Source organism: Oryx dammah, unplaced genomic scaffold, assembly GCF_014754425.2.
Source record: "Oryx dammah isolate SB20612 unplaced genomic scaffold, SCBI_Odam_1.1 HiC_scaffold_2, whole genome shotgun sequence".
Lineage (NCBI taxonomy): Eukaryota > Metazoa > Chordata > Mammalia > Artiodactyla > Bovidae > Oryx > Oryx dammah.
The window spans coordinates 178947948-179092126 of record NW_024070186.1 but is presented as its reverse complement, the minus strand read 5'-3'; the positions used below and the strand labels follow the sequence as shown (position 1 = coordinate 179092126).

The 144179-nt window shown below is 44.4% G+C and overlaps 1 protein-coding gene and 1 non-coding gene across 2 annotated transcripts; both read right to left on the bottom strand.

Moving 5' to 3' along the window:
* Positions 1–29004: 29004 nt before the first annotated feature.
* On the bottom strand, positions 29005–126564 carry CACNG3 (calcium voltage-gated channel auxiliary subunit gamma 3). The gene is made up of 4 exons (XM_040257916.1): positions 125744–126564; positions 42695–42778; positions 35853–35993; positions 29005–30074 (listed from the first exon to the last, which is right to left on the bottom strand). Exons 1-4 carry the CDS (start codon positions 125952–125954, stop codon positions 29563–29565), a joined length of 948 nt encoding a protein of 315 aa, XP_040113850.1. The 5' UTR covers positions 125955–126564; the 3' UTR covers positions 29005–29562.
* On the bottom strand, positions 44632–44704 carry TRNAG-CCC. Its single transcript has one exon. It is a non-coding gene; the product is annotated as a tRNA-Gly (tRNA).
* Positions 126565–144179: the final 17615 nt, after the last annotated feature.

Genomic DNA, 144179 nt, shown 5'->3' with positions numbered 1-144179 from the left:
GGAGGAGGAAATGGCAACCCACTCTGGAATTCTTCCTTGGGAAATCCCTTGGACAGAGGAGCCTGGTGGGCTACAGTCCATGGAGTCAAAAAGAGTTGGACTTGACTGACCACATACGCATGCATGTATTTAGATGCACATTTGAATGGTAAAATGTGAATGTCTTAAGAATAAGGTTTAATTAATTAAAAACATATATATGTACAGTATTCATGTAATCACTGCCCAGATCAAGATATAGAACATTTCCAACATCCTGGAGAGCTCCCCCTGCCCTTCTGTGCTGTATCCATCAGGGTCAAATCAGAAAAGCAGAACCATGATGAATGTTAGGTTACCAAGGATTAAAAGAATTTGACTTTACCCAACTGTGGAAGGAACTCGGGAATTGAGAGTTCAAAAAAGGGCATGGGGGAATCAAGCAAGGACACGGGTGAATGAGTCAGAGATTGTCAGAAAACCCGGAAGCTTGCCACGTCCGGCTGTAGTAGCAAGACCACAGAAGAGCTGGTGCAGAAACCCGAGGGAAGCTGTTGGTTCTTTAGCTGTGGCCTCTGCGCATGCTCAGTGAAGCATGTGGCGGTGATGGGATCACTGTGGGTCAGCAGGTCCGGGGGGGCATTCAGGAGAAGGGCTGGATGCAGTGTACAGAGCAGAGCCGCGGCAAAATGAAACCTGGCGACATCTCTCTCTCACCACGGTGAACATTCAAAAAAATGGGCAACTCTAACCTGGAACCACTCAGGGAAGGCGATTCTGGAAAACATGGATCCCAGCACAACCAGGCTGACTACTAGAACAATCAGGCACAGAGGAAGAAGTTTCGTGTCCACTAAGTGGCTGATGGGGTTTGTGTCCTCCAGCTGAGAGCTTGCAGGTCCTTGACAAAGTCTTTATATTCAAGCTGCAGGACACCCAGAATAGTGCCTTCCCCAGAACCGGTGAGGGGAGGAGGTCTCCAATCCCTCCTTCTCCCAGCCCCTGTCTCCCTTTAGGAGAAGGCAGTGCTAACGGAATTGGGTCAGATTCTTGGATAGTGGCCAAGATCACTGTGCTTCAATGCCTGGGTGTGGCCTATGGCTATGAATAGTGGTTCTCAACCTTGGCTTCCCAATGGAATCATCTAGGAAGCCTTATAAGATACTGATGCCTGGGCTACCCCCAGAGAATCTGGAATGCAGCATTGGCATTGGGATTTTAAAAAGCTCCCCAGATGATTTGATTGGACAGTCAAGGTTGGGAACTACTAGAGAAGCAAGAACTACAGCTTAGTAGGCTGGTTCTTCTCTTTCAGGGCCTTTCTACTTTCCCATGCAACAATAAGATTAAATAACGCCAAAACAAGGGAAGGGGGCCCGGCACAGTCTTTAAAAGAATGACGTAGCCAAGCGTGCATGCATGCCAAGTCGCTTCAGTCCTGTCCTGCTCTTTGTGACCCTGTGGACTGTAGCCTGCCAAGCTCCTGTGTCCATGGGATTCTTCAGGTAAGAATACTGGAGTGGGTTGCCTTGTCCTTCTCCAGGGATCATCCTGACCCAAGGATTGAGCCTGAATCTCTTATGTCTCCTGCTTTGGCAGGCGGGTTCTTTACTGCTAGCGTCACCTGGGAAGCCCAATATAGCCATCTTGCTGTTCAGTTGCTCAGTTGTGCCTGACCCTTTGCAACCCCGTGGACTGCAGCATGCCAGGCTTCCCTGTCCTTCACCATCTTCAACATAGGCATATGACATGACAAAAATTGGTTAGAATCAACTAGGTCCAAGATGGTGAAAAATTCAACTTCCAGTGGACTTCAAGCCTCATTATACACTCACTGTAATATATTAGCATAATCTAAGTGACACACCCACCATGACAGTTACAAGGCTGACCATCAAAGACCAAAAGATAGGCAGTGGCCCAATTCCTGGGAATCTCTGTTCCTTCCCCCAAATCATTGGAATAATCCTCCCTTTATTAGCCTATGAAATTACCCAGCCCATAAAAACGAACCATGCCATATTTCAAGGCTGTTCTTGCCTTCTAAAATGGCCTACTCTCTGTCTGTGGAGGGTGTTTCTCTTTAAATAAATCCACTTCTTACCTACCACTGTGTGTCTCACTGATATCTTTTTGTGATGCAACATCAGGAACCTGAGCTTCATTAAGTCCTGAGACCAGGTATGTGATCTCAGCTAAAAGACCATGGGTTCCAGACCCAACATGGGCTTTGTCTGGGTTCAATCTGAGATACACGATTTCAGCTCTAGGGTTGGCCTCCTGGGATAGGTTTCCTTTGCATGCATTGCATTGCCTAAATAATTAGATTTGGAACACGGAGGTGTAAGAGGTTCTCCTTAGGCCTTACGGCCTTGTCGTCTACTTCAGTCCAGTAAACCAGATTTCTTGTGCCAGTATATTCTCCCCTTTTCCCCATAATTGTGAGGGTTATCCACAGGGTCAGAGAGAAGCTAGAGGAGCACAGGTCCACTCTTCTGGGACAGTATTCTCAAAGCAGTCTTTGTATAAAAGACTGGCATAATGTTCATTATGTCACTATGGTTAACAACGCTGTATTGTCTATTTGAAAGATGCTAAGCGAGATCTTAATAATTCTCAAACCCACACACGCCCATCTTACTGAGTCCAAGTTCATACTGTTCAATGAAGAACAGGCCAGTGAATTGAAATTCGAGTTGCTGGGGTGAAGAATAGCAACTTTATTCAGAAAGCCAGCAGACTGAGAAGATGGTAGACTAGTGTCCCAAAGAACCATCTCGCCTCAGTTAGAATTCAGATTTCTTTTATTCTAAAAGTTGATCTCAGGTGGCTTGGCCAGCAGCAGCTTGAAGCAGGGCTTGATCCCTGACCAGAGAATGAGGCCAGGTCACAGCAGAGACAGCGCTGAGTCCTAGCCACTAGACTGATGGTCAGTGACAAGGCTCCGGCTCTTCAGCTTTGCAGAAAAGAATTCCCACGATGACAGAAAGTAGCAAAATAAGAAAAGTGTTTATTAGGAGGAAAAAAGAGTACAGTATGTGTGGACAGACACACGTGTGGGCATACTCAGAGAGGTAGAGTCATGCTTTCGTGGCAGTTGAAATCACTTATATGGGGCATTTCTTCCTGGTTTCCTTTGGCCAATTGTTTTGATTTGCCTGGTTCAGAGTCCATATTTGGTATATCTCAGGATGCTCCCATGCATGTGCACACACCTCTTAGCCAAGATGAATTCTACTGAAGAGGCCTATGGGAAGTTAGCATCACTTAGCATCACTTAGCATCACTCTCCCTTTTTACCTCCAAGGAGTCTTCCTATGCATGTGTAGTTGGGGAGGTTTCCTAACTCTGAGAATGAGAAATATGTGGTCTCTTATTTTATATCTGGGCAGGACCCTGCCTCCTCCCTTGATTGTCCTGCTATTCTCCTCTTGAAGCATCTACTCTGTTGGAGGGGGAGTGCGGGGCAGGGCAGGGAGGAGCATCTAACTCCTGCCTCAAAAGGGGAGGGAGTAAAGTCAAGCTTTTCCTGGTTCCAACCAGCCTTCAGAAAGAATGTGTTCATTTCCTCCCTTCTGCAGTCATTCACAGGTGAACCTTGCCAGGATGTTTCCTGTGAGGTAAATAAAGATATTTTAGCTTAATGCTCATTGTCTGGGATGCAGGCTTCCCAGAGGTGGGCTATTATGTATAATTTAAGCTTATGGACAACAAGTTAGTGATTACCTTGTAATGGAATACAAAGGCTGTTCCCTATTACACAATTGTAACTGCATGAGGTTGTTGGTGAAAAATTAATCAATCTAAGAAAGAAATGGGAAATCTTATTCAAGTCAAACTGAGGATTATAACCCAGGAAGAGCCTCTCAGGAAGTTTTATTCTCCCTGTTAGAAGTCAAAGCACAGTTATATAGGTTTTTTGAGGCAGAAGGCTGTGTGTTAAATGACATATTATTGGCAGTTTACACAATCTAAGCATCATGTGACTCCTTACAAGACTGGGAAGGAATGCTATCTTTTAAGGAGTTGTCTTGTTGGTGCTGGAAGAGATCTTTATGGTTGAGCAGGTATTTCTGTTGATGGCAAGTTTTGATCGATGTGTAATGCAGGTGCACAGTGCCCAGTAGGGGAGTAGAGAGGAAATCAAAGGGCAGAGAACATTTTTTACATTCAAATTTTTCTTGTCTTACCATAAAATATGAATTTTATTTCACAAGGTGATGGATGTGTTTATTTACCTTATTGAGGCAATCGTTTTGCCACATATATATGCATATATAAATATACATAAACATTATGTAAGCCTTCAGTTCAGTTCAGTTCAGTTGCTCAGTTGTGTCCGACTCTTTGTGACCCCATGAATCACATGAAGCACGCCAGGCCTCCCTGTCCATCACCAACTCCCGGAGTTCACTCAGGCTCACGTCCATCAAGTCTGTGATGCCATCCAGCCATCTCATCCTCTGTCGTCCCCTTCTCCTCCTGCCTCCAATCCCTCCCAGCATCAGAGTCTTTTCCAATGAGTCAACTCTTGGCACGAGGTGACCAAAGTATTGGAGTTTCAGCTTCAACATCAGTTCTTTCAATGAACACCCAAGATTGGTCTCCTTTAAGATGGACTTGTTGGATCTCCTTGTAGTCCATGGGACTCTTGAGATCTCTTCTCCAACACCACAGTTCAAAAGCATCAATTCTTCAGCGCTCAGCTTTCTTCACAGTCCAACCCTCACATCCATACATGACCACTGGAAAAACCATAGCCTTGACTAGACAGACCTTTGTTGGCAAAGTAATGTCTCTGCTTTTGAATACTAGGTTGGTCATAACTTTTCTTCCAAGGAGTAAGCGTCTTTTAATTTCATGGTTGCAGTCACCATCTGCAGTGATTTTGGAACCCCCCAAAATAAAGTCTGCCACTGTTTCCACAGTTTCCCCATCTATTTCCCATGAAGTGATGGGATCAGATGCCATGATCTTAGTTTTCTGAATGTTGAGCTTTAAGCCAGCTTTTCACTCTCCTCTTTCACTTTCATCAAGAGGTTTTTTAGTCCCTCTTCACTTTCTGCCATAAGGGTGTAAGCCTTAAACTTATACAATGTTCTGTGCTGGTTATATCTTAATAAAGCTAGAAAAAAAATCCCCATGGGACTCTTAAAATATCCCCTTGTCTTGGTCCTACTCAAAAATTCAACTGAATCAGACTCTCAGGGAAAGTGCGTACTGGCTTAGGTATTTTGTATTTTATGTAAATTTGCTTATTTTATAAAATTTTCTATTGAGTTATGGTATATCACAAGGCTTCCCCTGGTGGCTCAGATGGTAAAGAATCAGCCTGAAATGCACCCAGGTTCCATTCTTGGGTCAGGAAGATCCCCTTGAAAAATGGAATGGCAACCCACTCCAGTATTCTTGCCTGGAAAATATCATGGACAGAGAGGAGCCTGGTGGGCTACAGTCCATGGGATAGCAAAGAAACAGACACGACTGAGTGACTAACATATATACATATAGTATATTACAGTAGAATTTATAAATCTTGTTTTCAGCCCAATGAATTTTTACATAAATATGGGTGAATTTAACTCAGATGACCATTATCTACTACTGCGGGCAGGAATCCCTCAGAAGAAATGGAGTAGCCATCATGGTCAACAAAAGAGTCCGAAATGCAGTACTTGGATGCAATCTCAAAAATGATAGAATGATCTCTGTTCGTCTCCAAGGCAAACCATTCAATATCACAGTTATCCAAGTCTATGCCCCAACCAGTAATGCTGAAGAAGCTGAAGTTGAACGGTTTTATGAAGACCTACAAGACCTTTTAGAACTAACACCCAAAAAAGATGTCTTTTTCATTATAGGGGACTGGAATGCAAAAGTAGGAAGTCAAGAAACACCTGGAGTAACAGGCTAATTTGGCCTTGGAATGTGGAATGAAGCAGGGCAAAGACTAATAGAGTTTTGCCAAGAAAATGCACTGGTCATAGCAAACACCCTCTTCCAACAACACAAGAGAAGACTCTACACATGGACATCACCAGATGGTCAACACCGAAATCAGGTTGATTATACTCTTTGCAGCCAAAGATGGAGAAGGTCTATACAGTCAACAAAAACAAGACCAGGAGCTGACTGTGGCTCAGATCATGAACTCCTTATTACCAAATTCAGACTTAAATTGAAGAAAGTAGGGAAAACCGCTAGACCATTCAGGTATGACCTAAATCAAATCCCTTATGATTATACAGTAGAAGTGAGAAATAGATTTAAGGGCCTAGATCTGATAGATAGAGTGCCTGATGAACTATGGAATGAAGTTCGTGACTTTGTGCAGGAGACAGGGATCAAGACCATCCCCATGGAAAAGAAATGCAAAAAAGCAAAATGGCTGTCTGGGGAGGCCTTACAAATAGCTGTGAAGAGAAGAGAGGCAAAAAGCAAAAGAGAAAAGGAAAGATATAGGCATCTAAATGCAGAGTTCCAAAGAATAGCAAGAAGAGATAAGAAAGCCTTCTTGAGCAATCAATGCAAAGAAATAGAGGAAAACAACAGAATGGGAAAGACTAGAGATCTCTTCAAGAAAATTAGAGATACCAAGGGAACATTTCATGCAAAGATGGGCTCGATAAAGGACAGAAATGGTATGGACCTAACAGAAGCAGAAGATATTAAGAAGAGGTGGCAAGAATACACTGAAGAACTGTACAAAAGAGATCTTCACGACCCAGATAGTCATGATGATGTGATCACTAATCTAGAACCAGACATCTTGGAATGTGAAGTCAAGTGGGCCTTAGAAAGCATCACTACGAACAAAGCTAGTGGAGGTGATGGAATTCCAGTTGAGCTCTTTCAAATCCTGAAAGATGATGCTGTGAAAGTGCTGCATTCAATATGCCAGCAAATTTGGAAAACTCAGCAGTGGCCACAGGACTGGAAAAGGTCCGTTTTCATTCCAATTCCAAAGAAAGGCAATGCCAAAGAATGCTCAAACTACCACACAATTGCACTCATCTCACATGCTAGTAAAGAAATGCTCAAAATTCTCCAAGCCAGACTTCAGCAATATGTGAACCGTGAACTCCCTGATGTTCAAGCTGGTTTTAGAAAAGGCAGAGGAACCAGAGAACAAATTGCCAACATCCGCTGGATCATGGAAAAAGCAAGAGAGTTCCAGAAACACATCTATTTCTACTTTATTGACTATGCCAAAGCCTTTGACTGTGTGGATCACAATAAACTGGAAAATTCTGGAAGAGATGGGAATACCAGACCACCTGACCTGCCTCTTGAGAAATCTGTATGAAGGTCAGGAAGCAACACTTAGAACTGGACATGGAACAACAGACTGGTTCCAAATAGGAAAAGGAGTACGTCAAGGCTGTATATTGTCACCCTGCTTATTTAACTTCTATGCAGAGTACATCATGAGAAACGCTGGACTGGAAGAAACACAAACTGGAATCCAGATTGCTGGGAGAAATACCAATAGCCTCAGATATGCAGATGACACCACCCTTATGGCAGAAAGTGAAGAGGAGCTAAAAAGCCTCTTGATGAAAGTGAAAGAGGAGAGCGAAAAAGTTGGTCTAAAGCTCAACATTCAGAAAACGAAGATCATGGCATCCGGTCCCATCACTTCATGAGAAATAGATGGGGAAACAGTGGAAACAGTGTCAGACTTTATTTTTTTGGGTTCCAAAATCACTGCAGATGGTGATTGCAGCCATGAACTTAAAAGACGCTTACTCCTTGGAAGAAAAGTTATGACCAACCTAGAGAGCATATTCAAAAGCAGAGGCATTACTTTGCCGACTAAGGTCCGTCTAGTCAAGGCTATGGTTTTTCCTGTGGTCATGTATGGATGTGAGAGTTGGACTGTGAAGAAGGCTGAGCTCCGAAGAATTGATGCTTTTGAACTGTGGTGTTGGAGAAGACTCTTGAGAGTCCCTTGGACTGCAAGGAGATCCAATCAGTCCATTCTGAAGGAGATCAACCCTGGGATTTCTTTTGAAGGAATGATGCTAAAGCTGAAACTCCAATACTTTGGCCACCTCATGAGAAGAGTTGACTCATTGGGAGGGATTGGGGGCAGGAGGAGAAGGGGACCACTGAGGATGAGATGGCTGGATGGCATCACGGACACGATGGACGTGAGTCTGAGTGAACTCCAGGAGATGGTGATGAACAGGGAGGCCTGGCGTGCTGCGATTCATGGGGTCGCAGAGAGTCGGACACGACTGAGCGACTGAACTGAACTGATATCCATGTATTATACTAACACCTCAATGAAGCCATAGAACTTTCTAGTTACTGCTGAAAACTCCATCATGCTTCTTCCAGGCAGTAATTCCTCCCACCACCCCAGGATGTCTGTGTGTGCACTCAGTTGTGGGAGTCTCCAGGCAAGAATCCTGGAGTGCGTTGCCATGTCCTATGCCAAGGGATCTTCCTGACCCAGGGGTTGAACCAGCATCTCTTGCATCTCCTGCATTGGCTGGTGGATTCTTTACCACTGAGCAACCTGGAAGCTCCCTGTCCTAGGATAGGGTACTACTATTCTGACTTCTATCACCTGAGATTCATTTTGCCTTTTCTTGAACTTCATAGAAATGAGGCCATGTAGCATGCAGTCTTTTGGAGCTTAGCTTCTTTCCCTTAACAGGTCTGTGAGATTCACCCACGTTGTGAGGGTCAGCAGTTATTTATTCCTTCGAATGACTATGCCACAATGTGTGCATCCATCTTATTTCTGATAGAAATTTGGTTGTTTTCAATTTTTGGCTAACATAATGAAATATGATGAACATTTTATACATATTTTTGGTGTACACACCAAAAATTTTCATCAGTGCACTCATTTTTCTTAAGCATATAATTAGGAGTAGAATTGTTGGGACATAGGGCAGGTGTATGTTTAGAATTTATACATAGGGAATGGGGTTTTTTTGTTTGTTTGTTTGTTTTAAGCTCTTAAACTGGCCTAAGGTAATTGAAATCAGATCTGAGGTTAATTTCCTTTTTGTAAACCACTCCCATTTAGGCTACCTGAGAAATGTATTTGTCTCTTAAGAATTGACCTTGACCTTATCCCTTGAGAAGTAACAAACTTGGCCCTCTTTTGTCTTGGGTTTTATTACAATGAAGACCCATGTTTACTGAAAATGCCTCTACTTACCCTCCAGAGCAGTTATTCTCAATCCTGGCTAAGCATTGAAAAAGTGAAAGCCGCTCAATCTGACTCTTTGACTGAGCGACTTTCACTTTTTCAATGCTTAGCCAGGATTGAGAATAACTGCTCTGTCTCTTTGACTAAGCGACTTTCACTGAAACAACATTTCAGGGTCCTGGTTCCTCCTCACGGAATATGCACAGCAAAATACCTTTTAGTTCTTCTACTGGAACTAAGGCCCCCACCCAGGTGGAGGATGGTGACTTCAGGCTGAGCTTGAGATTCCTGGAGCACTGCCCTGTTACCTCACCACCAACCAATCAGAAGAAAGCCAGCAAACAGTAGAAAATATGAAGACTTTGACCTGCTCCCCAGATGATTCTCCCTTTAAAAGCTTGTGTGTGTTGTGCTAGTCACTCAGCCATATCTGACCCTTTGCGACACCCATGGACTGTAGCCCACCAGGCTCCTCTGTTCATGGAATTCTCCAGGCAGGAATACTGGAGTGGGTTTTCATCCCCTTCTTCAGGGTATCTTCCTAACCTAGGAGTCAAACCTGGGTCTCTTGTACTGCTGGCAGATTCTTTATCGTCTGAGACACCTGGGAAGACTTTATGGTTGAGCAGAATCTTCGGAATTGGTTTTTGGACACAAGTCAGCCTTCTCCCCAGGTTGCTAGCCTCCTGAAAAAAAGTAGCTTTTCCTTTCCAATTGACTTTCAATATTTGAATTTGGCTTTTGAGTGGCACTCAGAGTTTGGTAACACCTTGCTTTCTCCTCCTGAGAGAAAGTAACTGAAATCAAACACTACTTGCTTCCCAGAGAATGGACTTCCTTTTGAAGACCACCCCCAATTTAGTAGCCCTCAAAAGACTACATAGAGGAAACATTAAAAAAGGAAGAGCGGTATGGGCTCATGCCAGTTTTGAGTTATTTGGTAGAAATAAAAGATTTATGACTGTACTGACTCCTGCCCAATGTTGTGAAATATTTAAAATCTAATACAGTGAATACTAACATCATTACTGAAGAATATGAAAGTGTTAATGTTTCAGAGCCCTGATGCTACCCAGGCCTAATATTAATCATGAGGAAGCTTAATATTTGAACAGAAATGGAAAGAACTGGGCTGCTTTAAAAGCCTTCCTTTTGTGTTCAAAGAGGACATTATCTTCTGAGGGATGGAATGGCCTCCATTTGCATAATGTCTATCCTTTTGTTCCTTCTGTTGTCCCAACTAATTGCTTTTGAATACACGACCTCTGCTATTTCCCCTATCTTTCTTGCCATCCTCTTCCCTCTTGATATGCAAAATGTAGGTAAGTGCGATACTTCAAAGCACAAGACTTCTTGTGAGTCCCCTACAGCTGAGATGGCAATATAGACACATTGACCATGGGGTGCCTGAGCGTGGATAGAAGTAGGGAGACAGAAGCCAGCTCCCTGGGGCTCTCTGCTAAAAGGAAGCATCTCTTGATGTTATGGGAGAGGGTGGGTTTGAAAAAAAGATGAATAGATTTAGATTGTATAAGTTCTCCTTCTCAAGAGAGACTTATAGTGGGGATGCCAGTGTGATATAAAATTCATATTTTATGGCAAGATTAGATAAAAGTAAACATAGAGCATGTCCTCTGCCCTTTTGTCACGCAAGTGTATGTTCCTCGGTTCTTTGTCTCGTCACAACAAAGATTTGGAGTGACGGACATTAAAGCCCCCTCGGTGAGTCACAGCTCTCAGGTCTTGGATAGACCGTGTTATAGCTCTCAGGTCTCGAATGGACCATGTTATAGCTCTTAGACAAATCAGTGTTACAGCTCAGTGTTACAGCTCTATTTTATTTAGAAGATAGCAGGAAAATCCATCTTCGAGGCGTGAGGGCACGTCGATCTAAAGACGCGAAGAGAAGAGCGCCCCAGTGCGCAGGAGAGAGAGAGAGAGCTGGCTTTGGCTCCTCTATTTACACCTTTATCTCTCCCTGGGCCTGTCCTATGTAAATTGGGCCAGCCAGGAGTGTTGTTTGTTTTACCTGAGGTCCTCACTCTGGTCCTCGGACCTTCTTTTGTTCTATTTTCGCGGGCTTTTCCTTTCCTTGTCTTTTAGCCACCGCCATTTTGGACTCCTTTTCCTTATTCTACCTACCTAACACTTTGGTCCCCTCTCTCCCCTCACTGTGCACTGTGTGCCTGCATTATGCATCGACCAAACTTCTCCATCAGCAAAAACAGCAGCGTTCTCCTAGCACCAAGAACACAACACCTTAAAAGGTAACTAACATTCCTTCTTGATCTTGTAAGGGGTCACGATGATCCACCGCCTTGTACCTACACATCTGGATTGTATAAACTGTCAATAATATGTCATTTAACGTATAGTCCTCTATCTCAAAAAACTTATAAAACTATGCCTTGACTTCCAATGGGTGAAACAGTTCTTGGAGTTTTCTGAGATGCTCTTCCCTGGTTATAATCCTTGGTTTGGCTCAAACAAAATTTTCCATTGCTTTCTTAGATGGACCGATTAATTTTTTTTTTGTCAGCACCAGCTTGGTTGCGGTTACTAAAACTGGTTATCTTTCTGTGACTCAGCTGTTCACCTTTCTCAAAATTGTCCTCAGACCACAAGGGGCAAAAATACCAGGGCTGGGAATGAAGATGGAGAGGGCTAGTGATGAAATAAAATTCATAATTTATGGCAAGATGGGAAATATTTTGATAAAGTGTTTCTTTGCCTGTTTGGGCTTCCTCCCTCCCCATTTAGTATTTATTGTATCTTTTGTTTCTTTGTTTTGTTTTTTGACCATGTAGCTTGTGGGATCTTAGTTCCCCAACCAGGGACGGAACCCATGCTCCCTGCAGTGAAAGTACAGAGTCTCAACCACTGGACTACCAGGGAAGTCCCTTTAGTATGTTGTGAGCATCTGCATGGGGACTTCCCAGGTGGTGCAAGTGGTAAAAAACCCTCCCATCAGTGCAGAAGACATAAGAGATGTGGCTTTGATCCCTGGGTTGAGAAGATCCCCTGGAGAAGGGAATGGCAACCTACTCCAGTATTCTTGCCTGGAGAATCTCATGGACAGAGGAGCCTGGTGGGCTACAGTCCACAGGGTTGCAAAGAGTCAGACATGACTGAAGCGACTTAGCAGGTATCTGCCTTAATCAGACCTCCTTAGGAGATCTGATTAATCCTCCTTAATCTCATCAAGATTCATTACTCCTTAGGAGATAACTTTGAACTTCGGGAGTTGGTGATGGACAGGGAGGCCTGGCATGCTGCAATTCACAGGGTCACAATGAGTCAGACACGGCTGAGTGACTGAACTGAACTAAACTGAATCTTGTAAGGAGCCATAATGACTCATGACCCACTACTCACTTTGTACTTGTAGATCTGGATTCTGTAAACCGTCAAAAACACATCATTTAATGTACAGCCCTCCCTCTGTCTCAAAAGATTATGTGACCATGCTTAAATTCTCCATTTGGCTTGAATAAAATATTCCATTTCTTTCCTAGCTTGATTAATTTTTCATCACTCGTAGCATTGGTAATTATCTAACAAGTTCTCAGTTACTAAGCACTGACTATGAGCTGGTCATGTGTTAAGTACTACGCAAGCCTTTGCCTCAGTTAGTCCTCACTGCACAAATAGAAGATGGGTTCTCTTGTGATTCCCACTTTGCAGTATAGGGGAGGAGAATGCTTTTCCTCTTACACTTTTTAACTGAGTGGATGGGGCCATGCAAATTAAACTAAGAAAAGCTAGGTAACAGAAAAAGAGGCTGTCGGGGAGGAAGACAATTTCCTCTTCCCTTGTCGGTTCTTCTGGCTGGCCTAAGGATTAAACTGACACGAGACAGATTAATAGGAGAAAACCAAGCAAAAGTTTAATAACAAGTATACATGGGAGAGCCCAGGAAAATGGAGTAATTTACTGAAATGACTGAGACCTTCACCTTAAATGCCATCTTCAGCTTAACATAGAAGAAGATGTTAGGGGTAGGCATCTGGGACTTCAAAGGTAAGGAAGGCAATTCACATGGATATGGAAAAGCAAATATTTGGTAAATAAATGTTTGCTGGTCCAGGCAGTGGGACACAGAGGAGTTTTAACAAACAGGCCTTGTTAGGCTCCTCTGGGTCTACACACCTAATGTCTTCCTATAGTCTTGGGTAATGTTCCCTTGCTATAACATGTCCTCTATACACATTCTTTAGGCAGCTAAGCAGGTGGTCAAAGTTTCTTGCTGAATCTTCTGTTTCTTAAAAATAACCAACCTAAATAATCAATCATGATCCTCATGTCCCAAAGACAGATTTTGGAGTGGCAAATTTTGTTTCCCTATAAGGTATACAAATTGTATTTGACATTGATATTTAATTTATTTATTTATTTATACAAAGAAGGGGATCTCATGGAAGAGGAAGTGAAAGCTCAAAGAAGTGTTTCTGAAATGGGAGGGAAGGGGACAGGAAATAACCTTTAAAAGAATGACACAGCCACAAGACACGACAAAAACTTGTTAGAACCAACCAAGCCCAAGATGGCAGAAGATTCAACTTCCAGTAGACCTTGAGCCTCATTAGACACTCATGTGTCTAATTACTCATTGAAATACATTAGCCAAATGATACACCATGACAGTTCTGAGGCTAATCATAAAAGGCCAAAAGTGACCAGTGGCCCAATTCCTGAAAATCCCTACCACTTCCTCAAAACCGTTGGATAACCCTCCCACTCATTAGCCTATGAAATTCCCCAGGACATTAAAGCTAATAATATCCCATATTTTGGGGCCTCTTTCTTTCTAAGATGGCCTATACTCTGTCTGTGGAGTGTATTTCTCCCTAAATAAATCTACTTCTTACCTATCACTTTGTCTCTCACTGAATTCTTTCTGGGAAGAGACTGCAAGAATCCTGAGACCAAGAGTGTGGTCTCAGCTAAAAGACCATGGGTTCAAGTCCCAATCTGAGTTGCACGGTTTAGTCTGAGAGGTTATATACCATTTTAACAGAGTGAAATACATTTAGTTAGAGAGGTGACAAGAGGAAGGAAAAGGGTTTGGGCTTCTAGGGGCAGTAGATTGTGGGAAGGCAAATATATGGGAGAAATGATGGACGATAAGGGTTATTTCAATTCAATTTCTTTGTGCAAATTCAAGTTGGCACCATCGCCAGTGTGACAAGAGTTGTTTCCTCTTTTTGGTACAGGATTGAGGAGGGGGCACACCTTCACAGAGGGAAATTTATGCCTTGCCTTGAGGCAGTAAAGAGGAGAATAAAGAGCTTTCTCTGCATTTGTTGTTTCTTGCTTGCCTTCAGCTCAAAATAATCCTCTGCCGAAGTGGCATATTTCGAGATGGTATATCCTCATCCCCTCCAGCAGCTGAGTTAAACTGAAGCACAGAAAGTCACTTACCTAAAGTAACAGAGCACAAACTTGAACTTGATAGGGAAGGTGGGGTCGGGGCAGAAGATGGAGCTTCTCAAGGCATAGCAGTCCTGGTCATTGTTGAGGAGGGGCAAATTTACCTCCTTCCGCTCTTGAGTTCTTGCAGCTGGACTCATAATAAAATGGACACAAGACAGATTAACTGGAGAAAAGGAGACAAATTTTAATTTGTATGGACAGAGGTCTTATAGAAATGGAATCTAAGAAGTGGCCAAATCAGGCAGCTTGTATACTTTTTAGACAAAGAAATAAAGGTATGAGGAATTGATGAGACAAAGAAAATTAGGCTTTGGGGGCTTCCCTGGTGGCTCAGTGGTAAAGAATCTGCCTGCAATGGGGAAAAGACCTGGCTTCAATCCCTGGGTTGGGAAGGTCCCCTGGAGAAGGGAATGGCAATCCACTCCAGTATTCTTGCCTGGAGAATGCAATGGACAGAGGAGCCTGGTGGACCACAGTCCATGGGGTTGCAAAGAGTCAGACACAACTGAGAGACTAACACTTTCACTTTTCTTAATTAGTAAATTCCCTAAACAGAGTTTGGGCTTGCGGAAAGTAAATTAAAGAGGTAACAAGACTTGTTTATACAGTTTTCTCACCTCACAAGAGAAGGGTGTCCTTTTTACCTCTAGATGCAGAGAATGGACCTTTCCCATGAGAAATTTAATGATTGATTACTTATCGATTGACTGATTTTCTTTGACTTGGGGATTCTCTGCCCTCTTCTTTCTTTTTAAAAAAGATTCATTTATTATTTTTAATGAAGTATAGTTGATCTACAATGTTATGTTAATTTCAGGTGTATAGCAAAGTCATTCAGCTATACATATATACATAAATATCCATTTTTTCCAGATACTTTTCCCTTACTGGTTAATACATAATACTGAGTGTAGTTCCCTGTTCTCTACAGTAGGCCCTTGTTGATTATTTATTTCATATATAGTAGTATGTATCACATGAGAAGTTTATTTCCTGCTTCCAGAGAGACACAGAGGAGGGTCAAAGTGTCCTCTTACATCAATTGTTTCTTAACTTTAATTCAACATAATCAGTATATAATTGAGGCCTACTTTGGGGGCAGTTGGTCCCGACATCATGTGGCTCAAAATTTCTGCTCTCTCAAGCTCTTTAGCCTTAAGGATGCCCAACACGGGGGAAGAAACTGTGAGATGTCTAAGGAGGTAGGTGGTGGCTGAAAACAGAAAGATCCAGGGGGATGCAGACAAACCAGGAAACGTCCATCAGGGGGTCGGGGGGGTTCAGGACTAGAGGGTCAGAAATCAGAAATTCGTCATCACAGGAGCGGGGAATAAAACCCAGAATTTATGTCTTTAACAAGTGGTAGGAAGAAGAGGGGAAGCAGGGAGAGGGAAGATATTGACAGGTAAGGCTGTAAAGAGTTATTATTATCAGTTATTACTTTTATTATTCCTTTAAAATTTTATTATTATCATGATTATTTTATTCTTGGCCACACAGCACAGCATATGGGATCTTAGTTCCCCAAGCAGGGATCAAACCTGAGATTCCTGCATTGAAAGTGCAGTCTTAATTGGACCACCAGGAAAGTTCTTGTAAAGAGATTTATTGCCTGGAATTGGCTTATGTGATTTTGGGGCAGGCTGGGCAAATCTGAAATCTGTAGCACAGGCTGTTAGGAAGGGCAGCCTGGAAACTTGGGCAGGAGCTGATGCTACTGTCCTCAGGAAGAATTTCTTTTTCTTTTTTTGGCCATGCCACACATCCTGCATTATCTTAGTTCCCTGATCAGGGAGTGAACCCAGTGAACCCAGTCCCTGGCAGTGAAATCACTGAGTCCTAACCACTGAAGCACCAGGAGATTCCCCAGAATTTCTTCTTCTTTAGGGTAACCTTGGCTCTGCTCTTAAGGCCCTTCAACTGATTGCATCAGGTGGCCCAGATTGTTGAAAATAATTCCTCTTATGTAATATCAACTACAGATGTTAATCACATCTGTAAAATCCTTCAGAGCAACACCAAGATGAGTGTTTGATGAGACTACTGGGATATTCACATAAAATGGACCACCACAGTAGTCAATAAACACTGGCTGAATTAATCAGTAATAATAAGCCAATATTTAAGGAGTAGTTAATAGAGGCCAGGCACTGTTCTGAGAACTTTGTACGATTAATTTGTTTACTATTCCCAGCAAACTTATAAGGTCAGTATTGTTGTTACTCATGTTCGACTTTAGTGCTGTTTGTCAATCAATATTTCCTCTTCTTCTTTCTCCAGGCTTGTGGTAAGTTTTCACTTGGTCGTCCCCTTTAAATTCAGTATAGCCACATAACTTATTTGGTCAATGAATTATGAACAGGAATGATATGTTTCATTTCCAGGCAGAAACTTTTAAGGGCCAGTTTAGCATCTCTTTGTTTTCTCCTTGTCATTTTGACCAGCAATATCCAGATGGTGGACCCTCTACAGAGCAAGATGAACAAAACCCCAACTGATCCACAGTGGACACATAGCCTGTATTTTAAACTACTAATATTTGGGGCTTATTTGTTTCTACCATATAACCCAATTTATCCTGATTATCTCCCTTTAAAGATAAGGGAACTGAGGTATGGAGAGATTAAGTCACACAGATAAAAATGATGGAGCCAGGATTCACATCCAACCATCTAACAGTCCTTGCTGTCTAGAACCCTACAGTGTCTCAGTATGATGACAAAAACTCAGCCCCTGGTTGAGCAAAAATTCAGCACTGGTGCTGAATAGAACAGAGACAAAGCTTTGAGTGAAGTAGAAAAGAAGAGCTTTATTTCTTTTCCAGGCAAAGGGGAACCCAGTGGGCTTGTGCCCTGAAGAACTGTGTATCCCAACCTGGGAGGATTTGGTGAGGAGTTTTATAGCAGTGGTTCAAGCCTGGGGTTGCTGATAAGGATTAGGTGTGTGCGGGGCTGGAACTCCTTTAAGCTGGCTTCAGGTGGTCTTCTCTGGAATGACGAATGCTAATATCTTCCATTTGTTGGGGGCTTTAGTTCTATAAAGAGCTCAAAGATATTGTTATGGGTACCGCTTGAGGGGGGACCAGGACCCTGCTCCAAGGCTTCACCACTGTTTCCACACTCTTCCTCCCTTATCTCTGCAGCCCCCCTCCATTCCCTGAGTAGCAACAATTTGAATCTGCCCTCTGGAACTCAAGGAAGATCATGGAGACTGGAGTCTGCTCCCTATAAACAAGGAAGGAATGGGGGGACACAGAAGTGCTTCCAGGCCCAGGAGCCATACAGGGTCCTGCTCTGTTTTAAGACTGCCATCTTTTCTTAGGCGTAATCCTTAACCCTTTCTGTTGGGAGCAGCTTTTAATTCCCCTATCCCCACCAAAAACTTCTGCCATTGTCTGGAGACATTTTTGGTTGTCACAACGTGGGGGGTGGGGCAGGGCAGCTGTGCTACTGGCATCTGGTGGGTGGAAGCCACGGCTGCCGCTAACATCCTACAATGCTCAGTGCAGCCCCAGAGTGGAGTTATCCAGACCCCCGTGTCGCTTGCACCACCTTTGAGAAGTTCTGCCTTACACAAAATTCCTGTTGCTTACATTAACCCCAGCTGGCCACTTTTGCTTGCCACCAGAGGCTTGGTTGGGTTGTGATGAGTTAGTTAATCAATTAATCGAAAACAGCGGGGTGTCAGTGCTGGGCTGCGTCTTCGCTGACATTTGCCCGACTGATCTGGAGGAGTGAGTGGTGAGAGCGCCACATGCGCCGGTGACACTTCTCTGTGCCAGGGAGTGAAATGCCAAGCCGCTGGCGACACGTCGTCGCAGGAAGAGCTCACCAGGCTGCGCGAGTGGGCAGAGGAGTTGCCAGGGATGAGCTTTCAGTGTGGGCAAGTGCAAGGTGCTGCATTTGGCAGAAAATAATCCAAGCTATACTTAGCGGCTGGAAGAGGATGGAGCAGGATAGAAGAAAATGAATAGAAGTGGAAAGGGTTCCAGACACCGAGTCCCCAGACTGAGTCTAAGACTCACCTGAGCTCCAGATAATGATACTGATGCCAAGGCCCTTGTCTTGGATGTATTTGCTCACAGTTCTGGGCTCTGTTATCAGATCTACTTTTTATTTTCTGCAGGAACACAGACTCCACTTCTCCAGATTTTCTGATTTTCAAGAGAATTTCAAAATCCTGGCTTTTATATGTAAGTTCCCATCACCCCCCTTTTTTGTAACTTTAAATTTTGATATAATCTCAAGCCTACAGGAAAAAAAAAAAAAAAACAACCCACAAGAATGAAAAAAGAGCTTCTTCCCCTATCCTTTATCCAGATGCACCGGTTGCTATCATTTTCCCCATTTGCTTTATCACTTCAAGTTCCCAAATTTTACAAGCATCTCATGGATCAAGCTAAACAAGAATGTAAATAGACTTTGTTCCTTAATCTGTCATTGGTGACTCATGAAGCTCAGGCCCCCTTTCGATCAATTAAGTTGAGAGTCAGCTGCTAGGGTGTCTGAACATTTGTATTTTAAAGTAATTAACCTCCAATTAAAATAAATAAATTTGGTCTTTTGACGATAAAAAAAATAAAAGGCTTCCTTTCTTAAAAAAAAAATAAATAAATAAAAATAAAAAACGTCCTGCAGATGGTGCTAATGGGCATCCAAGGCTAAAAACCACTGGTCTGGGTCCCTCATGGTAATTTTATTCCCTTTATTGGTGACTGGCTTATGGGTGGACATGTGGCCCAATTCTGGCCAAAGAGAATAAGAGGAACATCTAATGGAGTAGCTTCTAAGAAAGATTTCTTCCCTCTTAAAGACACACAGTAAAGAGGCAGCATCTTGACGCACAGATGTTGCATCTGTCTATGATGGGATATTTTACCTGGGTATGATGGATACTGGCCCAAGGATGGAAGTGTGGAAAGATGGAAAGTCTTTGGGTCCTTGGATTTACCTTTGAGCTGCTGAATTAATAACCTGTGTGTATGTGTGCTCAATAGCTGCAGTCATCTCTGACTCTTTGTGATCACATGGACTGTGGCCTGCTACGCTCCTCTGACTGTGGGATCTTCCTAGCAAGAATACTGGAGTGGGTTGCCATGCCCTCCTCCAGGGGCTCTTTCCGACCCAGGGATGGAACCCACGTCTCCTATGTCTCCTGTGTTGTAAGCGAATTCTTTACTGCTGAACTGCCAGGGAAAACATTAACTAACCTGAGGGTCCCTTTATCTTGAGATTTCTTTTTACAAAGGCAACATTTTTTCTTATTTAAGTTGAATGACAGAGATGAGCAGTCACTTGCAAAAGATCAGTGCCTACCTTATGTCATGTAGAGTTATTACTAGGAAGCAACTCTCCAGCCGTGGATGATGTTTTCAACGTCACTTCCCTTGGAATCTAGATGGAGCCACGTGACTCTTCTTACTAATGAAATGAATGGGTTGCTTCTGGATCAAGGTGATTGAGTTTAGGGGCATGATCCTTCGCTTTCTCACCACTACCACTCTCCCCTCCCTCATCTACCCAGGTGGATGAGATCAGGCCACCCTGAAGCCACAAGATGGTACAATGCAGGACAGAAGCAGCTTTGTCCCCTGATTTACAACTTGAGTAGAGTCATCCAGACACGTGACTCAGCCAAAAACACCTGCATTGGACTTCGTGTGAGCAAGAAGTAAAGGCTCATTTGGTTAAACCCTAGAAACTTGGGAGGTTATTATGATAACTTAGTTTACCTGATCAAAACAATCTAGTTAAGTTAGAACTGAGTATTACTTGCAGCCAAGAGGTTTTTACTTAAAGCATCAGAGAAGGACCTCTAAAGTCCAGATCACCATCTTTTTTTTTTTTTTTTGCTCTGCCATGAGGCTTGCAGGTTCTTAGTTCCCCGACCAGGAAGCAAACCTGTGGCAGTGAATGTGCTGGGTCCTAACCGCTGGAGCACAAGGGAAGTCTGCACAGACCACCATCTTAAAACTGGTTTTTGTTTGGTTGGTTTTGCTATTATTTGCAAAGAAGGAATCAGCAGTCTACAAAATTTTACCTAACACCCAGGAGGTGCTTGCTTTCAGCCAATAATATGGCCTTGCCATTGCCTTTATGGTGGCTTTGATTTTAGGCTCACGATTTACTGACCCTCAGACACTGCCCCTTGGTTTTCGGTCCCCGGTTCTGTCTCAGTCTTGGCTCTTTCTGAACTGAACTGGCTTTGAAGTTCTGAACCCCCCCCTTCTAGAAACATCCTGGCTAAATACTATTCTGGCCCAGCTATTCTGCTGTCCCCAAGAGGGACTCTCAGCTGCTCCCATATGGCTGGGTGTTCTCCAGCTCTGGAAGCTTCAGAAGTTCTCATCAATGTTCACTTGATTAGGAACAGAGACCCACTCAAGCTTGCTCGAGGAAGAAGGAGATTGTTGAAGGAATTTGGAAAAAGTCTCCCAGAGATCAGAGGACTACACCTGCAATATGACTGGGCCAGAAGTAAATGGGACAGAGAAGCCATTAGAATTCAAGAAAGCCACGCTTTTCCTCTCCCTGTGCTACTTGTTTTCCCCTGAATAATACTCCAGGCATTCTCCTTCTTCCCTTCACATAGTTGAGCACTTACCAGATGGAAAGCTAGAACAAGACAGTCAAGGACACTGGTCTCGCAGAACTTATCTTCTAGTAAGTAAACAAATACACAAAAGATAAAATATTATACCCTTCTGAGTGATCAAGGGACTAAGTATGGACTATAATAGAGAATAACAGAATGCTTTTGAGAGGTGACTTGTCAGCTCAGACCTGAAGAATGAGAAGAAGACAACCATGTAAAGAGAGAGATTTCAAGCAGTGGGAACACTGGATGTGAAGGCCCTGAGGCAGAAATATGTTCGGCTGGATCAAGGGACTGAAAAGGGACGACATGTGACTGGAGTGTAGGCCGTAACATGAAAGGTGGCATGGAATAAAGATGGATAGGTTAGTATGGTCTTAATAATGCAAGACTTTGGAGATCATGGCAAAAATTTGGGTTTTATTTAAGCATAATGGGAAGGCTTTGCAGGGTTGTCTCCTCATGACCAAACAGTTTTGTCTAATTTTTAAAAATAACTTCAGCTTGCCTTTGCCCCATTGTTGCCACCCTAGTCCCAGGGCTTCCTTGTATCTTTTCTGTTTTGCTGTCCCTAGCCAACTAGCAACTGATTTCTGTGGCTGTTAGTTAAAATTTCCAGCAGAGATCATCTGACTGGCTCAGTTTACCTTTTAAGGTCAAGTCACAAGTCCCAGGTTACTGGCCTCCCTATGAATGAGTTGGCTAGCCTTCAATCAGGTACAAACTGGGATCCAATCAGCTGTGTCTGGCAGCAAGTGTGTGTGTGTGTGTGTGTGTGAGTGTGGAGTCACTCAGTCATGTCTAACTCTTCGCCACCCCATGGACTGTAACCTGCTAAGCCCCTCTGCATCTCCCGCAACGGCAGGTGGATTCTTTATTAACTACACCGCCTGCGAAGCCCCCATCCACCAGAGACTGAGGATAAAGCAAGTAATGCAAAAACTATTAAAGAAGTATTTATTTCTAAAGATGAGATTTAGGAAACTAATATTTCACTAGGTGCCTAACATATAAAATTTCTGAAAAGACAAATAGATTATCTCTAACGTATACCTAAAATTAAAAGTCCTTCTTTTGATGTTTCAAAGTCTTTAAAATTTTTTCTAAATTTTTTTTTGTTTTTAAATTGAAGTATAGTTGATTTACAACATTGTGCCTATCGCTGCTGTACAGCAAAGTGACTCAATTGTACACATATAGACATTACTTTTTTTCATATTCTTTTCCATTATGGTTTAATCACAGGATATTGAATATAATTCCCTTGGTTGTACAGTAGGACCTTTTCGTTTGTCCATCCTAAATATAATAGTTTGAATCTATGAATGCCAAACTCCCAGCCCTTCCCCACCCCACCCCCCCTTCCCCTTGGCAACTACAAATATGTTCTCTATGTCTGTGAATCTGTTTCTGTTTTGTAAATAGGTTCGCTTGTGCCATATTTTAGATTCCACATATAAGTGGTATCATATGGTATTTGTCTTTCTTCTTCTGACTTCCTTCACTTAGAATGATAATCTCCAGTTGCATCCATGTTGCTGCGAATGGCCTTATTTCATTTTTTTTTTTTTTATGGCTGATAAGTGGCTTCTGAATGTACTTGGGGTCAAAATTCCAAATCTTTTACATGGCTGTAATTCTATATCCTCTGGATCCAGCTTTTCCCTTGGTTTTGTCTGATGCTGCCCTTCCTGTAACCTGTGTGTGCTCCAGTTTTACTGACTTTTTTGGAGTTGGGGGGGGTCTCTCCAGTCTCAGGGCCTTTGCACATGCTGAGGTTTTTTCCCTCCCTGTGTCCTTCTTTCACTTGGATAACACAAAATCTACTTTTAGGTATAATTGTAAATGCCAACTCCTGATACTTGACCCTCCAACAAAATCAGAGCTCCCTGTTTACATGCCTTTGTACTTTTTGCTCTCTGTTTCCCCTTTATGACATGGGTTGCAGTTGTAAACAATGCTGATTTGTGTGTCTACTTGTTTAGTACTCGTCTCCCACCCTGGACTGAGAGTTGCATGAGGACAGTGGTTGTATCTGCGGGGACTGTAATTGTTTCTGACACATAGTAGCATAGTAGGGACTTGGTAATAAGCGCCAGATGAATGAATGAAGGAATGGATGTGATGAAGTGAGAGATTATGTAGCCCAAGAAGCCACTAAAGACTTCATGGAGGCGGACGAGGCTTGATTTTGCTCTTGAAGAATGGACAAAACCCTTGCCCCTTGAAGAGGGCAAGGGGAAACATTGTAGGCAGGAATAACACTTATCAGCAAGGCAGAGAACTGGGAATAAGTATGTAGATGTGGGGGCTTCCCAGGTGGCGCTAGTGGTAAAGAACCCACCTGCCAGTGCAGGAGACATAAGAGGTTTGATCTTTGACTTGGGAAGATCCCCTGGAGGAGGGCATGGCAACCAACTCCAGTAGTCTTGCCTGGAGAATCCCCGTGAACAGAGGAGCCTGGGGGGCTATAGTCCATGGGGTCATACAGAGTCAGACACAACTGAAGCAGCTTAGCATGCAGGCTTGCATGTAGATGCTGGCTTGATTAGAAGTGTGTGTTGACAGAATCTGGAAAATAAGATTGGATGGGTGGGAAATGATCCAGTAGGAACAATGTAAATCTGAGAACAATATTAAATTTTAGCTAACCTGATAGCTCTGGAGAAGGCAATGGCACCCCACTCCAGTACTCTTGCCTGGAAAATCCCATGGACAGAGGGGCCTGGTAGGCTGCAGTCCATAGGGCCACTAAGAGTAGGACACGACTGAGTGACTTCACTTCCACTTTTCACTTTCATGCATTGGAGAAAAAAATGGCAACCCACTCCAGTGTTCTTGCCTGGAGAATGCCAGGGACGGGGGAGCCTGGTGGGCTGCTGTCTATGGAGTTGCACAGAGTCGGACATGACTGAAGTGACCTAGCAGCTTAGCAGCAGCAGCAACCTGATAGCTCAGCTGGTAAGGAATCTGCCTACAATGCAGGAGACCCTGGTTTGATTCCTGGGTTGGGAAGATCCCCTGGAGGAGGGCATGGCAACCCACTCTAGTATTCTTGCCTGGAGAATCTCCATGGACACAGGAGCCTGGTGGGCTACTGTGCATAGGGTCAGAAAGAGACATGACTGAGCAACTAACACAAAATAGCAACATTTATACAGTGCATATTTTGTTTCAAGTATATTTCTAAGTGCTTTATGAAAATAAGCTCATTGAATCCTCACCACAAACCTATGGAATAAGGACTATTTTTGTGTCCCTTTTATAGCAGGGAATGCTGAGGCACAGAGAGATCATCTTGTTAAAGTCATCATGGCTGATGAATGCAGAGCTGGGATTCAAATCTGGGCAGTGCAGCTACAGCGTCTGCTTGCTTGAATGTTATGCCCTCTTGAAAGGTAGAGACAAAACTTGGCCCTGAGGGCTGCAAAATAGAGACAACACTTGGGGGCTGCAGAATAGAGATACTAGACAGAGAAGCCCCAGTGTTCTGCTCTTGAAATTGGCCATAGGATGTTGCTGGTCCATAAATGAGAGGACTGGGAAAGGAGCTGCACTGTGGTGAAGGAAATGGGGGGGAACTCAGCGGTGGAGCAAGAGATTTGAGAAGTGTGACCCAGGAGGCTTAGTGAGTGGCTATTGCATAGGGTTTAGAGTCAGGTAGATGCCAGTCTGAATACCTGCTTTGCTGTTTCTTTGCAAGTTTCAACATCTATCCAATGGGTTTAGTGATAGTACATACCCAAATGTTAGGATTAAAAAACACAAATTAAGAGAAGCTCCTGACACATTGCTTGGCAAACGCAGTAGGTGCCTAATGAATGTGAATACTCTTCACAGGACTTTGGATGACCAGGATTGCCCAGGGTCCTGGCTGTGAACTGGAATTGTTGATATGAATATGTACTTGATGCCAGCCAGCCGGGTGCATCTGAGCAGTCTTCACGCAAAGGCACTCTGAGGTCTCACACACCGAAACCTTGCAGGGAGCAAGGGGGTCCTTCCAGGGGTCAGGTGCCTGCTTCTCTCCTCTAGCACTCTTTGCAGAGGGCTTCGTACTGGGTCTCCTGAGCAGACGTCCAGTAAGTTAAGCCCCTGGGTCTTTTCTCTCCATCCCTGATCAGCTCCCCAGAGGCCCTGTTTTTGGCAAACTCCTGGTTCTCAGGGAGGTTACTGCATCTTCCCTTCACAGTATCCATCACCTACCTGCTCCATCTCTTAGATCTTTCCCTCTCCAAGAGTGCCTGGAGCCACTCCTCCCGAAGTGTTGGATGAGATAATTTGACCTGACACATGGCCGCAGTACTAGAGAGCAGTGTTAGTGAGGAGGTTTTCCCCTTGCCATTTTTCCTGATTAAGCCAAGGGAAGCATCTTCTTTGTTGCTAGAGTATCTTAACATCTTTCTAACATTTTGATTATGTTCTTTTTCACAAAGAGCAGGCAGCCGGCCTTAGGCTTACAATAGGCAGCAGCTAGAATATGGCAGGATTGTGTTGCTTTTTACTGTAGTTATTCTCCTAGTTACCATTTGCTTATGGTAAGCAATTCCAGTTTTCTTTTTTACAGTAGTGATATAAAGTTCACTTTCAAGATATATTTATTAAATTAAAAAGTGAGTCAATTTAAAGAGAAACCATTAAATAAATAATGGCCGATGTGGTACATGGATATGAAACATTTTTGCAAGGGTTGAATTCAAATGACTGAGGTTTGGGAAATGCAGGCAGAGGGAGGAAATTGGTCAAATTAGGAAGCAGAGTCTTGGCTCTCAATGCTGGCTCTGTTATCGGCACCTAAGACACTCTCCTTGATCCTTACCTGCTGAAATGCGGATAATAATTCTTCCTACACGTGGGTTGTCTTAAGGATTCAGTGAGATAATTTGATGTATGTGTGTAATTTGCAAGCAATGTCTCTCAAGTGTCAAACAAAACAAATTGTTACTAGTCTGCGCTCTACAATAAAATTCACCGTGGGTGTGAGTGTGGGCACGTGACTGGCTTCCCAGGATTTGGAGCCTGCAGCAGGAATGAAGTCTGGACAATCACATACCCTCTCTGGCCTCAGTTTCCTCCTTGGTAAAACGGGATATTTCTGGGAGGATTAAATGATGCAATATGTGTAAGGTTCTACAACACAGCCTGGTACCTAGCAGAGTCAGGTAAGTGTGAGCTCCTATGACCATAACTCTGCCCCCTTGAGTGGCTGGAGCTGGAAGTGGGATGGAGGTGTAATGAGTTGGTGTGTGCCACACTCACCCCAGGAATCACTGCAGGCAGGGATGCTATCTGTCTCTCATGCTTTCTGGTATCAATATTCAAAATATTCAAATGTCCTTCCACTTTCACTCCCTTGAGACCCTCAGAGACTGTGCAAAGTACACCCTTACCCCCAAAAGAGACTAGCTTCCATTTGGCTTCAGTCTTCCTACAGTCATGCTTGCTGTGGACTGAATGGGATCCCTCCCCACCATCTAATCCACACGCTGAAGCCCTAAGCTTCAAAATGATGACATTTGGAGATGAGGCATTTGGGAGGTAATTAGGGATCAAGCTCAAGCTCAAGTGTGCATGCTCCGTCATGGCCAACCCTTTGTCACCCCATGGATTGCAGCCCATCAGGCTTCTCTGTCTGTGGGATTGTCTAGGCAAGAATACTGGAGTGGGTTCTCTCCAGGGGATCTTCCTGATCCAAGATCAAACTCACACTTCCTGCCTCTCCTTCATCGCAGGCAGATGTTTTTTTACCACTGAGAATCGGGAAAACCCTTAATGAGGGTGGGCCCTTGAGATGGAGTTAGCGGCTCTGTCATGTGAGGACACAGTGAGAATGTGGCTGTCTTCAAGCTAGGAGGAGAGCCCTCACCAAGAACAGAATCTGCTGTCACCCTGATCTGGAACTGTGCAGCCTCCATAACTTTAGGAAATAAATGTGTGCTGTTAACTACCCTGATCTATAGTATTTGCTATGGAAGCCCAAACTCAGATAAAGGTCAGTCTACCCAGAAGTCATCCATAAGGTGAAAAGCATAAGATGATGCTGTGAAAGTGCTGCACTCAATATGCCAGCAAATTTGGAAAACTCAGCAGTGGCCACAGGACTGGAAAAGGTCACTTTTCATTCCAATCCCAAGCAAAGGCAGTGCAAAGACTGCTCAAACTACCACACAACTGCACTCATCTCACATGCTAGTAAAGTAATGCTCAAAATTCTCCAAGCCAGGCTTCAGCAATACGTAAACTGTGAACTTCCAGATGTTCAAGCTGGTTTTAGAGAAGGCAGAGGAACCAGAGATCCAATTGCCAACATACGCTGGATCATGGAAAAAGCAAGAGAGTTCCAGAAAAACATCTATTTCTGCTTTATTGACTATGCCAAAGCCTTTGACTGTATGGATCACAATAAACTGTGGAAAATTCTTCAAGAGATGGGAATACCAGACCACCTGACCTGCGTCTTGAGAAACCTGTATGCAGCTCAGGAAGCAACAGTTAGAACTGGACATGGAACAACAGACTGGTTCCAAATAGGAAAAGGAGTACGTCTAGGCTGTATATTGTCACCCTGCTCATTTAACTTATATGCAGAGTACATCATGAGAAATACTGGGCTGGAAGAAGCACAAGCTGGAATCAAGATTGCCGGGAGAAATATCAATAACCTCAGATATGTGGACGATACCACAGATATGGCAGAAAGTGAAGAGGAACTAAAAAGCCCCTTGATGAAAGTGAAAGTGGAGAGTGAAAAAGTTGGCTTAAAGCTCAACATTCAGAAAACGAAGATCATGGCATCCGGTCCCATCACTTCATGGGAAATAGATGGGGAAACAGTGGAAACAGTGTCAGACTTTGTTTTTGGGGGGCTCCAAAATCACTGCAGATGGTGATTGTAGCCATGAAATTAAAAGACGCTTACTCCTCAGAAGGAAAGTTATGACCAACCTAGATAGCATACTGAAAAGCAGAGACATTACTTTGCCAACAAACGTCCATCTAGTCAAGGCTATGGTTTTCCTGTGGTCATGTATGGATGTGAGAGTTGGACTGTGAAGAAAGCTGAGTGCCAAAGAATCGATGCTTTTGAATTGTGGTGTTGGAGAAGACTCTTGAGAGTCCCTTGGACTGCAAGGAGATCCAACCAGTTCATCTTAAAGGAGATCATTCCTGGATGTTCACTGGAAAGACTGATGTTGAAGCTGAAACTCCAGTACTTTGGCCACCTCATGCGAAGAGTTGACTCATTGGAAAAGACCCTGTTGCTGGGAAGGATTGGGGGCAGGAGGAGAACGGGACGACAGAGGATGGGATGGCTGGATGGCATCAGCGACTCGATGGACATGAGTTTGGGTGAACTCTGGGAGTTGGTGATGGACAGGGAGGCCTGGTGTGCTGTGATTCATGGGGTCGCAAAGAGTCGGACACGACTGAGCGACTGAACTGAACCTAATCATTTTACACAAGATGTCCTATTTAAGCTTCACAACTCTGTCGAGGAGAATACTGTACCATGCTCCATTTTACAGATGAGAAGGCTGAGGCTTGAAGGTCAGTTGGACTTTCCCCAGTTCCTAGAGCTACTGGCTACCACCAGAGCTAGATTTCTGAACACGTTTGCCCCCAGTAGCTTCTGGGGATTCAGGCGAGGGTTACAGACTCTGCCATTGGTGAGAGCACCTTGCTGTCTTCAAGAGGGGAAGGAGGATCCTTCCTAGTGATTGGAGTGTGGATGAGCAAAGCTCAGCTTTCAACGTGGACATGAGTCAGCTTGAGGGCAGGGCAGTGAATTTGTGCAGGAATTACCCAGAAGAAACAAAGCACCCCAGCTCTGTGAGTTACAACAAGGCAAAACCTTTAATACATGAGTGCTTATTACATTAGCTGCTTCAGGGCTCTGACATCTTTGATTTCTGGTCATGTTATTCTAACACGGAAAGGTGAATGCCTCCCTCTGGGCCACCTGGGTGGTTAAGTGGCCTGAGGATGTGCATGAGAGGACAATGGGGACACCTGTGCACACACCTGGGGATTTGGAGACCCCGCCACCCCCCACCCAGCCACCACCTGTGACTTTGAGTAAAGTCCTCTTCCAAGGAGGGAAGAATGAGGAGGTCCTTCCAGTAAAGAAGGAAGAGAGGAAAACATCTGTCACAGATACACACAGAGAGAAACGACATCATGGGATTGGCTTGAAAAGTGGGGGAAGGGATGGACCGGTTAGGACCTGGAGGGGAGGGGTGAAGTGTGGGAGAGGGCTGAGTCCATTTGGTTTCATTCTTTGTAAAAAGTAATACCATCACGAGGACCATGCCATGCAACCTCAGAGACTCCTCTGTCCACTTCCCCCCGGGCTGTGTTGGGGCGGAGGGCAGAGGGCCGAGGTCAGTTCAGACGGGCGTGGTGCGCCTGTTGGCCGGATTATTATGCAACGACTCTTTGAACTCTTTGGGCGTGGAGTTGTGGAACTGTAGAAAAGCGTGGTCCCGGTCGGAGTTGAGGAGAGTCCCCATGGTGATCTTTGAGGGGTCCCGGGACAGGGTGAACATTGAGATGTCAGTAGAAGGGATGGTGTGGAAGCCTTTGCTGATGGGGGACAGGTCTCGGGATCTGGGTTCCGTGGAGCGGGAACTCGACCGCCTCCGAAATCTATACCTGTAGGGTGGAAGGCGAGCGAAGGTCGATTTCTTCAGGAGCTCCGAGTGGGATTTGGCACGTAACTGCTGATGCTTTTCTATATAGATGTGCACAGCGACGACCCCCACAATTTCCGCGATGATGAAAGAGAAGGCTCCGAAGTAAAAGGACCAGCCATAGGAATAGCTCTTTTTGGAGTCACGTTGCCCAGGGTCTCCAGCATTGGCTGATATATAAACTATGATGCCGATGATGTTGCTTAACCCTAAGAGAAGGGGAAAGAAAAATACATCCTTTATAAACCACAGAGGTAACGGTCACTTTTAGGCTTGAACTATTTATTTTGAAAATGTGGAGATGACAGGGAGAGGGGAGAATGGATTTACGGCCGGAAATCCAGCTGCTGAACTCTTCTTGCAGGGTCTGTCTCTCGGGAAATGAAAAATTCTGCTGATCCATCCCTGGTGGGAAGCATTCAGCTGAAGAATACACCTTACTCCTCCAGCAAGTGCAGCAGAAATCAAAGTGCACGTATTTTCCCTTAGAAACAATTCATTCCATCAAAACTTAGTCTTCAGCACTAAGTCACGAGGACGGTAAAATGAACAAGATACAGATCCTTGCCCTTGAGTTCCTCACCATTAGTGGGAGAAACTGACATGTGAATGCAGCGAAATACAGTAAGGGCGCCATCAGAGACACATATAAAATGGTTCAGGAGCAAAAAGAGAGGATGACTAAGCCACTTCGTCCTGAAGACAAGGTGACTTTTGAGCAGGTCCTGAACAGCTCCTGGCTCACCAGGAGATGAAAGGCTGTTGACAATAGAGTTGAGAATAACTTATAGCAGCGGTCTCGCCTCGATGGTGGGAAAGTTGATGGCATCTTGAGCCTCCATAAGAGGCAGCAGAGAGAGGAGGCTTACAGAAGAAGCATGGGGTTAGAAGTGCTTATTGAGAGTCCAGATATGGCTGCCCAGTGGATATTTCTGGGTCTGGAACGAAGTCTGGAGAAAGAATGACCCACGGGCAAGGGACATTAACTAACTATATCTTTTTATCTGCATGGAGGATACAATAATGTTTTAAATTAGCTATTGTTCAAACATCAGGAATTGGGGAATGTGAAGCTGTTGTCTCCAGTAGGCAAGGTCTGCAGACTTGGTGTCCCCAGGTGCCAACAGAATAGTTCTGGAAAGAGCTGCCCAGTCGGTTGGAGAGAAAATGATTCTCTAGGGAGTAGTAAGAAGGAATGAAAGAACCTGAGGGTCTGTGGCTGCTTCTCTCACATGATTGTCCAAAGCTGACGATATATTTTTGTGTCTCTTTGCTTTAGGGGCCTCATCTGAGCCTTATACCAGTAATGACTCAGGGAGGCTTGTACATCAGCTGGAGTCTCTTAGCCTACACACCCAGGCTGCCTCTAAATGGAAGTTGTCCCTTGTTACAGTTCCCAGTGCATACGTGCTAAGTCACTTCAGTCGTGTCTGACTCTTTGTAACCCTATGGACCGTAGCCCACAAAGCTCCTCTGTCCATGGGATTCTCCAGGCAAGAATACTGGAGTGGGTTGCTGTGCCCTCCTCCAGGGGATCTTCTGGACCTAGGGATCCAACCCAGGTCTCTTACGTCTCCTGAATTGGCAGGCTGCTTCTTTACCACTAGTGCCACCTGGGAAGCCCACAGTTCCCAGTACTAGTTGGTAAATAACCATCTCCACTGGCCTGCTGAGTATCCCCGCCATTGAACACCTCATACTCTTCCTAGGAATCCGCAAGATTTCCCCAGAGTCCAGCAACCAAAGAGTTAAAGTGTTTTGTTGTTGTTGTTGTTGTTGTTGTTGTTCTTTTTAATTGGGATATAGTTGCTTTGGAACTTCCCACTAGTGGTAAAGAATCTGCCTGCCAATGCAGGAGACCCAAGAGACGTGGGTTTGATCCCCTGGTGTAAAGTGGCAACCCACTCCAGTATTCCTGCCTGGAAAATTCCATGGACAGAGGAGCCTGGCAGACTATAGTCTAAGGGGTTGCAAAGAGTCGGACATGACTGAGCGACTGAGCAACATAGTTGCTTTACAATGTTGTATTAGTTTCTGCTGTACAACAACATGAATCACCGATAGGCATACATATATCCCCTCCCTCTTGGACCTCTCCACCCGCTATCCCTACCACCCATCTAGGTCACCACCGAGCACTGAACTGAGCTAGTAGGAACCTACAGTAGGTTCCTGCTAGCTCTCTGTTTTACGCATGGCAGTACACATATGTCAGTCCTGATTTCACAATTCATCCCCTCACCTCAGATCCATATGTCCGTTCCCTACATCTGCATCTCTACTTCTCCCCTGCAAATAGGTTCATCTGTACAAAGGGTTAAAGCTTGGCATCGCAAGGGCCACTCCATTCTACTCCAGTGCTACCGTTCTGATTGACTGGTGCTCATGCATTAAAGGGATTCATGTTTTGAATATGATTCTCTGGCCACTCCATCTAGGACTCTCCCCTAGAAGGCAGGGCCAGGGTCTGCTTCCTCCCTGTCTCCTCTTGGCTTTACCCAGCACAGGCACTCAGTAGGTAGGCAGCGGATTCTAATCACGGAGCTATTTCTTCATATGGGGGTTGACACGGCTAGCCCTGTGTCAAGCTGCAGAAAACCAAAGGGTGAAAAAAAAACGGCTCCTGTTTCTGGAGTGTCAGTTTGGCTTGAAGATGAGTAGGGAAGACACATTCTTTTATATTAAAATGAACATGGATATAATAAGGAGAAGAGAGCAGAATTCACATGAATTTTTAAGTATAAATGGGAGACAGACTTCAAAGACATTTCAGCTCATGGAAGGCAGCTTCTGGTGATGCCCCCTGACTCCCCAGGGTCACATTTTTCACTCTCCTCTGCCTGCAGGGAAATTTTGGTGGCAAAGTTTGAGAAGCCCTGGAAAGAAGTCTTGCTGAAAAAAAAATAAAGAAAGAAGCTCAAAGAGATACTCGGATGTCAGCGCAGGTTAAAGGAGATGACAAGCCAAGCGAGTTGCCACTTGTTTCTAGGACACTGATGATATGCCAGGCACTGTGCAAAGTCTTTACGTGCATGATCTCAATTAATCATTGCAACAGTCCTGCTTTAAAAAAACAAAACAAAAAAAAAACCTTTTTTTTTTTTTACAGATGAGGAAACTGGGACACAGAAAAAATAACTTCCCAAGTCAACACAGCTGGGAAATGGCCTGTGTGCTTCTGCTAAGCTGCTTCAGTCATGTCCGACTCTTTGCGACCCCATGGACTGTAACCCACTGGGCTCCTCTGTCTATGGGATTCTCCAGGCAGAAATACTGGAGTGGGTTGCCATGCCCTCCTCCAGGAGATCTTCCTGACCCAGAGATTTAGCCGGTGTCTCTTAAATCTCCTCCATGGACAGGTGCGTTCTTTACCACCTGGGAAGCCCTGGGAAATGGCAAAGGTGGGGTTTGAACCCAAGATTGTCTCTTGTTCCCTGAGCTCAGATCTAGCTAGGTTTGGTCACTGCTATGGTCTTATCTCCTTGCCCAGAGCCTGAACCAAAGCAAGAGCACAGTGCATATTTGTTGAATTGAATCAACAAGAGAATTAAATGGTACAACATATATAATACCAGCTATTACACATCCTAGGTGGTGCTAGTGGTAAAGAACCTGCCTGCCAATGCAGGAGACATAAGAGATGCAGGTTTATCCCTGGGTTGGGAAGATCCCCTGGAGAAGGACATGGTGACCCACTCCAGCATTGTTGCCTGGAGAATCCCAAGGACAGAAGAGCCTGGTGGGCTACAGTCCAAGCAGTCACAGAGTTGGACATGACTGAAGTGACTTAGCACGCACTAGGCATCCCACAGTTACTGCCAACTAGATGCAGTTCTAGGCATTTTCCATATACCAACTATCTAATCCTCTGAGCAGGCTTAAGAGGTAGAGCCATTATTACCCCCATTTTTCAGATGAGGAAATGGAGGCACTGATTGGTTAAGAGACTTGCCTGAGGTTATCGTACAGGGAAGTGGTAGAGCCATGATTTGCCCCAGGCAGCCTGACTTCAGAGCCCATCGTCTTGAGTATAATGCCCAGTTCCTGGCACATAGTAGATACTCAATAAAGGGTTGTTGACTGCTTGCCAGAAATCACAGAACCTTAGAATAACTGAGCAAAAAGAGCCTTAGGGAGTGCTGAATCCTACTTTCATTTTGTAGGTGGAAAAACTGAGGCTCTTTAGGGTCCTCAGGGAGGTCAGTGGTCAGGGGATAGCTAGGATTAGACCCCCAGCTTCTGGCTCCCCCTCAGGGCCTTGTTGCTGCCCCCGTGTTCCCTGGTTCCCGTGTGTCTACTCTACCTGCTGTCTCTCACAACACCCCTTGTAACAATACGTTTGCTGGTGACACACTCTCCCTTCACAATCCCCTTGGGGGACAAAATAATGATCTTCTCCTGTTTAGGAAACCCTCATGTCAGCACAACACAGCATCCTCTGTGTCAGTCAGAGACCAGGAGGTCTGAAGGGGCCCTCGACAACTAGAATGTGCCTCAAAGCAATGCAAGTTCCTGGGTTTGCCAGCTGTTAGCGTCTGTCCACACAGAGTGTCACCTTTAATAAGATCATAGGCTGATCTTATTCTCCTGACAAGATGGTCTGTGGCTCGAGTTGGTTCCCAGACACTCAGCACTGGATTCCGTCCACCTTCCCCATTTCCGAGAAGGCAAAAGAGTAGGGAGGAAACTGAGAAAGATCCTAGAGGGGGCTGGGCTTCCAACTTCAGAACTATTGTGTTGATTTTACCTTGCTAGAAAATAATATTGTGCTTTTACATCCAACCTTCTTCCAACAACCCTATGAAATAAGTACTGGTACTTCCCCCCTCCCCCATTTTACAGGTGAGGAAATCAAGTTACAGGGAGTTGGTAACATTTCCAGGGCCCCATAAGTTTAGCCAAAATTCAAATCCAGGCAGGTAAGCTATTCTTTTTTTGTGGTGGTTTTTTCATCGCTAAGTCACGTCTGTCTCTTTTGCAACTCCATAGGCTATAGCCCGCCAGGCTCCTCTGTCCATGGGATTTCCCAGGCAAGAATACTGGTGTGGGTTGCCATTTCCTCCTCCAGAGGATCTTCCCCACCCGGGGATAGAAACCCACATCTCTCCCATCTCCTGCATTGGCGGGCGGATTCTTTAGCACTATCGCCACCTGGAAGCGGCCCCTCTGTTTCTACCCCAGTAAATATTCTGCCATTATGGGTCAAAGTTTGGAGGTCATCATCAAAGAGTCAAGCTCTCTTCCCTCTGTTCATCTCTAAAGCATTTCATTCAGATGGCATTGACTGAAGGGTGAGGTGCAAAGAGACTGCAAAGCAATGAAGGCGTGGAAACCCAAAAGGGAGGAAGATGAGGGGGTGGAGGAGGGATGGAGATAAAGGAGGAGAGAGGAGGCAGAAACAGGAACCCTTCTCGAGACTGCTCATCCTCCTCACCACCCTCTGCCACCTCTGGTCAGGGCTGCTATTGATAAGATCTTCCCTGAGGGCATCTGAGGCTCCTGGGTTTTCTGTTGTTCTCAGAGATGCTCTGGACAGCCTGAGGATTTGAGTGCTTGAAGAACTGTGACCAACAGTTCACCAGTAAACCCTGGTCTCACGGGGCCAGAAATAGTGTATGATTGTATCCAGAAGTTGGACCCCTTTAAAACACACCGGACTCATCTCTCGGGTCACACCTTACACACACCATACGCGCTCCCTGCCCACCCTGAGCAGACATACACAGGCACACTCTTATTTATCATTCTCCCGTCTCTGAGCCGACCTAAGTACCCCATCTCCTCATCTTCACTCCGTCCACTCTCCAGCTAGATTGTCAGCATCTTTGGTTCTTATTAAAGCCTTTGGTTCCCATTCTTAACACACAGGTCGAACATTTTCTTGCTCCTTCCCTGGAGGGAACCCTGAATAGCATGGCTTTGTCCTTCTGGCCCTGGCTCGGGTTTGGTGTCTGTGATGCTCTCTGGCCGGAGGCAAAGATGCTCACCTGCAGAGACAAAAAAGATGCCTGCGCTGAGGATGACGTTGTGTCTGCTGCGGTGGAACTCGCTGGCTGCCACACAGAGCCCGCCGAAGAAGAGCAGCGTGACGCTGAGGATGGGGAAGACGCTGGAGGCCCTCACAGCCCCTGTGGAGAGAAGGAGAGAGTGTTCTGCCTGCACCCAACCAGTCCTGGGATCCCCCTCCACGGGCATGGGGGTGACTGGTTGGAGGACAGCACGTGAGCAGGAGGAGAGAGTCTACATCTAACACCCTGGGCTTGGGGTTAACGGTCTGTAGTCATCATCCTGAAATGCATAACAGCTTTATCTTTGAATGTGTGTTTTTCAAATAAGTCTGATGGGCCAATGGAGCATGCGCCATGGGCTTTGAACCTCGATTCGCGTGGCATCCCACTCCCCACCACATTGCTACCTCCCGTTCTCCTGGGGCGGTTCCTAGCTGCCCCTCCCCCACCCCAACCAGTGACCGCTGCCACCCTTGGCTCCTGGACATGGACACAGGGAGAATCAGGATTGGGTGCAAGCCCTGGGCACCCTCGAGTGTCCTTATGCCTGAGGGAGTGTGACATTACATAGCAAGTAAAAGACACCATGACAGGTGGAGAGAGAGAAGGCAGAAGAAGGGAAACAGCATTTGGGGCCTGCGTTTTGAACCAGAAACCCAGGATTTTCATTTTGCCCTGGGCCCTGCAATGTAGGTAGTTGGTGGGGCATCCTGGGATTCCCATTAGATCACAAGCTGTCTTTCCCAAAACACACGAACATTCGTTTAGTACGGAGTCTGACAATGACCATGCAATATCTATTTAGTCACTGGATAAACACATGAATTTAGTTATTCATTCATCAAGGCTTCTTGGGCACCTACAAAATGCCAGGGGCTCTGCTGGGTCCTGGCATACTGGCACAAATGTTTAACCACCCCAAGGGGCACAGGCATGGCCCTTCAAAGGGGAAAAAAGGGATGCTAGCTGAGGCCCAGGGCAAGTCTTCGAAACAAGTGTGTTAACACTTGTTGCTGGATCACAGAGAGGCCCTAAGGTTTTGGGGGAAGGGGCCTTCGGGTGGGGATCCCAGTATTTACCCAACCAGTATTAGAGTATTTCCTGGACTACTTGGGCCAGAATATCAGTTGGATAAATTCTGCCTTCACTGAGGTACAAAAGAGCTAAGGTCCCACCCTTACGGGGCTTACATTCTAACAGAGATGACAGGTAGGAGCTGTTACCTAATTGCTAGGGCCCTATGCAGGATGAAAATGCAAGGCCTCTTGTTCTAAAATTATTAAGAATTTCAAGACGGCATGGTGACTAGACTTATCATGGTGATCATTTTGAAAATATCATATCATTTTGTGTAACAGGAACCAACATTGTGTTGTAGGTCAGAAAGTGAAAGGGAAAATCACTCAGTCATGTCCAACTCTTTGCGACCCCATGGACCCCAGTCCATAGAATTCTCCAGGCCAGAATCCTGGAGTGGGTAGCCGTTCCCTTCTCCAGCAGATCTTCCTGAAGCAGGGATCTAACTGGAGTCTCCCGCATTGCAGGCAGATTCTTAACCGGCTGAGCTACCAGGGAAGCCCCAGTTATAGGTCAGATCTACTTCAAAAACAAACTCATAGAAAAAGAGACCAGATTTGTGGTTACTAGAGGTGGGGACTAGAGGGAGGGGGAATGAAATGAAGGTGGTCAAAAGGTACAGATTTCCAGGTTATAAGAAAAATAAGTACTAGGGATTTAACGTGCAGCATGGTAAATAAAATTAACACAGGTGGACATTATACATAAAAACTGAGAGAGTAACTCCTGAGAGTTCTCATCACAAGGAAACAAATTTTTTCTGCTTCTTTAATTTTGTGTCTATATGAGATGGTGGATGTTCACTAAACATACTGTGGTCATCATCTCATGATGTATGTAAGTCAAACCATGATGCTGTACACCTTAAATCTATACAGCACTGTATATCAGTTATATATCAATAAAACTGGAAGAAAAAATGAAATAAAGGTGACTGTCAAAGGCATATATAAAAAAAGAAGACTTCCAAGATAGTGAGAGCAGAGAGCATGGACCCAGGTGTGGGCCCCTGAAGGGTGTGGCTGAAAGGGCTGTAAGAACCCAGACTTGAGCTGACCGTGGCATGGACTCGGTTGTAGATGTGTGGTGAGAGACTCAGGATCTATTTTAAAGGTAAATCCTAAAGATCTGGCAGTGGGATGTGAGAGAAAGAGGTGTTGACAATGACTCGAGGGCCTGGTACTTAGCGGCTGAGCAGACAGTAGCATCTTTACAATCATGGCGCGTGTGCAGGAGCAGTAGGGCAGCGGGAAAAGGTGGTCAGTGCATTTTTGGCGTTGAAGTTCAAGCTCAGTGTTCGGAACTTCACGGCCCTGTGGGTTTTCTCACAGATTCCGCTGCTGCTGCTGCTGCTTAAGTCACTTCAGTCATGTGCGACCCCATAGATGGCAGCCCACCAGGCTCCCCCATCCCTGGGATTCTCCAGGCAAGAACACTGGAGTGGGTTGCCATTTCCTTCTCCAATGCATGAAAGTGAAAAGTGAAAGTGAAGTCACTGAGTCGTGTCCAACTCCCAGTTACCCCATGGACTGCAGCACCAGGCTCCTCCGTCCATGGGATTTTCCAGGCAAGAGTACTGGAGTGGGATGCCATTGCCTTCTCCAGGATTCAGCTGCAGCCCTTCCTATTGCTACAGTGTGAAAGTACTCACGATCCAAATGCACAGGGCTGGGCTCTGCTTTTCTTGTTGCTGTTGTTTTGTCTTTTTCATGGAAAAAGTTTTCTGTAAGTTTGGTAGCTGATTTGGGATCTGCCTGGGAGGGCTGATGGAGGAGAACTGGGGTGAGATTCTCTTCATGAAAAGAAGAAAATGAAAAAAATTCTAGCTTTTGTTTAGAGATGACCACCCCAAGTCACTCAGTGTTGGCGTCTGGGCAGACCAGGATCCCAGTAACTGTCCCCATTGTGATGGGAAAGTTTTGGAAGGGGCTTCAAACTAACTAGAAACCTCGATAGGAGACTGAAGCATGAAAGGAGGGGTCCTGGCTGTCCTGACCCCTGGGAGGGTGATTAGATCAGTCCCCATCCTGGCTTCAGGCCAGTCAGTCACTGTCCAGGAGTCTTAGCCTGGGCCTGTCTTGCCCTGCACACCTGGGGTCCCACACAGGCTTGCAGGAGGCAGGGCAGGCCCCCTGGTTCCTCTAGTGCCCATGTCAAGCGGTATCCTAGGAAGTAAGCTCTGCAGTCTTTGGTGGGCATAGCTTATTTATAGCATCTAAATATTTACCCATATGGCCTATGAGTTTCCATATGAACCTTGGCCCTGGGCCCCACAAATATTAGGAGTGGTTCTACCCCCAGTGATATCAAGGACTTGTTAGGAACTCTTGCACAGATCTCTGAAGCAATCATTTGCATTGTGTCCTTGATGGGAATTGCTGGAATATTCAATGTGATGAGTTCAACTGATTAAAGGAGAACACCTTAAAAACAATTTTTAAAAAAAAATTTTCAAAGTATGATTACAGTGTGATTATGCCCGAAGGAGATGATCTGAATGTCGGAAGCTACTGAATTGCGTTGGTTGTGTGTATTTGCAATGTGTGGCTGTGAGACGTGGGAACGTGGTTGCTTCCTATGTGGTGTGGGAACCATCTGGAAACCAGGCGGTGGCCAGATCCCATCTCTGCCCCACAGGCGGGATCAGAGCAGGTTCTAAAGACTCTGGCTACAGGGGCCAGCTTCACACAAGATGTGCTCTGCCGCCACTTTCTCCTAAGTCAGGTGGAGTCTACCCTCGATTCATTCATTGTTTTGTTTTGTTTTTTTTTTTTTTTGGCTGTGATACATGGCCTGTGGGATCTTAGTTCCCTCACCAGGGATCAAACTCCAGCTTCAACAGTGAAAGCACCAAGTCCTAACCAATGAACCACCAGGGAATTCCCAACCTTGGATTTGGTTTATCTAGATGAACAAGAAGGTTTTTGTCTGGCTTCAGGACAATTAAAGAGATCTTACTGTCTTCTTTCCCTGTTTCTCCTTCCTAATCTAAATGGGGCTAAGTTGTGGTCCTAAGAGTGGGGAGGGAAGCTTGTTCCAGGGTAATTTCACCTTCAGAGTCTGAGCAGGCTTGGCCAGGTCCAGTGCTATGTTAGGGATTTCTCTAGTCTAGGGATCCCCAACCTTCAGGCCCTGGACCGCTTCCCATCTGTGGTCTGTTAAGAACCAGGCTGCACAGCAGGAGGTGAGTGGCGGGCCAGTGGGTGAAGCTTCATCTGTATTTACAGCCGCTCCCCATCACTCATGTTACTGCCTAAACTCTGCCTCCTGTCAGATCAGGGTCATTAGATTCTCATAGGAGCTGGAACACTATTGGGCTTGAATCTTCCATCCCCTCCAACCCCCACCCCTGCTGTCCATGGAAAAATTGTCTTCTATGAAACCAGTCCCTGGAGCCAAAAAGGTTGGGGACCACTGCTCAAGTCAACAGGACCTGTGGACTATTAAACCTTCTGCTATAGGTTTAAGCTGTAACCTCCCCAACCATATATAAGAAAGAAGAAAAAGCAAATCAGTGTGGAGAATCCCATCCTCCTGGGTGTGGTTGCAGCAGGAACTAGCAGCATGTGGACTGGATGGGCTGGAGACCCCTGCGGGAACGGGACCCTGGCTCCACGTGACTGGGTCAAGGATTCCAAAATTCCAGCAGGAAATTCATGAGCTTGGGATGGTCCCTCCTTAACCTGGTTTGGTGGCTGATGGTAAGGACCTTCACCTTCCAAGAGGGGAGAAATATATTTTGTTGGAAAAGAGGTACATCTCTTGGAAGAATTTAAAATCAGTTTTGCAAGTCATGAACTAGAACTCACAGTTCTGTTTCATCCCCAGCAGGGCAAACATCAAAATAGGGAAGAAAAGTAAAAACCTAGGCACTCTGGTAAAACCCCACTTGTGATGGCTTTAGAATAATCCTTTTTTGAGGAAGTCCAAGTAATAATAATCTATGTCATCCCCCAGACTCTGGTCAAGCTCCCTCTCTAAATGTGGCTTCTATTCCCACATCAGATCTTTTTGAGCTGCTCATATAAACCCTAGGCAGCATTGGACAAATCCAAGTAGCTGAAAAAAGAGAAATAATATGTTTATGTTTTAAACTTTAGCTTAGAAGTGTCTGTTTCTTTTAAACTAATCCCCCAGCACCACTTATATTGTTATGTGATTAAAGGCTCATATGAATACCCACAGCCCCTCTGCAGACTAGCAAGCATGAGTAGAGTGAAAACTGATTTTAATTGTAAAACACTCTGCTTGAGTTATGAGTTACAGGCATAATCAGAATACCACAATTTCTTGAAGTTTTTATTGATATTATTGTAGTAGTTTTTTTTTAAAAATGTTACATTTAACACTCTCTAATAGTAAATTAGTCAGTGCCTTAAGATTTTCCTTTGGAGGAAACTCAGGCTCCCTGTTGAAGAAATTCTATTTAAATTACGTTGTTTCCAATTCTCTCTGTGCCAGGATCAATGTCAGCCCCTTGGCTGCTGTTGGCCTTGGCTGTTGTTCATCCCATGCCACAAAAAAGAGCCAACACGTATGGTTTCAGGCGGCGTGTAATGTGCATCAGCTTATTTAATTTTCGCGACCCTGTTAAATAGATGACGTTATAGTCTTCATTCCTGACTATAAAGAAAGGTGAGAGACTTTTTGATGATGTAGTTTTGATTTGCATTTCTCTAATTATTAGTGATGTTGAGCATCTTTTCATGTGTTGGTTGGCTATCTGTGTGTCTTCTTTAGAGAGAGGTTTATTTTAGGTCTTCCACCCATTTTTTGATTGGGTCATTTGTTTTTGTTTTGTGATATTGAGCTACATGAGCTCTTTGTATGTTTTGGAGATTAATTCCTTGTCAATTGCTCTGTTTGCAAATATTTTCTCACACTCTGAGGATGGTCTTTTTGTTTTGTTTATGGTTTCCTTTGCTGCGCAAAAGCTTTTAAGTTTAAGTAGGTCCCATTTGTTTATTCTTATTTTCATTATTCTAGGAGGTGGTCAAAAAAGATCTTGCTGCAATTTATGGCAAAGAGTGTCCTGCCTCTGTTTTCCTCTAAGAGTTTTATAGTGTTTGGTCTTACAATGAGAGGTAAAGCAACTTGGTCCAGATCTAACCCAGCTAATAGGGCATCAGTGGAGTAAAAGCCCTGGTTGACAGAATCCAGAGCCCTTGCTCAGCATACCCTACTGCCTCCTACATTCTGTGTTCATGACAGTTCACATCATATCAGGGTCACTGACCTTGGGACAATCTACGGGGAGACACTGGCCCTGCCCCAGTGCTGTTGAAACTGAAGAAGGGTGACCCTTGGTTTACATTTATTCTCCCAGGCCTTGCCCCTTAGGACCTTGCCCATTAGCACTTCACCCATTAGCACCTCACCCATCAGCACTTTGCCCATTAGCACCTCAAATCCACCCTCTGGGGCAGGCAGAAACTTGTATTCAAGTTGAAGAAAACCCTTAGATTTTCTTGTAAGTGGACTGAAAAGAACTTTTGAGGTTGGATTCACCTTTCTTTTTTTTTTCTTTTCCAATTTCTAGTTCGTTGAAACCAAAGAGACTCAGATATCAGAACTGCCTGAATGTCTCTGTCTAGTAGCAAAGATTTTCCTTAAGCTTCATTGCACATATTCTTTTCTGAGGCTAGGTATTGGGAGCCTCAAACTCAGAGGCAGCTGCGTGACTGCAGGGCACCCCGCCTCACCATCCTCCCGCCAGGGGGACCCTGGAAGTCAGGGAAACTTACGCAGGAGATACTCAGCTGTATCCTGTTCGTAGTCAGCATCTTCGGGGAAGTGATCAATTTTCTTGCACACGCCTCGGAAAGCCCCTGTGGAAACAAGTGTGGCCCTGAGTCGGGGGAGGGGGGCAGAAAGAGCACCTGGGCCCAGCCTGGGGCTTCTTCTCTCCCACAGTGAAGATCCTTCAGACTTGTGGGTTCTGCCTTGGTGGGTCAATCAGCGTCTTTCTTGGGGCACAAAAAGGAGATTAATAGAGGAAAAAAATAAATAAAGCTGGAGATGGAAACTTTCTGCTTAGATTTTGCATGATCCTGGGATCTATTTAGAAGGGCAAAGAGCTAGGAAGCATAAGCACTCATCATGAAAGCTGTTATTTTTTTCCCAGTCAATGAGGGGAAAGGGGAAAAGAAAGTGGAATACACATGTGTGTGTGTGCGTGTGCATGCTAAGTTGCTTCATTGTGTCCAACTCTTTGCAATGCCATGGACTGTAGCCCACCAGGCTCCTCTGTCCATGGGATTCTCCAGGCAAGAATACTGGAGTGGGTTGCCATTTCCTCCCGCAGGGGATCTTCCCAACCCAGGGATCGAACATGTGTCTCCCGTGGCTCCTGCATTGTAGGTAGATTCTTTACTGCTGAGCCACCAGGGAAAACCCAGTGGGTAGACATATATGTGTGAATATATATATTTATATATAAAAACTTACCGTCCCATTTTACAGATGAAACAACTGGCCAATAGCATTGTGCTTAAGGACTTCCCTAGTGGTCCAGCGGTTAAGGATCCACCTTGCAATGCAGAAGACTTGGGTTCTATCCCTGGTCAGGGGAACTAAGACCCCCTTATGCTGCAACAAAGCCCCAGGGAGCCAAATAAATATTTTTGGGGGGAGTGGGAGAGAGGCTCGTGAGGGAAGGGATATATATCAATATATAGTTATGACTGATTCAAGTTGTTGTATTGCAGAAACCAGCACAACATTGTAAAGGAATAATCTTCCAATTAAAAAACAAAACAAAACTGTGCTTGTGCTCAAATGTGTAAGTGGTGAGCCAAAACACAGTCAAGGTCTGCTGACTCCTCAGTGTGGATTCCAGGCACGGATTCGGAGTAACCTACTCTCCCTGATAGATAACATAGAATAGTCCCCTTTGATGATCCCCTTGCCTGGAACCACAGCTTGCTGGGCTCTGCTGTGCGGCTCACTCCTTCAGGAGGACAGAATTGCGCGGGTATATCCTGGGGAAACGACTGTCAGCCTTCTCTTTCCTTGTCTTCCTTCGCCATCAGCCTGAGTTAACTCGTTGCGGGTGTTTGATAATCGTTGTGGGTGTTTGTTAGCTAGCCAATTAGCCAGTCTCCAGGGCAGTTAATGGCTCTGCCAGTTCTCATAAATGACAAACAATTTCAGAACCTCTCCCCACAACACAGCGTGAAATGATGCCTTATTGTTCTTGTCTCTGCCAGTAGAGATGCCGTGGAGGTGAGGGGCCAGGTGGTGTCTAGGACCGCAGACAAGGCTTATATTCACACACAGCTGGGCTTATATTTTCAGAGTAGTTACTGTAAGAAATAAGATCATATAGGAAGTAAGATAATTTTTGCAAAGCTCTAGGCGCATCATTATAATGGCTAGCACCTTTGAAGTGCTTCCAGCGGGCAAGGCACAGAGCTGAAACCTACATTCTTCTCATTTACTCTCATCCACTACCCTAGGAGGTAGGGACTATTCACGCTGACATGAGATGATGAGCCAAGGCAGGATCGCAGAGGAGAGAGTTGTCACAGCTGGTGAAGGGAAGAGTCAATATTTGCATCTGGCTTTACCATTACACTATGTCTATCATTATTTGATAATAATAGGATGCTATGCATTTTAAAAAACATTTTATTTATTTATTTGGCCCCACAGGATCTTAGCTGTGGCATGCAGGATCTAGTTCCCTGACCAGGAATCAAACCTGGGCCCCCTGCATTGGGAGCACAGCGTCTTAGCCACTGGACCACCAGGGAAGTCCCGTGCCATGTATATTCTTAAAGTTTTGCTTTATTGAAGTGTAGTTGATTTACAATGTTCTGGTAGTTTCTGCTGTTCACCAAAATTATTCAGTTATACGTGTATATATATATAATTTTCATATTCTTTCCCCTGATGTCTTATTACAGAATATTAAATATAGGTCCCTTTGCTATACAGTAGGACCTTGTTGCTTATCCATTCTATATGTCGCAGTTCGCATCTGCTAATCCCGAACTCCCAATCCATCCCTCTCCCTACCTCTCCCCCGACCCTGACCCTTGGCAACCACAAGTCTATTCTGTATGTCTGTGCATCTATTTCTGCTTTGTGGAGGTTCATTTATGTCATATTTCAGATTCCACATATAAGTAGTATCATATGGTATTTGCCCTTCTCTTTCTGACTTACTTCACTTACTATGATAATCTCTAGGTTCATCCGTGTTACTGCAAACAGCATTGTTTCATCCTTTTTAATGGCTAAGCAACGTCCCATTGTGCATACATACCACATCCTCTTTATCTGTTCCTCTGCTGATGGACATTTAGGTTGCTTCCTTGTCTTGAGGAGTGCCATGTATTTAACCCACACTACAAGTATGCCCCAAACCAGAGGCATTTCACAGAAAATGCCATGTGATATGAGCCCATTCTCTCGGTTCTGATTCTCCACTTACCAGGCAGAGAAGGGACTCAGAACCAAGAAGGGGAGTCTTGGAGAGAAGGCTTGAAGACTCAGAGAAATTCTTGGAAGAAGGACAAACTCCGAACTCCTTCCCTGATATTGAGAAAAGGCCTTCCCTTTTCTTGTTTGGATTTGAGACTTTCAGCCACAGATTCCTGTTTGTTTTTAACCCCCACCCCCTTCCACCTGGCTGGATAACAAATCAGAATAAGTCACACACGTGAAGCACTTACCGTATACCACATGCCATTCTAAATACTTTATAGGTTTTATCCTCTCTAGCACTCAAGACAGCCTGGTGAGGTACCTGGTATTATGAGCCCTATTTCACAGATGAGGAAATCTATAAAGCAGGTGATTTCCCCAAGGACACAGGTACAAGTGACACACTCAAATGTAAGGCTTTCAGACTCCAAAGCCAAGTTCATAATCACTACTCAGAACTGCACTGTCTTCAACACATTTTAGAGTTGTAAGCAAAGTCCCTTGCCAGATGGCTCTATGACCATTTCATGGTTCATCCACTGTTATAAACCAGACCACAGGATGGTGGTTTTTCCATCCACTATTGGAGAAGGAAATGGCAACCCACTCCAGTGTTCATGCCTGGAGAATCCCAGGGATGGGGGAGCCTGGTGGGCTGCCATCTATGGGGTTGCACAGAGTCGGTCATGACTGAAGTGACTTAGCAGCAGCATGCTTTTTCCAGGATTTACATCAGGGGCCACTGGACAGGGCAAGAAGAGTGGTTGTAGGACCACCTATTAATAGCTATTTCACATTCTCAACAAGAGATTTCATAGGAAGGAAAAGTTCAGCTGAAGATTAAATGTGAAAACTACTGAATCAGACCAGTCAGAACCACTAGAGAGCTACCCACATGCCCGCATCTGCTTGTGAAATGCACCTTACCTAAGGTGGCTTAAGGCAGCTTGAAACTAGGACGCAGAGCCAGCAAACACCAGTGGCTCCTGGAGAAACGGTCAAGAATTTTAAGTTGTCTAAAGCATCACACCACCTGTTTTGTACAGCGTACTAGCTGAGGCTGGTTTTTGCATATGTAGATGGTTGGAAAAATCAAAAGAAGAATGTTGTTCATGACACATTAAAAAAAAAAACTAGACTAAATTCAACTTTCAGAGCCTGTAAATAAAATCATATTGAAACCCAGCCATGTCCGTTTGTTTATGGTTTTTGTGCCAGAATGGCAGAGCTGAGTAGTTGTGGTAGAGACAGCAAAGCCAAAATTATTGACTGTTTGCCTAAGGAGGCTTCCCAGGTGGCTCTGGTGGTAAAGAAGCCACCTGCCGATGCAGGGGACATAAGAGATGTGGGTTTGATCCCTGAGTTGGGAAGATCCCCTAGAGGAGGGCATGGCAACCCACTCCAGTATTCTCACCTGAAGAATCCCATGGGCAGAGAAGCCTGGTATGTTACAGTCCATGAGGCTGCAAAGAGTGAGACACGGACTGTGTACAAACTGCGGTGGGGGCAAAAGTGGGAAACAAATGGGCCTTCTTGGGGCTGGAGAACTTAATCCAAGCTGGAGCTTCTGAAGCAGATAATGTCCATCTAGGGCAGATTTGAACTGCAGAATGTTCTGTTTGGTGTCTTTGGTTGTTTATGTTCTGTTTTCCACTTGTATTTTATTGTATTTTGATTTTAAATTTTATTAATATTTGTAAATTAGTTATTTTTGGCTGGGCCGGGTCATATTTGCTGCATGTGGGCTTGCTCAAGGGCTTGCTCTAGTTGGGGAGACTTGGGGCTAGGGGCTCCTCTCGTTGCAGAGCGTGGGCTCTAGCACACGTGAGATTCAGCAGTTGTGGCTCCCGGGCTCTAGGCTGCAGGTTTGACAGCTAAGACTCATGGGCTTAGTTGCTCCTGAACATGTGGAATCTTCCCAGAGCAGGGATCGAACCCATGTCCCCTGCCCTGGCAGGTGGATTCTTTATCACTGGACCACCAGGGAAGTCCTGTATATTTTTATAAGTATATCACTGCAATTTAAAATTCAGGATATGTCCCAGGAAAATCTGATTAGCAGCTTCTCTTGAGCAATGGGGCGCTCTGTCCCACGTGTCCCTGTGAAAACAATCCCCAGCACCTGGGCATCAGTAACCCCTCCCCAGCTTTGGACTGGATGTGAGTTTCTCTAGTTGGCCAAAGTCCCCACCCGGCTCTACGTCACTTGAGCTACCTGTGGCGAATTACCTCTCCAAATCTCAATTTCTTCTTCTCCTACAGAATGCAGATAATAACAATAATAACTTCATGAGGTTGTCATGAGAATTAATCGAGGCTGTAATAGTAGCGCTGTACTCAGCAGTTCCTACAGAACTCTTAATCAGGCAATGATGTAAGGCACTTAGTATAGTTCCTGGCACATAGTAAGAACTCAATAAATTATAACTATTCCTACCATTGGCTTGGGGAGGTATTTTAGAACCAGAAGAGACACATTGGTGCCATGATGAGATTTTAAAAAGCAATACAAAAGGAAAGGGAATCAAGACTTTCCCTGAGGAAGACTCCACACTGAAAATGAAGCTGCTGGCACCATAAGTCATACACTCATCAAAAAGTGAACTTGGCCATTCATACAAGTAGCATATTGCCAGCTCCCAGAAATAACCACTGTTTAGCATTTCTGTATGTTTCCTTCCAGCCTTCTCCCCGCACCCCCCAGGCTGTAACACACAAATAGTTTTTTTAAAAAAATCAAGATTTTGCTGTTCTTATTCTCACTTATATTTTCTCATCAGTATTTCCCCACATCAGTAAAATCTAAGGAAAACAAAGGATGGGATTTGACTTGCCCATGAATTGCAGAGGATGGAGCCAAGATAGATGCTGAAAACAGGTACCCTGCAAGGATGAAGTCAGGATACAGAGATAAGCACTGTCTTAGTACAGCTGAGGCTAAGACACTGGGGCTGAGAGAAGCAGAAACCAGGAATGTGGTACACCAGGAGAGGGCTCGGTGGTGGTTGGTCTAGGAGACAGACCAGCGGTTGCAGGTGAGAGGTGATGGGAACCCCAAGAATAGCACATAGGGAGCTAGGCTGTGAGAACTCACAGACCTCAGGACCCCAAAAAGAGCTTTGGAATGACAGGGAGACCCAAGAGAGATTTCCTGAAGTGTTGAAGTGTAATTTCAGGGACTGGATTTGGGGTGACAACAAGCCTCATCCTGCAGAGAAGTTTACACTAATGGCCCATCTCTGGCTCTGACAATAGAATACTTCTTTCCTATGAGGAAGGCACCTCCTTTAAACCAACTATCCTTTTCAAAGGTCAAACCCTAGAAATAATCCCATTCGAATCAAGAATGAGATATGAATGCCCACAATTGCCTCTATTATGTACCATGGTTCTACAAGCTCCAGTACAAGAAGAAATAAAACAGAATTAAGAGTTATACACAATAAAAAATAGGGTAAAATTATCATTTCTTTCCAGGTGATCGAATAGTCTATTTGGTAATGGAAGCTGGAGGCAATTCACTAGGAAAAAAATAGTAAATGAATGAAAGAAGTCAGGAAGGTGGCTCCTGGTAAGATATTAAACCATAAAACAAAGCTGTAATAATTAAGTCATTGTGGTACTGACATTGACAAAGTACATTTATTAGGATATTTTTTCAAAGCAGAGAAATGTTACAAAGAAAATAAGAAGCAATCCATTATTCTGTATTCAGATAACCCCTGTTAAACAAAAAGAATATATATGTACGTCGTTAGAAAATTCAAACAGTAATATATAGAAAAGGCATAAGATTAAAGTAAAAGCGCTTCCTTCATCACCAAAAATTCTCTCACTTGATAACTTCGTAGAGTGATTTGTGTTAACTGAATGTTGAATGAAATCATGTCTAAACTGAGAGCTGAAGGTTAATTAAAAGTTAATCAGAGTAAGAGAGGTGTGTGGCTCCAGGCAGAGTGGAATAACTCGTGAGATCATGAGAGGGAGTGAGTGAAAGAAAAACTCATTTGGGTCCTCTGAGTAATTCCAGGTGTTAAGGGGATCGATGGCGACTGGTCTGGGAGACTTGTTAAGGGGATCGATGGCAACTGGTCTGGGAGACAGATCCCGTAGCCACTGGTGACAGGTGATAAGGTGATGGACACCTGGGGTAGGGCAGGCATGAGAACTGGGCTGTGAAGATTGATTGCTTCAACCTCCTCCTCCCTCCCTCCTTCCTTCCTTTCCTTCTTTCCATCCTTCCCCCAAATTTATCAAACACCCACGGTGTACCAGAGCTGTTTTAAGTCCTAGGAATTGACTAGTGGCCAAGACAGAGAAGCTTCTGGTCCTCAGAATTTATATCCTTGCTGGAAAAGAGAGTCTCTAGACTATTCAATAAAAGAATAAGATAACTTCGCTGTAAAGAAGGCTACAGGATGATGTGATGGTGGGGGAGATGGTTGGCAACTTGGGGCAGGGTGGTCCAGGGGAACATATGAGCTCAGACCTGAGTACAGAGAAGGAGTCAGTGGTGTGAAGAGCCCAAGAAAGGGCTTTCCAGGCCAAGGGCAGTGCAAGTGCCAAGGCTCTGGGGTTGGGAATGAGCTTGGGGAACAGAAATGAGGCCAGTGGGTGGAAGAGGGCTTCTTGTGGGGGTGTTACTGGGTCCATCAGCTGCCCTTCAAGCTGTCCTTTGAGCACCGAGGTCTATGGAATATCTCGGAAGTTGGATTGTACAAGGACCAAGGTCACCTCCATCTCTTCCTTAGGGTCGGGGTAACCTAAAGAATCTACATGGCCTTGATGGGCTTCCAGACATGCAAGAGAGGCAGCCAGGCTGGGGAGGGAGTCCAGAAAATGGGATGTTAGTGGTTTTAACTCATAAAGGCCTTGTCACATATCTCCAGGGAAAGTGGTGTTTCCACGTTCCCTGGCTCAGTCTCCATCCTGAGTATTTCCTTTCGGATGTGAGTACCGTGGGCACCCAGCCTGATCTTGGGAAATGGCCATCAACAATCATGAAGTGGGGATTAGGCTGCTTTGCTTGGAACTCCTTTTTTTTTTCAAGTTTTTTTTTAAACTGAAGCATAGTTGATTTACAACACTGTGTTAGTTTATACACACAGACACATATATCCATTTTTCTCAGCTTCTTTTCCCTTATAGGTTATTATAAAATATTGAATATACTTTTCTGGAATTTTTACAAATAAGTCAGATTCTTGTAATTTGGAGAAATAAAGGCTGTACCCTTTAAGAGACGGGAATACCAGACCACCTTACCTTCCTCCTGAGAAACCTGTATGCAGGTCAAGAAGCAATAGTTAGAACTGGACATGGAACAATGGACTAATTCCAAATTACTCCCTTGATGTCAGTACATCAAGGCTCTATATTGTCACCCTGCTTATTTAACTTATATGCAGTGTACATCATGTTAAATGCTGGGTTGGAAGAAACACAAGCTGGAATCAAGATTGTTGGGAGAAATGTCAATAATCTCAGCTATGCAGATGAGATTGGCACAAAGTGAAGAGAAACTAAAGAACCTCTTGATGAAAGTGAAAGAAAAGAGTGAAAAAGTTGGCTTAAAACTCAACATTCAAACAACAAAGATCATGGCATCCGATCCCATCACTTCATGGCAAATAGATGGGAAAACAATGAAAACAGTGACAGACTTTATGTTCTTGCACTCCAAAATCACTATGGACAGCAATTGCAACCATGAAATTAAAAGACACTTGCTCCTTAGGGAAAAAAAAAAAACTATGATGAACTTAGCATATTAAAAAGCAGAGACATAACTTTGCCAACAAAGGTCCACATAGTCAAAGTTATGGTTTTTCCAATAGTCATGTATGGATGTGAGAGTTGGACCATAAAGAAGGCTGAGCACCAAAGCATTGATGCTTTCAAATTGTGGTGCTGGAGAAGACTCTTGAGAGTCCCTTGGACTGCAAGGAGATCCAACCAGTCAATCCTAAAGGAGATCAGTCCTGAATATTTATTGAAGGGACTGATGCTAAAGCTACAATACTTTGGATCACCTGATACGAAGAACTGACTCACTGGAAAAGATCCTGATGCTGGGAAAGATTGGGGGCAGGAGGAGAAGGCGACAGAAAATGAGATGGTTGGATAGCATCACTGATGGACATGAGTTTGAGCAAACCCCAGGAGATTGTGAAGGACAGGAAAGCCTGGCATCCATGGGGTCACAGAGAGTCAGACACAACTGAGCAACTGAACAACAACCTCTTCAACACGTACATATTTGACTTAGAAAGAGGTTTTCCAGTGGCACGGTCATAAGAACAAAGCTTTGGAGCCCTCAGGCCTGAGTTCAAATCTCTGTTCCACCACTTACTAACTCTTTGGTTGAGCGACCTTGGATGAGTTATTTATTCCACTGAGCCTCGGTCTCCTGTAAGAAAACAATAATCTGCAAATAACTTCTCAAAGAAATAAGTATATTACCTGCTGTTTGTTTAGATGTGCCCTGTGCCACGCGTCAAGTTAAGGGATATTTGGGTAGTGCTTGCAACCCTATGAAGCAGGCACTCCTGCTGGTTGTAGACTGGAGTGAGGAGTGTGGATTCTGGAGCCAAACTGCCTGACTGTGAGTGCTGGCTGTGTTGCAAGTCACTGAACTTACGTGTATCTCAGTTTCCTGTCTGTAAACTGAGAATACTGGTGGTATATAGCTTGTGGGGTTTAATGAGGATTAAGAGTTAATATTTGTCTAGAGCTTTAGATCGATGGTTACTATTATGTGTGTGTTAATCCAATCAATCCATTTATAGACAGGAAACCTGAGGCCTAAAACCAAGATCTAACTTCAGAGCCTGAGGTCTTAAAAAAGTCCCCTAAATGGTACTAACCTAGTGCTGAGCCCCAAGAAGGGCGTTAACAAAGGACAGCTACTGGGACTTCCTTGGCAGTCCAGTGGTTCAGGCTCGAAGCTTCCAGTGCAGGGGACGCGGGTTCAATCCCTGGTTGGAGAACTAAGATCCTGCATGCCACGTGGTGTGACTCCCATTGCATCCCACCCCCTGCAAAAAAAAAAAAAAAAAAAAAAAACCAAGGGACAGCTATGAATGTTGTGACTAACTATTTGGGGCATAGGGGGAGAGGAAGCCATGGGGAAGCTGGAGATCGTGTCTTCTCCCTGCCACCCTCACATGGACGTGTCTATACATGCACAGACCTGTGTGTGGGCGTGTGCACACATGTGATCCCACATAGAGACGAGCCAGGCAGGAAGCCTGAGGAGCCGCCACACCCCAGCAGGAACAGGCCTAGACTGCCGGCTGTACCACGTTTGGGCAAGGGCCCGACAGAGCTTTTCTGGGTCAGCTAAAGACAGCTCTGATTTCAGTGGTTTTGGCTTCCAGATGGGAAATATCAGACCCAGAGCAGAAAGACCAGGGGAAGTGAGAGAGTCATTCAAATCAACCTTCCTTTTTTCAAGTTTGCAGTCCTGAAGGGAGACCCTGAATGGAGGGCAGTTGTCCACAGGATGTCTATCCTCTGAAGGGAGGAGATCAGACTGGCAGAGCTCCTCAGTGGTCTTCAGGTGGGTCCCCCACCATCCACCTGCCGTGGGCTGTGAGCAGCCCATGTTGGCAGTCCTGGGGCAGAATTTGGTGGCGGTGGTACCATCCGACCTGACAAAGGATCACTTCTGAGCAGTCTCTGGACAGTGACCATGTGCCCAGGTTGAGGGTGGACGCTCCTAGCCAGCCCCACCCAGCCCAGCCTCAGTGCCCAGTCAGTTATGTGGATTTTTGGTGGGAGGGGGCACCCTTTGTCTGATACAATCGCATGATGGTGCAATACGAAATCCTTCGCTTTCCCAGCTGGATTATAAAGTCTGACTTTCAGAGCTGGATCATAAAGTGGGTCATTTTTGTGAAAAATGTTTGAGCATGTCATCATTTTCTCAAGGGCTCCTCTTAATCCTTTGATATTCAAATGGCTGGGATGCGCCTATCACGCATCATCACTCGTGTCAATTTCCTCTTCTCTCATTGTTAACCGGCGCCCTCCTGCTGGGCTCTTGGTTGCCCTTGGCTGGCATGTCACCCCATGCCACCAAATCCCCAATAACCTTCACATCCAGCTCGTGAAGTCCTGACTATGCTGCAAGATACCCATTTTCACTTTGCAGTCATTTTTGCCTCCTGTTTGCGTTGTTTGGTCTCATGTTGACATGAGCTAGCAATCAGAGAGAGGGGCTGCCTGGCCGCGACCATGAACTGCAGGGTATTCAACGGGGGTGCGGTGGGATGCAGCTGGGGGTGTGTTTGAGCAGAGATTGACTTTATGAATGGTCAGGTCACATATTCACAGTAAGACGGAGTTTGCTGGCTCATCCGTGCAGCCTCGCGTGTGCAGGATTTGGATAATGAATTCACTGATAATGAGGACCCTGAACTAGGTGTCTTTGAGCAAGACGCAGCACTTGGGGGTACAGCAATTATGGCTCATGACTCCTAATAGGAATGAGCAAATTAAGGAGAAATAAACAGGCTCTTCTGAGGCTCCTGAACTGCTGTTGGTGCACATCCGGATTCAGTCTTTTGTTCAACAGATGTCTGCCAAGGTGCCTGGTTTGCATTAAGCTGTGTCCTGGGCCCACCGGATTCGTCAGTGAATGAAACAGACTAGGTTCCGGAGCTCAAGGCTGTTATAGCCTAGTGGTGAGGGGCCAACAGTGAATGAATAAAGAAATGAAACAAAGGTTTCTGTAAAAATGGAAAAGGTGATTTCAGATAGTGATAAATGCCATGAAAATAATAATTCCCAGAGAGAGAGAGTGTGTCTTGGGAGCAGAGGGAGAGAATCGTAAGATTGGGTGGACAGGGAAGTCTTCTCTGTGAAGATTACCTGAGTGACAAGATTTGAAGATGTGAGGGAAGAACTTTCTAGGAAGAGGGCACCCCAAGTGCAAAGGCCCCAAGGCAGGGTAATATGGAGCGTGTTTCTAGACTCGAGGGAAGTGCAGGGAGCAGAGTGAGTAAGGGGGCGCAGGACAAGACCAGGTCCACAAAGGAGCCAGAGGATGGAGTCCCTTTGAGGTCAGGGCTGGGAGCTGGAGAGGTGTGTGGTCCATGCTTCTGGAGGGCTTTACATAGGTGAGAAACACAATCTGATTTACAGTTTTAGAAGATCTCTTAGAAGGTGGCAGGGGCTTGCAGAGGCACAAGAAGGGAAGAGCATCATCAGAGGAATCATTGAAAGCTATCATGAACCTTCTGAAGAAGTAACTGGTGATGGGGGAGGAACAATGGTCCAGCCAGAGTCCAGCCACATCCACCCAGAGAGAGACGCCTGATCAAGCGAGTGTCCTGCGTTTGAACCAAGTGCAGAAAGTTGAGCTCAGAGCAGGGGCCTGTGGTGCTGTCTGTCCTCCTCTGCGCCGGTTCTAGATCTGATTTATTTCTGCAGAGCCTGACATTGGGCATTTTGCTTGATTAGCCCCTTTGCTGGATTTGGGGTAAAAATTTTTTGTAGCCTTTAATTATTTGGTTAATTGCAGGCCCAACTGGAACTCCATTCTAACCCAAAGCCTGGGTCCTAGCTGGTTCTGAAATGCAGAGTCAAGAGCCTGGCCCGTCTTAGCCAAGACAGCAGTTCTCTCCACTTCCGTGTTTTGGATGCCCAGTTTGGCACCTGAAACTTCATAGGCACTGATGTAGAATGCCTAGTTCTGCCAACTAGGCAGGCTAAGCCATGTGTTTGGCAGTACCAGGAAAGCAGGAGTAAAAACAGGAAAAAATGAGAATGGGAAATTAATCGATATTTGACTTTTACAAAATATCATTAAAATAGCTAAAGAATTGATGCTTTTGAATTGTGGTGCTGGAGAAGGCTCTTGAGAGTTCCTTGGACAACACAGATCAAACCAGTCAATCCTAAAGGAAATCAATCCTGAATATTCATTGGAAGGACTGATGCTGAGGAAGCTTCAGTACTTTGGCCAGCTGAAGAGGTGACTCATTGGAAAAGACCCTGATGCTGGGAAAGACTAAGGACAAGAGGAGAAGGGGTGACAGCATGACACGGTTGGATGGTATCACCGACTCAGTGGACATGAGTTCAAGCAAACTCTGGGAGATAGTGAAGGACAGGGAAGCTGGCATGCTGCAGTTCACGGGGTCGCAGAGTCAGACACGACTTAGTGACTGAACAACAAAATTAAAATAGCATGGAAAAAATCCCGAAATGTGCTATGCTTCCTTATTTAACAGCTTAGTATTACCATTTTGCACTTCCCTGGTGGCTCACATGGTAAAGCTTCTGCCTACAATGTGAGAGACCCGGGTTCGATCCCTGGGTGGGGAAGATCCCCTGGAGAAGGAAATGGCACCCCACTCCAGTACTCTTGCCTGGAAAATCCCATGGACAGAGGAGGCTGGTAGGCTACAGTCCATGGGGTCGCCAAGAGTTGGACATGACTGAGTGACTTCACTTTATTATTACTTTAATATCAGATTATCTATGAGAGTGAGGGGGTGATCCCCATAACCATTTTAGTGAAAAATCATCTTAATCTCACCTTGGCAAGCATTGGCAGTAGTCAAAGAACTCATCGTTTTCAGACCAAACAAACGTCCATGGCAGAGGCTCTGGGGAAAACCCTTTTTCTCTGAACTCCTGGAAAAGCTGGGCGCATCCACACGAGAATCACCTGGGCTCTTGTTAGGAAAAAAGAAGTGTATTCTTGGGCTGTCTACACAAGGCAGTGTGTTAGGGAGAGTCTGAGAAACCGCTTGTTAGCAGGCGCTTGCAGGATTCCAAGGTTCACCAGAGTCTAAGAGCCACATTTTGCAGCCAGACAGACACAGGATCATTGTCACACACACAAAGGACTTGACCTCTGTGTTTGTGAGACCTTGACTGTGGAGCAGGTCCAGATAGGGTTTGCAAGGGTTTGTGGAAAGCAATTCCCTCTTACAAGGTTGAGGTTGAGGCTATACAAGTGTGTGTGTGTGTGTGTGTGTGTGTGTGTGTGTGTTTTTCAACAAGGGAGCATCACACAGCCCTGAGTCCCTGCCCTGAGCGGGGAGCTCAGAGCAGCCGATCCCTTGGACTTGGCCTCCGCATTCCCAGCAGTTCCCAAGGGCAGCGCCACACAGCATCACAGAGACACACTGGCGGACCTGAGAGACATCCATTGTGCAACTTGGAACCTACTCCTGGCTCCCTGCCTGTGTTCTTTAACACGGGTGAGCGACTTCACTTTCGCTTTTCACTTTCAGGCATTGGAGAAGGAAATGGCAACCCACTCCAGTGTTCTTGCCTGGAGAATCCCAGGGACGGGGAAGCCTGGTGGGCTGCCGTCTATGGGGTCGCACAGAGTCGGACACGACTGAAGCGACTTAGCAGCAGCAGCAGCAGCATCAAGCAGCGTGTAAATGGCACACTTACAATGTAACAGGTGGGAGGTGTGGGGTTCAAAAAGTTATTGTTCTTTTTTCAATAGATTGTACTTTTTAGAGCAGTATTAGGTTCAGAGCAAACTTGAGGGCAAGATCCAGAGATTTCTGATACCCTCCTGCGCCACACACTCATTACTTTACCTTCATCTGCATCCCCACCAGAATGGTACCGTTGTTATAACCGATGACACATGGGTTACACTGTGTAACCCACACAGACACATCGTTATCACTCAAATTCATAGTTTATATTCTATTTCATTCTTGATGTTGTATATTCTTTGGGTTCAGACAAGTATCTAACAGTACGTATCTATCATTATAGTATCACACAGAGTAGTTTTCACTGCCTTAAAAAGTCCTCTGTGCCAGTGAAGTAAGTCAGAAAGAGAAAGACCAATACAATTGATTAATGCATACGTATGAAATTTAGAAAGACAGTAATGATGATCCTATATGCAAGGCACCAAAGGAGACACAGATGTAAAGAACAGACTTTTGGACTATGTGGGAGAAGGCGAGGGTGGGATGACTTGAGAGAATAGCATTGAAACATGTATATCACCATATGTGAAATAAAAGACCAGTGCAAGTTCGCTACATGAAGCAGGGCATTCAAAGCTGGTCCTCTGGGACAACCCAGAGGGATGGGGTGGGGAGGCTGGTGGGAGGGGGGTTTAGGATGGGGAAACACATGTGCACCGTGGGTGATTCATGTCGATGGACGGCAAAACCACCATGATATTGTAAAGAAGTTATCCTCCAATTAAAATAAATTAATTAATTTTAAAAAATGCTCTGTGCTTCACCTATTCATCCATCTCTCTCCTGACCCCTGCCGACCGCTATTCCTTTTACTGTCTCCTTTTGCTGTGCCTTTTCCAGTATCATATAGTTGGAATGTCATACAGTTTCTGTCATGCAGCAACATGCATTTAAGATTCCTCCATGTCAGTCCCAGTCTCCCAATTTATCCCACCCCCGCAATGGCACCCCACTCCAGTACTCTTGCCTGGAAAATCCCACGGACAGAGGAGCCTGGTAGGCTGCAGTCTATGGGGTCGCGAAGAGTCAGACAGGACTGAGCGACTTCACTTTCCCTTTTCACTTTCATGCATTGGAGAAAGAAATGGCAACCCACTCCATTATTCTTGCCTGGAGAATCCCATGGACAGAGGAGCCTGGTGGGCTACAGTCCACGTGTGGCATGGAGTCGGACACGACATGCATGCATGCATGCATACTGAAGGACATCTTGGTTGCTTCCAGGTTTTTGGCGATTGTGAACACGGTTGCTATAAATATCCATGTGTAGGTTGCTGTGTAGATATAAATACCAAGGAGTATTTGGATAAATACCAAGGTATATGATTGCTGGATTGTATGGTTAAGTGTATATTTACTCTGTAAGAAAGCACCAAACTGTCCTCCAAAGTAGCTGTTCCATTTTGCATTCTCACCAGCAATGCTTCCCAGGTCGTGCTACTGGTAAGGAACTCACCTGTCAACGCAGGTAAACATAAAGACACACAAGTTCGATTCCTGGGTTGGGAAGATCCGCTGGAGGAGGGCATGGCAACCCACTAATCCCATGGACAAAGGAGCCTGGAGGGCAATAGTCCATAGGGTTGCAGAGAGTTGGACGCGACCGAAGTGACTTAGCACAGCCCAGAGCAATGCATGAGAGTTTCTGCTGCTCACCCGCTTTTGCTGGTGTCAGCCTTCTGGGTTTCAGCCGTTCTACTGGGTGCTTGGTGCTATCTCATTGTTTTAATCTGAGTTTAGCGACATGTTTGTTATAGGTTTTGGCCCATTTTAAAATCAGGCTCCTTGTTTTCTTAATGTTGGTCTTTAAGAGTTCTTTTTTTTAAATTAATTAATTGGAGGCTAATTACTTTACAATATTGTGGTGGTTTTTGCCATACGTTGACATGAATCAGCCATGGGTGCACCTGTGTTCCTCCCATCCTGAACCCCCTCCCACCTCCTTCTCCACCCTGTCTCTCTGGGTTGTCCCAGAGCACCAGCTTTGAGTGTCCTGCTTCATGCATCAAACTTGTACTGGTCATCTATTTAACATATGGTAATATACTTGTTTCAAGAGTTCTTCATATATTTTGGGTAACAGCCCTTTATCAGATGTGTCTTTGGCAGATACTTTCTCCCAGTCTGGGGCATATCATCTCATTTTCTTGACATCATCTTTACAAAAGGCTGTTTTTTCAGCACCAATTTGGCATTTTCTTCATTAAAAAAATAATCCAGAAAAGTTTATGTGCATGTGTGCTAAGTTGCTTTAGTCTTGTCCGACTCTCTATGACCCTTTGGACTGTAGCCCTGCAGACTCCTCTGTCCCTGGGATTCTCCAGGCAAGAATACTGGAGTGGGTTGCCATGCCCTCCTCCTGGGGATCTTCCTGACTCAGGGATGGAACCCACGTCTCTTACATCTCCTGCACTGGCAGGCAGATTCTTTACCACTAGTGCCACCTGGGAAACCCTCCAGAAAAGTTTTTCTTTTTTTAATATAAAGTGACATCTTTTGATTCTTCAAGGACTTGGACTTAGATTTACACCCCCTGGAATCTCTGAGAACATGTTGCAGGATCAAACCCAAACCTGCAGTCTATGTAGAAACTGTCCATGTAGAAATCTACACTTTTTGCCATTTTGCGCCATTCTGACTCCACTAACCTGAGAAGAGGGAGAGAGAGTCTCCTGCATCTCTTTCCAGCTACCCTAAACTGCTCATTTCAACCTTCACTGGGCAACTCTGCCCAGCGCGAGCAGATCTGCTCCCAGCAAATCCATCCTGGGCCCTGACATTTATCCAGCATCTTTAACTCTCTTCTAGTCATTAAGCATGGGTGGTTGCCATGGCAACCATTAACTGCACCTGACATCCAGGAATAGTTCTGGCGTTTGGAGCAAACTCCATCCTGGGATTTAGTTTTGCAAAGTACAGAGGCTGGCTGCCTCCCTGTAACCTGTGTGGATGTGATGGTTTCTCCCCCATCTGGGCAGGAGAAAGAAGGTGTGTCCTCTTCCTCTAGATCCTCCATTCTCCCTGCCCACTCACCCACTGTAGTCTTTCTAAGTTGCAGTATGATGGGAGTGAGGCAGGGGTGTCTCTGGGTGGGATGAGTCTAAGGGCAAGTGTGTGTGTGTGTGTGTGTGTGTGTGTGAGAGAGAGAGAGAGAGAGAGAGACAGAGACAGAGACAGAGACAGAGACAGAGAGAGATGGGATAGGGATGCCCCTACCTACCCTGAGGAGGGCATCTAAAGTTATCAGTGCTTACTCCTTCAGTTGTGTCTGACTCTTTGCAACCCCCCGGACTGTAGCCCTCTAGGCTCCTCTGTCCATGGGGATTCTCCAGGCAAGAATACTAGAGTGGGTTCCCACGCCCTCCTCCAGGGGATCTTCCCAACTCAGGGATCAAACCCATGTCTCCTGCAGTGCAGGCAGAATTCTTTACCGAAAGAATTCTTTACAGATTCTTTCTTAGCCACCAGGGAAGCCTGAAGTTATATATTTGGAATATATAAATATATTTTAGAAAAGCATAGAATGTAAACGGGCCTGGCACCCACATGTGGGTATGGCTGCATGCCTGTGTGCTGTGTGTGTGTGTGTTGGGGTGTGGTATATGAGTGGTATATGAGTACCTGTGCTGTACTTGGAATGAAGCGAGGCCCCTAGAGTAAAGCCCATCTGACCTCCTCTCATCTCTCCAGTCCCACCTTGTCCTACTTACATCTCTCTCTCACTATACTCTGGGTCAACCATTCTCAAACTCTAACATGGGCACCTTGTAAAAAATGCAGATTTGAAACCGGTAGGTCTGGGAAAGGGCTTGAGGTTCTGTCCCTTCTGGGATTTCTAGCTAGCTCTTAGGTGGTGTGGCTGCTGCTGGTCTGTGGACCACACTTTGAGTAGCTGAGTCTGACCCAGGGGTTCTCAGTCCTGGCTGACCCCAGAACCATCCTAGAAGTTCTTAAATAGTATTGGTATCCACACCCCACTGCAGACCAGCAGAATCAGAATTTCTGGATGTGGGGGTTGGCCTTTTTTAGTTATCCCGGGTGACTCTAAAATGCTGCATCTTCCCAGGTGGCACAGCGGTAAGGAATCAGCCTGTAAAGCAGGATACTCAGGTTTGATTCCTGGGTTGGGAAGATCCCCTGATGAACAAAACGGCAGCCCATTCCAGTATTTTTGCCTGGGAAGTTCCATGGACAGAGGAGCGTGGTGGGCTATAGACCATGGGGTTGCAAAGAGGTGGATGTGACTTAGAGACTGGGCACGCACAGGTGATTCTAACGTGCAGGAGGTCGAGGAACACAGCTTTCTGCCTGCCCTGCTCTCTCCCAGCCTTCTTGGAGCTCTCTCATTCTCAGCGTTTAGGGCTCCACCTGCCTCTAGTTGCTTCCTTCACATCGTTTATGATTTTATGTAAGTGTGTTTATTATCTTATTATTGCTGTTTAGTCACTCGTTATGTCTGACTCTTTTTGCAACCCGTGGACTATAGCTCCTCTGTCCATGGGATTTCCCAGGCAAGAATACTACAGTGGGTTGCCATTTCCTCCTTCAGGGGATCTTCTCAACCCAGGGATCAAACCCAGGTCTCCTGCACTGCAGGTGGATTGCTTACCACTGAGCCATCAGGGAAGCCCTTCTTGCCTCATTTAATTTCTGACTTCTTCACTAAAATATAAGCACTGCTGTATCTCAGACACCTTGTACAAAGTCTGGTACATAGCAGGTGATTCACCAGTATTTATCAAATGTCTGTTTGTTGTGTATTGTACCTGAGGGAATTTTAGACAAGGTGGCTTCCAGTTGAATAAGGACAGAAGTTCTGCATGGTCCAGTGGCATCTGGCCTCTTCCCAGCTCCAGATTCTTCTTCCCATACTCCTCTTGCTCCTGCCTCAGGACATTTGCACCTACACTCTCTCTGCCTCATATATCCTTCTCTACCCATTCCCTGTTTGATTAATTCCTCCTGCCCTTAAGATACCATCCACATGTACTCAGGCTGATGCCATCCAATTATTTGCTCTCACAGCACCCCATGTTTCTCTTTTGGGGGAACATACAAATTCAGACTCAAATTGAAGAAAGTAGGAAAACCGCTAGACCATTCAGGTATGACCTAAATCAAATCCCTTATGATTATACAGCGGAAGTGAGAAATAGATTTAACGGACTAGATCTGATAGATAGAGTGCCTGATGAACTATGGAATGAGGTTCGTGACATTGTACAGGAGACAGGGATCAAGACCATCCCCATGGAAAAGAAATGCAAAAAAGCAAAATGGCTGTCTGGGGAGGCCTTACAAATAGCTGTGAAAAGAAGAGAAGCGAAAAGCAAAGGAGAAAAGGAAAGATATAAGTGTCTGAATGCAGAGTTCCAGAGAATAGCAAGAAGAGATAAGAAAGCCTTCTTCAGTGATCAAAGCAAAGAAATAGAGGAAAAGAACAGAATGGGAAAGACTAGAGATCTCTTCAAGAAAATTAGAGATACCAAGGGAACAATTCATGCAAAGATGGGCTCGATAAAGGACAGAAATGGTATGGACCTAACAGAAGCAGAAGATATTAAGAAGAGGTGGCAAGAATACACAGAAGAGCTGTACAAAAGAGATCTTCACGACCCAGATAATCATGATGATGTGATAACTAATCTAGAACCAGACATCCTGGAATGTGAAGTCAAGTGGGCCTTAGAAAGCATCACTGTGAACAAAGCTAGTGGAGGTGATGGAATTCCAGTGGAGCTATTTCAAATCCTGAAAGATGATGCTGTGAAAGTGCTGCACTCAATATGCCAGCAAATTTGGAAAACTCAGCAGTGGCCACAGGACTGGAAAAGGTCAGTTTTCATTCCAATTCCAAAGAAAGGCAATGCCAAAGAATGCTCAAACTACTGCACAGTTGCACTCATCTCACATGCTAGTAAAGAAATGCTCAAAATTCTCCAAGCCAGACTTCAGCAATACGTGAACCGTGAACCTCCTGATGTTCAAGCTGGTTTTAGAAAAGGCAGAGGAACCAGAGATCAAATTGCCAACATCCGCTGGATCATGGAAAAAGCAAGAGAGTTCCAGAAAAACATCTATTTCTGCTTTATTGACTATGCCAAAGCCTTTGATTGTGTGGATCACAAGAAACTGTGGAAAATTCTGAAAGAGATGGGAATACCAGACCACCTGACCTGCCTCTTGAGAAATCTGTATGCAGGTCAGGAAGCAACAGTTAGAACTGGACATGGAACAACAGACTGGTTGTACGTCAAGGCTATATATTGTCACCCTGCTTATTTAACTTCTATGCAGAGTACATCATGAGAAACGCTGGACTGGAAGAAACACAAGCTGGAATCAAGATTGCTGGGAGAAATATCAATAACCTCAGATATGCAGATGATACCACCCTTATGGCAGAAAGTGAAGAGGAACTCAAAAGCCTCTTGATGAAAGTGAAAGAGGAGAGTGAAAAAGTTGGCTTAAAGCTCAACATTCAGAAAACGAAGATGGGCATCCAGTCCCATCACTTCATGGGAAATAGATGGGGAAACAGTGGAAACAGTGGCAGACTATTTTTTGGGGCTCCAAAATCACTGCAGATGGTGACTGCAGCCATGAAATTAAATGACGCTTACTCCTTGGAAGAAAAGTTATGACCAACCTAGATAGCATATTCAAAAGCAGAGACATTACTTTGCCAACAAAGGTCCATCTAGTCAAGGCTATGGTTTTTCCTGTGGTCATGTATGGATGTGAGAGTTGGACTGTGAAGAAGGCAGAATGTTGAAGAATTGATGCTTTCGAACTGTGGTGTTGGAGAAGACTCTTGAGAGTCCCTTGGACTACAAGGAGATCCAACCAGTCTATTCTGAAGGAGATCAACCCTGGGGTTTCTTTGGAAGGAATGATGCTAAAGCTGAAACTCCAGTACTTTGGCCACCTCATGGGAAGAGTTGACTCATTGGAAAAGACTTTGATGCTGGGAGGGATTGGGGGCAGGAGGAGAAGGGGACGACAGAGGATGAGATGGCTGGATGGCATCACTGACTCGATGGACGTGAGTCTGAGTGAACTCCGGGAATTGGTGATGGACAGGGAGGCCTGGCGTGCTGCGATTCATGGGGTCACAGAGTTGGACACAACTGAGTGACTGATCTGAACTGATTATAAATAATTAATTATGGGTTTAATTATATGTCTGTTTATTCTATGCTACCGTAAATTCCAAGAACATACTCCTTCTTGTTTGCTGCTGTCTTCCCAGTTCCTGGCATACAGTAGGTCATTAAATCTACAAATAAGTCAATGAAGGGATGAGTATGGAGTATTTCCTCCAAGTCTGAATTCTTCCCTAAGTTTCTTGTGTTAGTGTCTCTTCACTGCTTGCTGCTGTTGCTGCTGCTAAGTCACTTCAGTCGTGTACAACTCTTTGTGATCCTATGGACTGTAGCCCACCAGGCTCCTCTGTCCATGGGATTCTCCAGGCAAGAATACTGGAGTGGGTTGCCATGCCCTCCTCAGGGGATCTTCCTGACCCAAGAATCGAGCCCACATCTCTTATTTGTCTTGCATTGGTAGGCGGGTTCTTTTCCACTAGTGCAAGCTCCTCAGGCTGTTTATAATTATTTGAGATGGATTTCTGTCGTTTACGAGTGAGAGTCTTCACAAATATAGGATCACCTTCTTGGAACAGTAAAAATCCTGTTATCTGCCAAGTCCAATTTTAAGCACTTTCGATCTAACCCGATGAGATAGGTACTCATCTTATTGATAAGGAAACTGGTCATAGAGAAATATGTAACTTGTCCAAGATGACATGTGCAACCTGGCACGAGGGTGACGATCCATGGGGTGTCTCTGAGGGGGATGTGTGTCCTGAAGACTGAACGGGGAAGGAAGAAGCCCCACCTCAGGCAGTGGGAAGAGGAAGCACTGGGCCCTGAGGTGGGAGTGAGCTGGGCTGTGGAGAGACAGGGCGGACCCAGTAGGGAACAGGAGAGTTGAGTGGGGAGGAGACGAAGGCTGAGTCCATGGAGGAGGGGAGAAGAGTTGTGGGCTACAGAACAGCACTGAGGTCTTATTCCAAGTATGATGGAGGCTTGAGGAGGGAGAGTAAGGGGGAAAGTAATGTGACTAGATGGACATTTTAATGAAGACGCAGGCTGCTGGGCTTCCCTCGTGGCTCAGCTGATAAAGAATCCGCCTGCAATGCGGGAGACCTGGGTTCAGTCCCTGGGTTGGGAAGATCCCCTGGAGAAAGGAACGGCTACCCACTCCAGTATTCTGGTCTGGAGAACTCCATGGAGTCCATGGGATCGCAAAGAGTCGGACACGACGGAGTGACTTTCATTTTCAGGCTGCCAGGCAGAGGATGGTCGTGACAGAAAGAAGCCTAAACGCTGGGGCCACGTGGTCCTGGGGTGGGAGCGATGGATGATGACGGCTGGGACTAAGAGGACAGGAGGCAGGAGAAGTGCTTGGTTAATTCTGTATTTTGAAGGCAGAGCTGAAAAGATTTGGTCATTGGATGACGGGGGAGAAAAGAGACACTGAGGTTCTCTACATTTTTGGTCTGTGAGAGTGCGGTAAGTAGTGGTCCCAGGAAACGAGACGGGAAAACTGGACAAGGAGCGTGTTTCAGAAGGAAATGAAGACACTAAATTCACTCGCAGAAAAATACAATTGTGTCATGCAGACTTGGGTTTTTGGGCTGAGATCTGTATCCGTTTAGAAATAGAAGCAAAGAAGAAGGGGATTGGAACCCCAGCTCCCCCACTTCCCGTGTGATCTTGGGCAGTTTCCGTTGCCCTCGAATTTCAGTTTTCTATAAACAAGGACACTATTATCTTTTCTAAAGGCTTTACTGTTATTGCTTGTCTTTGGCGGCATTCAATGAAATAACATATTACAAAGCATCCAGCAAGATGCTAGGCATATAAAGTGAAGTCGCTCAGTCATGTCTGACTTTTTGCGATCCCATGGACTGTAGTCTACCAGGCTTCTCAGTCCATGGGATTTTCCAGGCAAGAGTACTGAAGTGGGTTGCCATTTCCTTCTCCAGGGGATCCTCTTTACCCAGGGATCAAACCCAGGTCTCCTGCATTGCAGGCAGACGCTTTAACCTCTGAGCCACCAGGGAAGCCCATATACTAGGTGCTAAGTAAAAGTCGGCTCTAGTTTTCCTCCTTTTGCTTTTCTAGGCAGAGGTCAGGTTTCCTTTACATTTGCAGGGTGTGGAGGGGATAGAATTTGAGTGGCAGAATGGGCTGGCGGGGAGGGGAACTTTCTGCTCTTACTCTACATTTTAAAGTGGATCATGAATGAGTTTTATATTTTTGGTTTCATTTCCCTATATTTTTCAAATTAAAAACTCTTCTAAAAACAGAGGTGGTGATGGTTTTAGTTGCTAAGTCATGTCCAACCCTTGCTACCCAATGGACTTTAGTCCACCAGGCTTCTCTATCCCTGCGATTTCCCAGGCAAGAATACTGGAGTGGGTTGCCATTTCCTTCTCCAGGGGATCTTCCCAACCCAGGGATCAAACCTGGGTCTCCTGTGTCTCCTGCCTTAGCAGGTGGATTCTTTACCATGGAGCCACCAGGGAAGCCCCCCTCTGGAAACAGAAGTAGTGTATAAGAAAATGTTTAGCTAATCAGTGTCTGGCATAGGGCTTTTATGTTCAATAAAAATGGCAACCAGAGAGGAAAAGAAGCAATGTGTGCCTGATGGGGAGGGGCAGGTCTGAAGGCTAAAAGAAACTGGCCATGAAGCTCACAGCTTGTCTTGGCAGTTTCTGGCGGGTACCCAGGGGTGACCAGGGCTCCCTCGAGGTGCTAATGAGATCATAGAGCTGTTCTCAGGCACTGGCTGAGCTTGTTTCTCTTGGGCAGCTGGAGACGGTGGCTCTTTTTTCTCACCTAGCTAAGGAGTGATGCTGATGTGAGAATTTCAGTGCTAGGAGAGTGGGAATCATCAATAGGTCATGGAGTGGCCATGGGGGTGGATACATCTGAGTTCCAGGTCATTCTGCCCTTCTCCTCCAGTCTGTCTGGCTTCCAATTCAGGTCCCACTATCATATTAGCTGTGTAACTTTGTTTCCCTTTGTGTTTTTTAAACAAATATTTTATTTCTGTATTTGGCTGCACTGGGTCTTAGTTGCAGCATGTGGGATCTTTTTTTTTTTTTAGTTGCAATATGTGAAATCTAGTTCCCCAACCAGGAATTAAACCCTGGGCCCTCAGGATTGAGCCCTGGGCCCTCTGCATTGAGAGCTCGGAGTCTTGGCTACTGGACAGGAAGTCCCACTATCTGTGTAACTTTGGCAGGTGAATTAACTGCTTGAGGCCTCAGTTTCCTCATCTGGAAAATGGGTATAATCATAGTCCTTGACTCTTGGGGTTGTCATGAGGATCACACAAGGGGAAGCATGTCACAGGATGAAATGCTCATGAACTCCCATTTAGGATTTGTATGAGTATTATTTCCAAGGTCTACAACTCCTTATCCAAACTTCTGAAATCCAAAAAGCTCTGAGAAAAAAGAAAAGTTCCTTGCTATGTATTTGGTAACAAAACTGTGAGGTCATGACATGGACTCAGTTGATGATAAAACCTGACCTAACGATCTAACTTGAGAAAGTAACCATGGTCTTTACAAATCTCCTTGTTGGAATTATTTTGAAGTTTTGCCACAGAGGGATTAATGCAGCTGACTGCAGGGTGCTGCCCAGGGTCAGAAAGCCATCGATGGTGAATGTACCCTAGTCTCGCTAAAATTCTAAACACTCTGATGCATGAAATGTACCCGGGTACAGGACTGTAGTACAGCTATAGCAAGCTACATGTTCCCCAGCCTTTATGGCCTTCTCCATATATTTATACCACTTTTTAGTATTTGTCTGATACATCTCTTTAAATCAACTTACTTTTTTTTAAACCCAATTTTATTTAAAAGGAGGCTTTATAACCTGACTGTAAATGGAGAACTAGTATTGCTGGCCATAAATAGAAAGCCACCTCGAAAATAAACACAATGAAAACAAAATGATGTTATTAAATTCCAGCGAGACACTGTGAATTGGAAAGCAAATAGCTTTCTCGCCATGTGGTAAGATGCTATTTAATGCCATGTCCAGATTCCAGGCATCGGCCATGGTAGCTGCCCTCTGAGGCTTGGGAGCCTCTGTGGGTGGGCTGTCAGGTAACCCGCAGGTAGAAGGGAGGGGCTAGGTAACCTCACTTCATCTAGGCTGGGCAGCACTGATTTTCAGGGCCTCAAGGAACAGCCTTAATAAGGGCCCTTTATGTCATTTGCTCTTGTTGCTTAGTTGCTAAGTCGTGTCCAACTCTTTTGTGACCTCATGGACTGTAGCCCGTCAGGTTCCTCCGTCCATGGCATTTCCCAGGCTAGAATACTGGAGTGGGTTGCTATTTCCTTCTCCAAGGGATCTTCCCAGCCCAGGGATCAAACCCATGTCTCCTGCTTGGCAGGTAAAGCCGTCTGAGCCAAAATTTTCCCTAAGCCACCCTAACCACCCTGTAACAGGCCATTTCCACCTGATATACAAGGCCCCTCGGGCCTGTGTTGCTGAGACTTCGTGTTGAAAGGGTTATCATATAATAACCAGACGGTAGCAAGCCTATAAGCTGATGCCAGGCAGGAAGCTGGTGTTTGTTCATTCACTCATCCATAAAAAGGTCTATGGAGGGACTACTGGGTGCTAAGCATAACACTTGGCTCCAGGAATGCAGAGAAACATTAGATGAACCAAAATCTCTGCCCTTGTGGATGTGGGGGAGAGAGAGAGGGAAAGAACAAGCCTTTCTTGTTCAAACAACATAGCATGAGGGGGACTGTGCTATGAAGGAAATCAACAAGGTGTAACACAGCCCGTCACAGCGGGAGGAGAGGGGAGCTTCTGGAAGGGGCATCTGAACTGAGGTTGGATGCAGAACATGAGCCAGCCATGCCAAGAGCAAGAAGGAGAGCATCCTGCCTGGGTGACCAATAAGTGCAAAGGCCCAGAGACTAGAACCCTTGAGAGCAGCGCTTCCCAAACTTCAGGGGCACAGGGTCCCCTTTAGGGCTTGTTACAATGCAGATTCCCGAGAAATTCTGACTCAGCAGATCTGGGATGGGTCTGAGATTCTGCAAGTGTAACAAGCTCCCAGGAGATGCTGCTGCTGCTGCTGCTGCTGCTGGCCTGGGGGCCCCACGGCAGCCCCCAGGGCTCACCCATCCCTGTGAAAGGTGGCTCCCTCACATTCTGTCTGTAGTCTTTGGAGCAGGCTGAGGAACACACCCATCCCCTCCACCCTACCCACGTCACTTCCACCATGTGATTCCATGGTGGCTGCTGCTGCTGCTAAGTCGCTTCAGTCGTGTCCGACTCTGTGCGACCCCACAGACGGCAGCCCACGGTTAGGTGGAGTCTAACCGCCTCAGAGAGGGGCTTCCCAGGTGGCACTAGTGATAAAGAACCTGGCAGCCAGTGCAGGAGACGTGAGACGCGGGTTTGATCCCCAGGTCGGGAAGACCCCCTGGAGAAGCACATGGCAATCCACTTCAGTACTCTTGCCTGGAGAATCCCGGGGTCAGAGGAGCCTGGTCCATGGGACTGTGAAGAGTCGGACACAACTGAATAGACTTAGCCTAATTTTTCAGCATCTTCAAGCTGCCGTTTCCTTAATTGGAAAGCTGGAATGGCCAATTAAAGGAGATAATATAAATAAACCATGGAGCATGTCTGTGGGACCTAGGCTATGTGGGCAATAAGGGTGATGATGGTTCCTCTGCAGCCAGGTGGGTCATTTATGAGATCCCTTCATTCACATTCATTCACTCATTCCCTAGTTTTGCAAGCTGGTCCTACTTGTCATGTGATGTCTGTGTCCTAGGTACTATAGAAGACATTTCCCCTGTTGTTATCACTGTTATAAACCAGTCCATCCTAAAGAAAATCAGTCCTGCATATTCATTGGAAGGACTGATGGTGAAGCTGAAGCTCCAATACTCTGGCCACCTGATATGAAGAACTGCCTCATTAGAAAAGAAAGATCCTGATGCTGGGAAAGATTGAGGGCAGGAGGAGAAGGGGACGACAGAGGACGACAGATGAGATGGTTGGATGGCATCACTGACTCAATGGGCATGAGTTTGAGTAAGCTCCGGGAGTCGGTGATGGACAGGGAAGCCTGCTGTGCTGCAATCCATGGGGTCATAAAGAGTCGGACACGACTGAGTGACTGAACTGAACTGATGTTATTATTTGTGCGTTTGTGCATTTTGTCCGTATTTCACTAGTGAGGGGACTGCAGATCAGGGAAGTCAAGGAACACCTGATGACCTGGCCAAGCTGGAATTTGGACCCAGGTCTGTTCATTTCTGCTCCCCATGGGGCCACCACATCAGGACTTTGGTGGGCGGGGGTGCCAAACTGTCTCTCATTCCGAGGATCCAAGTGCAGACCAGGCACAGCTTGGAGCGAGCTGGGGAGTTCCAGGGCTGCTGGGGGTGGGTGGAGTCTTGGGTGTCTCAGTTGGACTGCTGGGAGAAGGTCTGGGAAGATAGAGCAGAACGAAGCCACGGATGGGCCAATCTGTTGTCACCCCAGCAAGCGACATGGCTGCCTGCTCTGCACTAGCTCTGTGGAGACTTGGGGAAGTGGGCCAGAACCTCCCTCAGGGAGCTCACAAGCACAGGCTCACAAGCCCGAGTGAGAGCCCAGGGTTCAGAGTTGCTCACAGCATGCTAGGCATTCAGGCAGAGGCTCAAGGAAAGACACACCGGAGCTCAGCCAGGGCACTGATGGAGGAGGGCCCGGGGCATGTGGCAGAGTGGGCGCTGCCCAGACAAACAGGAGGGGCTCCTGCCAGAGATGGTAAAAAGGATGTGTCTGCCCTTGATGTCTCAGGATGGATGAAGTCCAAAGGGTCCCTGAGATCCTCCAGGTGGCAAAGACCTTACGTTACTGGTCCAGCCTGGCTCCCAGGCTATGGGGCCTCAGACACGTTACAGTTTCTGAACCTCCGTTTCTTTCTTGGTAAGACAAGGATAATAACAGTACCACCTCGTTAGGTGCACCATGCTGTCTGGGACATAGCATGTGCTCAATAAATGCCATCAATCCAATGATACCGCTGATGGTGAGGGTGGTGATCAGAGGAGGGAGCAGTGAAGGGGCGGGTGTGTTTTGACAACTGAAGAAGCACACGGGTCCCTTCCTTGGATTCAAAGAGCCCTCTCGGGCTAGGAGAGACACAGAGGTAGGTGAATCTCCACCCAAGATACAAAGCGAGTCGGCAATCTGACAAGTATGGCCTGGCCTCGGGGAAGCGCTCAGTGAATACCTGTTGAACTCGTAGAGTTCCAAAAATAATCCTGCGAGGCACAGAGGAGAGGCCGGGGCTGCTGGGTGAGGGAAGCACCCGTGGGAGTGGGGGGTTTGTTTTGGAAGCTCCCAGATGGAGCCGCCTCCTTAGGATCTTCAGGTGGGCAGGGCCGCTCCTATGTTCTGGGAACTTCCCAAAGAACCTGGTAGAGAATTAAAAAAGCCCACACGCACCCACAGCTTCCTAATATGGCAGCCCAGGGGGCTCCCACCCTTACAGACTCCCTGATTTCTCAATCACGTAACACTCAGAGCCCACGGCTCCCATTTTTCCTACCTGGATTTCCTGATTGTAGAGGCTTCTGGATGGCATGAAGATGAAGGAGGTTGAGTGAGGGGATGAAGGAGGAGAAGGAAAAGAAGGAAAAGGAGGGGCTGAAAAGGGGACAGGGCATCCTTGGGGAGTTTTCTGGGTTTCAGAATGAACCTGGGTTGCTGGGGAGTCTGTGGGCACACAGAGGTGCATAGCAACATCCATATTGTAAGGATGGGGGGTGTTCCATACATACGAAGCATTCTGAAGGCTGATAAATCTTGGGGAAAGAATGGGCCTTTGGCTCAGACCGAGGAGAAGTGTGTTTTCCAGATTCATCCAGGAAGGCAGGTCTTCCTTCCTTTTTCACAGCATGGTGCTCTGGGGTGAAAGGCCAAGGCCAGGGCTATGGGGCTGCCCTGTGGGCGGAGTGGAGCCAGGCCCCTACATCAGGGCAGCTTCAAGGGTAGAGGAGCGGAGCAGCCTCACAGCATCCCATGCTCAGAAGAAGCCTGGCCTTGGTTGAATGCTTGTTCTTACTGTCTTAAAATTCTTAATATTTTTGAAATGATGAAAAAAATTTCATTTTGCACTGATTTATTAATATATGGATCTATTTCTGCTCAGCGCACCAGTAACCTACATCTGGAGAGAAGCTCTGCCCCGTGGTACTTGGGTATCCATTCTTTTTTTCGGGGGCCATACCATGCAGTATGCAGGATCTAAGCTCCCCAACCAGGGATTGAACCGTGCCCTCCGCATTGGAGGTGCAGAGTCCTGACCCACTGGACAGCCAGGAAAGTCCCAGGAGTTCTGCTTTAGGACAGTGAAGACACAGTAGGTATGCCTTTTTGGCCAGTTTCATCTTTTTTAAACTGATCCTGACAAGTGTAGAAAATGAAGCTTTTAAAAATACTGCTGCGTTCAAAACAAAACCCTCTTAGTGTGGTATTTTGAGCCTTGACTCTGGAGCCAGGCTACCTGGGTTCAGATCCCAGTCCTGATGCTTCAAGCTGTGTATCCTTGGACAAGTTCCTTAACCTCTCTGAGTCTCATTTTTTTCATTAGTAAATGAGGGACAGTAATAGGATTTATATCAGGGAGCTGATATGAGAAATAAATCAGTTCATATAAAGTTCTTAGTATAGTGGAAGTTTTAACTTAATGTTTTAGAAAAGATAAATCATGGGGCCTTCTCTGGTGGTCCAATGGTTAAGACTGCTTCAAATGCTTGGAGCGCAGGTTCAGTCCCTGGTCAGGGAACTAAAATCCCACAAGCCACGCGGCATGGCCAAAATTAATTAATTAATTAAAATAAGAGCAGATTAATGTTTTTAAAAAGGACAAAGCATTATACACACTGAGATTGCTATTTATTCAGTGTTTATTGGGTGCTAGAATCATACTTTTCGTTCTTTCCTCACTACAGCACAATAAGATACATCTTATTATTAGTATCACCCAAGTTTTTACAGATGGGAAAACAGAGGCACAGAGAAGGTAAGTGACTTGTGTAAAGAAGCACAGCTAACAAGTGGCAGAGCTGGGCTTTGAACCAGTCTGGTAGGGGTTTAGTCACTAAGTTGTGTCTGATTCTTGCGATACCATGGACTGTAGCCTGCCAGGCCCCTCTGTCCGTGGGATTCTCCAGGCAAGAATACTGAAGTCGAGCCATTCCCTTCTCCACTGAACCAGTCTAGCTCTGGACTTTTATACTGTTTTCCTCTCTTAACACAACTCACGAAAGCTGGAGTGGGCTGTAGGTTGTTTTGATGGGCTGAGATGCTGACCTGGGTTCATGCTCTGATCCATTTTAGACCTGAAGCCTCCCAGCCAGGCGGTCGTGGTTCATCGTGTGGAATGTTTGCTCCTACTGCCTAATGCAGTCCAGCCCAGCCACCAATATTTAGCGTCCTACTCCTTCTTGTTGACTCTGATTTCACATTTAGAGCAGATTGACTGAAGGCTGATTTTAACATTTTTCCCAGCATCAACCCCCAAACAGGTCAGGTCCCTGGACAGACATGATGTGTGCTCATTTTGTTCTGTGGATGATGATCTTGGCTTGGAGAAGTATTGCATCTCCCCTTTGCCCTCACCTATCACCATTTTATTTCCTAGCACCCACGTAAAAAGCTCTTAGAATGTGCCAAGCACTTTTTAATAATACTTTATATACATTAACTCATTATAACCCCATGAGACACTAACATTGTTCCCATTTTACAGATGGGAAAATTGAGACACAGAGAGGTCAAGTAATGTGCCGCACATCTCTTTACAGAGTTTTTACTCTTAACTTCTGCCCCATATTGTGGCTGAACAAGACAGCCCAAGGGTCTCCACCCAGAAAAGGGAAACAGCTTGAAAACGCCCTAAGGACTGGTTCCTTTGTGTCCACGCTGGGGAGCTGGCCAGGAAGTGGGACCCCATGGAGTCCCTGGTTTTGGGCCCTGAGGGGTCATCACCTGGGGTATATCTAGGAGGAATATGTGTCTCCATGCATGCGTGTGTGTGTGTGCACGCGTGCACACGCGCTAAGTTGCTCCAGTTGTGTCTGACTCTTTGCAACCCTATGGACTATAGTCCACGAGGCGCTTCTCTCCTTGGGATTCTCCAGCAAGAATACTGGAGTGGGTTACCATTTCCTTCTCCAGGGGAACTTCTAAATCCAGGGATCAAACCTGCATCTCTTGTGTCTCCTGTGTCTCCTATATTTTAGGCAAATTCTTTACCACTGAGCCACCTGGGAAGCCTGTATGTGCATCCACTTGAACTCTAACAGCCTCAGGAGAATAGCTATTCATCTCTGCCTACTGACAGCTCACAGCAGGATGTGGGGGAGTCCAGAAAGCCCCCTACCTTGTGAACATTCTTCTCTCAGGGGAAGAATCCACAGTGAAATGCCAGTGCTTGGAATCTGAATCCAGGTTCAAATCCCAGCACTCTCGCCTACTAGCTGTGGGACTTCGGGCGCATCGCTTAACCTCTCTGTAACTCAGTGTTCCCCATCTGTAAATGGGGATAACATTACCTTCCTCCTCGGGCTGCTGTGTAGCTGACAGGAAGTACTACCATACAGTAAGTGATGAGAACAGCACCTAGCAAACACTGTTTAAGCAACAGCTATTTTCATTGTTGGTCTTCCCTGTCTCAGGTGACTGATAGATTTCCCCTCACTCTCAAACATCCAATTTGTTATCAGTGTCTGTCAACTCAATCTCCAAAGCATGCTGCTGTTAGGAATACTTCTTCCTCACACTTTATTTTTTGGGGCTCCAAAGTCACTGCAGATGGTGATTGCAGCCATGAAATTAAAAGATGCTTACTCCTTGGAAGAAAAGTTATGATCAACCTAGACAGCATATTAAAAAGCAGAGACATTACTTTGTCAACAAAGGTCTGTCTAGTCAAGGCTATGGTTTTTCCAGTGGTCCTGTATGGATGTGAGAGTTGGACTATAAAGAAAGCTGAGTGCCGAAGAATTGATGCTTTTGAACTGTGATGTTGGAGAAGACTCTTGAGAGTTCCTTGGACTGCAAGGAGAGCCAGCCAGTCCATCCTAAAGGAGATCAGTCTTGGGTGTTCATTGGAAGGACTGATATTGAAGCTGAAACTCCAATACTTTGGCTACCTGATGCGAAGAGCTGACTCATTTGAAAAGACCCTGATGCTGGGAAAGATTGAGGGCAGGAGGAGAAGCGGACAACAGAGGATGAGATGGTTGGATGGCATCACGGATTCAATGGACATGGGTTTGGGTAGACTCCGTGAGTTGGTGACGGGCAGGGAGGCCTGGCGTGCTGTGGTTCATGGGGTCGCAAAGAGTCGGACACGACTGAGCAACTGAACTGAACTGACTTCCTCACACTGGTCCAAGCCACCGTCCCCTCCCACCTGGATGTCTCCTCCTAATGGTCTCCCTGCTTCTGGTCTCATTCACTTCTTTCCCATAGTGATATTTTACAAAGAAGATCACTTCTTGTCTTCCCCTCTACTTTAAAGTCCTCCAATAGCTTCCCACTATGTTTAGAACTAGGCTTCCCTGGTGGTTCAGACAGCAAAGAATCTCCCTGCCATGCAGGCGACCCAGGTTCGATCCCTGGGTCGGGAAGATCTCCTGGAGAAGGAAATGGAAACCCACTCCACTATTCTGGCCTGGAGAATCCCATGGACAGAGGAGCCTGGAAGGCTACAGTCTACAGGGTCACAAAGAGTCAGACACGACTGAGTGACTAAACCACCACCACCGCTACATGTAAAACTACCTCTGACACCCCCACTGAGTTCCATGATGTCCTCTTGATCTGGTCCCTGTCCACCTTCCAGCCCTCATCTCCTACCATGCTATTCCATGGCTCATCATGCTCTGGTCCCTCCAGCTACAAAGACACAGAGCTCTTTGCTGCCCCAGGGCCTTAGCACATACCGTTCCTTCCTCTTGGAATGTATCTCCCCTGTATTCTCACATGGCCGGCTTCCTCTTCCCTGCAACTTCTCTCTTGAGCTGCAGGTCTCAGCTCAAATGTCACCTCCTCAGAGAGGCCTTCCCTGCCATCCCTTGGTGGGAATGATCTCATTCCCTCTTTGAAGATCATTTCTCGCTGCTTTGTGGAGAAATCATTACCTTCGCAACACATCCTTCCACTATTTCTATGAAGTCCCATCAGGCACCCCTGCGTGAAAGTACGTGAACGATGATTCATCTGCTCACTCAACAGGCTTTGTGTTAGGACGTGTGAGCGAAACCAAGACAAACGAATATTATGTGGGCCCACCAGGAGGTCACAGCCTGAGCGAGAAACTTATCTGGTGGTTTTCTCATGCTGAAAGCACTTCATTTCTATAAAGAACAAAGTTGCTCTAACAGGTGTCAGGAGGTCTGGGTTTGAATCCAGACAGATGGACGCCTGCTGTGATGACCTTGAGCAAGTTACTTAACCTCTCTGAGCCTCTCCTATCTCATTGTACAGGTGTTGGGAGAAAAAGTATAAGAAGGTACCTAGCGATGGCACCCCACTCCAGTACTCTTGCCTGGAAAATCCCATGGACGGAGGAGCCTGGTGGGCTGCAGTCCATGGGGTCGTGAAGAGTTGGACACGACTGAGCGACTTCACTTTCACTTTTCATTTCATGCATTGGAGAAGGAAATGGCAACCCACTCCAGTGTTTGTGCCTGGAGAATCCCAGGGACGGGGGAGCCTGGTGGGCTGCCGTCTATGGGGTCACACAGAGTCAGACACGACTGAAGTGACTTAGCAGCAGCAGCAGCAATACATATTAGGCACTAAATAGCATTTATTACCTTCCTTTTCTACCCTATCTGCTCATCAGTCCTTTTTTCTTTGTCCATATCACCCTAACTTTGTGCACACTGGGGAGATACAAAGTGGTGCCGAAACACTTGCACTCAGAGCCTGACTGTACTACTTGACTAGCTGTGTGACCTCAGGCAGGTTGCTTGACATCTCTGTGCCTTAGTTTCTACCTCTGCAACATGAGAAGCACAATTCATAGAGCTGCTGTGAAGGTTAAATGAGTCCATTCAGGAGAGGTTATTAGGCCAGTGCGTACTTGCTCAGTCACTTCAGTCACGTTCAACTCTTTTCAACCCCGCCAGGCTTCTCTGTCTATGAGATTATCCCAGCAAGAATACTGGAATGGATTGCCACGTCCTCCTCCCGGGGATCTTCCCAACCCAGGGATCAAACACTAGTCTCCTGCATTGCCAGCAGATTCTTTACCCGCTGAGCCATCGGCGAAGTGCTAATTAGGCCAGTGGTACATAGTAAATGCTTCAAATGCTTATTGTTAGCTTTTACCATTGATAATATTAATCGATTAGGTGCTTACAATGAGATCGGGCCTGGACAAGAAGATGTGGGAATCCAGACATAAGTAAGACACAGGCCGGCTGCAAGGACAGCTTGCAGAGACGATGGATGGCGTGGAAGAGACAAGGGCCCAGCCAGCGAAGTCGTACATGCTGTGCAGATTCCCAAGTGCAGAGGAAGGAAGTGGGCGCGCCGCCTCTGCTCTGGCCGCTGCAGACACTGGTAGAGCAGATGGCTTCAGGAACAGCCACACCCAGGCTCAAAGCTGTGAGGTGTGGATCTGCACCCTCTTCCTTGGGGTTGGGGACCAAGGTCACCAATGAATGGGAACACGGCACTGGGGGTGATCCACCATCTACCCCCTACCACGTGGGGTCCTTCCACCTTTATCGACCTTCCTCCTGGGTCCCCAGCTCATCTGTTCATTCGAGCAAGGTTTTCAGAGTGTCCACAGAGTCAAAGGCCCTGTCAGATGCCCAGGAGTTTCAGATACAAATAAGGCCCACTGGAGAGTTCAGCGTGGAGCCAGGGAGGCAGACACAGCAGCAAGATGCCCATCAGGAACACAGATCTCACGCCCCTGGATGGGCACAGGGAGATCCTTTTCTTGCAGGTCTGGGTCTGCTGGATGGATCACGGCCTCTCCACCCCACCCTCTATTTGGGGAGATGCCACCAGCCACCAGAAGTAGGGCCGCGAGTCAGAAGGAATATCAATGCAGTGAAGTCCTCAGGGGATCAGAGTCCCTGCCTATCACACCCCAGGAAAGATTTCTTTCCTGGTCGCATAGTGGCCTACACCATTAAAAAAATACATTTATTTTTATTTATGTGACTAGAGCAGGTCTCAGTTGTGGGACGCAGGATCTTTGATCTTCCTTGCAGCATGAGGGATCTTTTTTTTTTTTCAGTTGCAGCATGCAACCAAATTTAGGGATTGAACCCAGGCCCTCCTCATTGGAAGCATGGAGTCTTAGACACTGGACCACCAGGGAAGTCCCCCTACAATCATTTTGTTATAAGTCATGCTATGCTTAGTCATGTCCGACTCTTTTCAACCCCATGGACTGTAGCCTGCCAGGCTCCTCTGACCATCGGGATTCTCCAGGCAAGAACAGTGGAGTGGGTGGCCATGCCCTCCTCCAGGGGATCTTCCCGACCCAGGGATTGAACCCAGGTCTCCCGGACTGCAGGTGGATTCTTTACTGTCTGAGCTGCCAGGGAAGCCGTTCATCATAAATGAGAACATCCAGTTTTTCCAAGAGGCGCATGAAGAGGCAGGCTTGGGTTGTTTTCCCATCTCTGCCTGCTGGGTACTGGGCTGGGAAAACTGTAAAGTTTACAGACCTCAGAGTCTAGTGTGTGCCTTGGAGTTTTTGTAGTTTGTGTTCTCAGGATACAGATCCTAAGGATTTGCATGTCAGGTGTTTTGGGATGGGCTCCTCGGGATGTTCCCTGCGTGGTGGGGGAGCAAGGGCAGAAGGGCCGGCCAGGGGCCATATGGAACTGTGACGTGGTTGTTATGTGGTCTCAGTCTGCTCTATGGGTATGGGGACTCTGGAGCTGAGCTGGCATTTAGAGAGTCCTGAATGAAAGCAAGGGTATCCCGTACCTTAAGCAGCTGTTGGATGTGGGATGCCCCTTGCGAAAGGCATGTGACCTTGGCCGGGGCAGCTCTTTCTACTGAGGGCAATTTCCAGAGAGCTCTTTACACTGTATCCTCTTTATCCTTAGGGCTCAGCTGTGAATGGGCCGTGTCTGCGGGTGCAGTCGAGTAGCTGGTCAGATGCTGTCCAGCATCTGTCATTCAGATCGAACAGACAGGGGTGCCAGTCTTGGCTCTGCCCTTTACTACCTGAGAGACCTTGGGTAAGTCAACCTCCAGGAGCCTCATTTTCCCCATCTGTAAAATGGAAATGAGGCCAGGAGTGGCTTCACAGAGCTGGGATGGGCTCTGAATGAGGGGCTGCAAGTGAAGTTGCAGCACAGGGCTTGACAGTGTTGTGAGAAGTTGTGGTTATGCCTGAGACAGAGCCAGACATCACACCTAACGCAAACTGTGGACCTTGTGTGTGTCGGGGGGTGCATAGGAGCAGGAATTGGGGGTGGCAAGAATTGTGTCCCGGAAATCTTCTCACAGCTGGGGACAATTGAATTCTGAAGGCATCATGGTACCTGGACATGCAGGCAAATGTGTATGTGTTGGGGGTGGTTAGCCAGTGGCTAGCCCCCAGGAGGAGGCCATGCAACCCACTCCAGTATTCTTGCCTGGAGAATCCCCATGGACAGAGAAGCCTGGTGGGCTACAGTCCGTGGAGTCACAAAGATTTGGACATGACCAAGCAACTAAGCACAGCACAGCAGCACAGCCAATGGCTAGAAGGAATGTTTCCCAGCACAGTGGTGAGCAAGAGGCCACGGACTGCCAGGTGATCCCCGTCTTTTGGGGTCAGTGCTAGTGCCCTCCTCCCTTTGTCCCACACGCCTGCTGCACAGGAAACCGTGGTTTAGAACCTCTCTGCTTCTGAAACTGCAATTCAACCTTTTTACCTTGCTCAGCACGGTTGCTTCATCAACTAGAAGGGAAAAAACGAAAAGCCCAGAAGGAAGAATAGGGGCCCTGAGTTTCCATGGGGCAAAATATAAGCCCCGGTTAAATGCAAAGAAACCCGAAGGGCAGTGACCACAGTGATGCCAAGAACAGCCCACTGGTGTGATAATTCCCACTCCTGCTGACGGGCGCTGGTGCAGCTGGATGGGTACCATCGGGGTGCAGGCACCAAAGCAAACCTGCCTCCCTGGTTCCATCAAAAGGCTCACAGACCAACTGGACCTGGAAAATGTGCTATCAATTGCTGGCATCCTAAAGGAGACTGAGGTCTGCTCTGAGCCTATCACATGTTTTTTGGTTGTTCAAATTATACATTCTAGCCTCTGAGAGCCACCCTCTCTGGATTCCCCATCAGGGGGATGTGCATAGAGATAATTGGAAGAAGTAATTAATCAGTGAGCCAATTCATTTATTCAGCAAACACTGATTGGTCGTCCAATATTTGCCAGGCACTGCTCTAGTCATGGGCCCACAGAGGTGACAGTGTTGGATTAGACCTTTTCAAAAACTGAGTCTATGCTGAATGAGGGCTGACAGTGATCAGGAGCATGAGAGAAGCTTCTAGAAGCTGATTGGGTGATGGATACATAGGAATGTTCAGTTTATGAAATTTCACTGAGTTTAGGATGCATTTCTCTGTATGCATGTTACACTTTTTCTGCGTTTGTGCTAAGTCACTTCTGTCATGCCCGACTCTGCAACTGTAAGGACTGTAATCCACAAGGCTCCTCTGTCCATGGGATTCTACAGCAAGAATGCTGGAGTGGGTTGCACTTTAATTTTTTTAAGTTTAAAATTTTAAATCTCTAAGTACTAAAAAGATGATTGGTACCTTTTCCCTCTTGTATATTTTTTTAAGAACTATTTAAAAATATGTATAAGGAAGTACAACAGATTCTAATTTTTTTCCCATGATGACTAACTTTGGTCAGCTTTTGAAATATCAAATCTTGTTTTAAAAAAGCTTTTCTTTCTGTCACTCTCCCCCCAACCACATGTTCTTGCGCAAAGCACATCCTTAGTTTACCATGAATCCAGCCCTGATGGTAAATAAAACCTGCAAGGTCTCAGTCTTCCTGAAACTGAAATTCTAATGAACAAAAGCAACCATTTCATGGGCCAAGAAATATAGAAGCATGTTCGTTAACTGCAGATAGCAATAAATGCTCTGAAGGCAGTCGAACAGGGCAGTGGGGTACAGATCCAGTGGGCAGTGGGACTAGCCAGGGAGGAGGACCTGAAACGTTGATGTTGAAGTTGAGTTCTAAATGATAAGAAGACCACAAGATGTGCTTTCTAGGCAGCAGGAACATGAGGGAGAGAGATTTACGTCACTCAGCATTTTTAGAGTATGAAAAAAACAAAAGATGGATGTGGGGACCTTGCAGGGATGAAGCTAGAAGGGCAAGCGAGGGTTAGAACAGGTAAAGCAGTTTTTTTGACCCCTAGTTGTATCTTACAACCATCTGGGGAGGTTTTTTGGCGGGGAGGGGGCAGCTCTGAGTCTTCGTTGCTACGCCCAGAGTTTCTCTTTTTATTGCAAGCAGTTGTTGCAAACTACTCTCTAGTTGAGGTGTGTGGGCTTCCGACTGTGGTGGTTTCTCTTGTTTCAGAGCATGGGTTCTAGGCAAGAGGGTCAGTAATTATGGCTCAGTGGCTTAGTGAACCATAATTGGAATCTAATGTGGAATCTTCCCAGACCAGGGATTGGACTCATGCCCCTTGCACTGACAGGTGGATTCTTAGCCACTGGACCACCAGGGAAGTCCCACCTGGGGAGATTTTTTAAAAATATACTAGAGTCTGGACTCTACCACATCCAGATGGGGGCTGGGCAGGATGTGTTCAAAATCTTCCCAGGTGACTCAGTATGCAGCCTGGGCTGAGAACTGCTAGTGTGTGCCTGGAAGCCCATAGGTTCTTCAGTTTTGATGGGCAGCCCAGTCACCAGAGGATCTTGTGAAAATGCAGATTCTGGTTCAGTAGGTTGCATTCAGCAGCTGCATTTCTAACAAGCTCCCAGATGATGCTGATGGTCCAGGTCCAAGGACCACACTTCAAGTAGCAAGGTTTAACGGGGCGGAGATAGGAAGGCTTATTTTTAAAAGCACCTTGGGAAGCCTTTGGAGAATATTAAGCAGAAGGAGAGCTCGACCTTATGGGTGTTTTCAAAAGATTACTCAGGAGACAATGAGGAAAGTGGATTAGAGGGAGAAAACAGTGGAAGCCAGAAGATAAGAGATGAGGGAGTAAAAGGGAAAAGCTGAGTGACTGCTTTTGCTTTCCACGTGCCTGGGTCCTAGGGATTCCTGGCATCAGGATAACAGAAGACAGATTCAGAATTTACAGTGTCCCGGTCTTTAATTTAGAATCCCTCTCTAAGACTTCCCTGGTGGTCCAGTGGTTAGAAGTCCACCAGCCAGTGTGAGGGACATGGGTTCCATCCCCAGTCTGGGTAGGTCCCACGTGCCACGGGGCGACTAAGCTCATATACCACAACTACTGAGCCTGCACCACAGCTTCTGAAGCCTGCATTCCCTAGAGCCCATGCTCTGCCACAGAAGAAGCCACCACGATGAGAAGCCCACACCACAACTAGAGAAAGCTTGCACACAGCAACGAAGACCCAGTGCTGCCAAAAATAAATAAATAAAAATTAGAATCCCTTTCTATGTCATCTCACTAGACACTCAGAACTGTCCTATGAGGAATTATTCATCCGAGTAATGACTTTCAAACCCAGATCTATGTCCCAAACACAGAAATCTAGGAAGCAGAAAGGAGATGCCAATTTAGGGAAGTCCAGAGGACCAGAAGAAAATACAGTTGTTTAAAAACTTAAGAAAATGATCATGAACATCTCAGCTCTTTGGTTGCCAGCTAATAGTGTTCTCTTGGGTGAAAGAACGTGGTCTGCATGCCAAGATGAACGAAGAAGTATGGTTTTCATTTGGAGGCTTAATCTTGCTGGATGGATAATAATTCCCTCGGCTCCATTCCCTGCCTTATGGGATGCTTTTAAATCAACCCCCCACAGCCCTGAAAGACTCATGAGTCAGAGAAGCAGAAGAAGCAATGAAGACCATAGGGTGTGGGGGACATGCCTTCGCAGGGTGGGCAGAGGTCCCTCCTGTCCCCACACCTCTTGTGACTATTTTGGGGGGTGGTAGGGAAGTCACATTTCCCCCAACACCCCATGAAGTTGACCTGGCTTATTCTGCCACTAATGGTTTGCTGTGTTCCCGTCTTAATCCTTCAGCCTCCAGAGAGTCTGAATTCTAACTTGTTTAGAACTTGTTTAGAAGACTCAGGTTCGAGCCCTGGGTCGGGAAGATCCACTAGAGAAGGAAATGGCAACCCACCCCAGTATTCTTGCCTGGAGAATTCCGTGGACAGAGGAGCCTGGTGGGCTATAGTCCATGGGGTCGCAAAGAGTCGGACACGACCGAGTGACTAACAGTTTCAGTTTCAGGGCCACCTAGGAAGCCTGTAGCACATGGAACTCTGCTCAATGCTATGTGGCAGGCTGGATGGGAGAGAAGTTTGGGGGAAAATGGATACAAGTATATGTATGGTTGAGTCCCTTTTCTGTTCACCTGAAACTATCACAACTTTGTAATCGGCTATATCCCAATACAAAATAAAAACTTTTTAAAAAGATGAACACTTTTGCAAGACAAAGTAACCCCGTGTTATTTGAACTTTGTTGTATGTGGGATCCCTTTATAGTATAAAAAGATGGTCATGGATTCCCACGTAATTGACTTGTTAACGGATTTCCTATGAACAAGAGAGTGCCAATACCAAAGTCCCAAACAGGAAGTCTGAAGGTCCTATCTTGCCAGAGGACATATTTTGGCTGGCTCTGATGGTGTTTTGGAAAGATTGCCAATCATGGCCACCATTTAAAGACTGCAGGGGTTCACACAAAAATCTAGATTTCTGGCTTCTTCAAAAGAAATCAGAGGACCTGGTGAAACTGGGCTCACATTTCTGTAACCAGGCCCCGAGTTTCCCAGTTTGCCAGCACCCTTTCCCTCATGTGTAACCCACGTGGTTCTGTAGGTACCTGAGTTTTGTGACCCTTTATACAGATTCCGTACTCCATTGTTTACCCCATGAGGTCTCAGGTCCACAAGTTGGGAATAAAAGACTAACTCTTTATCTGGACTTAAAAGCAGTTTGGAAGCCACTCAGATCAAAAGATCTTAGTCATGGCTCAAAAAAGTACACTACAAAGCAAGAAATAACCACAGATTTCCACCTGGAGCTCTTCTCTGATGTTAGTGGTCTCTGATTCTCAAAGTGCGTGAGTTGTGCACACACGTACTTACAGGTTTTGATCTCTTCAAGCAAAAAGGGGCTTCATATCTCTCATATAGCATGAGAAATGTTAGCTTAGAATGTGTCATTCTAGGCAGTGTGTGTGATTAATTTTATTCAAACCTGATTGTCAGCAAAGAGGTTCAGGGCATACTTCTCTAACTCCTGTCCTCCCCACCAAAAGAAGTTCATGGAAGGCAATATGGCAGTATAAGTCAAAAGCCTTTAAAATATAGCTATCTTCCAAGCAAAAACACTAATTTGAAAAGTTATATGGACACCAATGTTCACTGCAACATTATTTTAAATAGTCCAGATATAGAAGCAACCTAATTGTGCATCTATGGATGAAAGGATAAAAAGATACATTATATATATATAAAATGGAGTACTGCTCAGACATAAAGAAAATGAAATCTTGCCATTTGTACAACATGGATGGATGGATCTAGAAATTATTATGTTAAGTGAAATGAGTCAGACAGAGAAAGAAATACCATATGATCTTACTTAAACGTGTAATCTAAACAAACCAAACAAATAAAACAAAATCAAAACAGACTTATAGATACAGAGAACAAATGTGTATTTGCTGGAGAGGAAGGGGTGTTGAGGGGGGCAAAATAGGTGAAAGGGATACAAACCAGTGGTTATAAAAGAAGCTACAGGGATTTAATATGCTGCCTAAAGAATATGGTGGTGAAAAATACTGTAATAACTTTGTAGGAGGACAGATGATGACCAGACATATTATGGCGATTATTTCACAGTGTATGCAAATGTAAAATCATTATGCATACACCTGAAACTAATATCATACTGTATGTCAATTATATTTCAATTTTAAAAAATATATAGCTAATGGCAAAGAAGAAAGCTAAAGCAAACCATGTCATACTGGACTAGAACTGGAGACATGAATATGAACTCATGTTTAGCTTAAAACAGATACAGGTAGATAAATGCAGAAATAATTACAGTAATTACAGATACGCCCATACACATGGCTTAATGCACACATACGTTTTCGAGGTCTGTCTTCCAGGAGGGCCTAGAGTAAACAGTAAATGCATAACCAGCACCCAGTCTTGGTTTCTAATCCCACTCTCCTGTAAAAGGAACCAAGGATTCTTGGAAAAATGACTTCTTCTGGTCAGAGAACATACAAGATGAGCCCAGAACATCCTGGAGTCCAGAAAAATGAGGAGGTTCTCAGACACAAACCGATGGGAGAATGTCAAAAGGACAAAGGAGCCAAGTGAAAGAGCTCCCAATGGCTAGAGCTGGGACAACTGAAGGAGCAAAATAAATAATGGAGTAATGAATTATAATCCACAGTATAAAATACATGTCTGTGAATTCACATTGATATAAATGAATGAATGAATGAAAAAGGAAGCATGAACAATTCTCTTGTACAGAAGGATTCTAAATAATTGATGTAGATACTGCCGCCTCAAGGAAGGGGAGCATGACTCTCCACTCATTAAGTGTGGGAATCAGAGTAATTGTGTGCAGAGTAACTTCCTTCCAAATAATACAGTACAGGAAATGGGGGGAGTAACTCTACAGCAGAGAAACCTGATAAACACGACCTCAGTCTGGTGATCAAGGTCAACACCAATAGTGATGTCGTGTGGACAGCACGTACCCTTGATATGATGGGATGAGAATGCACTTTTTGTGGGTTTTCCTCTCAAAACCCCAGAGTCTCTGATGTGATCCTGAGAAAAACATCACACAAAGCCAAACTGAGGGACATGCTACAGAATACCTAGTCAGTACTCCACAAAACTATGAAGGTCATCAAAAACAAGGAAAAACTGTCACAGCCTGGAGGAGCCTAAAGAGATGTGATGACTAAACATACAGTGACATCCTGGATGGAATCTAAGGACAGAAAAAAGGACATTAGGCAAAAACTAAGGAAGTCAGAATAAAGCATGTGACTTAACAGGGCTTCCCTGGAGGCTCAGATGGTAAAGCGTCTGCCCGCAATGCGGGAGACCCGGGTTTGATCCCTGGGTCAGGAAGATCCCTGGAGAAGGAAATGGCAACCCACTCCAGTACTCTTGCCTGGAAAATTCCATGGATGGAGAGGCCTGGTAGGCTAGAGTCCACGGGGGTTGCAAAGAGTCAGAAACGACTGAGCGACTTCACTTTCACTTTGGTTAATAATGTACCGATACTGGTTTATGTTAAGTGCTGAATGCTCAGTCATGTCCAGCTCTTTGTGATCCTGTGGACGGGATCGCCAGACTCCTCTGTCTATGGAATTCTCCAGGCAAGAATACTGGAGTGGGTAGCCATTCTCTTTTGCAAGGAAACTTCCCGACCCAGGAATTGAACCCGGGTCTCCAGCATTGCAGGTGGATTCTTTACCATTCGAGCCACCAGGGAAGCCCAATATTGGTTTATAGTTGGAACAAATACATCATAGTCTGAGAACTTAACAGGGGAAAATGAATGTGGGAACTATTTCTAGTGTCTTTGCAGTTTTGCGGCAAATCTAAACTATCCTAAATAAAAAGTATATTTTAAAATATGTTCATCTTTTGACCCAGTGATTTTCAGTTTTAGAAATTCTTCATAAGGAATTATCAGGAATGTGTGCAAGAATTTATTTATTGCAATGTACGTGTGTCTATTGCTTTTAACTGGAAGCAAACTAAATACCCAACACAAAGAGATTAAATTAGTTATGGCATAGCATACAACGAAATATTATCCAGTCATTAGATGATAAGGGAAAACATTTGTTGATATAGAAAAGATGATCATGGTGCTTTAGTAAGGGAAATAGGACACTATAAAAAGTATAGGTAAAGAATCTGCCTGCAATGCAGGAGATCCAGGTTTGACCCCTGGGTCAGGAAGATCCCCTGGAGAAGGGAATAGCTACCCACTCTAGTATTCTGGCCTGGAGAATTCCACAGACAGGGGAGCCTGGTGGGCTACAGTTCATGAGATCGCACACAGTTGGACACAACGGAGCAACTAACACACACACACAAAATGTATGGTGTAATTCCATTTGAGTTAAAAATAAGGGATAACTAGAAAATATAGAAAATCTAAACATATACATTCAATAAGGGTTATATCTCCAGGTTATATCTGGGATAAGAGAATATAAGGATAATTAATGTTACTTTCAAACTAACTTTTATTATCTAAGTTTTTTTTTACAGTGAATAGGGCATTGCTTCTACAGTAAAAGAGCCATTGTACATAATAAATTTTAAAAATGTTAGTTGCTCAGTCACGTCCGATTCTCTGTGACCCCATGGACTGTGTAGCCCACCAGGTTCCTCTGTCCATGGAGTTCTTCAGGCAAGATACTGATGTGGATAGCCATTTCCATCTCCAGGAGATCTTCCCAAGTCAGGGATCAAACCTGGGTCTCCTACACTGCAGGTAGATTCTTTATCGTTTGAGTCACCAGGGAAGGCCCTATAACTCAGTAGTAGTTAAGCAGGGTTAATGATTTGATACCTTCACTTAAGAGGGAGGGAGGGAGGGAGAGAGGAGATGGGAGGAGAGGTTATGGGGGGACCTGTAGGCCTCGAAACATCCACCAGGATGAACACTCGTCCTCAACAAACCCAGCCTCCCTTTGCATAGAATGGCTGAGGAGTGTCTTCAGAGATAACAGCAGTATCACCGCAGCCCTCTGAGCTTCTCTTCTGCAGCTCTTATCTCAAAAGTAATTGATTAATTTTTTGTGCACAGCTGGGTGTCTGGTGAGGAAGCAGTTTAATTTTGTTTTCTGCAAGAGAAACTGTAGTTCCGGAAGAGCTGCACGTTCAGAGGACAAATTCACAGAAGGAGACCAAGAGGTGAAGTTGTGGAACGCTGTTCAGCACAAACTGGCCCAGCTGACGGTGTGGGAGGGCAAGCAGACTCCTAGACGGAAGTGACCCCAGAGTGGGGCAGGAGGGGGCCGGATGGGAGGAGACAGGACCAGGACTGAGGACATTAAGTCAGGAATGGGTGGACACTGGAAGCACCCCTGACCTTGTCATCCCGAGGGCAGACTTGAACTTGAATCTAAGATCTGTGTGCCCTATTTTGGTATATGATGGAAAATTCTCCTTCTTAGCTCCTCCAGGAGAGGTTAGTAGTTAGAGGCATTGGCTCTGGTTCAGATCCTGGCTCTGTCACATAGAGCTGTGATTTAGGAGGGTCACTCCTAGCCTTGATTTCCTCGCCTGTAAAATGGGGATAATCCTAATCCTGCCCTCACAGAGTTGTTTTCAATTTGAGATTGAAAGAGTTACTGTATGAAATATGCTCAGGATAACACCCACCTTGTCAGTTGATAAATCAGTCAGTAGAAATCAGCTGTATTCACACCTTAAAGGATCAGAGAAGCCTTGGTAGAAATCCCACCCTCTCTGGGAACTGAGATCTAGCTGTCATTGGTACCAGGAGCAGCAACTTGAGAATCTACTGGGTATTTCCCCCTCCCAGCAGCAGGCTGGGAGACTTGGCTGCATGGAGGCCCATTTTGAAGCTGGCATCTCAGGAGGCAGCTGTGACATACCCTACTCCAGGGAGCACATCTGGGCTGCAGTTCAGGCTGCAAGTCTGGGGGGAGCCGAGTGACCGTTCGGACCCCAGGAAGCAATCTGGAGACTTAAGAGACTTAAGGAAAAAAATTGTACTTCCAGCTAACCTGGCAGGTGGAAGGCTAGGATGTGGCCTCTGGAGGGTGCTCTGGAGAAACCATTCCTCAGCTCAGGGCACACCTGCCTTTGTCCACCTGTATGTAAGAGCAGGTCCCCCCTAGCACCACCTGACCTGCAACTACTAGCATCTAGATAACACTCAGCCTCCATTATTTGAATAAATAAAGAAGTGCAATATATTCTCCCAAATCTTTTAATACTAGCATCTCATTTAATTCTCATAACAACCCAAGGAAATACACAGAGCAAGAATCATTTATCTAATTTTGCCAGATAAGCTGGGCTTCCCAGGTGGCTCACTGGGTGAAGAATCTGTCTGCCATGCAGGAGTTGTGGGTTCAATCTCTGGGTTGGGAAGATCCCCTAGGGCAGGACATGACAACCCACTCCGTATTCTTGCCCAGAGAATCCCGTGGACAGAGGGGCCTGGTGGGTTGCAAAGAGTCGGACACGACTGAAGCAACTGAGCACTCATACCAGAGAAGCCAGCACAGGATTCATAACTGGCAAGATCCCCAGATATCGACCCCATATTGTACTTTCTACTAGAGCATGCTGTTTCTAAAATATCTTTCATTTGTTTGTTTTGCCAGGAGTTAAGAACAATATGGTTTCATCACTATCATCTGCCTAGACTTTTAGGGGAGTGTATAAAGTCACTTGACCTCTTTGCCAAGCATCCCCTGGCTATAAAGACAATTATCTCCTCCAGTGCCCTGGAACCTGGACCTTCTGCCCGTCAAAGCAGACGGACTTCTCCTGCAGCCTGTAGGCAGCATTAATGAACAGCGACCGGGCACCCTGGGGCTTTGGCATAGGCAGCTCTGCTGCCAGTAGGGATGCTGTTATGTCCCTTCACACTGAATAACTCAGGGGATTTCTCGTACCCAAGCCAAGAGGATGCAGGGCCAGCTGCCTGGAGGGGAGATATTCTGGTGTCTTCTTCCGATGTCCTCTCTAAGTTAAGAGTTTGCAGATAAGCAAAAGGAAGCAATTTTACCACCCAGATTTGCCTTCTTGTTCCTGCACCTACTATCAGGTGCACAAACACTAAGTTTGTGGGACAAATATATCTTTTCAGAAGCAGCAAATTTTCTCAGAAGGGAGATAAGGCAAAAGCAGTTTTCTATGAGAACACATTCCTGCAGTGGAAGAAGAGGCTGTAGATCAGATGGATGGGGATAAGAGGCAGAAGGATTGGAAAGCTCTTGATTCAAGGGTTTGATTCCCCGCCCCCCCCAACCCATAATGTTTCCAGTATGAATCCCAGAACCAGATGCAGGGTATAGGAGTGAGAGAGGACTTCCCCTCTCTAGGTCTCCCTTGGCATTTTCAGCGACACCCAAAAACATCTGTTGGCTGATCCTGGGCAGATAGTTGGGCCTCTCTGATCCTCAGTTTTCTCAAGCAAAGCTGAAACGGAACCAGATCAGAGGAGCCAGCAAATCTCAGCTGCAGAATATTTCCCTGTCAATTGCAGAAGGCATCCCAAGAATCTTATTACCAATTACAGTGTAAATTCTGAAATACGCATGGGATGCACATTTTATTTTTATAAATCAGGGTAGTTTCTATTCTCATTCAGTGGCTTCCAGATAAGCTTTGTTGAGTGCAATGGGAAAAACAAGTGCAGTGAAAAACCGTACTGTTATCCATTTTACAGATGAGGAAACTGAGGACTCTGAGAGTTAAAAGTAACGTGTGCAGATCCACAGTTGCCAGGAATGGAGGCAATATATGACTGCTGGTGACGTGGTTCCAAAGATCACACTCTTAGCTGGCTGTCAAGTGGAGCGACAAGGACAAAGAGGAACCAGAGGCTGAAGGTCACAGTTGGAGGCCTCTTGAGGTCGCCTAGTCTAATCCTCTTATTGTGTACAGAAGGAAACAGGGGCCCCAAAGGGAATGGTTTATTCCATAGCACAGAGCTAAGGGGCAGAGCTGAGACTAGAGCTAAGATTCTGGCTTTTCCAACAGAAAAGACTTCAATATTTTCCTGACAGCTCTGGGATCTTTAAATCCAGAGGACAAGGAAGGACTTCTTTTTTTATTTGCCCTTCTTTTTTAAAGAATTTCTTTATTTTTAATTGAAGGATAATTGTTTTACAATGCTGTGTTGGTTTCTGCCACACATCAACATGAATCCACCATCGGTACACACATGTCCCCTCCCTCTTGAACCTCCTTCCCAACTCCCACCCCATCGCGCCTTTTTAAGTTGTCACAGAGCACCAGGCTGAACTCCCTGCGCTATGCATCAACTAAGGAAGGACTTCTTGACTTGGGATGAGAAGCAGGGTGGCCAAGATCTGAAAGGTCAGGTCTACATAAGCAATCATCCACACGTTTCCAAGAGCCGGATGTTTGACACAGGATGGACTTGACATCCAAATGATTGAACAGATACTTTACTCTCTCTCTGCTGACTTTCAGGTCTTCTAATCGAACACCTTGGCTTGATTACCTCTCTAACACACTGGGGTGACATCCTCTCTGTCTTTCCTTGTTCTCCACCCGGTCCCGGCAGGTGAGGCTCTCTTCCCAAATCCGTGTCATCGTTCAGGATTATTGTCTGGTTCATTCTGGCTTAGATGGTACCCGAATTTCTTAGGACTGACTCAAAGGAAAAAGCATTTTGTTAAAATAGATGCATTGCTTTTAAACAATTTGTCCTCCTACTCAAGTTTTTCTTTTTGGAAGACAGAAACTGAATATAGATTTGTGGGAGAGAGATAGAGGGAACGGGAGAAGATGGGTAGAGAGGAAGAAGGGGAGAAGAGAGAGGCTGGGGAGGGGACGGGAGGGAGGGCAGGACCCAGGGATGTGAGTTTCAGGGAGTGAGGCAGGAAGTGAGCCAGGACCCTTCCCCACTTCTGATTGTGTACAAGCTACCACCCCAAACCAGGCCTCCTTGATGTCAAAAAGGAACCCCCTCCCTAGCGAGCCACTGCCCCAAACTCCTAGTTTCACTGGACAAAAGGAAGGCAGGCCCCCTCTCTGGTCCCCGACGAGGGTGGGAAGCCAGTGGCCTGAACCCGGGAGAAATGGGCACACAGCCCCCTACAGAGGGATTCCTGCTGACTCTGTTTCCCCATTCATGACTCTCTGTGAGGAGCGACTGAAAACCTCAGCCGTTTGGCACCGCGGGAGGGCAGTTCATGCATATTCAAATCCCTCTCTTCCAGCGCTAAACTTAGCTGCCACCTTGCTCATCCTGAATGCCTTCCACCTCCGCGAGCCCCGATTATCCGCTCCACCTGTGCCCTGGAGCCGCGCTCGTCTGTCGCCCCCGGGTCTTTACCTCATCAATAAGCATCCCTCGTTCACCCAAGTCTCCCTCCCCATGGCTCACCCTGGAGCTCCATTCTGCCTCCCTTCCCTTAACCCTTTCCCTTTCCGACACCCCCTTCAGGTTCTCACCTTCTGCACTCTCCGTGGTAAGAACAGCTAACACTTAGCCTGACCCTACTGTGTGCCCCTTGCTCAACGGCATCTTTCGGATTGCTTAATCCTATCATAATCATATGAGGTTGATGCTGTTACCATCTGTCCCCTTTTGTTTAAGAAATGAGGAAACTGAGACCCAGAGGGTTTAGGTAACTTGGTCCAGGTCACACAGCCAGTAAGTAGCAGAAGCAGATCTTAAACCCTGAACATGGTGGCTCCCAAACCTATGCTCCTAACCATGAAGCCATAATACCTCAACCCTGCCCTGCTGGCTTTCACCAACACAACCCATTCTAAGGAGGACACAGAAATGGCCATTTATTCAGGTCCAGGCCCTTCAAGGGCATTTCGTCCTCTCTGAAAGGATCCTTCTAGCCCTCACTTGATTTAAGCTACATGGTTTGTCCTCAGTTGACAAGATAAAATAGTTGAATGGTTGCCTGAAAAATGCGGTCTGTAAGTGTGTTATCACACAGAGGAGATACCCCGCCAGCCTGGCGGGGTATGCAGACCCCCCACCTACCAGGTATTTGCGGGTCCCTCTGGATGAAGCCAGACCAGCACAGATGAATCAGTTCTGTCAACATCAGCAACAAACAACATCAGGGCCACGGCGTGCTACCTACATGCCCAAACGATGCCAAATATCTTATCAATCATTATCTCATTTAATTTCTATAACATCCCTATAAGGAAAGCATTAATAGTAGTATTTTGCCCTTTTACAGACATAGAACCCAAGTATCAGGAAAGTGAAGTGAGGGATCTGAGGTCTCACCACCAGTAACAATAGAGTTAGAACTTGAACCTGTACTTCTGTTGTGCTCCTTAGGGGTTTGCACTGTGGCTTTGGGGACTTTGCCATCGTCCCCACGATGAGGATATCATGTTTTATTATGTGAAATAGCATCCTTTTAGGAAGGGAAACAGTCCTTTCTGAGCTTGGTATCAAAGAGAGTGGCAGGTATCTATATATTCTGAAATTTATTTATTTTGACAATGATTTATTGGATACTTGCTAAGTGGCTGGCCCTGTGATAAATGTTTTTCATCTATTATTCCAATTTACACCTGAGATAACCCCATGGCAACACATAGTATCCCACGACAGGTGAAGGAACTCCAACTCCAAGGTAAGTAATTTGCAAAGGGACAAGACTTGAAGCACGTCTGGGAGCCCAGTTGGGCCTGATCAAAGGTTTGCTTAGCCATCAGGTTTACCTACATCTGAGTGCTGCAGCCATGCTTTTGACCAAGCTTCCCCTTGTTCAAGGAAGCCTGGTTTATGGGCAGCCTTAGGAATCACTTTTCCAAGAACATATTTCATTATGAGATGCATTTTACTCTCACTCTTGGCGTGGTCCTGTTCCCAATTTTTCTTAATCCAGTTAAAGTATTGGACCTATCTTTTCTTATGTTAGTACCTAGAAACTGCCTTAAATTCTTTCTGGAAGAAGATGATTGTGCTTAGTTGATCAGTCGTGTCTGACTCTTTGTGACCCCATGGACTGTAGCCTGCCAGGCTCCTCTGTCCATGGGGATTGTCCAGGCAAGAATACTGAAGTAGGTTGTCATGCCCTCCTCCAGGGGATCGTCCCAACGCAGGGATTGAAACCAGGTCTCCCGCCATTGCAGGCAGAGTCTTTCCCAGCTGAGCTACCAGGGAAGCCCAAGAAGATGATTATAAATCAACAAATATATTAAATATTAATTTTGAATCCCTATAGAGCTTTTGTCACATAGTAGGTTTTGATTATACCTATGATGATTTTTGTCCTAACCTCACCCCTGACTGGCTAGAGTCTAAGCTTCTCTAACCCCTCAGCCCTGGGCTTCCCACCATTTTTAGCCACAATCCCACATCTTTTTTTGTGGTTGCATTGTCTCTGCTAATAAATAATAGCCAGCATCATTAAATGTTTCCCATGTACTTGGTTTCACTTTCATGCATTGGAGAAGGAAATGGCAACCCACTCCAGTGTTCTTGCCTGGAGAATCCCAGGGATGGAGGAGCCTGGTGGGCTGCCATCTATGGCGTTGCACAGAGTTGGACATGACTGAAGCGACTTAGCAGCAGCAGCAGCAGCAGCAGCAGCATGTACTTGGTACTACTCTAACCACTTTCAAGACATAACTCACTTAGAGTTACGTCATGAGATAGATATTGTTCCCATTTTACAGATGAGGAAACCAAGGCACAGAAGAATCAAGTAACTTGAATAAGGTCATAGAATTTATAGGTCATGGAATCGGTACTGCAAACCCAGGTGGTCTGACTTCACAACCCGAATTCCTTAGCCATATGCTGTGCTCCCAACCACTCTGAGGGCAGCAGGGCAGCAGGGCAGCCTTGGTGAGCTGAGTGGACAGAGCCCCAGAAGATGAGGTCTGCAGGAAGCCGGAAGGGAGACAAGGAAAGGGCCCCCCCCAAGAGTGGGTGGCCACCCATTGTGTTGATGGCTCAGGCCCACAGGCTTCATCAAATCCCTCTGAGATGCAAGGCTCCCACTCTTGTCAAATTGAACGGGCTTTGCAGATTTCAGTTTCAATCCTGCCAACTTGAAAGTTTTAGCATTTCAGCTGTTTCAGAATTATAAAAGCCTACAAAAGCTAAGGTGCTTTTTTTAGAGTTTTAAAAAAATGTGTCTTTTCCCCACCATCACATAACAATCTGAAGGTTTTTTTTTTTTTTTTTTCAGATTCTTGCCAAATGTGTATTTTTAAAGATTGCATTTGGCCAAAGACCAGAAGTGGAGACTCTGGGAGGAACGTTGAGGAAGTTCTAAGACACGTTCAGAGGGGAAGCTCTTTCCTCGCTGCATAACCCAGGGTCTGCTGGGGTAATGCTGTTTATTTCAGCTTTCTCACTCCCTTGGGTGACAGAGTGCATCCCTGGGACACAGACACTTCAGTGAGTTGGGTGACCCAGAGGACATTTGGACAGCAACCGTGGCCAGGGAAGACCACCATTGCTGTGTGAAAAGCTTCCGGTTCAGCAACTATCACCAGGAGCCAGATGGCCCTCAGTGGACGGTTACCATGCCCACTGGATCAGGTGCCAGCTCAGTCTTCACTAATTAAGTGTTGTGTGCATGTGTGTGTGTGTGTTTATGTGTCAAAGACTCTCCTCCGGTGTGAATCAGCTCAATCATCATTTTGCAGTATTTCAGCTTCAGATTGCAAACATCTACCAACAAATAGGAGCCTTGCTTTCTAACGAGCTGGAGATGTGTGGAAAATAGAATCACTCACAGTAGTAGGGAGCCACAGATGTTCCAGGGAGGCAGCAGGCCGTGCCAAGCACAGATGGTATGTGTGCCCACGAGACAGGATGCAGAATCTTGCCATGCAAGTGATGCCCACACACCTCAAAAGATGAAGGGATGAAGATGGGTGGGATGCAATCTGGTTCCTTCTTCCAAAGGCCTGGCCTTCTAAACAGCTGCATGACACGACATTTAGATATGTTCCAAGAAGCTGGATGTTTAAATTTGGATAACTGCCACCAAGGTCTTCACTACCAAAGGAAGGGCAAGGTAAGCTTCTAAGGAATCTGAAAGATCTCAGTTCAAATCCCAGCTCCCACACTTACTGAGTGCTCTTGAAAAGTCATTTAACCTTTCAGGGCCTCAGTTTTCTCATCTGTAAAAGGGGTTAATAATAGGGTTCATGTGTTGGATTTTTGTTAGGACTGAATGAGAGTGCAAACAAAGTTCTTGATGTAGTACTGACTCACAGCCAATGCTTGATAAACAGTGGTTATCACTACCATCACCATCATTTCTACTCTGCAATCCTAGAAAGATGATCTTGACTCTGCTGAGTGTCATTTTTCTCCTCTGTACGATGGAAATAATGATGCCTACGTCACAGAGTTGAGTCAATGTTTATTAAGTTCCAAGACAGTGCTCAATACATAGGCCCTCAGATTCGTTTCCCTTCTCCCCTGACTAGCCTTGAGTCTTACTAAAAAACATCATCAAATCTAATTGCTGAGAATCAATACTGGCCCAGCATGATGCAGGTTCCCTCAGGATCTGTAAACTGAGAGGTATGGGCATTGACTGGTCCCCAAGGAGATGATGCTCTAATAGGTAAGACAAGACACTGTGTGGGATGGTTATGCTGCCAGGGAGACCAGGATGTTTGGAGAGTCTCATGAAACTTGCTCAAAGATGGGTAGCAGGTTGGTTTCCAACCCAGGTCATTCCGACTCCAGAGTCTATACTTTTAACCATGACTGTGTGTTGGCTATCACGAGAGAATGGAGACAGGTAAAAAGTTCCCAGTTTCTCTTAGTTGCTTCCGTTCTCTGTTTTGAGAAAGAAAAAGAGAGTAGGGAGGTAAGAAGAGGAGAGAGGGAAGAGGAGAAAGCTGGCTTTGGAGTTGTGTGCAGGGCAAACAAACGTGTCCACCTAGCATCCTGGGAGCTCACTTCTCACTCAGCTCCCCTTGAATGAGGAAGTCCTACGTGGAGGTCAATCAAGCTCATGGCTGTGTTCCTCCTTCCCAGCAGGAGGCACAGCTTAGCCTGTTCAAAGTGAACATCAAAGGTCACATCATTTTGGGGCTCAAGTAAAACAGTGTCAGCAAAGGCATCCTTGGAAGAAATCCCATATGGTGGTTGAGAGCACAGGTCCTGGAGCCACACAGAACTGGAGTCAGATCTCAGCTACACCACCTACTAGATGGGTGACCTTGAGTAAATGACTTCAATTTGCTAGGCCTGTGTCTGTGTCTGGAAAGTGAGGTTGGTAATAAAGAGTATCTGTTTTCTTTTCTTCTTTATTTTTATTTTTTAAATATAAATTTATTTATTTTAATTGGAGGTTAATTACTTTACAATATTGTATTGGTTTTGACTTCCCCGGTGGCTCAGAGGTTAAAGCATCTGCCTGCAATGAGGGAGACCTGGGTTCGATCCCTGGGTTGGGAAGATCCCCTGGAGAAGGAAATGACAACCCACTCCAGTACTCTTGCCTGGAAAATCCCATGGACGGAGGAGCCTGGTAGGCTGCAGTCCATGGGGTCGCTAAGAGTTGAACATGACTGAGCAACTTCACTTTCACTTTGTCATATATATGGAATTTAGAAAGATGGTAATGATAACCCTGTATACGAGACAGCAAAAGAGACACAGATGTATAGAACAGTCTTTTGGACGCTGTGGAAGAGGGAGAGGGTGGGATGATTTGGGAGAATGGCATTGAAACATGTATAATATCATATATGAAACGAATTGCCAGTCCAGGGTCGATGCAGGATACAGCATCTGCTTCCTATGGCAGCGAGAGTGAAATGAAAGATGCCCACTTAAGGTGCTGGCTGATTACGTGGGAGGGGCTCAGTATATGGCTTTGCTGTTATTTTTACTGTTCTCAGTGACTTTCCTGGTGGCTCAGGTGGTAAAGAATCTGCCTGCAATGCAGGAGACCACGGTTCAACCCCTGGGTCAGCAAGATCCCCTGGAGAAAGAATTGGCAACTCACTCCAGTATTCTTGCCTGGAGAATCCCATGGACAGAGGAGCCTGGCAGGCTACAGTCCATGGGGTCACAAAGAGTTGGACACGACTGAGTGACTAACAAGAACAATTACTGTTCTCAGAGCAGTGCCCCCTGGATTTTGTGCATCCAACAGACCCATTCTAGAGAGCTTCCTTTCAAACAAATGTCTTGAATTTGTGTGAGCAAGCAGTATTTTATTTTAGTAATCATAGTATTGGCCTGGTAACCATCCCCTACTTGCTAAAATCTTTCAAGATTTTCAAGCCTGTCAATATCTTTTAGGATTATAAGCCCATACCTGTATCTGGCAATCTCACTTTTGGTAATCTCGCCTATAAAAATAAAAGCACTAGTACATAGCGACATATGTGTAGGAATGACTAGAAACAAAACCAAACCGGAAGCAAGGTGCTCACCAATGGGGAAATGGCTGAATACACTGAAGTGATTCCATTCTATGGAATATGATATAGCTGTTAAAAGGATTGAGTTAGATCTGTGTCTATTGCCCTGGAAAGAAACCCACGATGTATTCAAGGAGAAAAGCAAGTAGCAGCTTATATCTCGTTCAATTTTAAAAATAAAAAAATCCCTCCCCTTGTGCATGTATGTGTGTGTTTTGAGGGTGAAGAAGATGTTAAGGAAACATATCTAGCTGTTATGATTGCTTTGGAGTAGGGTAATGTGGAAATAGAGTTGGAATTGAGCAGGGTCTATTATTACTACCTTTTCTATGTTTGGATAGTTTCACTGATTACAGTAAATATGATACTGTTGTAGTTTTTGAAAGGGAAACTTAATGTTTGCCTACATAAGAAAAAAAATAGTGGTGTGAGGCAAGCTTGTGTGATCACATAATTTAAGAAAGGATTTTCTTCACAGCCTAAGTGCCCGAAGAAAGGGGCTGCATCTTTGCAGCGTTGTGTGTCTAAGACCAGCAAGGTGCCTTTCTTACCCAGAGGAAACACGCAATGAGTGTATAATGTATGAGTGAATAACACTTAACTCAGCCAGCGTTAGGGGCTCTGGTTTTTCAGTGAATTCACTGAACCTGAAGTGAGTTTATATTCAGATGAGTCTTCTGATGATGATTATGCTTAACTAATTCTTTACCACAGAGCTACATTCTTGAACTTTTCCTTTTCAGCGGTTTTATCAATGACTCTGTGAGAATCAGAGTGGCAAGCTAGTCAATCACATTGGCAGATGACACTTATCTGGGAACTCTAGTGCCTTTTTGCTGGATGAGTTGGGATCCCCAAAAGGACTTCTTCCCATTAAAACCTGCCAACCTGAACAAGATGAAACTTTAAATCTGGGTTAAAAAGTCCCAAGAGAAAAAACATGTTGCTCAAAATGCATTTGGCTAGCTGCCTTCAAACAGTTTTTCCCAGCTTCTTAAAAAATACATAAAAAAAACAGAAAGAGATGAAACTTCAAAGCTGAAAAATTGAAGGCTGAAAGACAACTCAATGGCACAGTGTTGGAAAAAACAGAATCAACTGTACGTGCAGTTGGAGACAAAATGATAAAGTAGATAGGAGAAAAGATAGACTTGGAAAAACACAAGCTTTAAGCAATCACAGTGTTCAACTCTATTCTAAAACATTTATGTTTCTATGAAGTGAATGATTTTCTAGGAAACAGAAATGACTCCACAAAAAGGCCTAATACAAGCAAATAACACATGAAAGATATTGTCAAAGAACTACTTTCAAAAAGGCCCCAGGCCCAGAGGGTTTTACATGAAAATCTCCATGTTATTGAGTCTATTTCAGAGCATAGCAAATCATTTTATCAAGCTATCACAATTCTGATATCTAAACTTAACACAAATAGCATACAAAAGGCAGACTACAGATAAATTTTACTGATCAATATAGAGCAGGGGTCTAAATTATTTATTAGCAGATTTATTTCAGCATTATATATCAAAAGTAAAATAAAGCCTCAAAGGATTTATTACAAAAGGCATTAATGGGGTGGGAGGTGGGAGGGAGATTCAAGAAAGAGAGGACATATGTATACTTATGGCTGACTTATGTTGATATATGGCAGAAACCAACACAGTATTGTAAAGCAATTTTCCTCCAGTTAAAAAATAAATAAATTTAAAATTTAAAACATATTATTAACAAGTCAAGAGAGAAAACGCTTGCAATCTCAGTAGATATCAAAAAATGTAAACCTCCAAAAAACAATGTAAACCTCCATACCTGTTTAAGATTCTTAGTTAGCTAGACATTGATAGAAGCCTCCCTAGCATAATAAAGAAAACCTTTCTAAACCAATAGCAAAAACCATGCCTCTTGGTGAAACAGTGAAGAGCAGGATTAGGGGAGAAGGAATAACCCCAGGAGCTTGCTAAAATGCAGATTAGCAAATTTGCATAAACTTGGGGATTTATACCTAGATAAATCACTTTGAGAACTACAGTCCAAAGGCATTTATAGTGAGGGGCAAGGCAAAGTGGTCTTTAAGCACTACCATTGCTGGTCGTCATCCTCTGGGGCTCAGTCAAAGGGAAGCAAGCAGGAAGAAAATACGTTTTATCTATTATTTGCAGATGTCATGATTGTTTACCTGGAAAACCAAGTGAAACTAGCTACAGTGCAACTGGCAACAATAAGAAAGTTCAAGCAGCTTATAATTGCAAATCAATACCTTCCTCACATACAAACTATTTAGAAAATATCCTGGAAAAGGTACCCATTAACATTAGCAACCCAGAATATAAAAGCTACCTGAAAATAATATATACCCAATCAATGCACAAGCTTAAATGAGGAAACTGGCACAATTTCTCTAAAAGACCTTACAGGAAGTGTTAATACATGGGAAATTTATTACTTTTTTGTTGAGGAAGATTTAGTGTTCTGAAGATGTCGGTTGTGCCCAAATAACTCTATTAATTAAAAATTTCTTAATATTCCATATCTCTGGCAACTTGACAGAATGGTCAGAAAATTCACTGGGAAAAATCAAAAGAACTGAAAATGTACTGGAAAAGAGCAGAGAAGGACTTCGCAGGTGGTCCAGTGGCTAAGACTCCCAATTCAGGGTGCCAGGGTTCGATTCCTGGTCAAGGAACTAGATCCTACATGCTGCAACTAAGAGTTCGTATACTGCAGCTAAAGATCCCGTACACTGCAACTAAAAAAGATTCCCAGTGCTGCAACGAAGACCCAGTGGGCACCTAAATAGGTATTTTTAAAAAGGTAGTCAAATCACTCTTAGGAAAAAAAAGCAGCATAATAAGGAAGCGCATGTCCTTCTGGCGATAAGAATCTTAAAAACCTGTGGTATTAAGTCAAACAAAAGTATGATAGAACCTCAGAAATAGAAGTATCAAAGTAAAGAATATAAAGTCCAGAAACAGATACAGATTTGTGTGTGTGTGTGAACTGAATCAAAGAAAAAGGCCATAATTCAATGTGGATGAACTATTTTATAAATAGCTTAATTTGCAGTTTAAATATCGAGGGAAATTTTATGTCCAAGTTCTTGAGATTCTCTTATCTGCCAACTACAAAGCCAGAAAGAAATTAACATGATGGTAGCTTCCAGGAATCAAGGGTTCAGGACCAGCCTGCAATGAGTCCAATAAAGTCTGCAGGTTTTTTAAATATCCACTTAACTGTCAGGGTATGTAATTGCAGGGTTAGAAAGGATGGCTGTGGGAACTTCCCTGGTGATTCAATGGCTAAGACTATATGTTCCCATTGCAGGGGACCCAGGGTCAATCCCAGGTCAGGGAACTGGATCCCACATGCTTCTATTAAGTTGACATGGCTCAACTAAAGATCCCACAAGCTGCAACAAAGATCAAAGATCCCACGTGCCTCAACGAAGACCTGGCACAGCCAAATAAATAAATAAAATAAAGTAAGAAAAGAAAGTGTGGGTGTGGGATTTTAGACCCTGTTTCACTATTTACTTGATGTTTGCCCTAGAGCGAATCACTCAATTAACCGGAACATCAATTTTCTCATCCGAAAATGGGGCTAATGCACCTAGGTCCTGACTCATTCGTAAGGCAGTGAGGGAAATTGAAGTCTATAGGAAAGCCCTCTGTAACAGTGAAGTGTTGAGTGATAGTGGACATCTAGTAGCCCCACTCTAACTTCGAGTGGTGTCACAGAGAATGGGAGGTGAGAGGCTGCCTGAGTTTGTTACATTGTGGCTCCATCATCTACCATCTATCTGATTTGAAGAAGGTTCCTTCACCTTTCTGAACCTTGCTTTTGTCATGTAGCACCTGTGGGTTCTTGAGAAAGTTAACTTATGTGGTGTTGTTTATTCGCTAAACTGGGCCTGACTCTTCTGCGACTCCATGAACTTTATCATGCCTCTGTCCATGGGATTTCCCAGACAAGAATTCTGGAGTGGGCTGCCATTTCCTCCTCCACAGGATCTTCCCTGACCCAGGGATCGAACCCGAGTCTGCTGCATTGCAGGCAGCTTATTTACCACTGAGCCACCAGGGAAGCCCCAAGTTACTTAACCTCACTGTATTTTGGCTTTCTTCGTCATTAAAAGGGTGATATCCATAGTACCTACCCCAAATGTTGTTCCAAGTAGCAAATTAAAAAGCACCCATACTGCTTAGACCAGTGCCTGACATGTAGTAACTGATGCTTGTTGCTCATCATCACAATTATCTCTGGGATCTATGCCTCTCCTACTCCAAGGTTTGACCACATAAACCAGTCAGCTCTTTGGGACACCTTGTCTACAGTGATTGGTTCAGTAACAGACATGGACCTTATCAGAGCCAATGAAATGCAGTGAGATTTACAATTGCTGGGCAAGAATCTCATACTCTTTTGTTGAGTTCAAGCAAAGAAGCATTTAGCCCTGAGAGTTGCTGTTCTGTATCTGTCCCTGAGTCTCTAACCCGTTACTCTGAAATGGAGTCAACAGAGAAGCAGAAGAAAGAATTGTAAGAAAAATAGCGTTACTTGTGAATTCAGTACATCAAGCCATACCTTTACTGTCTAAGCATGTGACCTGGGTAGAATCTCTCTCTTGCTTAGAATTGGGTGTTCTGTCACTTGCAATTGAATGAATTCTAAGTGATACAACAGTGTTATTGGACTGTGATGACCTCAAACCAAATGTTCCCAGGTTCTTCAGAAAAGAACAGATTGGGTCGTGTTAGTAACAGAAACTCAACCCTTTGTATGTTTTTCATCCTCAGTGTCTGGTCACACAATTATGTATGACAATCCTTTATCCAAATGATGGGCATGTAAAGGATAAAAACAACAATGCCCTTTTCCAATTCTGGTTGAGATCATGGGCCTAGAAACAAGTCAAGAGCTTCAAGCTCATGACCTTCAAGCAGCAGCCCCAGGGCTGGAATGGAAATTAACCAGAAACCATCATTTCAAATTTCAAAAGGTCACCATTATGAAAAGATTCTTTAATGTTCACCCCAAATCAGATAATAAGTCAGCAATGGAAGCAGATGGGGTTGAAACATGGTTTCACACTTCTTGCTTTCCACGACCCAGTAAACTCTATCTGTGCCCAGTTAGATTGGCAGTGACCTCCTGATGTTGAAATCAGATTTTTAACATCAGTTAATCTGTCACACAGAACCTCACTGAATGACCTGTCCAGGGTGACTCTATTAGAATTAGCAGAGGTTAGAAGGTACACATTTGTTTCCTGATCAAAAAGCCTAGCTACATACATGGGGAAGTAATTAGATAAGACGTCTCTTACTAGTTTAGGATGAGTGTATTCAATGACCTTCTTAACGCCCCCAGCTGAATGTTAGATGAGAAGCTGTAAACTCAACCTGTTCAAAACTAAACTCACCATCTTCCTGTACAAAATTTCCATCAGTAAGAGGTATCATTGCTCATCCAAAGGTGAAGCTAGAAGCACAAGAATCCCCTGACTTTATTTTTCTTCACAATTGACAAGCAACAAATAGGAACTTCTGTGGATTCCAACTTTTACACACCTCCCAAAGTAATGTGATTCCCCATCACCAATAGGGGAAATCCATCATTGCTCCTGGATTATTGCATTTAAGCTTCTCAACTGGCCTTCTATTCTCCCATCCAGTGTCCACACTCCATCTGCAATGGGTCTCAAAAATGAAAACTATCATGCCAGATTTTTTTTTTCTTACTATTCATCCATTTATTTATCTTTTGGCTGTGCCAGGTCTTAGTTGCAGCAGGCAGGAACTTAGTTGTGTCATGTGGGATCTATTCCCCTGACCAGGGATTGAACCCAGGCCCCCTGCATTGGGAGCATGGAGTCTTAACCACTGGACCACCAGGAACATACCTCATATAAGTTTTTTAAACTCTCACTTTAAATTTTCCAAAGGATTCCTGTTGCCCCCAGGATAAAGTCTAACCTAATACATCCTCCCCAGATTTGCATGACTTGGCCCCTGCCGTTCTGTGCACTCGGCCCACCTATGAATGTGTACCTTCCTGCAACCATTACTGAGTGTTTTAGTTCCTCTGTGGTGCCAGCCTCCAAACATCCATACGTGCTGTTTTCCTCTTCCCGGAACACTGTTCCATCCTTTCATTTTCTAACTCACATTCATCCTTCAGTTCTTGTGAGAGTTGTAGTTTTTACCTCAGAAAATTCTTAGACCAGGGAGGCAGCTTGGTAGTTAAGGGGGAAAGCAATATGGTCATATCTTTTTAGTCCTAATTCTGTCTTGGACAATAGCTAACTGTGTGGCCTTGGGCCAGTTACTTAACCTCTCTGTGCCTAAGTTTTCTTACCTGTAAAATGGTGGTGAAAGCTTTGATAAATGGATTAAATGCGATCACGTAAATGACTTGGCATAGTGGCTGGCGCATAAACTGTCAGACGATGTTAGATATTATCATTATTTTACGTGCTGTTCATGGGTGACTCCAAAGGCTCTGTCTTTGGTTCTATTCTGTTCTTTTTCACAGCCTTATTGGAGGCTATTATTCTCATCTAAGTCTCTACGCTTTGCCTCTGATGATTTGCAAATGTTTATTTCCAAATCAAACTTCTTTCCAAACTTCTAGTCTCTCACCAGGGTTATCGCAATAGCACTCCCGCACCCGCTCCCTGTCCCACTCTTTCATCTCTAAAATCTGTTCCCGCATAACACCTGACTATAATTTTAAAAACATCAGTTCACATCACATTACTCCTCTGCTTAAAACCCTTCAATGGCTTCCTATTATGTTTCGATCAGGGCTATCAACCCCCGCTCTGTTGACATGTAGAACTAGAAAATTCCACTGTGGGGGCTTTCCTGCACATTGCAGAGCATTTAGCAACATCCCCTGATGCCATGAGATGCAAGAGTACTCCCCCACACTCCTACCAAGTCGTGATGACCAAAAATGTTGCAAGACATTGCCAAATGTCTGTCCCATGGGGAGCAAAATTATACCATATTGAGAACCACTGCTTAGATTAAATTTTGTATAATTGTCAAGGTCATTCCTGAGTCACATGCTCATCCAGAGGGCCAGACTGGAGTCAGTTCCTCTCAAATCACGTGGACAGAGGATAGAGTGATAGGGTGACATGGTAACCCTGGAAAGAAAATCAGAGTACTGTTACCAGAAGAAGTAGGGTGGATGTGGGGCTGGCAAAACAACACACAAACAGGAACAGCCATTTCTGGAAGCATCCCCAAACCTCCCTCTGATTTCCCATTTCTCTTTGTTTCCCAGTGCCTAGCACTGGGACTGGGCACAAGGAAATACTTGTTCAGTAACTTCCCAGTAGTCCCTTCCATTTCTGAATTTTTTCATCTTCACACGTGGTCTCCTTTAACTTGAGGTAGAAGACAGACAATTTATCAATTTAAATCCTTACCCACAGAATCCTGAGGACTCACAGCTCCGTTTTCCTGCCCTCTGCTTTGACTCACATGTAAGGAATCACGCCACAAATCCCGAGCTTTCACTTCTTTGTGAGGACATGGCTAAGCTTTGTCAGTGTTTGTGAACAAAGACACAAGATATGGTGAATCCTTCGGGCCCTGTCAAACTTGATACCAGCAGGGTTGCATTTTAATCAAAGACACCTCTTTCAGCACCTGCTGAAATCTCACATTGCCTCTTCCATCCCAGTGATGGGGGAACAATGGCTGAGCTTAGCTGCAACTAAAGAGGACTCAAAAACAGAGAGACCAGAATGTGCCAAGGGACCATGTTTTAGATCTCAGCGGAAAAGAAAAACAGAACTAGAAGGAAAGTTTCTGACAAAAGTGTGGATGTGGCTTCTTTAGTTTCTCTCCTCGACCACTTGAAGTTTGTCAACAAGAGTAAAAGTTTATCTATAAAGAGATTCTTGTGTGTTTTGGTCTCAGGACTCCTATTACACTTGTGCACATTATTGAGATATTTTTGTGCATTAACTCTAACAGAATTTCCTGTATTAGAAAATCAGACTCAGAAAAATTCATATTCATTTGAAAACAATGATAGACCCAATTGCGTGCTAACATAAATAACATTTATATGAAAATAGCTTTATTTTCTAGAACAAAAAACGTGAGAAGAGTGGCATTTGGTTTTACATTTTTGCAAATCTCTTTATTGTCTGGCTTGATTAAAAAAAAAAAAGAGGTAGGTTCTCATACATGCTTCTGCATTAGATCTGTTGTCAAATGTTTTGTTGAAATATATGAAGAAAACCTAGCCTCATACAAATATGTGGTCTGCAAAGATCAATGAATTTGAATAGCCTTTGAAGATGATCACGGATATCTCCTTTGATAGTATGCCAAAACTCATCAAGCAGTTTTTTTTTTTTTTAATGGCCAGTTGCAATGTGGAGTTTGAAAACATATGCAATAACTTTTTATGCTCTAGTACATTAAAATCCATGGCTCTTTCTAAGCCTATATTTTGAATGAATCATTTATCCAGGGATCATTTTTAACATTATGCATTGGTCATTCGGGAAATATCAGCTCACTGAGTTATACAAACCTTCCAAATTTGGCACATTTCATTACAAATAGAAAAAAAAAATTGCATTCACTTATGGGGGCAGAGAGAAACAAAATTGTAATTTTACTTGCAACCTTGAATTTTTTTCCTTGGCAATAAATACTGTCAGTTGCTTTCCTTGAAGTGACAGGCTCACTTAGCTCATTTTCGAGAAAATGTCTGCCAAATACCCAAGTCTGAATAACCATAATTTGCCTGTCAGTCGTCCTTTCAAGTACATAGGGTGTTTCATGGGGGAAAAGCAGCTAGTTCAGCTCACAACCCAGTGGCACAAGTGCCTTTGGTGGAGACCAGCAGTGGCCTTTGGTTTATGGTGGAAGTACTTTACCTGTCCTTCCCAGGTTGTTACATGCAAAGTGAAACTAGCACTTTCTTTCTCTGTGAGTGCATGGTGGTAGTGAACACAATGACACCTGGAACCACTTGGCGCCTTGCCATTATTCCAGACTCCAGGAATGTTATCCACCTTTGTTTTTGGATCATCTGTGCAAATGTCAATACAGTGAAAAAGGCAGATCACATTTTATTATCACTATGAAATAGTTTTGACTTTGCAGACCCCATGAAATGATGTTGGGAGGCTCCGTAGTTAACAGAAGACATTTTGAGTACTCTTGACAGCAGCCTTAAGGATATCAGTTTTCAGATTTAAAAGACCCAGAGTTGAATCTCACTTCTACGACCACTCACGAGTTGTGAGAATCTGAACAGTTACTTCTCTGAGTTCCATTTGTTCATTGGCATGTGTGTGCTAAGTCGCTTCAGCCATGTCTAACTCTTGGCAACACCACAGACTGTAGCCTGCCAGGCTCCTCTGTCCATGGGATTCTCCAGGCAAGAATACTGGAGTGGGTTGCCATTCCCTTCTCCAGGGGATCTTCCCGACCCAGGGATTGAATCTGGGTCTCCTGCATTGCAGGCAGCTTCTTTGCCATCTGATCCCATTTGCTCATTGGTAAAGTGGGTATAAATACCCCATAGTGCTCTTGAGAGGACTAAGGGAGATAATTCATACAAGTATTCAATATGCCCTTGCTACTGTTATTTATTAAGTGCTATTTGTTCCTCACTGTGGCTCAGTTGGGGGATATTCTAGAATACTATTCCCTGACGTTTTGACCACCTACATCAATCAGTATGAAAGGAATCAGGTCCAAGATGTATCACCAAAAATCATGAGTTTTGTTTCTTGATAGGATCTGCATCAGCTATACCACTGGTTTTGCCTCAGGGAAGCAAAGACTGAAAATTCTTGGGAACTAACAATACAGCGGTAACTATAGCCTGGGTGAGTCCCTGCTGTTGGCAGAACAGTGCCAATGGGCAGATTTTGTCTGATCTGCTTATCACAGGAGGTTGGTAACAACCAACACCAAGTTAGTACTTCCGTGTGCCAGGCACTGCTCTCAGTGCTATACAAGGACTAACTCATTAAATCCCTGAAGCAACGTTATGAGTAATAACCACCACTTTATAGATGAGGAAACAGATACAGAGAGATTAGTGGATACATCCAAAGTTATATAACTGTATGCGGTTGACCTGGGATTTGAACCCAAGTAGTCTGACTGTAGGAGCTGAGTTCTTAACTACTATCCTGTACTGAGGAAACAGGAAAAAAAAAAAGAAGGCGGAGTGATTTTTCTAAAACGTTCCTTTTCCAGCCACAGGGCTTCTGTTTAAAAAGCCTAATTTTGCTCTTAAATGACCTGTTAGAAAACTCTTTGAGTCAATGAGAAACTCCAGGAAAAGTGAAAACTGTAGCAAATAATACATGGCATGATCTTGAACAACTAGTTGAGCGTTAGAAAGGAGACGCCATAAGGACATTTATCTTTGAATGACTCAGAGAATTCAATGACATTGAAACCATAAAGAAAAACATGTAATCCTAGAAAACAACTTAGCTTTGTATCAAACATTGTCTACATAATCATAATAATGTTCATTTGTTTTTCAAACTCAAGAATCAATCTATGGCCCCAGCATGGAAGACATTAGCATATTTATAGAATAGAATGCAAATGGAGTGAATCTTGACCATGAAAAAGTCCAAATATAACTGACAGACATGGGTGGGTAGGAAGGAGGGTATATGTACATCCTCATTCTGCAAAATGGGAAGCAAAGATGTTTTTCCCAAGGTGGCTGGAAAGAGAAATGAAGATTAATGTTATTTTTAGAAATTAGAAAGCTAATCAATACAGAGGGTAGAGTGAGTTAGCTAAATCCTTGCCTATTATGGCAGGAAGTCAATAGATTATAAATCAAAAAATGTTTATAATATGTTTATCAAAGAAGAAACATACTATTTAGAGATGTGGATGTAACCACCAGAGGAACTGAATCAGAAATTTTTTTTTTCTTTAAAAGCTTGCTCTAAGGAGTAGTACTTGAAGTGGGGAGGGGTGCAGCCCCTTGAAGTACATGCTTGTCATTAAAAGCCCTTCTGTATGATTTGATTTTTAAAAATAGTATGCATGATTAAATATCTTAATAAATTGTAAGATACCATTTTAAAGCTTTTGAGTAAATTATGAATAATTTGAACTGGAAGAGAAAAATATATGCTTTCTAATCTCCTTGACATGGTAGACCAGAAAAAAAGGGAAATAATATTTATTAGAGATTCATCAAACTGAAGTAGCAATAGTCTGGGGGTAAGGGGATGAGATTGCTCTAAGAGCCCAGGGGAAACCTTGCCTTGTCTATATGTTTTTCTATTACTTTTATATTCAAGGTGTTTTAATTAGGAAAATACAATGGGAAAAATATGCCACTCAAAAGAACGTGACAAAAATCAAATATCCAAGATTATTTGTTTTTAAAAAAGTTCAAAGAATTTAGAAAAAGAGACAGATGTGTCATCAATTAGTCTCCATGGACCTTTAGGTAAACTGTTTTTCTGTTCTCTTTCCCCTCTGCTGAAGGATGAAAAGCCACGGGCTCTGAATTCATTTCTACTCCAGCCTCCAGGACCTGGCAGAGGTCAGTTCTCCTCTGTGTGCCCTCCACAAGTTTTTTTGTGCATTTGACAAATGTGTTCTGAACACATATTGTAGGCCAGGCACCTTGGGGACACACAAGCCCTAAGAGAACATTGCTGTGACAGTGAATATTCCCCCCGCCTAATCCTGGATCCCCTGGTCTATGTCCCGGGAGCATCCTGAACTGTTCATCTAGGTGCACTCAGCATCTTTCCTACACAACTGTGAACTTACTGAAGATGAGAACTTGTCTATTTTCTGCTGAATCCTGAGCACCCAGAACAGTGTCTGGCACACAGTAGGTGTTAAATAAGCCCTCATAGAGCAGAAGGCAGACGGGAGGTTCCCTCAAACGCAAACCACTTACTTAGAAGTGTCTTATTGTCTCTCCAGGCTGAGAAGAGGGGCCAGAGCACAGACGGAGAAGACACCAGCCTGACGGGGATTATCTGTGAGTCAGGAAGGGGTTACCCAACAGGCATGATGACTCCAAGAGCTTTGTAAGATCCGGAAAGCATTAGGAACTTCCACATCATTGTCATTTCGTTTAAACCCCATTTCCTCACAGTGAGAAATATGATGCTGAAAACAGTGAGGGACCGTGGCTTGTTTTCAGGAGAAGAAGGAAGAGGAGGCTGAAGGGATGCTATTCCATTGTGCCCAGTCTTAGAGAAGCATGAGGACCAGGTAGGGTGAAAGTTTTAAAGGTTAGAGCTGAAGTTCTTGCCTGGTGGGAAGCAAGAAAGGTCACAGTTCAAAGTTCTCCTTCTGTCAAGCAGCAAATAATGCAGGTAAGAAAACTCAGACGTGGCAAATCCAAGAATATGTCATTCCTGGGATTCAACTCTTTCAGGGACTTCCCTGGTGGTCCAGTGGTTAAGAATCTGCTTTGTATTGCAGGGGATGTGGGTTCGATCCCTGGTCAGGGAACCAAGATTCCACATGCCTTGAAGCAACTAAGCCTGCCCACTGTAACTACTGACCCAAGCACCACAGCCAGAGAATCCGTGTGCTGTAACGGAAGATCCTGTGTGCCACAACTAAGACTCAACACAGAAAAGAAGTAAATTAATTAAAAACTCTTCTAAAGGCCTCCAGTTCACTCAACGTCCAAGTTCTTACTACTTCCTTCCGACCTCCATCTCCCTCATCTGTTCTGTCTTCCTCCTCACTCATGCTGTTCAGTCACACTGACTTCCTTGCTCCTTAAACACCCAAGGCACATCCCCCCGCAGGACCTTTGCACCTGCTGTTTCTTCTGCCTGGCAGGAATGTTCTTCCCACCTGACTTGGTTCCTTACCTCTTTCAAATTTGGGGCTAAATGTCACCTTCTCAGGGAAGCTGACCTTGACCATGCTGTTTACAATTTCACCCTCCTCCCAACCCCATTCTTCTGCCTGCTTTAAGAGTTTGGAGAAAGTCCACGGTCTTGGACTAAGACTCTCCATTTCCTATGCTCAGCCTCAGGGACTCCAACTGGAAAATCATCTTTGGGGGTGGGCCAGAATGAATTTTCCTTGGTTCAGACCTTATTATCTCTTAGAACCCAACCCCTGCCATTTCCCCACTGCTCAGAGCTAAGCCATCACTCACCACAGAGTGAAAAAGCAGAAAAGAGCAATTATGATGCTGTGCAGCAGGCCTTTGACTCAGATTAACATCATTGCCTGTTGATTTGATCTTTTTCTTTTTCTCTAAACACTTAAGGCATTTTGATTGCAAGCCAGATTCATCTTTGGTGAAAAGCAATATTTTGAAAAGCCGGGACTTACTTGGTAGTACATATTTTAAGACATTTTAAGTTGATAAACAGCTAATTGGTTCTGCCGTCCTGTGATTTGCAAAGGGTCAGAATGATTTGTTGTAAATATGCATCTGTATTAATGGCTCAATGCCAAAATCAATTTCCACAGGTGACAGTAGAATTTTGTAATAGATGAGGTGATGGAAGACACCTCAGCTGTTACCCATGAGGTTTTGAGTCACTTTAATTTAACAGGTAGGTATTATTGTATTCCAAGGCAGCTATGCATGATGCTGAATAGCATATGCTGCAGAATATAGAGTGGTGGAAATTCCATTTCCTAAATATGCAGGTAACCAAATATATACAGAATCTGAAGCACAAGGAATAGAAACAGTGCCTGCCAGATCTGTACACAATATGTCTCACACAACATGTATTTTCTTTTTTCCTTCCCCAAGTTTGCACCCAGGATATGGAGGGAAATTTTAAATGAGACGGTTAAAATATTATGGATCATCTTTGAGGGGAAAAAAATGGAAAGTGAGCTATGGACAAACAATATTGAGATCTTCAAGTCAGACTTGCTCAAAATACAGACTGTTGAATTACCATTCATTGTGGCAGGGATTATAGGATATATTATTTTAAAAGTAGTTTGTAAGCACTTAATGGCAGAACAACGATTGTCAGGGATTAGCATGGATTCACTCAGAGAAACTCAAGGTAATGAAATTACTTACTCACAAGCAATAAATTCAATGTCTATTTATTAAGCATCAACTGTGTGCCAGGCTCTTGTTCTAGGCAGTGGTTCAGGGAAATGTGGTGGATAAAGTGTCCGGGAGACTTCCCTAGTGGTCCAGTGGTTAAGAATCTGCTTTGCAATGCAGGGTATGCAGGTTTGATCCCTGGTTGGAGAATTGAGAACCCATATGCCAACTAAACCCATGCGTCACAACTACTGAACCTGTGTGCCACAACTAGAGAGAAGCCTACTCCCAGAACACAGATCTTGCATGCTGTAACTAAGACTTGATGAAGCCAAAAATAAATTAGCAAATATTTTAAGAGGAGGAAACATATGTTATATATGTTATATGTTACATTCTGTAACATATCTCTATCCCTGGTGGCTCAGAGGATAAAGCGTCTGCCTGCAATGCAGGAGACCCGGGTTCGATCCCTGGGTTGGGAAGATCCCCTGGAGAAGGAAATGGCAGCCCACTTCAGTACTCTTGCCTGGAGAATCCCATGGACAGAGGAGCCTGGCGGGCTACAGTCCACAGGGTCGCAAAGTGTCAGACAGGACTAAGTGACTTCACCCACCTTACACATGCTCCATGTGTTATATGTTACATATATGCTATATGTTACATATTCTCCAAAGAGCATAACATATGTGATAGATAACATATGTGATAGTATTTCTTACAACATGAAAATTAAAAGGTGGATCAATGGTGTTAAGTCTTGCTGCCCCAAGCTCACCTCAGCAGACCATTGTGAGCCTACTCACACCCAAGGTCCCTAAGAACTAGAGCTGGTGGTACAATAGTCTTTGGCATGTCTGGTGTGACTCAGGTGCTCTTCAAAGATGTCTTTGGCCTTGGGTGCTGCGTGAGAATCAGGCGGCAGACCCTAAGTACCAGAGTTACCCAAGTCAGACACCTTGACTCCTCCTGCCTAACACAGAATATAAAGCTCAAAGAAGTCAGATAATTGATGTGCCCAGGTCTAGTCCTCAGGAAGTGGGACACCCATGAATCTAATGGCACTCTTAAGTTTGCAAACACCACAAATTCAGTGTAGAGGATGCAAGAATCTCCAAGAGTTTGCTCATCTGCCTCTAGTCAAACTCTGGAAAAGAAACATTAGTCTTTTTTTTTTTTTTAATTTATTTATTTATTTTTAATTTTTACTTTACAATTCTGTATTGGTTTTGGCATAGATTGACATGAATCCACCACAGGTGTACATGCGTTCCCAAACATGAACCCCCCTCCCACCCCCCTCCCCACAACATCTCTCTGGGTCATCCCCGCGCGTCAGCCCCAAGCGTGTCATATCCTGCATCAGACTCCAAATGCTTGGTGTTGCCTTTTTATTCTTTTCAATTTACCTTTGATTCAGAGGTGGTGTTTCTTCAGAACCTACTGCTACAATATTTCAGTCTCACTAACTCTACCATATATTTCCCTTGACCTTGCTTCTGGTTTTATAATAAAAGTTGGCAAAGGCTGGGTTAATTATTTTTCACCACAGTTCCATTTGTTGAATGGTTCAGAGCCATGACTAACATCAAAGTCTCCTGGATACAGGAGTGGGAAGGTTAGAGAAGCCCAGCCCACCAGGCCTTGAACCTTGTATTAAGACAGTGCAATATGGAGATTAGGGTGAATTTTCTGGTTCAAGTCCCAGCCCTGCCACCACCTAGCTGGTGATTGTCAATTCTCCAAGCCTCAGTGTCATTATTGGTGGGAGAGGCCTGCTGGTTGTCCACAGGGCTATTAAGAGAATCAGTCCCTTCTGTTTATACTAAGTGCTTAGTCAAGTTCAGTTGCTCAGTCATGTCCAACTCTTTGAGACCCCATGGACTGCAGCATGCCAGCTTCCCTGTCCATCACCAACTCCCAGAGCTTACTTAAACTCATGTCCATTGAGTCGATGATGCCATCCCATCATCTCATCCTCTGTCAAGCAGGCCAAGCAGGTAGAGTACAGTAATGAAAGGCAACACAGGGTGGGATTGGAATTCCAGTTCTGCCTCTTATTAACCATGTCCCTTCTGGGTCCGCATCCCTTCATTTGTAAAATGGGGGGAATAGTAATGGCTACCTTCTGAAGAATGCATAAGGATTAAATAATGCTCATCAAGTGCTCACTTACAACAGTGCTTGGCGTAAAGCATGTGTCTGTTAAATAAATAAATAAATGCTCAGGAGTTAGCCCTAAATGAATGCTCAATCTGCTCCAGTAATCGTAGCTTCATGCACAGAAGGTGTTCATTAAGTGTTAACTAATTATTATTTTACTATTTCCTTGGCACTTCTTTCTGGGATTCTCATGACCCAGTCTCTCCTTCAGCAACTTCCTTAGAAGCATCCTTCAGGGTCCACATTGACATCTCACCTGCTTACCAATCCCAGAAGGAAGGGCAGACCTACCCTGGAAGCAGGCCCTTTTGTGGGACCCACAAACCCAGGAAGTAGCCCACTGATGTTGATGCTCCACTTTGCTAGGAGCTATCTAAGCCAGATAGCTTCTAGCACCAGATGTTTCTGTTTATTTGCATCGTTTTGGAGCAAGCCTTGCTGCTGCTGCTGCTGCTAAGTCGCTTCAGTCGTGTCCGACTCTGTGCGACCCCAGAGACGGCAGCCCTCCAGGCTCCCCGGTCCCTGGGATTCTCCAGGCAAGAACACTGGAGTGCGTTGCCATTTCCTTCTCCAATGCATGAAAGTGAAGAGTGAAAGTGAAGTCGCTCAGTCATGTCCGACTCCTAGTGACCCCATGGACTGCAGCCTACCAGGCTCCTCCATCCATGGGATTTTCCAGGCAAGAGTGCTGGAGTGGGTTGCTGTTGCCTTCTCCGGAGCAAGCCTTAGTAGACTTCAAAATGGTATTTAAATCCTGAATTCTTTCTCCTCTTCAATTCTGTTTTTTTCTGGTTGTTGTTGGTCTTGTTGTTTTTAAATTTTCACAAGTTCCTCTGATCCATGGGGCTTCCCTGATGGTTCAGATGGTAAATAATCTGCCTGCAATGCAGGTGACCCCTAGAGAAGGGAATGGCTACCCACTCCAGTATTCTTTCCTGGAGAATCCCGTAGACAGAGGAGCCTGATGGACGATAGCTCATGGGATCAGAAAGAGTCAGATGACTGAGCAACTAACACTTTCACTTTTTTTTCTGATCCTTGCCCCATAGTATTAATGTTACTTAGACAGGTTCTGTCAACTTCCCTCTTTGTAGTCATCTGGGGTTTCTCTGCCATTTCTTGTGTACTCTTGTGTCTTCAATCACCATCTATGCCTAGATGATCCTAAGTATCAACCCAGGTATCTTCTCTGCCCTAAACTCTGTATTAGTGATTCTCAACACTTTGGGAGAATGAAACTACTTCTAAAAAAGTGCCCATTCATATAATGTTTTTCATGGAGTTTCATAATCGTATGAACCTTATTCTTGGAACTATATGGATGAGTAGCTCTGTCTAGATTTTCAATACCAGCTGCCTCTTGTGGACCTAATTTCTTCACCCTCACTCACCCAGTAACCATGTCTGATTGAGCCTACTTCAATCTGCCTCTAGGATCTTTTTTTTTTTTTTTCATAGCCACCAGAACACAGGTTACCAAAGTTTTCTTCTCTTGCTGGCTCCAACAGATATTTTTCCCTACATAACTTGGCAGGGGCTGTCTTCCTTAAATACCATTAGAGAGGGGAAGATCTCATTGACTTTCAAACTTTTCATGGCTCAGAAGGAGGACAAGGACTGCCTGGGCAAAGAACTAAGTGAGAGTTCTTCAGGAAAGAAAAAAGGACAGAATGCCTGAATACCTGATCAGATGAACAGTCAATGATAAAGGCAACATAGCACCGGAAAAAAATAGAAAGAAATTCGACACTCTTGGGAATACAAAGGGTACTTCTCGAAATTAAATGTTATTGTAGCTTCCTACATATCTCTGCAGTGAGGTGTAGCAGAGATTGGGAAACTACTTTTTCTTAAGGGGCCAGACAGTAAATATTTTAGGCTCTGCAGGCCAAGCAGCAAAACTGAGGATACTATATAGGTATTAACATAATAGGAAAGAAAACAAGTTCCCATGATTTTAAAATATACAACACTAAGAGTTATATACATGCTGAAATTTGAATTTCTTTTCATTTTTATGTGTCGTGAAATATTTGGGGATATTGTTTAATTTTTTCTGCCATTTGAAAATGTACAAAATAGTCTTAGCTTTTGGATTGCACAAAAGTAAACCATAGGCCAAATCTGACCCATTGGCTATAGTTTGCCAACTCCTGAAACATAATTAGGTATCCTAGTACATACATAGTACATCATTGAGTTTTCAACTTTTAGAATTTTAGAGACAAAATGTGATGACATATTTCCTATTTATTGATAAGTCTCAACTAAGTGGCATATAATGAGGCAACTGTTTTATTTTGGCTTTCAACTGTGTTATGTCCAATCCCTCATTTTCTTAGTGATATTCGGGGCAGATTTCATAACTTTCCAGCCACTGTTGGTTGTTAAAACTTGCAACTGCATACCTGGATGCAAGCTATTTCCCTACTCTTCCCTCTTTCATTTGGGAGTAAATTCAGTATGCTGTGGCCAAGAACAGGAAGGAAAAAAGGCCAAAACGCCACTTCACTCAGTGTGTGGATTTGCAAAGCATTATTGTTCGTTGCTACTGTTCCTCCAGCTAACACTGATGGTCAGATTCTCCTCACGCAGGAGTCAACACATTGACTTCCCATTAGAAACGTGTGCATTGGTTACTGGAGGCCCTGTGGACCTTCGACTGCAACTTCCTTCCCTGATGTGAGATACCTCAGTCTGGCCAGTCTTTGCCATTCCATCTTGGCTCCCATCACTGGCAACTCATACCCCTATGCTGCTGGGCCTGCAGTTGCCCCATATAGAACCCTTATGCTTTTAAGGTCCTCCTCCTCCGTTTGAATAGACTCAGTTCTGGATCAACAGGCGTGGTTTGGGGAGTGGTGCATGGACTGACTCTTAACCCCTGCTTGACCCCTTGGCCAGGCAGCCCTGTGCAGGGCGGCAGACTGCAGGGCAATCTTCCTGAATATCATGTAGCCCTGTCTAGGGTCTAACTGGCTATTCTCTTGGGTGGAATATGGACAAAATGGCATAAGCTCTCAGGTATCCACCATAGATCCACTCAACTCATAAGACCTCTCCCTTCCAAACAGGCTGCCCCACTGCCATTCTCTCTCTCAGCCCTGCTCTTGTCTTCTGACTTCCTTGCTAAAATATGTACATGAACAGATAAGCATTTGTGCTGCCTCAGCTAGTATCCCATCCAGGAATGAGATGCCAGCTGCCCTCAGTCTTTGTGAATGATTCTTCTTGGAAGCTACAGGTAACTCATTGGGGAACTAAAAGTGCTAAAGGAAGGGTAGTAGTATAAGAAAGCAAAATCATCTGTCTTAGAAAATGCATCTTGTCTAAAATGAGAGAATCAAGGACTACTAATCAACATATTATTTAGAGGTATGAAGGAACCATAAGACATAAATTAAGAAATAAGACAGAAACAGGTGAAAGTGCTTGCTACTTTTGCTTCCTTGTTGTACAGGTAAAGAAACTCATGCTCAGAGGTTAGCAATCTCTAAAGTCTTATAGCCAGAAAATGGCAGGATTCAGGTAAGAAACCAGGTCTACCTGACCCCAAAGCCCCTGCTATTATCTAATATTCTTTGGGATCTTCCATAAATTATTAAAGGCCCATTTGCTTCTATATTGAAAAATGGGCTCTCTGCAGGGTCATAGAATGAAGGGAAAAAAACAACCTTGGAGTTTTTGTAGGCTTCTTTTTTTTTAAATATAAATTTATTTATTTTAATTGGAGGTTAATTACACAGATGTATAGAACAGGCTTTTGAACTCTGTGGGAGAGGGAGAGGGTGGGATGACTTGGGAGAATGGCATTGAAATATGTATAATATCATATAAGACAGTCTTTTTAATAAGTGGTGCTGAGGAAACTGGACAGTTACATGTAAATCAATAAGACTAGAACATTTCCTCACACTATATACAAAAATAAATTGAAAATAGGTTAAACACCTAAATGGAAGAACTAAAAACATAATATTCCTAGAAGAAAACATAAGCAGAATAATCTTTTAAATATATAGTAGCAATATTTTTAGAACTATCTCCTAGCTGTTTAGTCACTAAATCATATCCAACTCTTTTGCAGCTCCATAGACTGTAGCTCGTCCAGTTCCTCTGTCCATGTGATTTCCCAGGCAAGATTACTGGGGTATGTTGCCATCTCCTTCTCCAGGGGATCTTCCTGACCCTGAAATTGAACCCAAGTCTCCTGCATTGTAAGCTTATTCTTTACCATTGAACCACCTGGAAAGTCCTAGCAAAAAAATAACAAATAAGACCTAACTATTTTTAAAAGGTTTTCCATAGCAGAACAAAAATCTACCAAATGAAAGGATAACTTACAGAAAGGGAAAAAGATATTTTCAAAAGATATAACCAACAAAAGTTTAATATCTAAAATATGCAAGTTGTTCATACAATTCAATATCAAAAAAAAAGTACCCCAATCAAAAAAAATGTGCAGAGGAATTTAGTTTTCCAAGACAGACATACAGGTAGCTAACAGGCACAATAAAGTTGCTCAACATCATTAATTATTAGAAGAATGTAAATCAGAGAAATAAGGTATCACCTCACACTTGTCAGAGCAGCTCTCACAAAAAAATAGTCTACAAATGACCAATGTTGGCAAGAAAGTGAAAAAAAGTAAATGCTTGTACACAGCTGGTGAGGATGCAAATTGGAATAGCCATTTTGGAAAACAGCATAGAAGTTCCTCAAAAACCTAAAACTAGAACCATCATATAATGCTGCAATTCCACTCCTGGTTATATACTCCTCAAAAATGAAAACACTAATTCAAAAAAAGTAAATGAACCCAATGTTCATAGCAGTACTATTTACAGTAGTCAAGATGTGGAAGCAACCCAAGTATCCATCAACAGACATGTAGGCTTCTTTTTAATCTCAGAAACATTGGTTTTATTGGGAATACTTTCACATGTTGGGGTAGAATGTTCAATTGTTAAAAACATAATTCTCCTAAAATACACAGCGAGCTTATGTCAAATTTTATTTAATTCATCAGTGAAGGGAACCAGCAGAACGACAAAGCTGGCTCAAAGGAAGATGTTATGTTTTTTTTTTTAGATGAAAAAAACTGAAATAATATTGTTAAGTTATATATAAAACTGATTAATGTCCTAGGGAGTGGGCAAATTGTTCGCAACATTTGGAGTTATCTCCTCTAATGAACAGAAACTATTTGTACCTCCATTGAATGAAAAGATAAATGTTCATCTTCCTAAGTTTTCTACAAGTAAACATCTAACTATACAGCTAGACCTGAATCTATAAGAAAAGCTAGGTCAAACAAAGGTACACTTCCAGGGAATTAGATGACCATTTAAGTAAGCTTGTCAGACACTACTCTATCACATTAAGCATTAAAAGGGCATACCCATCTTTCTGCCTAATTTCTTCTTGTTGTTTTTTTTCTCCATATGTTCTGGTAACTCACACTAACCATCCACGATACTAGCCCACATTGATCACCCAACCTCGGATTGCACGTCATTTGCCTTTATTCCAATCCAGAGATAACATCTCAAATGATGAAGCAAAAAGTATATCTGGGCTATCTACTTTCTCAGGTGGGTAGAATGCTACAGTCAGAAGGTAGAAGTCTGGATTTGAGGTAGAAAAAAGAACAATTCTTTCCATTGAGAATGGCATAGCTGAGAGTAAGATCCAAAAATATTTAACCACCAGCAGGACATAAGATGAGCCAGTTAGAACTTATGCTTCCATAGGGCTGGAACACGATCCTGATGGCCCTGCTGGGCCAGGTTTTTACTTTTTACTTAGTGGATCTAATGGATGTTTGAAAGGTTCGAGGAAGGGCTAGTGGTGGGGCTTTGGTGAGGACTCATTTTATTGGGGATATTTTCACATGTTGGGAGTATACTGTTCGAATTATTAAAAACATAATTCTCTTAAAACACACAGTGAGCTCATGTCAAATTTTATTGAATTCATCAGTAAGGGGAACCAACAGATACTATTTATCAACAGATGAGGAAGTATTTCCATGTTTTAACATCTAGTATGGCTATATAAACATCTTCTGGCTGAATGTCAGTCATGCTCACACCTCAGCCTCTGCCACTTCCCCAAATCCTGACCTGCCCCCAAACACAGTCATGGTCAGTCTCTCTCATCCTACCTTAAGACTCCATCCCATTTCTCTCTTTTGTCTGCCTCTTGGATTTTGAGATCAAGGAAGAAAAGTGGAGGGAAAGGAACAGGAAGGTCAGGAGTAGGGAAGAGAGTTCGGATGCATTCTGCACCCACATTTACTGGGAGGTACAGCATTAATCTAGGGCAGAGGAGCAGAAGGGACTACTTGGTACTGTTTCTAAGCTCTAGGGATATAGTAGTGCCCTCAGTAGACAAGAATCTCCATCGTTATGGAGTTTATATTCTACTGGCGGGCAGATAGGAGATGTGAAAATTGTAAATTAATATAGGTTAAAGCACCTAGAATGGGCTTGGTACATAGGAAGTACTCATGTCCTTCTCCCATCCCTGTCCTCTACCACATCTTTGAAGCTTCCCCGAAGGCTTCTGAACACATAAATAAAGCTGGAACCCCATCTGGCTGAAAAAGTCAACCATCTGGAGATTTGGAAATATGGGGGAACTTCTAATGACTGGCTACTTTTTTTTTTCCAGTTTTTCAGCCAGATGTTTGATATTATCCAGGCCCATCTGTAGTAGAAACATCAGTTTCTTGAACTTCTTTTTCATAATTTTAAGTTCCTTATCCTAAAATCCAAAGCGGGGTTTTTTTTTTCTTAGTAGCAATTTTTTAATGAGTTGAAAAAGTGATAATTTGCTTAATGAAGGACAACTTCATTAAGGAAAATATCAGAAATTAGGATTTAAAAGGCCTTTTAGATCATTTTCAGGGCTCAAAAGGCAACCCATAGGTCAAATTCAGCCATAAAGTGAGTTTGGTTTGGCTGGCACTGTGTGTTTAAAAAGTTAAGCCAGTTGTGCACATTTAAAAAGTCAGAAGATTCAACATCTGGCTTTTTAAAATTTGGAGTATCGGGCCAAGTTTGGTATCCATTTTCCCAGAGTAAAAATCAACTCAAGACACACAGCGCTTGTTTCCAGTTTGCCACAGTCCCCGCCACTCTCGGTTGCCACCACATTGAAACCAAGTCTCAGTTCCTGGATATCTTCTCATGGGCTTCCCAGGTGGCACTGGTGGTAAAGAACCCGACTCCCAATGCAGGAGACATAAGAGCCGTGGGTTCGATCCCTAGGTCGGGAAGGTCCCCTGGAAAAGGAAATGGCAACCCCTCCAGTACTCTCGCCTGGAGAATCCCGTGGACGTCTCATATGCACCGTCACTCCTCTTCTCACAACAATATAACTGAGCTACGAGGACTGTGAAATACGTGCTTCACACTTTACATTACTTGCCTGGTCCACAGGGATGTTTGGATTTGTTTCTTCCTAATCTTACCTGAAGCTTTCTCTTTAGAACTGGCTGAACAGAGGTCCAAAGGAGGAAATAACATACACAACTGACATATACAACTGTTGTGTGTACTAACATACACAACTGCTAGAGATAGGAATGTGATTAGCACCTGGGAGCATCCTTCCTACTAAGCCAGTGGTCTTTCTGTTATCTAAACACATCCCTTTGATTATATCTACAACTTCTTAATGAGAGAATCACATATTGAACATGTTCTCATTCAAATTCACATGCCGCCATTGAAAGCACACAGCAGGTCGGGGCACTGCCTTGTGGATGCCTAGCGTGCTTTCCAGCTAATGAGTCAGGCATTTGTTCTGGCTTCTCACTGTGGGTGTCTCTACATAGGTCGATTGGTTTTTTCATTCAAACAGTGTCCTGTACTGCCTCTGAGTTTTTGCCTGTCTGGTGGCTCCTACACCCCTGCAGATGCTGCACAGGCATGGTGAGATCTGGGGCTTCTGAATGGAAAAACCCATGTGTTTGGGCTCTCTCACAGGCTAATATTTGTACCAGTAGCAACCTATCCTCTGGAGCATGAATTAATGTTCTCTAGCAAGGGCTAGGTGGAGCAACATGGCTTAGGGGAAGTAGTGTCTGCTGAGTTTAGGTATGAGACCTTGGGCAAGTTCTATTAACTTCTCCTGGTGTCAGTTTTCTCATCTGTAAAATGAGGCTAATACTTATACCCACCACCCTGACAGCCTTTGAAGATGAAAGAGTTAATTTTTCAAAGTTCTTAGCACAATCCTAGCACATAATAAGTGCTAAATATGTATGATGTTCTGCTGAGTTACAGAAAGGAAAACTGGAAACATCTCTTCTCTCACTTGAGAGATGCGATCCTTCCTAACACACATGGTTATTCCCAGACCCATTGTAAATGCTCAGTGTGGTTTGGCGTTAATATCATACATTGCTTAGAAGACTTTCAGAAAATTAAGATTCCAAGTGACCGACCACAGACCCATGGAGGCCAAGAACCTAGTTGTGGGGGCCTTATTGTCTACTTTTTAAAGCTCCCTATATGATTCTGATGACTGATTAAATCTGGAAACAATTAATGTAGTTTTCTTATACTTGAATATTTTTGGTAGTAGACAACTCCTAACCTCTGAAAGCTTCTTATGACATATTGGAGAGTTACTTATACTGAGGTAAAACCTGTTTTCCTCTAGCTCCTAATTCTATCCTCTTGAGGCCACATAGAACATTCTGAGTCTCTTTTCCATATGACAGCCCTTCAGATATTTGCAGACAGCTGTCATGTCCCTCAGGAGCATTCTCTCCTTCTTGTACGAAATAGCCACGTTCTCTCATGACTCTTAAAATATGGATGCCCTCTCCCACCCAGTTATGCTTTGACACTTAAAGGGCCGAAAATGAAGATGCTGAGGCTTTGGAAGACAGGAGATAATGGAGCAGGAGATGGCTGTACACCTTCATTCCAGCAGAAGATGGATGCTGCCTACTGCATGTGTCTTCCCATGCAGAAAGCAGATGCTCCTGCAAATTCCTTGAACACTTGCTATGTTCATTGCATGCAGGAAAATCGTAGCTTCAGATTTCAGCCAGGCCTATTTTGGTGTTGATTATATGGGTGAGCACATAGCTAAAATTTCATTGTGATTCATTAAAGTTTGTGCAGCTCACTGTATTAATACTTCACAAATGTAAAAAATAAAATACCTGGGCCACACTGCAAGGAGACTGCAAGAAAATTTTCTTAGAAGAATTCGCCTGACCAAGAACATATCTTAGAATAATCCAATTTCTTTTTGATTCAAATCCTCACTTCTCCCAATAAGCCCACAGAATGCCTGGGTGGGGTTCCAATTCCTTGTACAAACTGTGGGTGTAGGACATGATGTTGGAGATCAGTGAAACCATCAGTTGAGAGATTCTGAGCAAGGATTCAGGAATTTTAGGACCTAATGAGGGAGGTCAAAACTGAGGTTTAATTGTGTATTCCCAGATTTATATCAAAGAGGCAGAAAATTTGGAAATAAATGAAACATAGTCTACCTATATGCCATTTTTGGCCTGGAAGCCACCTCAGATTTTTTTATGTCATCCTTAGAATCACATAGGCAGCAAAACATCCACCAAATTGCAGCTTTATAAAGATGGCTCAATTCCTTATTAACATCGGAAAGAGAATTATGGCATTTCCCTAAGGTAAATGACTTCACCATATCTGACCACAAATAATCACAGATATCAGATTTGTGTCAATGTTTAGGAAAGAATTCCTGTCAGTACATTGGATATAATAAGACCCTTGGATAGTGCTAATTCATGAACACCTATCCCAAATTAATCATCTACCAGATTAATATGCTCAGGGTTGGATAAGTAAATGTCTTAGCCAAGGTCACATAGATAGTTTGCAGCATTACCAAGGTCTTCAGACAGCAAGTGCAGTAATCCTGTTGCATTTAAAGTCATCCTTTCCTACCTGGGCTTCCCACCAGTTGCAGATTTGTGGTGGAAACAGAATCAACTCTAGTAGTTCTACAGTCAGGAGAGTAGTTGTTCAGAGTGTCAGATCATGGGAGGAAGGCCAGGGAATGATGCAATATTACACTAGCAAGTGATGTCATAGCATGATTTCCTAAGCAATTTACGTAAATGCAACTTCTCAAGAAGCCCTGACAAATGCCAGCCAGTGGGAATGCAGGCATGGAGAACCAATGGCAGCCAGGGGAGGAAAACACACAGGAAACACAGATTTCCTTGCTCATCACTATGACAAGCTTCACAGATTCCTCAGAAGCCTGAAAAAACTCCCTTCTGCCCCTCTAATCCAGTTCCTTCCCTCAGGCACACAGTCTCTAAAGAGCTTTGATTTCCTTCTCTATTTACTCCCACTGACATCCAGGCATTGCCCAATGATGCTGAGAGTGACTTCTGGTGTTCTGAAGGCAAGTTTATAGTGAGGCAGGCTTGACATTCTAAAATTGGTTTGTCCTCTTCATTGTAATTTAGAATGAGTCTTCAGTTTTTTGAATGAGAAGTGGTATGCTGTGATTCTTGAGAATCAGTCTTATGCAAATGTCATAGAAATATATGTTGGCTTTGCAAATGCTTTAGGAAAGAAGACAGGTGGACACTAAATACCAAGACTTAAGTTTTGTTTTGATCCCAAATGGAGAAATATGTATTAATGTTTTCATAAAATGTGTGTGTGTGTGTAGAGGTTCATATAGGTTAGTCTGGAACTGATTGTCAATGGAAGTTCATGAAAATATCTAGCTAGACCAAACTCAGAAGAAACTGATAAGACTATGTTGTGAAATCAGGAAATAGCTCAGAGTATGCCGGGCTAGGTCATAATCAATCTCTCTCTCCCCTTGCCGCTTTCCCTTCCTTCCCTTCCTCTCCTGTCACCTCTTCCCCACTGAAATGCAATTTAAGCAGAGCTAGAGACCCCATCTCAAGCCAGAGATCAAAGCAAAGTAGTTCACAATATGCCTGGGGATCTTAGATTTGAAGACTTTTCTCAACTGCAGAAGCTGCCCGGAGAGCCACAAAATCTCATCTCATGAAGCTCATACCAAAAACAACCAACAAGACCCAACCCTTTCATCCCACACTGCATTAGTCTTTCTTGGAACAGTCTGGACATCTGCAAATTCTCGGCAATAATTCGAACTATCCTCTTTCCCCATCACTGCCTCCGTCTCCCCAACCACACACTGGAATAGCAAAAAATCAGAAACTGGATTGTTTGGGGCCATTGAGAGGAATTACTAAATACCTTCTAGGCAGCAGGTCCTCCACAGCCCGGAATGGGTCATTACTTCTTCATTCTTCCTGCTGGTTTCATTATCACTTGTAGATTTAGTCCTGCACACACCTCTGGAATATAACCAGTAGTCCGTGCCCACTGCAATGGTCATTAAACTAAAAGCTGCGAAGGCTCCCACAGTAGTGATCAACATCTGGACTCCTCTGTCACACATCCTCATAATTCTTCATGGTACTCTGGACGGCTGGGCGTTGGAGAGGGAGATTCAATGCCAGAGGGAAAAAATCACTCTGCAGCTGGATAACCTAGGACAGGCTCTTCCAAAAATTCGGGTCTCCTTTTGTCGGCATCCACAGGGACTTTGGGAAAGCTGGGTTTTCCTGTCTGGAGCTCTCTCCAGTTCCCTGGGTCGCCTATGGCCCTCGGAAGGGTGCAGGCTCCAGGGGGTTTGTCCACATCACTGCTGCCTTCTGAGGGTCCCTGGATTCCTTTCATTCCTCGGGAGCTTGGTAAGGATGAGGGTCCGTGCAGGGCATGGCTCTGGAGCCTGGAGCTGCCAGCTCGATCTGAGATGCGCCTGGCTCCTCACAGCCCCGGGAGACTCAAGGCAAAGAAATCCAGAGAGGACTATGTGTGTGTGTGTGTGTGTGTGTGTGTGTGTGTGTGTGTGTGTGCGTGCGTGCGTGTGTGTGCGAGCGCGTGTGCTGGGGGTGAGGGCGGATGGCAAAAAATAGCACTGCTGGGAGGCGAGTCGCTGAGAAGAGTGTTCATTGCTTCCCCAGCCTCCCAGGAAAGCTCACCGCCTGCTCCCGACACCCCCGCTCAAACTGGAGAAAAGACAGTCCTGGGGCGGGGGCCGAGAGGTTTCATCGGGGGGCAAAGGTCCGCGGTGCTGAAGGGACAGCTCCCGGTCTGTTGCCCCGCCCCCGCCTTCCTAACGACCAGGCTTTAGGTCCGTGGTGCTGAAGGGACAGCTCCTCTGCTGCTGCTGCACCCCCGCCTTCCTAACGCCCGGGCGAGAGACCTGGGGTACCGACGAGTGGGTCTTCCTCCCGCCCCTCCCAGGCCAGCCCACCTGCTCTTCTCAACCTAGTCAACCCACGCTCCGCGCAAAGTTTCGGGAGCCCAGGGCAGTCAGCGCCCCGGCTCCTCAGGAGCGCTGCAGCACGACCCGGTTCCCCCGCTGCCCGCTCCCGGAAGGGTTAAGGAAAGGGGAAGGGGAAAGGAGCCTGCAGCGCACTCTGGCGCTCTCTCAGCTCCCACCCGACGCGGCATTTCCCCCACCACCAATGAGCCAGGCAAGTTTGCCTTTTGCTGCGGGCGCCGCTGGAGCCCACTGGGGAAGACCGAGTCTTCTTAAAGGGACCGGCGACTCGGGGCAACGGTTCTATGGCTCACTTGGGCGGGCAAAAAGTGTTGTCACAGGAACATCTGTGTATAGTCTGTCTCAATTTGGTTCCCCAGAAAACAAACCAATATGTCTACCCTCCTTTCTCTGGAGCTCTGGTTTACAACGGAGACAACGTGCTCAGATCAGACCCGGAACTGTTCATATACATATGATCATGTATTCCTAAAAGACAGAAAGAGCCAGAAGTATGTAGACTCTGTTATGCACATATTAGGGATTTGGGCCCAGGGAGTGTGAGATATTGATCTCCGAACACACATATATTTTAACAACCGTACATTTTTCGGGTGGTGGTGGTGATGGAGTCAAGGTGGGAGAGTCGCTGAAAATGTCAGATTCTCTTCAAAAGTCCCTTGGATGATCATTTGTTAACATCCTTGTCTCAGTTAGACAGGAAGCAAGTGAAGTTAGGTCTGCTTTCCTTGTTAGTCCAAAGTGCAAATGTTGGTGCACACCTGAAACCTAGTGAGACTCTTCCTTGGAAATAGTCGTTGTTGCAAGTGTTAGTTGCTCAGTCGTGTCCAACTCTTTGCTATCCCATGCACCCAGCCTGGCAGGCTCCTCTGTTCATGGAATTCTCCAGACAAGAATACTGGAGTAGGTAGTTATTCACTTCTCCTGGGGATCTTCCCGACCCAGGGATCGAACCTGGGTCTCCCGCATTGCAGGTAGATCCTTTACCATCTGAGACACCAAGGATCATCATTTAATTCAACTAGCTTTTTATCACCATGTGTTCTGGCATATACTTGAGCATGCCAAGTAAAGTCCACAGAATGCCCTCATTATTTCTGTTCTGTGGCATGATGGGACAGAGACCCAGAGGTCGGGTGTTTGGAATCGAGGCTGCTTGGGTTGTTTCTGCAGTCCCTGAGATGTGTTCATAACCAGCTGTCATATTTGAATGTTATTTAACTGGACAAAAAGATAATGGTAGGTAACCGCAGACACATACAGTCCCCTGGTGACATTTCTGGCTCTCTGTCTGAGAGCTTCTATCCAGAAGACCGAACAGCAACAATTCACGGAAGTGTTCTCAAATGCAGCTCACGACTTCTTGGTGACTCTGCCACTTTGTATGTGTTTGGTCTTAAATTCACTTAAACATTTGGTTCTTGGTGTTAGATATACCTGCACATGCATGTGTAGATTTGAATACATAGTAGTCATCATGTGATTGTGTTTAGATGTTTCCTTGTGCTGTGTCCAATTTAGCTATGAGTTCTGAATGCCTGGGGAATTTGTTGTAGAAGTAAAGCAGGTATGTATATATATATATGTATGTTTATATGTGTATGACAGTGCCTGCTTACAGTGTTATGAGCCTATTTGCTGCAAATGCAGAGCTGTATGCATTTGTGGGTGTGCATACCTAAGTATAGGTGTATGTAGGTTTATGCACCTACATAGACTTACTTGCATATGCATGTGTCGTGGATCACAAACACTGATTTGGAGGCAGGAAGTAGAAATACTGAAAGCTTGCCACAGAACCAAAATGGAACAGATAAACTTGGGGCCAAGACCACAGCTATCCCGAAAGAAAGATAGGAGGTGATGGGGAAAAATGTACCAAGCCTTCTATAAGTTATTTATTGTTTTTCCTTTACTGAAATGAAATTTGCTTCTCAATAAAGCTTCCTTTTTTTTTAAAAAAAAAAAAAAAAGGAAAAAGCCCTATGTAAGATGGAGGTGAAGCTGGTCTTCCCTGAAAGGGGTTGCTAGATTAGTGAAATTTCCCTTCCCCATCTCAAAAAATTAAATAATATGAAATAATTAATAATGACCAAAGCAACTACTCCAGGATCTGTTTTCACCCTTCCTCTGATAGGAGTGAGAAAAGTCTTTTCCTAAAGCAGAATCACGTGACTGGAAGGTCAATGGGCTTTGGGAGAGTGTGCTCCAATCAATCCATTCACCAAACTCACAGCAAAACAAGAGCAGCCCTCTCTCTACCTCTGTAGTCTGTAATATAAGCCCAGACACACAAGGTATGGTTCCCAGAAGGTCCAGGGGAATGGAACCAAACATCCAGGCAAACTGTGTGGGGTTGGGGAGGAGGGTCAGGAGCTCAGGCACATGAAGGTGGTGATCACCGCTCAGGATGTGGACAGTTCTGAAGGAGAGAAAAGGATCAACATAACGAGAGTGAAAATGTATACTGAGCTTTTGGCTTGGTGAGGCAGGCTTCTCCCCTGCCTCTCCCCTCCCCTGTCCTCCCCACCGCAGGTCCAAAACTGATCACAGACTAGTTCAAAGCTGATCACAGAGTATGGGAAGATCTGAACTTGCGTTTGGAGAATCAGAACACCTGAGTGGAGTGGGAGTGCAGAGGCAGGAAGGCCGTCAGTTAGTTCCTGATGATGCCTCCCCACTTACTAGGGGGTGACCTCATCCTTTCATTCAATTGAATGTGTAGGTGTGTGTACATGGGTGCGTAGAATCAGCTTCTAAGCCTAGATGTAATTGCTCATTTCTTAACACTAGAGGGCTCTTTCACTAGATCCATCAGGGACCCAAGAGATTCAAAGCACTATCTTTTTATAAAAGTAATGGAGCCCGGCTCTTTCTGTGTGTGCTGATGACCTTCTTTGATCCTACTAATGTGGCAGGAGACTGGGAGGCACTCAGACAGCTTGCAACTGATGTTTGAGACTCTTATTAAGGCTTCTTTTTACCAGCTTCCTTTGGATTCTTAGGGGTTTCCGTGGTGGCTCAGATGAAGAATCTGCCTGCAATGCAGGAGACCAGGTTTCGATCCCTGGGTTGGGAAGATCCCCTGGAGAAAAGAATGGTTACCCATTCTAGTATTCTTGCCTAGAGAATTCCATGGACAGAGGAGTCTGGTGATTGGATTCTTAGCTAGTCGAGTAGCTGGCAAGGTACATGTGTACTTTTTTTCTGTTCTTCCTCTCCTAGGTCAGAATTACCCTCACCTCAGGAGGTGAGGATAATTTCAGGGCCCCTGAAAGTGGTTGTGTCATTTAGGAATGTGTACCAGCAGCTGATTCAACTCAATAAATACTTTGTGAGTACCTACTATGTACAAAACATTCTGTTTAGCAGTTTGAAGAATACTATGGTTCCTACCTGCCCCTCAAGAAACCTATTATATAGTAGGGGATATTTTGCTAGTACATTTTGGCTGTAAATAGAAGAAACTCATTGGAGTTAGTTTAAGGAATTGGAATTTTGATATAAGGATTTGGTGCTGCTTCAAGAAACCTTTAAGCAAAGACATTATCAGGCCTCAGCAAGGAGATAAAATCAGGGAATAAAAGCCATCAGGAGTCTTGACAGTCACTCTATTTTTCATCTCTGCCTCTTTCCATATTTTCAGTTGGAAAAAGATTATTTTGCCTTCTCTATTTGTTGATCCTCAAGATGGAAGCTAGATTTTGAGGTTTTATGTCTCCTCTATCCAAGAGATCCACCCAGACTCAAAAGGGCAGTTTTAGTCTCAATTAAAAACTTTCAAGGGGGACAAACTGATTGTGTCACATGCCACTTTCCAGCCCGACCTGCTGTGGCCATGGAGAAGGGGTGGTGGTATGGACATAGCTACTGGGACCGGCTCCTGTGAGCTGAGGGAGGGATGACAATTCTGAGTAGGAGGAACTTTTGAGACCGCTCAAAAGACTGAAAAGTCCACGTGATTCTCTTCTGGGGCCACTCTGATGATGCCCAGGGGTTCAGCAGTAAAACATGATCATGAGTGAGAAGGAAACATGTTAGGGTATAAGGCTCTGAAGGTATTGGAGCCTCTGCCAGACGTACAGCTGGGCTGGATGTACCCCCCAGCTTCACCTTTGTCTATGCCCTTCTTCCAAGGAACATAAGCTGAAAGAGAAAAACTCATCTGTGGTAAAGTCACCCACATGAATGTAAGTTAAGGAAATGGTGAAAACTAAGCAGATGTGGACCGAGGGTGCTCTGTCTGCCATCCCATAATTCCCCTTTATGTTATCACATAGTCTAGTTATGGGTTTGTCACTTCTAGATTCAAAGTGTGGAAAGTGAAATATGGTTATAAAACACATCTTCATGTTATTTAAACTTTAGCCTTACTGACTTTCTTTCAGTAACCAAAATCCCCTATCCTCTTGCATTCAAATACTTGAAAATTAAGTCCCTCCTATCTGTACCTGTGATAGGAGTTGGATGGTTGGAGGAGGGAAGGAATGGTGGGGATGCAACATCCCGGTATTACATAGAGAAAGCCAAGGTATGCTGTCAATAGCTGATGGAAGCTCTAGAGGTTGGAGTATGTCATTGAAAGTTATGAAGGGAATCAATATAGGAACCATGAAAATTCAACAACTGTATTTGGAGTGGGCTTTCCTTGTGGCTCAGCCTAGAGAATCCACCTGCGATGTGGGGGACCTGGGTTCAATCCCTGGGTTGGGAAGATCCCCTGGAGAAGAGAATGGCTACCCACTGGAGAATCCATGGACTACAAAAAGAGTCGGACACGACTGTGCGACTTTCAGGTTAAACTAAGGTGACGCAGATGGTAAAGAATCTGCCTGTCAATGCAAGAGACTCAGGTTCAGTCTCTGGGTTAGGACAATGCCCTGGAGAAGGGAATGGCAAGCCACTCCAGCATTCTTGCCTGGAGAGTTCTATGGACAGAGGAGCCTGGTGGGCTAAGCCCATGGGGTCACAAAGAGACAGACACGACTGAATGACTTTCATTCACTCGCTCAGGACAGAAAAGTTACCAGCTAACCGTGGTAAGTTTGGGGGAGAGGAGCGGGAGTGGGACCAGGAGCTGCTTTTCCTGACAGCCCTTTCGGTCCTATTTGATTTTCAGAAAATCTTGAGCATGTATACTTTGATAAATGAAGTCGATCAAAAAATAAATGAAAACAGTAAGTAGCATGCCACTTGTCCATCTCTTCCAGTCACCTCCTGCTTTATCAGTATAGAAATGCCGGGTGTTTCCTGTGATTCATCCAACCATTCCCTGGAATGTTCTCCCCTGAGACATTCTTCTTATAAGAAAACATTTATTTAGAAATAATTTTGAATTCACATAGAAGTTACTTCCACCAGATGTTCCTTCTCGTGGTTCAGTCCCTCACTTCATTCAAATCTCAGCTCAAATGTCGCATTCTCAGAGAATCCTTCCTTAACTGCTCTAAAATAACACCTCATTCTTCTCTCTGTCCTCTCCTTCTGCTTTTTATTTCTTTATAGCATTTTTCAATATCTGACACCTCATCTTATATACATATACACATAAGTTCATATGTATGTATAGTCATCTATGTGTTTATTGCCACCTCCCCACTAGAGCAAAAGAATTCACATCTAAATTACAAGACCCTGGGTCAGTGCCCAGGATATTGTAGGTACTCAATCAGCATTTGATTAATCAATTACTTAATAAATAACTATTACATTTCACACACCACAAAAGGCACTGGTAAGTTAATAACAAGCAAGAAAGACTTAGTTCTTGATCACTTGGAACTCAGTCTAACGGAGAGAACAGAGATAACTGAACAAATAAGAACCATTGAAACCGATGCTGTTAGTATCCCATAGATGCCTAGATTCCCTTTGCTAGGTTGGAGTATTTGTAGCCCCAACCTTCCTACCCTACCCCTTCTGCCAGCCCTTGGTTGTCCCTTCTTGGAAGAATCGCCCTTAGCTGATAGGAGCTGCCTCCCCAAGGGGTCCCTACCCCAGGGGCAGCCTACAATCAATGAGTGGCTGATACAGGGATGCAAAAGTCTTTCTTCTTGCCAAAGGCAGAGAGAATTCTGTGGTGCAATTTATGTTCCGGAGTCCTCCATGGGTCAGGCCAAGGCCAGATTATACCTGGGACCACATTCTCATTTGACTTTGTCCCCTCTCACTGTGTTTCTCAAACTTGAGTTGTGCCTCACTTACAAGGCTGGTTAAACAACAGCTTATGGGACTTTCCTGGTGGTCCAGTGGCTAAGACTCCATACTCCCAATGCAGGGTGCCTAGGTTCAATCCCTGACCAGGGAACTAGATCTCACATGGCACAACTAAGACCCAGAGCAGCTAAATAAATAATATTAAAAAGTCAGCTTACTGATTCCATTCCCAGAGTTTCTAGGATGGTTCATGGAATCTTTCATTTCTAGCAAGTTCCCTGGCAAAGCCAATACTGCTTCTCTGGGAAGTCACAGGTGGGCACTCACTGCCTTTCTGTATGCTAGTTCCTATACTCCACTAGGTTTTTCCTAAAGGACACTACTTCTAGAATTTACCTGCATATGACTCCCTGCTTCAGGCTAAGCTTCTAAGCAATGCTACCTAAAACATCAACAAAGGCTGATTAGCACTCTGTTGGGGGAAGTACAAGTCAGGGCCAATTCATGTCACTGGAGGTCATTGGAAAAGGCTTCACAGAGGAAGTTCCATTTTAGCAGAGCCCTTAAGGATGAGTAGCCAAGTAAGGATCAGGGAAAACTGTGTTCCAGGCATTTAGATTGGTATGTGCAATGCCCTGGAACATAAAGAGCTTGAGGGAATGAAAGGAGTTTAGCATCACTGGAGTGTGATGTGGCATTAGTATGGCATATTCTTCATGCTTGTATATTATGTACAGAGGAGATGTTTGGCCATGAATACTCTTCCAGAAAATATGACAAATTTATTTGCATTTTAGAGGAATTATTTTGCCAACTATATCCCAAGCTTGGGTAGCAACCTTTAGACTAGGACACCTCTAAAAACTAAACCCCTGAAAGATTCTTGAGTCCAAGAGGAAGCTTGTTCTCCCTGAGCTGATGAGTCCAGAGAGAGAGATATAGACAAAGAAGAATCTTCCAGAGGTCAGAGAGAAAGTAATGGAAAGTAACAGATAAAGGAGTTCCTCCTTGTTAGCCAAGAAACTTCTTCTATTCCCAGAAAAGAGAAATTTTGTTATTCTTACTCAGTTGGGTTGGATAATTTCTATGAACCTGTGGATGCTCTATATACCTGCCTTTGCCTTTAGAAGAAGCTCTTAATGTTTACCTGGTTCCACCTGCAAAATTAAATAATGGGTGAACTGGTAGCAAATGTGTTATCTTTTAGTTTAGACCAAGAGAAGACACACCCAGATCTGTTGAAGAAGACTAAAAATTGCTCAGAAATCCTAGCCTCTCAATGGATGAGAGTTTGTGATTGTTTCCTTTGAGAGAATGTCAGTATTCTATATATGGAAAGACATTCGCTGGCATAGGGGTGGACTGTTGCAGAGGCTGCTAGTTGCTTCCCTAATGACCTTTCTTCATTTCCTTTTAACTAATAAAACTCCAATTGTAGTTGGGGATGCTCTTTGTCTACTTGAAAGAAAATCACATCTTTCAGTTTTCCTTGAAGAGAATAGTGAACCTGTATCAAAATTCTGACCAATAAAATGTAATTAAAGTGTTTTGCATATCATAGCCAAAAGGTGTAAACAACACAAGTGTCCATCAACTGATGAATGGATTAACACACGTGTTCCATGCATACAGTGGAATATTATTCAGCCATAAAAAGAAATGAAGTTTGGATACATGCTATAGCATGATTGAACCTTGAAGGCATTATGCTTAGTGAAATAAGCCAGACACAAAAAGACAAATATAATACCATTCTGTGCAGAACAAGTACCTAGAATAGGCAAATTCATAGAGGCAAAAAGTAGATTAGATGTTATCAGGGCCTAAGAGGAGGGGGGGATGGGGAGCTATTGCTTAACGGTTAAGAAACTGTTTTGTGTGATGAGATGTTTTAGAAATAGATTTTGGTGATGGTTACCTAACATTGTGGATGCAATTAACACCACTAAATTGTACACTGAAAATAGCAAACTTTATGTTACATAAATTTTACCACATTTTTAAAATGGGAGAAAAAATGTTGTTCTGTGGTGTGTAAAATCTCCTTCAAGGGAGCTGGTGGTCAGACTTTACAACCCACAGTATGCTGTCTTTACCTTATATTTCTTCCTACATGGAACTGGAACTCAGTTTCAGAGGCTGACCAGATGACTTGTTACTGGAAGGTGACAAGTACATGTTTAAGATGTCTGAAAGTGAAATAAAATTGGAGAAGCCTGGGTCTATAATAGCATTATGGAGCCGCCATCTAAGGTGGCTTTGATTATCTCCAAAATTATTATTACATGACAAAAACAGACTTCTTATTTCACCCCTTTTCAATTTTAGAAGATGAGCATACAGTTGATTCTGGAACAATTGAGAGGTTAGGGGGTGCCACCACTCTGTCCAGCTAAAAATCCACAAAAAACCTATAGTCTGCCTGCCTACACATGGATGCAGTTCCTCTGCACCCACAGATTCACCCAACTGTGGTTTATATAGGACCATATATATAAACTGTATATAGTAAATATATAGCATACATTTACTACTGAAAATAGTATACAAGTAGAACAGAGCTTTCAAATCCTGTTGTTCAAGGGTCAGTGGTAACTCCTAATTTATACAGATGAAGAGAAGTAGAATTAGAGAGGTAGCCTATTAGTTATGAAATTTCTATTTTAAAATGTTTTATGGAAGTATAGTTGATTTACAATGTTGTGTTAATTTCTGATGTACAGTGAGGTGATTCAGTTATATATATATTATTTTTAATATATGTATTATTTTTCATATTATTTTCCATTATGGTTTAATCATGGGATATTGCATACAGGTCCAATAGGGCCTTGCTGTTTATCTATCCTATATATACTAGTTTGCATCTGCTAATCCCAAACTCCCAATGCTTTTCTCTCCCACCCCCCAAAAATCTTCTGATTAGAGTTGACAGAAATCCAACTCAAAGGGTGTACAAAAAGCAAGAGCAATCAATCAGTGCGTGTGACTTAAAAGCACAAAAGTAGATAAGCTCATGAGCAACTGAATCCAAGACTTCACACAAATGGCATCCAGAGTCTGCTTTTTCATCTCAGCCCTGTCTCCCTCTCCACCGGCTCCATCCTCAGCCTGGCTCTCTTCTCATGAACAAAGAACTCCTGGCTTGCCTTCTACCAGCTGAGCAACCTGAGAAGAAATAGGATATGTCTCAACCAACAGTTAGAACAAATGTCTTGGGGATAGTTTCTCATTGATCCATTTGGTTCAGATCTACCTGAATCAATTGTAGTAGCCAGGAAATGAGATTCATTGGTTTTCAGGTCTGTGCTATCATTCGGCCTCTCGACACACAGGGAGGAAGACCAAATCAATTTGTGTGAACTGAGAGTGGGTAAGGGGCTGATTCTTCGAGGAATTTGAGGGTACTGTTACTAGAAAAAGGGAGATAAAAATGAGATGTTTACTGTGCACTACAGATAGGTAGATGCCAGACTATGCAGGGCCGTTTTTCCACACGAGATCATTCAACAAACATCTATCAAGACCAGGTCTTCTGTAGGCACTGAGGATGCAGTGGTGAGCAACACAGATTCCCTGCCCCCAAGGAACTTGCATTCTAGATGAGGGAGACAGCCAATGAACACATAAGCAAACAAACAAACAAAAAAAAATAGTGATAAATACTGTGAAGCAAGTAGTGGTAAGTACTGTGAAGAAAATGAAATAAAATTGGGTAACTCGATAGGATACACAGTATGGGTAGTGGCAGGAGTTCTTTAAGGAACAATCAAGGAGGGCATTCTGAGGACGTGGCTTGAGCTGAGAAAAATCAAAGGTGGAGAAGGAGTCAGCCTGAAGAAGAACCAAGGAAATTGTTCCCAGAAGAAAGATCATCAAGTGCAGGAGCTCTGAAAGGAGAATAAATGTGACTTGTTGAAGGACAGAATGGACAGAGTGGCAGGAATCTCATGAACAAGAGGAAAAAATCCTAGCCAAGGAGGTCAGCAAGTTGGACTGGGGCTCGATTATATAGAGTGAGTGGGCCAGGGTAAACAGTTTGAGTGGTTCTTTTTTTTTCTCCCAATGGTTCAAGACAGTCAGTCAGTTCAGTCACTCAGTCGTGTCCAACTCTTTGTGACCCCATGGACTGAAGCACATCAGGCCTCCCTGTCCATCACCAACTTCCGGAGCTTGCTCAAACTCATGTCCATCAAGTTGGTGATGCCATCCAACCAGTTCATCCCTTGTTGTCCCCTTCTCCTCCTGCCCCTAATCCCTCCCAGCATCAGAATCTTTTCCAATGAGTCAGTTCTTCACATCAGGTGGCCAAAGTATTGGAGTTTCAACTTCAGCATCAGTCCTTCCAAAGAATATTCAGGACTGATTTCCTTTAGGATTGACTGGTTGGATCTTCTTTCTGTCAAAGGGACTCTCAAGAGTCTTCTCCAACACCACAGTTCAAAAGCATCAATTCTTTGGTGCTAAGCTTTCTTTACAGTCCAACTCTCACATCCGTATGTGACTACTGGAAAAACCATAGCCTTGACTAGACGGACCTTTGTCAGCAGTACATCAAGACAGTACATCAAGTTTTTTTTTTCTTTTCCTTCAGCCATGTCAGGTCTTAGTTGCAGCATCTGGGATCTTCACTGTGTCATGTAGATCTCTCATTGAGGCACACAGACTCTCTAGTTGTGGCAATACAGGCTCCAGAGCGTGTCAGCTCAGTAGCTGCAGATTGAAGGCTTACTTGCTCCATGGAATGTGGGATCTTAGTTCCTCAACCAGAGATCAAACCCTCATCCCCTGCATTGAAAGACCCATTCCTAACCACTGGACCACCAGGGAAGTCCTGGGTGTTCCTTAACACTGTAAAGTCATTGCATGAGTTAAGCAGGAGAGTAACATGAGCTGACCCACACTTTGGAAATTTCATTCTAGCCACTGAGTGGCTATTCTCCACTGGGGCAAAAGTGAAAACCAGGAGATAAATCAAGAGGCTATTGCACTAACTTGGGCTAAAGAAGTTGGCATCTTAGACTAAGCTGCATGTGTGCTATCAGTATAGCACATGTGAGAAACAGGAGACACTGAGAATCATGTTAAATCACATGACTTTCCTGAGGGAACTGGGAAACTGTGAGAGGTTTTAGCAGGAAGTGACTTGATCAGGTTTGGATTTTTTAGTGATACACCAGAGGCTTGGCTCTGCTCCATGGGATAAAAATGGTAGTGGAGACCAAGAAGATGAAAAGAAAATCATAGATAGAGTCCTTTGCCTTTTGGCCCCAAGCCTCCCTAGGGCATCTGCCTCCCCTCCACCTTCCTGTTCACTTTTATGGGAGAAGGGTACTGGCCTTTCTCTAAGACCTAAGGAGATCAGACTCAAGATATAAGACCCCCAAATGGTGTCCTGGACAAACTTCACCAGGAAAACCAGGAGAAAGAGCCTTTGTCCTCCCCTCATCCTGCACAGATTTGTGGATAGAGGCTTATATCAATGGGAAGACCAAACACTGTAAGGAATTGGCAACCCACTCCAGTATTCTTGCCTGGAGAGTCCCATGGACAGAGGAGCCTGACAGGTCTAGGGTTGCAGAGAGTTGGACACGACTGAAGACACTAAGCATGCACGCACATACTTAATGCATGATAGAAAGCATGGGGTCTGGAGTCAGGGAAACCTGGATTCGAGTCCCAGTTGTGTTACTTGCTGTGTGACCTTGAGAAAATGACTTAATCCTTCTGTGCCTCTCTTTCCTCATAAGTAAAATAATGGGACCAGTTTCTAAGGTCAGTAGGACTTCCTTGTTGTATAATGAGGATTACATATAAGTGCTTGACATAGCGCCTGGCACATACAAAGTTCTCAATAAATGTCAATGTGGCTACAAATAAAACAATGATGCCAAAGAAGCCAACTCTCTTAATGAGATTTGGTTTAATCTGCCACCTTCAGAATAACGAACAACTGACTATTACGTGGTTAATCCCTTTCCATGGGGCACATGCACCAGGAAAACGCAATGGCCCAAGAGACAGTTAGAGATTCAAAAGGTGTCTTTATTGAGAGATGAGATAAACACCTCGACAACTAAGAGGCTTAAAACCAATTTGGAAACCTTCCTAAAATCAGTAGAACGGGATGTGGTTTAGGGCTTTTCCTGTTGGCTTGGAATGTTGGCCAAAGCCCCAAAGCTGAAAATAAGCGTGAAATATTCCCACATCCAGAGCCAAAGAGCTGCCAGATGACTCCCCAGGGCTCACGAAGAGCTGGCCAGACAGGTCCTGCAGCCCTCTCTCCAACGGCTCCCATGCAGACTACATGGACTGATGACTGGCCTTCAGTGAGGTGGGGAAACAATGAGCCAGGAGCCTGGGGAGGAAGGTGCTTTGCCTGTTTGTGTCCCATCACCCTGGGGGAGGAGTAGGTGGCTCTTCCCCCATCAAGCCAAGTGAGACTGGGTCCAATCCACTCACGGATGGGATGAGGGACCTGCAGGAAGGGAGACTGGCCAGGGCTGCTGATGTGGAGGCTCTAGGCTGGCACCTGGAGCAAAATGCACTGGGAGGAATCCTGGAGAGAAACTGTGTCACCAGGTATATGGAGCACGCATGAACACAGGAACACAGAGGCTGGTGCCTGATTCCCACTTGGAGAACCTTGAAGGCAAGAGGCTGGCTGGAGCAGCTGTCAATTACAGGGTGAGGAGGGAGGGCATCAGGAAGGCAGCCTCAACTCCCAGGTCTGGTGAGGCAAAGATGCACTGAGCACCATGTGGATACCGAGGAAATTAACTCAGCTCAAACTCTCTCCACAGGACCATATTTAGGAGAGAGCAACATTTGAATGACAGCAATGCAGAGGGCTCAGCAGTCACAAAAGGGCCACTGATGACACCATCTAAGAAGAGCTTCACCTCCTACCCCTCTTCCCACTCCTCAGCCCTAGAGCAGTCAGCAACAGGAGAGGAGGGGAAGCAGGGAAGGTCATCTCACCTGCCTCCCCCTCCCACACGGAGCCTCTCCACTCACGGTCAGGCTGGGGCTGGAGACAAGGGAAGACTTGGAATTGAATGCAAGATTCACGTTTGACTTCAACTGAATTGGACTTTAAAAACTTTTCCACTATGAAAAAATTTCAGGCATATGAAATTGGGAGGAATGTATTGCAAATGAATGAATGCCCTTGCCCATCACCAACTACAAGAGCCATTGACCCATGGCCAATCCTGTTTCATCTCTATGTCCCATTAACTGCCCCCCCCTCCACCGACTTATTTTGAAGCAAGTCCCAGGTCTCATGTTATTTCTGCATTGGGCTTTTGAATGCCTAGAAGTGAGTCCTCCTTACAAAACTAAGGTTCTTAACATTGAAACTGACCAGAAGACCCTGAGTTTTGCCCATTGTTTATTTTTCACAAACTCTAGAACATAAAGTTCACTGAGGGCAGAGAAATGTTCTGTTTTATTCACTACTCTTTTTGTTGTTCAGTTGCTCAGTCGTGTCTAACTCTTTGCAACTCCATGAACTACAGCATGCCAGGCTTCCCTGTCCTTCACGATGTCCCAGAGTTTGCTCAAACTGATGTCCATTGAGTCAGGGACATCATCCAACCATCTCATCCTCTGTCGCCCATTTCCCATCCTGCCTTCAATCTTTCCCAGCATCAGGGTCTTTTCCAATGAGACAACTTTTCACATCAGGTGGTCAAAGTACTGGAGTTTCAGCTTCAGCATCAGTCCTTCCAATGAGTATTCAGGGTTGATTTCTTTTAGGATTGACCAGTTTGATCTCCTTGCTGTCCAAGGGACTCTCAGGACTCTCAGGACTTCTCCAGCATCACAGTTCAAAGAAATCAATTCTTTGCCACTCTGCCTTCTTTATGGTCCAACTCTCACATCTGCACATGACTATTGGAAAGACCGTAGCTTTGACTCTACACTACTGTTTCCCATGCTTACAATATTAATAGCACATGACACACAGTAGGTGCTTAATACACAATAGGTGATGAAATGAATGAATAAATTATATTTTTTCCAGAATTGTCCAGCCTTCCTTTGTCACAACCGAAGAGGTGCACGGGTTAAGGCAAAAGATAAAATCTTTGTTTTATCTTATTCAATTGACTTGCCTCAGTGCTGACCCAAAGTTGTTCAGCAACATGTCCCACCCTGAAGCACTGATGGGGGTAGTCACCTCTTCTGAGAAACAGTTTTCAAAATGATTCCAGACAATGGTATAGAGGTCATCCCTTCCTTAATCCTATGGATTTATAACGTTTCCAGGAGAACTTGCAAATGGGTAGATCATAGATTCTGTTCAGCCTGCTGATGCTTTCCTTCACCACCTGGTTTTTACAATTTGCACTGTGCAGAGTTAAACTGTGGGCCCACATTCCAGCCAGCCATTGGTTGGAGGAGCAGCATCTGCTCCTTTAGTGCCGCACACCCGCTTCTCTTACCTCAGGCTCTAGTCCTCTCTGAGGTCCTCCACCTGCCTCATTCCTAGGTCACCTGCCTGCCTCCTGCTGGGCCACTGCCTTAACCAAAACAGAGACAGGGGAAGTAGATCCTGCCAACCCCTTGCAGTTTGTTTAACTCTATGGTCTCACCCACGAAATCCGCTGAGCCTATGGTCATTCTTTGACTAGTTTTTCAATTTCCCCCATGGTTCTGTATATTATTCAGATGGTTGTTGTTTTTTTTTTTTTTGCCATGCTGCTGGCCTGTGGATCTCAGTTCCCCCACCAGGGTTGGAGGGATGGAACCCATGCCCACAGCAGTGGAATTGCGGAGCCCTGACCACTGGACCGCCAGGGAATTCCCTTTACTCAGATCTCTTCATCCTCCCTTCGGAATCAATTTTTTGGTCCATATATGTTTTTCTATAATATAATCTATACCATCCAAATTTTCTAATTTATCAATATGAAGTTATGCATAATATATTCTGCATTTTAAATTTATTTTCCTTAACTGTAATTCTGATTTTGCTTACTCCTAATGACACCTGTCTTTCTTCCTCTCCTTGATTAGATTAACTAAGTGTGTGTGTGTGTGTGTGTGTGTGTTTCTACTTATCTCCAACATCACCAAAGATCCAGTTTTAAATTTCATCTCATTCATATCAAATTGGGAATAAATATTTTAAAGTTTCAGATATATGGATGGCAGCCCTCTGTAACTGTCAGCACAGATAAAGTTTTACCCTTCATCTTTAAAAAAGAAAAAACACGACCAAATGAACCTCTCTATGAAACAGAAACAGACTCAGACATGTCGAGAACAGACTTGTTGTCAGGGTGGAGGGGGATTGGTAGAGGCATGGATTGAGACTTAGGACTGGCAGATGAAAACTACTAATATAGGATGGATAAACAACAAGGTACTATGTTCAATATCCTGTGATAAAGCACAATGGAAAAGAATATGAATCACTTTGCTGTACCCCAGAAATTAACATCATGCTATAAATCAACTATACTTTGATAAAATAAAATTTTAACATATATAAATATATACAGTTTACATATATAGACATGTGCATGTATGTGTGTGTGTGTATATATATATATATATATATACTTGCTTCACAAGTGGCACAGTGGTAAATTCACTTGCCACTGCAAGAGACTCAAGAGACAAAAGGTTTGATCCCTGGGTCAGAAAGAGCCCCTGGAGAAAGAAACGGCAACCCACTCCAGTATTCTTGCCTGGAAAATTCCGTTCACAGTCCGTGGGGTAGCAAAAAGTCAGACACTGAGCATGCACGCACTGCAGATGTATGAATACATATATATATGTATATTTCAACAGGAGAATTGAGAAAGGCGGAGCAGGTACACGTTAGATGCCTATGATCAAGTGATCAAGCTGCCTTCTTACTCAGAACTTTGCCTAGATTGTTTATTAGTTTTAATTAACTTTTACTTTATATGCTTTCATCAATCTGGAATTTACACTGATATATAATGAGATGAAGATTTAATTTTGCTTTGTTTACCCCCAACATAAATCAATCATCCCAGTGTCACTGAATATTTCTTTTCTCTATAATCTTGGATGGCCACTTTTATTATCTAATAAAGTCATATACATGAAAGATTGTCTCAGAGTTATCTGCTCTATTCCATTGATCTATGTTTCAATATTTAAGTACTATGCTATTTTAATCTTTGAAATTTTATAGTTTATTTTAGTATCTGTATTCAGGGTGTTCCCTAATTACTCTTCACTTTTAGGTTATTCTTGGCTATTTTGCCCATTCATTCTTCTGGATGAATTTTAGAGTCACTTTATCCAATTTCTCCTTCTCCATTAGAGGAAAACAAACATAACAAATACAAAAGAAATTGAAATGGGGATGTTTATTAGAAATGTATCAAACCCATGTATTTATTTAGGAAGAACTGACATTATTAAATAATTATTTAATTCAATTCATCTGATCTTATTTTAAATTCCCTTGATTAACTTTTGTTTTTTCTTAATATACATTCTGCATACTCCTGGTTCTGTTTATTTCTAGATAGCGATTGTTTTTATTCCCATGTTAGAAGTGAATAAGTCAACCATAAAAAAAGAATGAAATACTGCCATTTGCATCAACATGGGAGGACCTGGAGATTATCATATTAACTGAAGTAAGTCAGGAAAAGATAAACATGATATGATATTATTTAATATGGAATTCTAAAAGTGATAGAAATGAACTTATTTACAAAATTGAAATAGACACCAGACATAGAAAACAAAGCAAAAGAGAAAAGGAAAGATATATCCAACTGAATGCAGAGTTACAAAGAATAGAAAGGAGAGATAAAAACACCTTCTTAAGTGAACAATGCAAAGAAATAGAGGAAAACAATAGAATGGGAAAGACTAGAGAGCTCTTCAAGAAAACTAGAGATACCAGGGGACTATTTCATGCAAAGATGGGCACAATAAAGGACAGAAATGCTATGGACCTAACAGAAGCAGAAGATATTGAGAAGAGATAGCAAGAATATACAGAAGAACTGTACAAAAAAGGTCTTAATGACCCAGATAACCATGATGCTGTGATCACTCACCTAGAGCCAGACATCCTGGAGTGTGAAGTCAAGTGGGCCTTAGGAAGCATTACTATAAACAAAGCTAGTGAAAGTGATGTAATTCCATCTGAGCTATTTCTAATCCCCAAAGATGATGTTGTTA

Excerpts from the sequence above, each read along its gene's own strand:
- CACNG3 (XM_040257916.1), bottom strand. The coding sequence starts at position 125,954 with ATGAGGATGTGTGACAGAGGAGTCCAGATGTTGATCACTACTGTGGGA. Across the intron at positions 42,779-125,743 it reads GAGGACCTGCTGCCTAGAAG|GGGCTTTCCGAGGCGTGTGC; the intron begins GTATTTAGTAAT and ends TTGTTTCCACAG. Across the intron at positions 30,075-35,852 it reads CATCTTTTTTGTCTCTGCAG|GGTTAAGCAACATCATCGGC; the intron begins GTGAGCATCTTT and ends CCCTTCTCTTAG.